General features: G+C 56.0%; 1 protein-coding gene, 4 non-coding genes and 13 pseudogenes across 5 annotated transcripts; all 18 read left to right on the top strand.

The window, feature by feature from the left end:
• Positions 1-1899: 1899 nt before the first annotated feature.
• On the top strand, positions 1900-2074 carry LOC142766400 (U2 spliceosomal RNA; annotated as a pseudogene).
• A 3068-nt stretch (positions 2075-5142) lies between these two features.
• LOC142766395 (U2 spliceosomal RNA) lies at positions 5143-5321 on the top strand (annotated as a pseudogene).
• An 8199-nt stretch (positions 5322-13520) lies between these two features.
• LOC142766162 (U2 spliceosomal RNA) lies at positions 13521-13693 on the top strand (annotated as a pseudogene).
• A 2611-nt stretch (positions 13694-16304) lies between these two features.
• LOC142766445 (U2 spliceosomal RNA) lies at positions 16305-16486 on the top strand (annotated as a pseudogene).
• Positions 16487-24681: 8195 nt separating this feature from the next.
• LOC142766163 (U2 spliceosomal RNA) lies at positions 24682-24854 on the top strand (annotated as a pseudogene).
• Positions 24855-27467: 2613 nt separating this feature from the next.
• LOC142766446 (U2 spliceosomal RNA) lies at positions 27468-27649 on the top strand (annotated as a pseudogene).
• Positions 27650-36279: 8630 nt separating this feature from the next.
• On the top strand, positions 36280-36469 carry LOC142766554 (U2 spliceosomal RNA). The gene has a single exon (XR_012884584.1). It is a non-coding gene; the product is annotated as a U2 spliceosomal RNA (small nuclear RNA).
• Positions 36470-46978: 10509 nt separating this feature from the next.
• Positions 46979-52019, top strand: LOC142765128 (uncharacterized). Its single transcript, XM_075865699.1, has 2 exons — positions 46979-48939; positions 51728-52019. The coding sequence occupies exons 1-2, from the start codon at positions 47726-47728 to the stop codon at positions 52017-52019; spliced, it is 1506 nt and encodes a 501-aa protein (XP_075721814.1). The 5' UTR covers positions 46979-47725.
• On the top strand, positions 49182-49365 carry LOC142766327 (U2 spliceosomal RNA). The gene has a single exon (XR_012884498.1). It is a non-coding gene; the product is annotated as a U2 spliceosomal RNA (small nuclear RNA).
• A 5539-nt stretch (positions 52020-57558) lies between the features above and the next one.
• On the top strand, positions 57559-57731 carry LOC142766164 (U2 spliceosomal RNA; annotated as a pseudogene).
• Positions 57732-65607: 7876 nt separating this feature from the next.
• Positions 65608-65786, top strand: LOC142766356 (U2 spliceosomal RNA; annotated as a pseudogene).
• An 8453-nt stretch (positions 65787-74239) lies between these two features.
• On the top strand, positions 74240-74428 carry LOC142766544 (U2 spliceosomal RNA). The gene has a single exon (XR_012884580.1). It is a non-coding gene; the product is annotated as a U2 spliceosomal RNA (small nuclear RNA).
• Positions 74429-76835: 2407 nt separating this feature from the next.
• Positions 76836-77026, top strand: LOC142766438 (U2 spliceosomal RNA). Its single transcript, XR_012884526.1, has one exon. It is a non-coding gene; the product is annotated as a U2 spliceosomal RNA (small nuclear RNA).
• Positions 77027-84902: 7876 nt separating this feature from the next.
• Positions 84903-85081, top strand: LOC142766357 (U2 spliceosomal RNA; annotated as a pseudogene).
• Positions 85082-93450: 8369 nt separating this feature from the next.
• Positions 93451-93628, top strand: LOC142766140 (U2 spliceosomal RNA; annotated as a pseudogene).
• Positions 93629-101519: 7891 nt separating this feature from the next.
• LOC142766358 (U2 spliceosomal RNA) lies at positions 101520-101698 on the top strand (annotated as a pseudogene).
• Positions 101699-107613: 5915 nt separating this feature from the next.
• Positions 107614-107795, top strand: LOC142766447 (U2 spliceosomal RNA; annotated as a pseudogene).
• Positions 107796-116121: 8326 nt separating this feature from the next.
• LOC142766197 (U2 spliceosomal RNA) lies at positions 116122-116295 on the top strand (annotated as a pseudogene).
• The last annotated feature ends 6932 nt before the right edge of the window (positions 116296-123227 follow it).

The following is a 123227-nucleotide window of genomic DNA, read 5'->3' on the forward strand; positions in this document are numbered from 1 at the left end:
GCATTTCTACAGGACAGCATCAGCGACGATGCGCATGCTTACCAAAGAGACGCCGGACTGCGACGTTGACGCCGACCCGCCCACCCGAATCGCGGAAGCCCTCAACCGCGCCCAACTATCCGACGAGGAGAAAACGGTGGCCAGAAACGCTCTTCGAGCCCTGCCAACAACCTTCCACGGCCAGCCAAAGGCGACCCATGACTTTGCGTGGCAGAAGGCGTATAACGTGCTGCCAACGCGGCAGCGCCTGCACAAACTCGGCATCGTCCCGAACGCGCGTTGCCCGAATTGCCGCGAAACGGAAACGCAGAAACACGCCCTAGTTGATTGCACGGCCGCCAAGCCTGTGTGGCGCATCATCGCACGATGTTTCCGCATCCGCCCTCCCCCCTGTCTCAGGCGAAACAAAGGCGCCTTCGCTAAACTGGTCGTGGCATGCACGCTCTTCGCGATTTGGAAGCGTCGCTCCCTCGCGGAAGCGCGCCGCTCGCCAGTGAGGGCGGCATTTCCGGTAGTAGCGAACATTCGCTTGATGGTGTGGGCATTCCTGTCCGAAGCGCTAGAAGCTGGCGGGGAGGAAAAGTTTTTGCGCCGCTGGCACACCAAGTTTTTCTTTTTGAGAAACGGAAAGCTCGTTTCCCCGATCATCCCCTACTGACACCCCCCCCCCCCCTCCCACCTTTTTTTAGTTCCGGACCGCCGTCCGAGGCCCCCCTCCCCACCACCTCCCACCCTTTTCTTCAAATGAGCGATACATAGGGTATCACGCAGGAGCCTAACTGCTCCCTCGATAAACGAACAAGCTTTATCCTGTTTTGAGCAGATGCGCACACGACCGCGCTGCAATGTGCTTGCCCTGCGCAGCGCCGCCGCGCTGCGCAGAGCGCTCACTGCGTAGCATTGTATAAATTTAATAAATGTTGCATGTATTTATTTTATGTAGGCCGGGTGCATAGTGTACACACTTGCATGTTAATTTGCGAGTCGGGCGTGGGAGAGCCTGTTAAAATGACTGCATATGTATTGTTTTCCCGTTCAGGCGCGCCTATTCACATGCGTGTTGTTCCTGTAACGCGGCGCTCCAATGATCGCGCCAAACTATTGTGACCAGCCGAAGTGCCGGCTGAGTATTATGTATAAGTCAGTGACCTGAGTATACATGTTTGGAGTTAAATAAACTTCTCCTTGTTGTAGTCCTACCTCTCGGGACTACATTTTTGGCCTTTGGGCCGGGGTTGGATGCCCCCCCTTGAGGGGGGACAACCCTTTTCACTCTTTTTTTTCTTTCTCCTCTCGCTTCTCTTTTCCCGCTTCCTTCTTACGCTTGCGGTGCATCCAAACCGGGTTCCTTCGGGAGCTGACTGGGCAGTTGCACCGCAACTTATACGTTCTTCCCCTGTCCTGAGGTCAGGGCGTGGGTCCAAACCCACCCCTGACCGCCTGGCCTCTCCAGCAGGACTGTCTGGGGTCTTTGGACCCGCGAAGGTGTTATGCCTGCGGGATCCACTTGCGGCCTCTCTTCGGGGTGCGGCAGCAGGGGAGTGACGCTCCGCGGTGGGCAAAAGGCTCACCCCGCTATCACCGCTGTATTGAGCTATAAGCTCTGGGGTCGCTTGCTTAGCTGGCGGGTGGTCGCCCAAGGCGGCCTTCCCGACTAAGCCCAGGGTTCCCCGGCCCTGGGTGGACGTGCGGCTCAGCCCCTGCTCTGCCGGCCTGCTCCAATGCAGCTCCACCATGGCTCTAAGCCATGGCGACTGGCCAAGCCCTTTGGTGAGAAAGGGTGGACGCTGGGGCAGCCGGTAGGGCGCCGCACCCTAGGTCAGGCCCGGTGGTCCCGGAGGTCCGGGCGGCCTTTGATCGGGCCAGCAAGGCCGAGACTTCTACTTCCTCTCTTGTGTGCTGCCTCTTTTGACAACCTCACTCTGTTCTTATCAGCTTAATATCTGATACGGATCCTATTTGGATCCAAGATATTAAACTTATTTTTGTGATGCGGCGGAGTGCTTGAAGCTTGCTTCACCTCCGCCACGGGTTGGCCCGGTATTGCACTACCTCCGGGATCGGCCCACTCACCCCCTGCGGGGTGAGTTCGACAATAAATTCAATGATAGAAGGAGTGTTCGGATTTACCCATGATACCGGGGTAAACGGCTTGGGTGCGTCGAGTGTCCGAGACGGTGGCGGCACGCCGCCCCGGCTGACGCGGTATTCGCGTGCAGGGAGTGCGCTAGCTGTGTTTACACTTACGATTGCTCTGGGAAAATAAATGTTTCCGTGTGTATTTCATATATGGAGGGTCTCTTTTATTTTGTTATGTTCACACGTACATACTCAAGTTTCTTATTTTTTTTAACGTTCCTACTCATATTAATAAAACTATTGAGGAAATTATCATTACTGTTTCGGAGGAAAGCTAGAAGTGTGTATACGATGTGTATGCATGTGCGATGTGTATGTATGTATGTGTGTAGAAGTGTGTATGTATGTGCCAAGCTATTTCCGCTTTTCGAATTCACCCGTTTCGCAACGAAAAATAAAAAAAGCCTCTAGAAAATGGGGTTTGGTTGGTGTTTCTGTTTACAGTTGCAGTGGCAAGCGAAGGCATTTTTATTTCACATCTTCACGCGGCGTCTGAACCTGAAGACGCGTGCTCTCGCCACGTCTACGCATCTACACTATTCCCCATCACAAATTAAAATCGCAAAGAACGCCACAGGACCCACTCCGCACACACCTGCTGTACGGTGGAGCGGCAAAGCCCCGATGTGCTTTTCCGATGTCCACTGACCTTTGGGGTTTGACGTCCCAAAACCACCATATGATTATGGGAAAATTTCGACCACCTGGGGTTCTTTCACGTGCACCCTAATCTGAGCACAGGGAAATGCAGCCGCCGCGGCCGGGATTCGATCCCACCACCTGCGGGTCAGCAGCCGAGTACCTTACGGCCATCAGACCACCACGGCGGGCATCGCCTTGTTGATCAAACACTTCATTTCTGAACACCATCTCATACCAGCTCATCCACCGTTGGCTCTCGTTAATTACAACGAACATCCTCGCACGCTCACCTCAATGGAATTGCCAGTTGCTGGAAGTTCCAAGAAAATTGCGCACTAGACGTTCGGACGCACCACGCACGTACCTGAAGCGACGTGGACCCCAGGACGCGTGAGATCACGCCCCGGGCGCGCTTTGCCTCCGTACCCACTCGTCACTCCTCACAGCTTCACTAAGCCGAGTATGTAGAAGTCGAAGAAGCAGAACAACAAACCAGCCAATCCCCCACAGTGGGTGTGAGCCACAAGTGAAGGTCAACAAAAACAAGCAACACCAGCGAGCGCAGTGACGAAGCTATCGTAATGGGGCGAAATAATCCACGAATATGGCTGCACGTTGACGCACGGTCGCATTTGTGCAACCACCCGTGTCTCCCGAAGACCGTCTGTCGCGCGTCTTCGACGAAAAGCGCAGGCGAGTACTTCTCCACTGATTTCCGCGACCACTTCACGACCGCCTTCGGCCGCCTCATGTCCGTCCGGCACGATCGACGGAGCGCCGCACCAGCGCCTCGTACACGCCACCATAGCACTCCTACCCCTCGGAATCAGCAAAACTCGGACGTTTTCGACCACGACAGACAGAACCTGCCGGCCCGTTGAACGCTTGAACGACATCGCAGCGTCAAGTCGCACACTCACGTTCCGTCACCCTCTGCCACATGATCCTTCATTCACCGGCTTCACAACCCACGCGGTAGACGTTTCGCACGCATTCCCGGGTCTGCCTTTCACGGCAGGACCTTCGTCGACCTCGGTGCGGTGTTCCGCCACGTCGGAACTTGCAAGGCATATGTTGAGCGTGCTGAAGCAGCCAAAGGCACCACCTTTTTGCCGATGATTGTGGGCGTCGTTGCAGAGGCGTTGCTTGGGCAGCCGGCGTAGAAGCCATGTTGGATGGGTGACGTATTCACATTTTGCACAGTCATTTTTTTTTTTCCTTCCTTCCAGACTTTGGTGCTCGAGTTGGACATGTACACTATGCATCAGTTTTTAAAACAAATGCTGTAGCATCCCTCGCGACATGCCTGATAATGTTCGCCAGCAAGCATTTGGTGTGACGTCATGGTCGCATAGAGAGTACGCATGCAAGCAAGCACGCGTGGCTTCGACCTCTGGGAAAAAGAAGGTTTCAGTTTTAACATGTTTGTAAGCGAAACTAGAAACTTCAAGCGGACTGGGGATAAAAGCAATGCCGTGAAGCCAGCGCTGCCGCTGTCGGTGCACAATGCTGGTTGTGCATGGGTGGACGTCGGAATTGCTTTGCTACTGTTTGCCCGGCTTTTGGCCAGAACTAAGTACGAGGTGTGAAAGAATGGATGTTAATTACGTGCTAATGAATTGCATCGCTTCTCGGCCTTTTGGCTAAGATCAAAGTGTAGTCCTACCTCTCGGGACTACATTTTTGGCCTTTGGGCCGGGGTTGGATGCCCCCCCTTGAGGGGGGACAACCCTTTTCACTCTTTTTTTTCTTTCTCCTCTCGCTTCTCTTTTCCCGCTTCCTTCTTACGCTTGCGGTGCATCCAAACCGGGCTCCCTCGGGAGCTGACTGGGCAGTTGCACCGCAACTTATACGTTCTTCCCCTGTCCTGAGGTTAGGGCGTGGGTCTGAACCCACCCCTGACCGCCTGGCCTCTCCAGCAGGACTGTCTGGGGTCTTTGGACCCGCGAAGGTGTTATGCCTGCGGGATCCACTTGCGGCCTCTCTTCGGGGTGCGGCAGCAGGGGAGTGACGCTCCGCGGTGGGCAAAAGGCTCACCCCGCTATCACCGCTGTATTGAGCTATAAGCTCTGGGGTCGCTTGCTTAGCTGGCGGGTGGTCGCCCAAGGCGGCCTTCCCGACTAAGCCCAGGGTACCCCGGCCCTGGGTGGACGTGCAGCCCAGCCCCTGCTCTGCCGGCCTGCTCCAATGCAGCTCCACCATGGCTCTAAGCCATGGCGACTGGCCAAGCCCTTTGGTGAGAAAGGGTGGACGCTGGGGCAGCCGGTAGGGCGCCGCACCCTTGGTCAGGCCCGGTGGTCCCGGAGGTCCGGGCGGCCTTTGATCGGGCCAGCAAGGCCGAGACTTCTACTTCCTCTCTTGTGTGCTGCCTCTTTTGACAGCCTCACTCTGTTCTTATCAGCTTAATATCTGATACGGATCCTATTTGGATCCAAGATATTAAACTTATTTTTGTGATGCGGCGGAGTGCTTGAAGCTTGCTTCACCTCCGCCACGGGTTGGCCCGGTATTGCACTACCTCCGGGATCGGCCCACTCACCCCCTGCGGGGTGAGTTCGACAATAAATTCAATGATAGAAGGAGTGTTCGGATTTACCCATGATACCGGGGTAAACGGCTTGGGTGCGTCGAGTGTCCGAGACGGTGGCGGCACGCCGCCCCGGCTGACGCGGTATTCGCGTGCAGGGAGTGCGCTAGCTGTGTTTACACTTACGATTGCTCTGGGAAAATAAATGTTTCCGTGTGTATTTCATATATGGAGGGTCTCTTTTATTTTGTTATGTTCACACGTACATACTCAAGTTTCTTATTTTTTTTAACGTTCCTACTCATATTAATAAAACTATTGAGGAAATTATCATTACTGTTTCGGAGGAAAGCTAGAAGTGTGTATACGATGTGTATGCATGTGCGATGTGTATGTATGTATGTGTGTAGAAGTGTGTATGTATGTGCCAAGCTATTTCCGCTTTTCGAATTCACCCGTTTCGCAACGAAAAATAAAAAAAGCCTCTAGAAAATGGGGTTTGGTTGGTGTTTCTGTTTACAGTTGCAGTGGCAAGCGAAGGCATTTTTATTTCACATCTTCACGCGGCGTCTGAACCTGAAGACGCGTGCTCTCGCCACGTCTACGCATCTACACTATTCCCCATCACAAATTAAAATCGCAAAGAACGCCACAGGACCCACTCCGCACACACCTGCTGTACGGTGGAGCGGCAAAGCCCCGATGTGCTTTTCCTATGTCCACTGACCTTTGGGGTTTGACGTCCCAAAACCACCATATGATTATGGGAAAATTTCGACCACCTGGGGTTCTTTCACGTGCACCCTAATCTGAGCACAGGGAAATGCAGCCGCCGCGGCCGGGATTCGATCCCACCACCTGCGGGTCAGCAGCCGAGTACCTTACGGCCATCAGACCACCACGGCGGGCATCGCCTTGTTGATCAAACACTTCATTTCTGAACACCATCTCATACCAGCTCATCCACCGTTGGCTCTCGTTAATTACAACGAACATCCTCGCACGCTCACCTCAATGGAATTGCCAGTTGCTGGAAGTTCCAAGAAAATTGCGCACTAGACGTTCGGACGCACCACGCACGTACCTGAAGCGACGTGGACCCCAGGACGCGTGAGATCACGCCCCGGGCGCGCTTTGCCTCCGTACCCACTCGTCACTCCTCACAGCTTCACTAAGCCGAGTATGTAGAAGTCGAAGAAGCAGAACAACAAACCAGCCAATCCCCCACAGTGGGTGTGAGCCACAAGTGAAGGTCAACAAAAACAAGCAACACCAGCGAGCGCAGTGACGAAGCTATCGTAATGGGGCGAAATAATCCACGAATATGGCTGCACGTTGACGCACGGTCGCATTTGTGCAACCACCCGTGTCTCCCGAAGACCGTCTGTCGCGCGTCTTCGACGAAAAGCGCAGGCGAGTACTTCTCCACTGATTTCCGCGACCACTTCACGACCGCCTTCGGCCGCCTCATGTCCGTCCGGCACGATCGACGGAGCGCCGCACCAGCGCCTCGTACACGCCACCATAGCACTCCTACCCCTCGGAATCAGCAAAACTCGGACGTTTTCGACCACGACAGACAGAACCTGCCGGCCCGTTGAACGCTTGAACGACATCGCAGCGTCAAGTCGCACACTCACGTTCCGTCACCCTCTGCCACATGATCCTTCATTCACCGGCTTCACAACCCACGCGGTAGACGTTTCGCACGCATTCCCGGGTCTGCCTTTCACGGCAGGACCTTCGTCGACCTCGGTGCGGTGTTCCGCCACGTCGGAACTTGCAAGGCATATGTTGAGCGTGCTGAAGCAGCCAAAGGCACCACCTTTTTGCCGATGATTGTGGGCGTCGTTGCAGAGGCGTTGCTTGGGCAGCCGGCGTAGAAGCCATGTTGGATGGGTGACGTATTCACATTTTGCACAGTCATTTTTTTTTTTTTTCCTTCCTTCCAGACTTTGGTGCTCGAGTTGGACATGTACACTATGCATCAGTTTTTAAAACAAATGCTGTAGCATCCCTCGCGACATGCCTGATAATGTTCGCCAGCAAGCATTTGGTGTGACGTCATGGGCGCATAGAGAGTACGCATGCAAGCAAGCACGCGTGGCTTCGACCTCTGGGAAAAAGAAGGTTTCAGTTTTAACATGTTTGTAAGCGAAACTAGAAACTTCAAGCGGACTGGGGATAAAAGCAATGCCGTGAAGCCAGCGCTGCCGCTGTCGGTGCACAATGCTGGTTGTGCATGGGTGGACGTCGGAATTGCTTTGCTACTGTTTGCCCGGCTTTTGGCCAGAACTAAGTACGAGGTGTGAAAGAATGGATTTTAATTACGTGCTAATGAATTGCATCGCTTCTCGGCCTTTTGGCTAAGATCAAAGTGTCGAGTTAGCTGTTTTTTTACGAGCCCTCGCGCGAGTCCCGGGGTCACGTCACGTCGGCGTCGGCCCCCGGGCCCTCTCGGAGTTCGAGCCCCAGAACCAGTGCAAGCCCTTCGCCGCCGCAGCCTCGTGCACGCGGCTGCCACCCTTGGGTTTCGGGCCTTCCCGCCCGGAGACCCTCTACATGCCAGGTCGAGCCAGGCCCCCGGTCCGCCCCTGCTGCCCCGGAGCTCCTAGCGGCGACCCCTGCCATCACCAGACCCCAAGCGGCCCCCGCCTCAGCTGAGCCGCTGCCTACCAGTGTGCAGCTTGACTGCACGTCACGAGTCGTCCCAGAGCCTCGCCCCCCCCGGCGGCTTGCGGGATCCGCCCACCAGTATGGCCATGCCAGTTGAGCTCCCGGTGAGGGAGAATTGTTTCATGTTTTCCGCGCCCGAGGGCGATGTCTCTGTTGACGATCTGATTGATGCAGTAGAATTAACCGCTGGTGATGATAGTGTATTCGTGCTTCAGCACATGGGGGGCGCAAAGTTCCTTGTGTGTACTCGCAATGCTAGTCAGGCGACGAGCCTAATGGTGGCGGAGGGTTTCACGGTGAATGGGGTGAAGGTGCCGGTAGAGGCAGTCGGGCCGCCGGTAACGTACGTGAACGTCTACCGCTACCCGGCTTTCTTGTCTGATGAGGCCCTTAGTAATGCTCTTGCCCCTTTCGGCAAAATTAAGAGCATTTCCTTCGCCACCTTGGCGACTCGCCAGACTAAGCTAAATGGTGTGAGGCTAGTCAAAATAGAAATGTCCCGGCCTGTTCCTAATTTCATGACAATAGCGGGGCACAAAGTCATGTGTGAATACCGTGGGATGCGTCGCGTGTGCGCCCGCTGCGGCGAGGTCGGACACATGGCGACCGCATGTTCTGCCGCGTACTGCAGACGGTGTGGCATTTTTGGCCACGATACGGAGGGCTGCGAGGCCGAATGTAAACGCTGTGGCGGCCACCACGGGACGCGCGAGTGTTTTCGGAGGCGCTCTTACGCGTCTGCCGCCCGCGGTTTCCCCACACTGACTGATACCACCCCCTCACTTGTACATGTAAGCGGCCCTGCCGTATCGAAGGCCGCCAGTGCCCCACGCCTACAGGTGCTATCGCCAAGGACTGCACCTCGCACCATTGGGAAGGGGCTCCCACCCGAGGACCGCAACTGCAATACTGGCCCGCCCACAGGCAGCAGTGCGGACACTTCGTCTGCCAACGAAGGGGAGAAGCCGGGAAGCGTTGACGACGTCGCCACCACGTCGTCTGAAACAGACACCAGTGACCTCGAGACGGTCTCTGCACAATCGTCACCCACCACGCAGCCCGCACGCCCGCTAGGCGGGCCCGGCCGCCAGGGTTCCTCTGTCGCGCCTAAAGCCCTTACTGGTGCCTCTGAGCAAGAAGCAGCGAGCCTCCTTGTCGCAAACCCACCCACTAACGTGCTGGCTCCAGTCACTCCCCTGGACTTGGAAGAAAGGAGCCAAGACCCCGCCCGAGAGGACTTGCCCATCGTGAGTCGCGGGTACTACGTGCTCCCTGAAGTTCGCGCTCAACCAAGCCTGATACCCCTCCCTGCGCCCTCCTCTGACCATGCGTTGCCCAGTCTCTGCCGAAACCGGGACCCGATTACAGCTCAGACCGCGACTGGCCGCGATCAGAGGACACGCTCGCGCTCGCGCTCGCGCCGACGCACAGGAGAGGGTGTTAAGAGCGATCCGAGAGAACGAGCGACGAGCGGAGAGACGAAGCAGCGACGGGCCGGGCTCGGCGCGAGGAGCAGCGACAGCGACGCCCCTCCGAAAGCGAAATCACAGAAGTTGGGCGAGCGCGCGGAAAGCGAAGGGGACCCGCCCCCTCAAGCCGGCGATTCCAGCGCCTAGTACGCCGACCCCACCCCAGATGGCAGCGCCCTTCCCCCACTGCGCTCCCTTCCTTCTCCCTCTGTGTCCCTTTCCCCTGGCGCGCCATGCACTCACCCTTTCGTAAACTCGCCCCCTCTCCCCTCCTAGCTCCGCTTTATGGCTGACCGGCTGCGTTTCGCCACCTGGAACGTACGCGGGTTCCGCGATAAGACGAAGCAAACCGCCGTCATCTCTTTGGCCAAGCTCCATGACATTGACCTGCTGTTCGTCCAAGAGGCGAATTTCCGTTCCCTCCTCGATGTCACCCTTTTTCGGAACCTTTGCCAGGTCGATGCCTTCTTTTCCTTGACGCGGGCCAAGTCATGCGGGGTCGGAGTCGTCTTCGTCTCTGGAAGGTTCAGGCAAAAGGCTCATTGCGTGTTTGGCGCCGACGGCCGTACGCTAATCCTGGACATCTTCATCGACGGTCGCAAAGTACGGCTCGTTAATGTGTACGCGCCAACAACGAGAACGGAAACGAACACCTTTTTTAGAGAGCTCGGCGAGTCCTTGCAAGCGCCCCTCCCGCATGTAGTCCTCGGCGACTTCAACTGTGTCGTCGACACTACAAGGGACATCAGGGGCCCAGGTCGCGGAGGCTCAGCCTACCACGCGAAAGACCTTGTCAGACTCCTTCGCCGACTGCGACTCTCGGATGCATGGGTTCTCCAGCATGATAACGCATTCGGTCCCACTCGCATGTCGAGGACCACCGCCAGTAGGCTCGACCGCGCCTACTTACCTGACCTTTTGTTACCTTCCCTTGAGGCGTGTGAGGTGCTCCCGTTGCCTCCTGCCTTGGCGGGCATTTCGGATCACGTCCCGTTGGTGACAACCGTGCGCGGGAAGCCCGGCCCCAGTCCAGCAAACGCGTCGTGGCGCCTAGACCCGGCTTTATTAAATGACCCGGTTTCCACCCCCCTGATGCAGCAACGCATTGAAGCCACAATCAGAGCGACCCCCCGAGTGACCCCGGCCGTCTGGGACGACCTCAAGGCGACCTGGAAGGCGCATTTACAACAAGAGGGCAGAGCGAGAAAAAAACGCATTACGGCTCAGATGAACGAGCTGCTGCGCAGGATGCGCATCGTCCAGAACGCCGAGTGTCTCACTTCCTGCACTCGCGACTATCTTGCCGCGCTTAAGGTACAGCATGCACGACTGCAACGAGCCATCACCGGCGAGAAGTGCGCGTTCCGAACCACCTCAGAGGGGCACCGGGAAGAGGACCTGCGCGAAGTAAGCGGCAACGGCTCAGTACGGATCCTACAAGTAAGGCGCCCAGACGGCACACTCACGGAAGACCCAGCAGAGATCGAGGCGACCTTTCGACGCCACTTCGAGACCGCTTTCCGCGAACCGGAGCCCATAACGACCTCATCGGAGCTACCGCACCGGTCAGAACTGTACCAATTCTTGAAACACCTCGATGAAGGTGAATGCCCGACCTTATGCGGCGCAGCGACGATGCAGGAATTGTGGGCCGCCATCCAGTCTATGCCACCGAACTCAGCTCCCGGCGCGGATGGCCTCACTGCAGGGTTTTATGCGACCTTTTTTAGTATCCTGAGCGAGCCGCTACTTGGCGTAATCAACAGCATTCTCGAAGGCCACGCGAAACCCGCCTCGTTTGCCATGGGGCGCGTGGTCCTGATACTTAAGGAAGGCTCACCACCGAACGACCCCACGTCATGGCGCCCTATCACGCTACTGAATGCGGATTACAAGATTGTCGCCTCTATTCTAAACAGCCGTTTAAAGACCTTTCTGCCGGACATCATCGCGCCGCACCAAACCTGCGCAGTTCCGGGCAGATCACTGTTTGCCAACCTGAACATGACTAGAGACGCCTTTCAGTACGCCACCGAGAAAAGAGTATCAGGAGCTTTTCTTTCCCTCGACCAGGCCAAGGCCTTCGACCGGGTCAGGCACGCCTACCTGTTCGAAACGCTCCGAGAGTTTGGCCTCCCGGCAGGGTTTGTTAACATCATCAAGCTCCTGTACTCGGACCTCAGGTGCCATGTGGTTGTGAACGGCTCCACTACGGACACCTTCCAGTACACGCGTGGGATCAGACAGGGATGCCCACTTGGCCCGACCCTGTTTGTGCTTTCCATAGAGCCCCTGCTCACGTCCGTAGCCGGTGACACGCGTATTCGGGGCCTCCCGCTCACAGGAACTGCGGAACTAAAGATCCTTGGTTATGCCGATGACATCTCCCTTTTCGTGAGGGACGCCAGTAGCCTCGACCGTTTTCGTCAGCTCTTCGCATTCTACGCGGCAGCGTCCGGAGCGCAGCTGAACGAGGAAAAGTGCAGGGCCCTTCGCTTCGGCAATTTCCCTGCGCATGCCATCGGCACCTTTCAAGCGGTCAACACAGTAAAGGTACTCGGGATATATTTTTCGAGCGAGGGAGTCGCACCGTCAACGTGGTCCCGCGTCCTTGAAAGGGCCGCTCAAATGGCAGAGCGTGCAGGCCTGCGAGACCTCTCGTTGCGCGAGAAAGCGCTGGCGGTTAAAACGAGTATTTGCGCACTTGCTTTGTACGCAAGTCGAGTAGCAGTGATGCCCGCAAGGACGATAAACCAGCTGTCCAAGCTCATCACGGCGTACTTGTGGGAAGGGAAACCGCCACCTTTAAAAAGACACCTCTTACACCTGGCAGTATCCGAAGGGGGTCTCGGCCTTCCACATGTACAGAGCGCAGGCAGAATTCTAGCCCTTAAAACCGCCCGAGCGCTCGCGCGCGCGAGCGATTACGTTGGCCACAACCTCCTCCTCTACTGGAGCGGTGCCAGGCACGACTGGCTGGACGCTGGCCGACACTCCGGTCCTTTTGCTGAAGCACCCGCGCCCTACTATAAAACGGCAGCGGCAACAATGCGCATGTTGGGGAATGAACTACCCGGCTGTGACGTAGACGAAGACCCGCCAGCACGCATCGTCGAGGCCATCACGATGAACCAGCTAAGCGATGCCGACCGAAAACGGGCCAAGCGCGCGCAGAGTGAACTTGGCTCCCTCCGTTGCGGCATCCCCCGCGAGGCGCACGATTTGCTCCTTAAAAAGGCCTGGCACGTCCTACCTACAAGACAGCGCCTTAACAAATTAGGCATAGTCCCGAATGCTAGCTGCCCCAACTGTCGCGTCGTGGAAACGCAGGAGCACGCGTTGTTTGAATGCGTCGCGGTGAAACCCGTGTGGCGCATGGTGGCCCACTCCTTCGGCATCCGCACCCCTCCCAACCACAAACGTAACAAAGGCGCCTTCGCCCAACTCGTGGTGATTTTCACAGTGTTGGTTTTATGGCAGAGGCGATCGCTTGCGGAAGCGCGCAGGAAACCAGTACGAGCCGCGTTTCCGGCAGTCTCGAGGATCCGAAGGCTGCTGTGGGCCTATTTATCGGCCGAACTCGAAGCCAGCGGCGAGGAAAAGTTCCTCCGTCGCTGGCATACGAAATTTTTCTTCCTCAGGGACGGCAAGCTAGCCGCCCCAATCACTCCCTTCTAACCCCCCCCCCCCCTCCGGCTCCAACACCTTATGTTTAAGTTGTGCGTTCTACATGCATCCCATGTGTCAATCTTTTGAGGTGTAACTCAGACCTTGCTGTGTACCCCCCCCCCCCCCCCAGCGTCTATATTCATTCGTGGGGAAACTGATATCCATTGCTCATCTTGTTTTCCGGCATTGTATATATGTATATAGCCCGCGTGTTTTTTTCGTTTCTCTGTACGCCTTGTTTACTCACCTTTGTATATACACACATCCGTTGTTCAATGTTACTCTGTTTTTTTTTTCTCTGTGCTATAAGTAACTCATGTATTTGATGTAGTTATCAGCCGATTACCCGGCGGTGCATACTGTACTGTTTTTTTTGTTTCATGCGTTGAGAGTTGAATAAACTTCTCCTTGTGTAGTATCTGTTCTTATCAGCTTAATATCTGATACGGATCCTATTTGGATCCAAGATATTAAACTTATTTTTGTGATGCGGCGGAGTGCTTGAAGCTTGCTTCACCTCCGCCACGGGTTGGCCCGGTATTGCACTACCTCCGGGATCGGCCCACTCACCCCCTGCGGGGTGAGTTCGACAATAAATTCAATGATAGAAGGAGTGTTCGGATTTACCCATGATACCGGGGTAAACGGCTTGGGTGCGTCGAGTGTCCGAGACGGTGGCGGCACGCCGCCCCGGCTGACGCGGTATTCGCGTGCAGGGAGTGCGCTAGCTGTGTTTACACTTACGATTGCTCTGGGAAAATAAATGTTTCCGTGTGTATTTCATATATGGAGGGTCTCTTTTATTTTGTTATGTTCACACGTACATACTCAAGTTTCTTATTTTTTTTAACGTTCCTACTCATATTAATAAAACTATTGAGGAAATTATCATTACTGTTTCGGAGGAAAGCTAGAAGTGTGTATACGATGTGTATGCATGTGCGATGTGTATGTATGTATGTGTGTAGAAGTGTGTATGTATGTGCCAAGCTATTTCCGCTTTTCGAATTCACCCGTTTCGCAACGAAAAATAAAAAAAGCCTCTAGAAAATGGGGTTTGGTTGGTGTTTCTGTTTACAGTTGCAGTGGCAAGCGAAGGCATTTTTATTTCACATCTTCACGCGGCGTCTGAACCTGAAGACGCGTGCTCTCGCCACGTCTACGCATCTACACTATTCCCCATCACAAATTAAAATCGCAAAGAACGCCACAGGACCCACTCCGCACACACCTGCTGTACGGTGGAGCGGCAAAGCCCCGATGTGCTTTTCCTATGTCCACTGACCTTTGGGGTTTGACGTCCCAAAACCACCATATGATTATGGGAAAATTTCGACCACCTGGGGTTCTTTCACGTGCACCCTAATCTGAGCACAGGGAAATGCAGCCGCCGCGGCCGGGATTCGATCCCACCACCTGCGGGTCAGCAGCCGAGTACCTTACGGCCATCAGACCACCACGGCGGGCATCGCCTTGTTGATCAAACACTTCATTTCTGAACACCATCTCATACCAGCTCATCCACCGTTGGCTCTCGTTAATTACAACGAACATCCTCGCACGCTCACCTCAATGGAATTGCCAGTTGCTGGAAGTTCCAAGAAAATTGCGCACTAGACGTTCGGACGCACCACGCACGTACCTGAAGCGACGTGGACCCCAGGACGCGTGAGATCACGCCCCGGGCGCGCTTTGCCTCCGTACCCACTCGTCACTCCTCACAGCTTCACTAAGCCGAGTATGTAGAAGTCGAAGAAGCAGAACAACAAACCAGCCAATCCCCCACAGTGGGTGTGAGCCACAAGTGAAGGTCAACAAAAACAAGCAACACCAGCGAGCGCAGTGACGAAGCTATCGTAATGGGGCGAAATAATCCACGAATATGGCTGCACGTTGACGCACGGTCGCATTTGTGCAACCACCCGTGTCTCCCGAAGACCGTCTGTCGCGCGTCTTCGACGAAAAGCGCAGGCGAGTACTTCTCCACTGATTTCCGCGACCACTTCACGACCGCCTTCGGCCGCCTCATGTCCGTCCGGCACGATCGACGGAGCGCCGCACCAGCGCCTCGTACACGCCACCATAGCACTCCTACCCCTCGGAATCAGCAAAACTCGGACGTTTTCGACCACGACAGACAGAACCTGCCGGCCCGTTGAACGCTTGAACGACATCGCAGCGTCAAGTCGCACACTCACGTTCCGTCACCCTCTGCCACATGATCCTTCATTCACCGGCTTCACAACCCACGCGGTAGACGTTTCGCACGCATTCCCGGGTCTGCCTTTCACGGCAGGACCTTCGTCGACCTCGGTGCGGTGTTCCGCCACGTCGGAACTTGCAAGGCATATGTTGAGCGTGCTGAAGCAGCCAAAGGCACCACCTTTTTGCCGATGATTGTGGGCGTCGTTGCAGAGGCGTTGCTTGGGCAGCCGGCGTAGAAGCCATGTTGGATGGGTGACGTATTCACATTTTGCACAGTCATTTTTTTTTCCTTCCTTCCAGACTTTGGTGCTCGAGTTGGACATGTACACTATGCATCAGTTTTTAAAACAAATGCTGTAGCATCCCTCGCGACATGCCTGATAATGTTCGCCAGCAAGCATTTGGTGTGACGTCATGGGCGCATAGAGAGTACGCATGCAAGCAAGCACGCGTGGCTTCGACCTCTGGGAAAAAGAAGGTTTCAGTTTTAACATGTTTGTAAGCGAAACTAGAAACTTCAAGCGGACTGGGGATAAAAGCAATGCCGTGAAGCCAGCGCTGCCGCTGTCGGTGCACAATGCTGGTTGTGCATGGGTGGACGTCGGAATTGCTTTGCTACTGTTTGCCCGGCTTTTGGCCAGAACTAAGTACGAGGTGTGAAAGAATGGATTTTAATTACGTGCTAATGAATTGCATCGCTTCTCGGCCTTTTGGCTAAGATCAAAGTGTAGGAGCTACCTGCGGACCATGAAAAGACTTTGCGTTTCAGACACGATCGCCGCCTCTACGGACATTTATCGTGGCCATATAGGCGTTTTGTAAATAGTTTTTTATTCGAGAAGCGATACCGCGTTTTTTATTGTTATACGCTTTTATTCATACTAACACCACTAACTCTTTTTTAGCCTTTTTGTTACCTGATTTTATTATATACACCTTTTATTACCGTTTCTTGTTCTGTTATATAACCATGTATGATGTTTGTGTACTAAGCATAATAAAAAATTCTGTTCTTATCAGCTTAATATCTGATACGGATCCTATTTGGATCCAAGATATTAAACTTATTTTTGTGATGCGGCGGAGTGCTTGAAGCTTGCTTCACCTCCGCCACGGGTTGGCCCGGTATTGCACTACCTCCGGGATCGGCCCACTCACCCCCTGCGGGGTGAGTTCGACAATAAATTCAATGATAGAAGGAGTGTTCGGATTTACCCATGATACCGGGGTAAACGGCTTGGGTGCGTCGAGTGTCCGAGACGGTGGCGGCACGCCGCCCCGGCTGACGCGGTATTCGCGTGCAGGGAGTGCGCTAGCTGTGTTTACACTTACGATTGCTCTGGGAAAATAAATGTTTCCGTGTGTATTTCATATATGGAGGGTCTCTTTTATTTTGTTATGTTCACACGTACATACTCAAGTTTCTTATTTTTTTTAACGTTCCTACTCATATTAATAAAACTATTGAGGAAATTATCATTACTGTTTCGGAGGAAAGCTAGAAGTGTGTATACGATGTGTATGCATGTGCGATGTGTATGTATGTATGTGTGTAGAAGTGTGTATGTATGTGCCAAGCTATTTCCGCTTTTCGAATTCACCCGTTTCGCAACGAAAAATAAAAAAAGCCTCTAGAAAATGGGGTTTGGTTGGTGTTTCTGTTTACAGTTGCAGTGGCAAGCGAAGGCATTTTTATTTCACATCTTCACGCGGCGTCTGAACCTGAAGACGCGTGCTCTCGCCACGTCTACGCATCTACACTATTCCCCATCACAAATTAAAATCGCAAAGAACGCCACAGGACCCACTCCGCACACACCTGCTGTACGGTGGAGCGGCAAAGCCCCGATGTGCTTTTCCTATGTCCACTGACCTTTGGGGTTTGACGTCCCAAAACCACCATATGATTATGGGAAAATTTCGACCACCTGGGGTTCTTTCACGTGCACCCTAATCTGAGCACAGGGAAATGCAGCCGCCGCGGCCGGGATTCGATCCCACCACCTGCGGGTCAGCAGCCGAGTACCTTACGGCCATCAGACCACCACGGCGGGCATCGCCTTGTTGATCAAACACTTCATTTCTGAACACCATCTCATACCAGCTCATCCACCGTTGGCTCTCGTTAATTACAACGAACATCCTCGCACGCTCACCTCAATGGAATTGCCAGTTGCTGGAAGTTCCAAGAAAATTGCGCACTAGACGTTCGGACGCACCACGCACGTACCTGAAGCGACGTGGACCCCAGGACGCGTGAGATCACGCCCCGGGCGCGCTTTGCCTCCGTACCCACTCGTCACTCCTCACAGCTTCACTAAGCCGAGTATGTAGAAGTCGAAGAAGCAGAACAACAAACCAGCCAATCCCCCACAGTGGGTGTGAGCCACAAGTGAAGGTCAACAAAAACAAGCAACACCAGCGAGCGCAGTGACGAAGCTATCGTAATGGGGCGAAATAATCCACGAATATGGCTGCACGTTGACGCACGGTCGCATTTGTGCAACCACCCGTGTCTCCCGAAGACCGTCTGTCGCGCGTCTTCGACGAAAAGCGCAGGCGAGTACTTCTCCACTGATTTCCGCGACCACTTCACGACCGCCTTCGGCCGCCTCATGTCCGTCCGGCACGATCGACGGAGCGCCGCACCAGCGCCTCGTACACGCCACCATAGCACTCCTACCCCTCGGAATCAGCAAAACTCGGACGTTTTCGACCACGACAGACAGAACCTGCCGGCCCGTTGAACGCTTGAACGACATCGCAGCGTCAAGTCGCACACTCACGTTCCGTCACCCTCTGCCACATGATCCTTCATTCACCGGCTTCACAACCCACGCGGTAGACGTTTCGCACGCATTCCCGGGTCTGCCTTTCACGGCAGGACCTTCGTCGACCTCGGTGCGGTGTTCCGCCACGTCGGAACTTGCAAGGCATATGTTGAGCGTGCTGAAGCAGCCAAAGGCACCACCTTTTTGCCGATGATTGTGGGCGTCGTTGCAGAGGCGTTGCTTGGGCAGCCGGCGTAGAAGCCATGTTGGATGGGTGACGTATTCACATTTTGCACAGTCATTTTTTTTTTTTTTCCTTCCTTCCAGACTTTGGTGCTCGAGTTGGACATGTACACTATGCATCAGTTTTTAAAACAAATGCTGTAGCATCCCTCGCGACATGCCTGATAATGTTCGCCAGCAAGCATTTGGTGTGACGTCATGGGCGCATAGAGAGTACGCATGCAAGCAAGCACGCGTGGCTTCGACCTCTGGGAAAAAGAAGGTTTCAGTTTTAACATGTTTGTAAGCGAAACTAGAAACTTCAAGCGGACTGGGGATAAAAGCAATGCCGTGAAGCCAGCGCTGCCGCTGTCGGTGCACAATGCTGGTTGTGCATGGGTGGACGTCGGAATTGCTTTGCTACTGTTTGCCCGGCTTTTGGCCAGAACTAAGTACGAGGTGTGAAAGAATGGATTTTAATTACGTGCTAATGAATTGCATCGCTTCTCGGCCTTTTGGCTAAGATCAAAGTGTCGAGTTAGCTGTTTTTTTACGAGCCCTCGCGCGAGTCCCGGGGTCACGTCACGTCGGCGTCGGCCCCCGGGCCCTCTCGGAGTTCGAGCCCCAGAACCAGTGCAAGCCCTTCGCCGCCGCAGCCTCGTGCACGCGGCTGCCACCCTTGGGTTTCGGGCCTTCCCGCCCGGAGACCCTCTACATGCCAGGTCGAGCCAGGCCCCCGGTCCGCCCCTGCTGCCCCGGAGCTCCTAGCGGCGACCCCTGCCATCACCAGACCCCAAGCGGCCCCCGCCTCAGCTGAGCCGCTGCCTACCAGTGTGCAGCTTGACTGCACGTCACGAGTCGTCCCAGAGCCTCGCCCCCCCCGGCGGCTTGCGGGATCCGCCCACCAGTATGGCCATGCCAGTTGAGCTCCCGGTGAGGGAGAATTGTTTCATGTTTTCCGCGCCCGAGGGCGATGTCTCTGTTGACGATCTGATTGATGCAGTAGAATTAACCGCTGGTGATGATAGTGTATTCGTGCTTCAGCACATGGGGGGCGCAAAGTTCCTTGTGTGTACTCGCAATGCTAGTCAGGCGACGAGCCTAATGGTGGCGGAGGGTTTCACGGTGAATGGGGTGAAGGTGCCGGTAGAGGCAGTCGGGCCGCCGGTAACGTACGTGAACGTCTACCGCTACCCGGCTTTCTTGTCTGATGAGGCCCTTAGTAATGCTCTTGCCCCTTTCGGCAAAATTAAGAGCATTTCCTTCGCCACCTTGGCGACTCGCCAGACTAAGCTAAATGGTGTGAGGCTAGTCAAAATAGAAATGTCCCGGCCTGTTCCTAATTTCATGACAATAGCGGGGCACAAAGTCATGTGTGAATACCGTGGGATGCGTCGCGTGTGCGCCCGCTGCGGCGAGGTCGGACACATGGCGACCGCATGTTCTGCCGCGTACTGCAGACGGTGTGGCATTTTTGGCCACGATACGGAGGGCTGCGAGGCCGAATGTAAACGCTGTGGCGGCCACCACGGGACGCGCGAGTGTTTTCGGAGGCGCTCTTACGCGTCTGCCGCCCGCGGTTTCCCCACACTGACTGATACCACCCCCTCACTTGTACATGTAAGCGGCCCTGCCGTATCGAAGGCCGCCAGTGCCCCACGCCTACAGGTGCTATCGCCAAGGACTGCACCTCGCACCATTGGGAAGGGGCTCCCACCCGAGGACCGCAACTGCAATACTGGCCCGCCCACAGGCAGCAGTGCGGACACTTCGTCTGCCAACGAAGGGGAGAAGCCGGGAAGCGTTGACGACGTCGCCACCACGTCGTCTGAAACAGACACCAGTGACCTCGAGACGGTCTCTGCACAATCGTCACCCACCACGCAGCCCGCACGCCCGCTAGGCGGGCCCGGCCGCCAGGGTTCCTCTGTCGCGCCTAAAGCCCTTACTGGTGCCTCTGAGCAAGAAGCAGCGAGCCTCCTTGTCGCAAACCCACCCACTAACGTGCTGGCTCCAGTCACTCCCCTGGACTTGGAAGAAAGGAGCCAAGACCCCGCCCGAGAGGACTTGCCCATCGTGAGTCGCGGGTACTACGTGCTCCCTGAAGTTCGCGCTCAACCAAGCCTGATACCCCTCCCTGCGCCCTCCTCTGACCATGCGTTGCCCAGTCTCTGCCGAAACCGGGACCCGATTACAGCTCAGACCGCGACTGGCCGCGATCAGAGGACACGCTCGCGCTCGCGCTCGCGCCGACGCACAGGAGAGGGTGTTAAGAGCGATCCGAGAGAACGAGCGACGAGCGGAGAGACGAAGCAGCGACGGGCCGGGCTCGGCGCGAGGAGCAGCGACAGCGACGCCCCTCCGAAAGCGAAATCACAGAAGTTGGGCGAGCGCGCGGAAAGCGAAGGGGACCCGCCCCCTCAAGCCGGCGATTCCAGCGCCTAGTACGCCGACCCCACCCCAGATGGCAGCGCCCTTCCCCCACTGCGCTCCCTTCCTTCTCCCTCTGTGTCCCTTTCCCCTGGCGCGCCATGCACTCACCCTTTCGTAAACTCGCCCCCTCTCCCCTCCTAGCTCCGCTTTATGGCTGACCGGCTGCGTTTCGCCACCTGGAACGTACGCGGGTTCCGCGATAAGACGAAGCAAACCGCCGTCATCTCTTTGGCCAAGCTCCATGACATTGACCTGCTGTTCGTCCAAGAGGCGAATTTCCGTTCCCTCCTCGATGTCACCCTTTTTCGGAACCTTTGCCAGGTCGATGCCTTCTTTTCCTTGACGCGGGCCAAGTCATGCGGGGTCGGAGTCGTCTTCGTCTCTGGAAGGTTCAGGCAAAAGGCTCATTGCGTGTTTGGCGCCGACGGCCGTACGCTAATCCTGGACATCTTCATCGACGGTCGCAAAGTACGGCTCGTTAATGTGTACGCGCCAACAACGAGAACGGAAACGAACACCTTTTTTAGAGAGCTCGGCGAGTCCTTGCAAGCGCCCCTCCCGCATGTAGTCCTCGGCGACTTCAACTGTGTCGTCGACACTACAAGGGACATCAGGGGCCCAGGTCGCGGAGGCTCAGCCTACCACGCGAAAGACCTTGTCAGACTCCTTCGCCGACTGCGACTCTCGGATGCATGGGTTCTCCAGCATGATAACGCATTCGGTCCCACTCGCATGTCGAGGACCACCGCCAGTAGGCTCGACCGCGCCTACTTACCTGACCTTTTGTTACCTTCCCTTGAGGCGTGTGAGGTGCTCCCGTTGCCTCCTGCCTTGGCGGGCATTTCGGATCACGTCCCGTTGGTGACAACCGTGCGCGGGAAGCCCGGCCCCAGTCCAGCAAACGCGTCGTGGCGCCTAGACCCGGCTTTATTAAATGACCCGGTTTCCACCCCCCTGATGCAGCAACGCATTGAAGCCACAATCAGAGCGACCCCCCGAGTGACCCCGGCCGTCTGGGACGACCTCAAGGCGACCTGGAAGGCGCATTTACAACAAGAGGGCAGAGCGAGAAAAAAACGCATTACGGCTCAGATGAACGAGCTGCTGCGCAGGATGCGCATCGTCCAGAACGCCGAGTGTCTCACTTCCTGCACTCGCGACTATCTTGCCGCGCTTAAGGTACAGCATGCACGACTGCAACGAGCCATCACCGGCGAGAAGTGCGCGTTCCGAACCACCTCAGAGGGGCACCGGGAAGAGGACCTGCGCGAAGTAAGCGGCAACGGCTCAGTACGGATCCTACAAGTAAGGCGCCCAGACGGCACACTCACGGAAGACCCAGCAGAGATCGAGGCGACCTTTCGACGCCACTTCGAGACCGCTTTCCGCGAACCGGAGCCCATAACGACCTCATCGGAGCTACCGCACCGGTCAGAACTGTACCAATTCTTGAAACACCTCGATGAAGGTGAATGCCCGACCTTATGCGGCGCAGCGACGATGCAGGAATTGTGGGCCGCCATCCAGTCTATGCCACCGAACTCAGCTCCCGGCGCGGATGGCCTCACTGCAGGGTTTTATGCGACCTTTTTTAGTATCCTGAGCGAGCCGCTACTTGGCGTAATCAACAGCATTCTCGAAGGCCACGCGAAACCCGCCTCGTTTGCCATGGGGCGCGTGGTCCTGATACTTAAGGAAGGCTCACCACCGAACGACCCCACGTCATGGCGCCCTATCACGCTACTGAATGCGGATTACAAGATTGTCGCCTCTATTCTAAACAGCCGTTTAAAGACCTTTCTGCCGGACATCATCGCGCCGCACCAAACCTGCGCAGTTCCGGGCAGATCACTGTTTGCCAACCTGAACATGACTAGAGACGCCTTTCAGTACGCCACCGAGAAAAGAGTATCAGGAGCTTTTCTTTCCCTCGACCGGGCCAAGGCCTTCGACCGGGTCAGGCACGCCTACCTGTTCGAAACGCTCCGAGAGTTTGGCCTCCCGGCAGGGTTTGTTAACATCATCAAGCTCCTGTACTCGGACCTCAGGTGCCATGTGGTTGTGAACGGCTCCACTACGGACACCTTCCAGTACACGCGTGGGATCAGACAGGGATGCCCACTTGGCCCGACCCTGTTTGTGCTTTCCATAGAGCCCCTGCTCACGTCCGTAGCCGGTGACACGCGTATTCGGGGCCTCCCGCTCACAGGAACTGCGGAACTAAAGATCCTTGGTTATGCCGATGACATCTCCCTTTTCGTGAGGGACGCCAGTAGCCTCGACCGTTTTCGTCAGCTCTTCGCATTCTACGCGGCAGCGTCCGGAGCGCAGCTGAACGAGGAAAAGTGCAGGGCCCTTCGCTTCGGCAATTTCCCTGCGCATGCCATCGGCACCTTTCAAGCGGTCAACACAGTAAAGGTACTCGGGATATATTTTTCGAGCGAGGGAGTCGCACCGTCAACGTGGTCCCGCGTCCTTGAAAGGGCCGCTCAAATGGCAGAGCGTGCAGGCCTGCGAGACCTCTCGTTGCGCGAGAAAGCGCTGGCGGTTAAAACGAGTATTTGCGCACTTGCTTTGTACGCAAGTCGAGTAGCAGTGATGCCCGCAAGGACGATAAACCAGCTGTCCAAGCTCATCACGGCGTACTTGTGGGAAGGGAAACCGCCACCTTTAAAAAGACACCTCTTACACCTGGCAGTATCCGAAGGGGGTCTCGGCCTTCCACATGTACAGAGCGCAGGCAGAATTCTAGCCCTTAAAACCGCCCGAGCGCTCGCGCGCGCGAGCGATTACGTTGGCCACAACCTCCTCCTCTACTGGAGCGGTGCCAGGCACGACTGGCTGGACGCTGGCCGACACTCCGGTCCTTTTGCTGAAGCACCCGCGCCCTACTATAAAACGGCAGCGGCAACAATGCGCATGTTGGGGAATGAACTACCCGGCTGTGACGTAGACGAAGACCCGCCAGCACGCATCGTCGAGGCCATCACGATGAACCAGCTAAGCGATGCCGACCGAAAACGGGCCAAGCGCGCGCAGAGTGAACTTGGCTCCCTCCGTTGCGGCATCCCCCGCGAGGCGCACGATTTGCTCCTTAAAAAGGCCTGGCACGTCCTACCTACAAGACAGCGCCTTAACAAATTAGGCATAGTCCCGAATGCTAGCTGCCCCAACTGTCGCGTCGTGGAAACGCAGGAGCACGCGTTGTTTGAATGCGTCGCGGTGAAACCCGTGTGGCGCATGGTGGCCCACTCCTTCGGCATCCGCACCCCTCCCAACCACAAACGTAACAAAGGCGCCTTCGCCCAACTCGTGGTGATTTTCACAGTGTTGGTTTTATGGCAGAGGCGATCGCTTGCGGAAGCGCGCAGGAAACCAGTACGAGCCGCGTTTCCGGCAGTCTCGAGGATCCGAAGGCTGCTGTGGGCCTATTTATCGGCCGAACTCGAAGCCAGCGGCGAGGAAAAGTTCCTCCGTCGCTGGCATACGAAATTTTTCTTCCTCAGGGACGGCAAGCTAGCCGCCCCAATCACTCCCTTCTAACCCCCCCCCCCCTCCGGCTCCAACACCTTATGTTTAAGTTGTGCGTTCTACATGCATCCCATGTGTCAATCTTTTGAGGTGTAACTCAGACCTTGCTGTGTACCCCCCCCCCCCCAGCGTCTATATTCATTCGTGGGGAAACTGATATCCATTGCTCATCTTGTTTTCCGGCATTGTATATATGTATATAGCCCGCGTGTTTTTTTCGTTTCTCTGTACGCCTTGTTTACTCACCTTTGTATATACACACATCCGTTGTTCAATGTTACTCTGTTTTTTTTTTCTCTGTGCTATAAGTAACTCATGTATTTGATGTAGTTATCAGCCGATTACCCGGCGGTGCATACTGTACTGTTTTTTTTGTTTCATGCGTTGAGAGTTGAATAAACTTCTCCTTGTGTAGTATCTGTTCTTATCAGCTTAATATCTGATACGGATCCTATTTGGATCCAAGATATTAAACTTATTTTTGTGATGCGGCGGAGTGCTTGAAGCTTGCTTCACCTCCGCCACGGGTTGGCCCGGTATTGCACTACCTCCGGGATCGGCCCACTCACCCCCTGCGGGGTGAGTTCGACAATAAATTCAATGATAGAAGGAGTGTTCGGATTTACCCATGATACCGGGGTAAACGGCTTGGGTGCGTCGAGTGTCCGAGACGGTGGCGGCACGCCGCCCCGGCTGACGCGGTATTCGCGTGCAGGGAGTGCGCTAGCTGTGTTTACACTTACGATTGCTCTGGGAAAATAAATGTTTCCGTGTGTATTTCATATATGGAGGGTCTCTTTTATTTTGTTATGTTCACACGTACATACTCAAGTTTCTTATTTTTTTTAACGTTCCTACTCATATTAATAAAACTATTGAGGAAATTATCATTACTGTTTCGGAGGAAAGCTAGAAGTGTGTATACGATGTGTATGCATGTGCGATGTGTATGTATGTATGTGTGTAGAAGTGTGTATGTATGTGCCAAGCTATTTCCGCTTTTCGAATTCACCCGTTTCGCAACGAAAAATAAAAAAAGCCTCTAGAAAATGGGGTTTGGTTGGTGTTTCTGTTTACAGTTGCAGTGGCAAGCGAAGGCATTTTTATTTCACATCTTCACGCGGCGTCTGAACCTGAAGACGCGTGCTCTCGCCACGTCTACGCATCTACACTATTCCCCATCACAAATTAAAATCGCAAAGAACGCCACAGGACCCACTCCGCACACACCTGCTGTACGGTGGAGCGGCAAAGCCCCGATGTGCTTTTCCTATGTCCACTGACCTTTGGGGTTTGACGTCCCAAAACCACCATATGATTATGGGAAAATTTCGACCACCTGGGGTTCTTTCACGTGCACCCTAATCTGAGCACAGGGAAATGCAGCCGCCGCGGCCGGGATTCGATCCCACCACCTGCGGGTCAGCAGCCGAGTACCTTACGGCCATCAGACCACCACGGCGGGCATCGCCTTGTTGATCAAACACTTCATTTCTGAACACCATCTCATACCAGCTCATCCACCGTTGGCTCTCGTTAATTACAACGAACATCCTCGCACGCTCACCTCAATGGAATTGCCAGTTGCTGGAAGTTCCAAGAAAATTGCGCACTAGACGTTCGGACGCACCACGCACGTACCTGAAGCGACGTGGACCCCAGGACGCGTGAGATCACGCCCCGGGCGCGCTTTGCCTCCGTACCCACTCGTCACTCCTCACAGCTTCACTAAGCCGAGTATGTAGAAGTCGAAGAAGCAGAACAACAAACCAGCCAATCCCCCACAGTGGGTGTGAGCCACAAGTGAAGGTCAACAAAAACAAGCAACACCAGCGAGCGCAGTGACGAAGCTATCGTAATGGGGCGAAATAATCCACGAATATGGCTGCACGTTGACGCACGGTCGCATTTGTGCAACCACCCGTGTCTCCCGAAGACCGTCTGTCGCGCGTCTTCGACGAAAAGCGCAGGCGAGTACTTCTCCACTGATTTCCGCGACCACTTCACGACCGCCTTCGGCCGCCTCATGTCCGTCCGGCACGATCGACGGAGCGCCGCACCAGCGCCTCGTACACGCCACCATAGCACTCCTACCCCTCGGAATCAGCAAAACTCGGACGTTTTCCACCACGACAGACAGAACCTGCCGGCCCGTTGAACGCTTGAACGACATCGCAGCGTCAAGTCGCACACTCACGTTCCGTCACCCTCTGCCACATGATCCTTCATTCACCGGCTTCACAACCCACGCGGTAGACGTTTCGCACGCATTCCCGGGTCTGCCTTTCACGGCAGGACCTTCGTCGACCTCGGTGCGGTGTTCCGCCACGTCGGAACTTGCAAGGCATATGTTGAGCGTGCTGAAGCAGCCAAAGGCACCACCTTTTTGCCGATGATTGTGGGCGTCGTTGCAGAGGCGTTGCTTGGGCAGCCGGCGTAGAAGCCATGTTGGATGGGTGACGTATTCACATTTTGCACAGTCATTTTTTTTTTTCCTTCCTTCCAGACTTTGGTGCTCGAGTTGGACATGTACACTATGCATCAGTTTTTAAAACAAATGCTGTAGCATCCCTCGCGACATGCCTGATAATGTTCGCCAGCAAGCATTTGGTGTGACGTCATGGGCGCATAGAGAGTACGCATGCAAGCAAGCACGCGTGGCTTCGACCTCTGGGAAAAAGAAGGTTTCAGTTTTAACATGTTTGTAAGCGAAACTAGAAACTTCAAGCGGACTGGGGATAAAAGCAATGCCGTGAAGCCAGCGCTGCCGCTGTCGGTGCACAATGCTGGTTGTGCATGGGTGGACGTCGGAATTGCTTTGCTACTGTTTGCCCGGCTTTTGGCCAGAACTAAGTACGAGGTGTGAAAGAATGGATTTTAATTACGTGCTAATGAATTGCATCGCTTCTCGGCCTTTTGGCTAAGATCAAAGTGTAGGAGCTACCTGCGGACCATGAAAAGACTTTGCGTTTCAGACACGATCGCCGCCTCTACGGACATTTATCGTGGCCATATAGGCGTTTTGTAAATAGTTTTTTATTTGAGAAGCGATACCGCGTTTTTTATTGTTATACGCTTTTATTCATACTAACACCACTAACTCTTTTTTAGCCTTTTTGTTACCTGATTTTATTATATACACCTTTTATTACCGTTTCTTGTTCTGTTATATAACCATGTATGATGTTTGTGTACTAAGCATAATAAAAAATTCTGTTCTTATCAGCTTAATATCTGATACGGATCCTATTTGGATCCAAGATATTAAACTTATTTTTGTGATGCGGCGGAGTGCTTGAAGCTTGCTTCACCTCCGCCACGGGTTGGCCCGGTATTGCACTACCTCCGGGATCGGCCCACTCACCCCCTGCGGGGTGAGTTCGACAATAAATTCAATGATAGAAGGAGTGTTCGGATTTACCCATGATACCGGGGTAAACGGCTTGGGTGCGTCGAGTGTCCGAGACGGTGGCGGCACGCCGCCCCGGCTGACGCGGTATTCGCGTGCAGGGAGTGCGCTAGCTGTGTTTACACTTACGATTGCTCTGGGAAAATAAATGTTTCCGTGTGTATTTCATATATGGAGGGTCTCTTTTATTTTGTTATGTTCACACGTACATACTCAAGTTTCTTATTTTTTTTAACGTTCCTACTCATATTAATAAAACTATTGAGGAAATTATCATTACTGTTTCGGAGGAAAGCTAGAAGTGTGTATACGATGTGTATGCATGTGCGATGTGTATGTATGTATGTGTGTAGAAGTGTGTATGTATGTGCCAAGCTATTTCCGCTTTTCGAATTCACCCGTTTCGCAACGAAAAATAAAAAAAGCCTCTAGAAAATGGGGTTTGGTTGGTGTTTCTGTTTACAGTTGCAGTGGCAAGCGAAGGCATTTTTATTTCACATCTTCACGCGGCGTCTGAACCTGAAGACGCGTGCTCTCGCCACGTCTACGCATCTACACTATTCCCCATCACAAATTAAAATCGCAAAGAACGCCACAGGACCCACTCCGCACACACCTGCTGTACGGTGGAGCGGCAAAGCCCCGATGTGCTTTTCCTATGTCCACTGACCTTTGGGGTTTGACGTCCCAAAACCACCATATGATTATGGGAAAATTTCGACCACCTGGGGTTCTTTCACGTGCACCCTAATCTGAGCACAGGGAAATGCAGCCGCCGCGGCCGGGATTCGATCCCACCACCTGCGGGTCAGCAGCCGAGTACCTTACGGCCATCAGACCACCACGGCGGGCATCGCCTTGTTGATCAAACACTTCATTTCTGAACACCATCTCATACCAGCTCATCCACCGTTGGCTCTCGTTAATTACAACGAACATCCTCGCACGCTCACCTCAATGGAATTGCCAGTTGCTGGAAGTTCCAAGAAAATTGCGCACTAGACGTTCGGACGCACCACGCACGTACCTGAAGCGACGTGGACCCCAGGACGCGTGAGATCACGCCCCGGGCGCGCTTTGCCTCCGTACCCACTCGTCACTCCTCACAGCTTCACTAAGCCGAGTATGTAGAAGTCGAAGAAGCAGAACAACAAACCAGCCAATCCCCCACAGTGGGTGTGAGCCACAAGTGAAGGTCAACAAAAACAAGCAACACCAGCGAGCGCAGTGACGAAGCTATCGTAATGGGGCGAAATAATCCACGAATATGGCTGCACGTTGACGCACGGTCGCATTTGTGCAACCACCCGTGTCTCCCGAAGACCGTCTGTCGCGCGTCTTCGACGAAAAGCGCAGGCGAGTACTTCTCCACTGATTTCCGCGACCACTTCACGACCGCCTTCGGCCGCCTCATGTCCGTCCGGCACGATCGACGGAGCGCCGCACCAGCGCCTCGTACACGCCACCATAGCACTCCTACCCCTCGGAATCAGCAAAACTCGGACGTTTTCGACCACGACAGACAGAACCTGCCGGCCCGTTGAACGCTTGAACGACATCGCAGCGTCAAGTCGCACACTCACGTTCCGTCACCCTCTGCCACATGATCCTTCATTCACCGGCTTCACAACCCACGCGGTAGACGTTTCGCACGCATTCCCGGGTCTGCCTTTCACGGCAGGACCTTCGTCGACCTCGGTGCGGTGTTCCGCCACGTCGGAACTTGCAAGGCATATGTTGAGCGTGCTGAAGCAGCCAAAGGCACCACCTTTTTGCCGATGATTGTGGGCGTCGTTGCAGAGGCGTTGCTTGGGCAGCCGGCGTAGAAGCCATGTTGGATGGGTGACGTATTCACATTTTGCACAGTCATTTTTTTTTTTCCTTCCTTCCAGACTTTGGTGCTCGAGTTGGACATGTACACTATGCATCAGTTTTTAAAACAAATGCTGTAGCATCCCTCGCGACATGCCTGATAATGTTCGCCAGCAAGCATTTGGTGTGACGTCATGGGCGCATAGAGAGTACGCATGCAAGCAAGCACGCGTGGCTTCGACCTCTGGGAAAAAGAAGGTTTCAGTTTTAACATGTTTGTAAGCGAAACTAGAAACTTCAAGCGGACTGGGGATAAAAGCAATGCCGTGAAGCCAGCGCTGCCGCTGTCGGTGCACAATGCTGGTTGTGCATGGGTGGACGTCGGAATTGCTTTGCTACTGTTTGCCCGGCTTTTGGCCAGAACTAAGTACGAGGTGTGAAAGAGTGGATTTTAATTACGTGCTAATGAATTGCATCGCTTCTCGGCCTTTTGGCTAAGATCGCTTCTCGGCCTTTTGGCTAAGATCAAAGTGTAGTATCTGCGAGACCTGGGGTCACGTCACGCTGACGCAGGCCCCCGGCCCCCCCCCCCCTCCAAGACCGAAGAAAGAAGGCGCCCCGTTGCAGCGCCGCTCCACTCTGCGCGCGCCTGCCGCTCCTGGGTTCCCGGCTCCCGCCTGGCGCCCCCTGATGCCTGCAGCCGCTTGGACCCGGACAGCGCCCCCCGTCCCGGCCCCCCCCCCCCCCTGCGGCCCACCTGGTACACCCAAGTCCTGAGCGGCGCCCGCCTCGGCTGAGCCGCGTCCTACCAGAGTGCAGCTAGACTGCACGATACCAGTCTTGTAACCAGTCACGCTCTCCTGGCGGCCAGCGGCAACCAGCATGGCGTCAACACCAGACCTCCCGGTGAGGGAGAATTGCTTTATGTTTAACGCACCAGAGGGAGATGTTTCGATCGATGACCTGATTGACGCGGTTGAATTAACGGCGGGAGAGGACAGTGTTTTTGTGCTCCAACATATGGGGGGCGCCAAATTCTTAGTGTGCACCCGGAATTCCAGCCAAGCAACAAAATTAATGGTATCTGAGGGCTTCCAAGTTAACGGGGTTAAAGTACCTGTTGAAGCAGTAGGGGCGCCTGTTACATTTGTAAATGCTTACCGGTACCCGGCCTACTCGTCAGACGAGACACTCTGTAACGCCCTCAGCCAGTTCGGTAAAGTGAAGGGCATCACATTCACCACGGTAGCCACGCGCCAAACCAAACTTAACGGGGTTCGTGTCATTAAAATTGAAATGCGTCGCCCAGTGCCGAATTTCATGACTATCGCGGGCCACCGCGTAATGTTTGAATATCGCGGGATGCGCCGAGTGTGCGCACGGTGCAGCGAAGTCGGGCACATGGCCTCCGCGTGCTCGGCATCATATTGCAAGCGTTGCGGAACCTTCGGACACGAGACAGAAGGATGCGCCGAGGAGTGCAAACGATGCGGCGGCCACCATGGGACAAAAGAGTGCTTCCGCCAGCGCTCATACGCGTCAATCGCGCGTGGCTTCCCCCCACTGTCAGGTCCTGCCCCGTCTGCCAGCCACCTAAGCGGCCCCCCCTCATCCGGGGCCTTAGGTTCCCCCCGCCTACAGGTTCTAACACCAAGAACCGCGGGCCGTATGTCAGAGAAGGGGCTCCACTCCGGTGGCTCCGCGACCAGCGCAGGCCAGCCAACAGGTAGCAGCACGGAGGCCTCGCGTGTGACTGAGGAGGAGGGGCTCGGGAGAGCTGACGACGCCAGCACCCAGTCGGCGGAAACTGAGCAGAGTGACTCTGAGTCGCTCTCGGTGCAATCGTCACCCACATCACCCCCCACCTCCCTACCAGACCAAGAGGACAGCCAAAGTTCGCCTACTGCCTTTAAAGGAGCCGCCAAGATAAACAAGCCGGGTGAAGCGCCCCCCTCAGTCTCAAAGGCACCAGCCAACCTGTTAGCACCAGTGACCACCCGCGATCTGGAACACGGCTCGCAAGACGCCGCCCCGGATGACGCGCCGATAATGAGCCGCGGCTCTTACTTCCTGCCCAGTGAGCATGGCGACGACGCGACTGCTCCGGCCTCCACTGCTGCCCCCCCGGCACTTCGCCCGGGCCGCAAACCCGACACCACAGCAAGCCAACCGGCACCTGGCCGCGAGCAGCGAACTCGCGCGCGCTCGCGAAGGCGGCAAGACGCTCACGATATGCAAGTTGAGCGCGAGAGGGCTGCTAGCAGGGAGAGAGGGCGGCGACGGCCCGGGCCCGAGGAGCAGAGCAGCGATAGTGACACTCTGCTGCACGCAATGCCAAGAAGCTCGAGTCAGCCGGCGCGGGCAGAGGGGACCCCCCTCGTGCCCAAACGCGCCGCATTCCAACATTAAGCTCACCCTAACCGTACCCTCGCCGGCCGCGTTGCGCCTCCTCCTCTCTCCCTGCTCCATTACTTCCCCCTTCCTCCTCCCTCCCTGCTCAGGAACCCTCCTCGCCAGCGCGCCGGCCGGCGCCCGCTCTCTTTCCCGCTCCTTCCTCCTTTGACGCCCGTTTTATCGCATTAGGCGATGACTTCGCTTCGATTTGCAACTTGGAACATCCGCGGGTTCCGCGATGGGACGAAGCAAAGACAGGTGGTGGCCTTCGCTCGAGATGAGGACATAGACCTTCTCTTTCTGCAGGAAACCAACTTCCGGTCCCCACTTGACGTAGCCCAATTCCAGCGCAACTGCCGAGTCGAAGGCTTCTTCTCATTGACGGCCGCCCGCTCCTGCGGAGTTGGTGTTGTTTTTGTCACGGGTAGATACCGCCATAGGTCTCACTGCGTTTTCGGGGCTGACGGGCGCACATTGCTCTTGGATGTTTACATAGATGGCCGAAGGTTCCGGTTCGTGAATGTGTACGCCCCCGTAACGAGGTCCGACACCAACACGTACTTCCGGGAACTTCACGACATTTTGACGGATCCTGTCCCATATGTTATATTGGGCGACTTCAACTGTGTAGTCGACTCGATGCGTGACGTTCGGGGCCCGGGGCGCGGACGCTCTACATACCATGCCAAAGAGCTGGTAAGGACCCTCCGCCACTTACGCCTCACGGACGCCTGGGTGCACCTGCACGACACCGACTTCGGCCCGACCCGATATTCACGAACCACCGCCAGCCGCCTAGACCGAGCTTACATACCTGACTTCCTCCTCCCGGCGGTCACATCGTGTGTCGTACTCGTATTACCAACCCCTTTAAAAAACGCGTCCGACCACGCCCCACTTGTCACTACCGTCAGAGGGACACCCGGCCGCAGACCAAGTGACGCGTCCTGGCGCCTCGACCCTGCATTACTAAACGACCCAGATTGCACCCCGAACATTCAGCTCTTGATTGAGCAATCAATCAAAGCCACACCTCGCATCACTCCGGAAGCCTGGGATGACCTGAAGGAGTCCTGGAAAACGCTCCTCCAAGAGGAGGGAAGGCAGAGGAAAAGGCGCAACACGGCCAGAATCAGCGAAATTCTGCGCAGAATGCGCATTGTCCAAAGCGCCGACACCCTCACCTGCTGCACCCGGGACTACCTTGACGCTTTAAAAAAGCAACACAACCGGCTGCTCAGAGTCTCCCTTGGGGACCGCAGAAACATCCAGGCTGCCTCAGAAGACCCGAGGGACCCCTACTTAAAAGACGTCTGTGGCAACGGCTCCACCAAGATCGCGCAGGTGAAATGTCTAGATGGCTCCCTCACTGAGGACCCGGCCGAGATCGTGGCTACGTTCCATGACTACTTCAGCTCGGCTTTCCGTGAGCCGAACCCTGACACGACCCATCCAACACCGCTTCTCATGAGGGAGTTATGCAAGAGCTTACAACGTCTCGAAGAAGACGAATGCCTGACGTTGTGCGGCCCCGCGACAAAGTCCGAACTGAAGGCCGCCGTTGCGTCCATGTCGCCGCAGTCGGCCCCAGGGACGGACGGCCTCACCGCCGGTTTTTATGTCACCTTCTTTGAGACTTTGGCTGCACCACTCCTAGCCATCGTGAACTCTGTCCTAGAGGGACATGCGAAACCCGCTTCATTTGGCATGGGCCGAATAGCCCTCATCCTAAAGGACGGCGCCCCACCAAACGAACCTTCATCATGGCGCCCAATTACGTTGCTTAACGTTGACTACAAAATTGTGGCTGCCATCCTCAACAACCGACTGAAGGTCTTCCTCCCCGACATCATCGCCTCCCACCAGGCTTGCGCCGTCCCGGGTCGATCGATGTTTGGTAACCTCAACCTGACCAGAGACGTCTTCATGTACGCCACCGAGAAGAGAGTGTCAGGAGTCTTCCTTTCACTTGACCAAGCGAAGGCCTTCGACCGGGTGCGCCATGCCTACCTCTTTCAAACCCTTCGGGAATTCGGCCTCCCGGAGACCTTCGTGCGGACCATCAGGCTATTATACTCGGACTTACGGTGCAGAGTGGTCGTCAACGGCTCGATGACAGACACCTTCGACTACACAAGGGGCATTAGACAGGGGTGCCCTCTCGGCCCGACCCTGTTCGTGCTGTCTATTGAGCCACTCCTTACGTCCCTAGCCTGCGACGTGAACATCCGAGGCCTGCCGCTGACTGGTACGGATGAACTGAAGGTCTTGGCGTACGCGGATGACATATCCCTCTTCCTTCGAGATTCCCGAGGCCTTCGACTCTTTCGACGAACCTTCGCCACCTATGCTGAGGCGTCGGGGGCCATGTTGAATGAAGAGAAAAGTAAAGCCCTCCTCTTCGGTCCTTTCCCAGCAAGTGAAGTAGGAGGTTTCGAGGTAGTCTCCACAGTGAAGGTCCTTGGCATATACTTCTCATCTGAAGGGGTGGCGCCGACCACGTGGTCACGAGTTCTAGACCGAGCCCGCTTACTTGCTGAGCGTGCAAGGCTCCTGGAACTCACGTTGCGAGAGAAGGCTGTCGCCGTTAAGACCAGCGTCCTCGCCCTGGCCGCTCACGCCAGCCGAGTCGCGACGATGCCCACGAGGACTGCAAACGAACTCGACACACTTGCCAATGCCCTCATGTGGGACGACAAACCACCTCTCGTAAAACGAAGCCTCCTGCACATGGCAGTGTCCGAGGGGGGCCTGGGACTCCCACACGCCCTGACCCTCAGCAGGGTGCTAGCTCTGAAGACCGCCCGCACACTCGCGCACACCACCAGCTACTTTGGCCGCAAGCTGCTCCTTTACTGGTGCAGCACAAGGCTCGATTGGCTGGAAGTTGACCGGACCACAGGACCTTTCGCCGAGTCACCGGCGCCCTACTACAAGGCAGCGGCGGCAACGGCGCGAATGCTCCGCAAAGAACTCCCCACCGGCGACGTTGACGCGGACCACCCTGCGCGAATAATTGAAGACCTCTCCCGTCGTCAGCTGAGCGAAGAGGACGCGAGAAGAGCGAAGCATGCTAGGAACGAATTATCCACCCCACGTAGCGGTGCTCCCCGCGAGGCGCAGGACTTTTTGTTTAAAAAAGCCTGGAAGGTCCTACCCACGAAGCAATACTTGCACAAGTTGGGCATCGTCCCGAACCCCCGCTGCCCCAATTGCCAAAGTACCGAAACCCAAAACCATGCGCTATTCGAGTGCGTGGCGGCAAAACCAGTGTGGCGCATGGTTGCCCACTGCTTTCGAATCCGCCCTCCCCCAGGCCACAATCGAAACAAGGGCGCCTTCGCACGGCTAGTAGTGACCTTCACAATGCTTGTCATTTGGCAGAGACGCTCGCTGGCTGAGGCGCGTCGGAAACCCGTACGGGCCGCGTATCCCGCGCTTTCGCGCATCAGACGGCTCCTATGGGCCTACTTGTCACAAGAGCTCGATGACAGCGGAGAGGACTCGTTCCTCAGACGCTGGCACACTAGATTCTTTTTTATAAGGGACGGTAAACTCCACGCCCCCTTTATTCACTACTGACCCCCCCCCCGCTTTCTTTCCTCCCCGCCACCCCTTGTCAAGCAACCAATCGCAAATCCAAAACATGTACATTCATTATTGTATTCCTTTGTATACATGGTAAATGTAGCGTAGAATATCTCTAGAAATTGGTTTCGCATATGTATACTAGTACATAACTACGTTGTACATGCATAACTGTCCTATATATATTTTTAAAAAATATTTTATAAATAAATATAATTTTATAATTTTTAAAAAAAAAAAAAAAGTACGCATTGTATAACGCCAACAACCGCGCCCATTTCCTTTTCATCAGCCAAGAGTGCCTTCTATTCTTCCTTTCCGATTTGTGTCTGGCCAAATTATGTCCACGCATTGTGAACACTTCGTCATGTGATCACTTCATGTTAGAACTGAAACAAACTCCTCCTTCTACTATTGTGTCCGACCAAATTATGGCCGAGTATTGTGTATCACTCTTACCTGAACGCGCCCTGATTAGAATTCAATAAACCTCCTTTTGTGTAGTAGTACTAGCACATAACTGTGTTGTACACACATATTCGGAAAAAAAAAAAAAATTACATCCTGTATAATATTAACAAGCGCGCCCTTTTCCCTTTATTATCCAAGTGTTCCTTCTTTTCCATTCTTCTTTTCCGATTCGTGTCTGGCCAAATTATGTCTATGCATTATGTACACGACGTCGTCGTCATGTGAGCGCTTCTTCTTAGAACTGAAATAAACTCCTCCTGGTACTATTGTGTCCGGCCAAATTAAGGCCGTGTATTCTGTATCACTCTTACCTGAACATGTCCTGTTTTGAAGTCAATAAACTTCTCTTTGTGTAGTATCTGTTCTTATCAGCTTAATATCTGATACGGATCCTATTTGGATCCAAGATATTAAACTTATTTTTGTGATGCGGCGGAGTGCTTGAAGCTTGCTTCACCTCCGCCACGGGTTGGCCCGGTATTGCACTACCTCCGGGATCGGCCCACTCACCCCCTGCGGGGTGAGTTCGACAATAAATTCAATGATAGAAGGAGTGTTCGGATTTACCCATGATACCGGGGTAAACGGCTTGGGTGCGTCGAGTGTCCGAGACGGTGGCGGCACGCCGCCCCGGCTGACGCGGTATTCGCGTGCAGGGAGTGCGCTAGCTGTGTTTACACTTACGATTGCTCTGGGAAAATAAATGTTTCCGTGTGTATTTCATATATGGAGGGTCTCTTTTATTTTGTTATGTTCACACGTACATACTCAAGTTTCTTATTTTTTTTAACGTTCCTACTCATATTAATAAAACTATTGAGGAAATTATCATTACTGTTTCGGAGGAAAGCTAGAAGTGTGTATACGATGTGTATGCATGTGCGATGTGTATGTATGTATGTGTGTAGAAGTGTGTATGTATGTGCCAAGCTATTTCCGCTTTTCGAATTCACCCGTTTCGCAACGAAAAATAAAAAAAGCCTCTAGAAAATGGGGTTTGGTTGGTGTTTCTGTTTACAGTTGCAGTGGCAAGCGAAGGCATTTTTATTTCACATCTTCACGCGGCGTCTGAACCTGAAGACGCGTGCTCTCGCCACGTCTACGCATCTACACTATTCCCCATCACAAATTAAAATCGCAAAGAACGCCACAGGACCCACTCCGCACACACCTGCTGTACGGTGGAGCGGCAAAGCCCCGATGTGCTTTTCCTATGTCCACTGACCTTTGGGGTTTGACGTCCCAAAACCACCATATGATTATGGGAAAATTTCGACCACCTGGGGTTCTTTCACGTGCACCCTAATCTGAGCACAGGGAAATGCAGCCGCCGCGGCCGGGATTCGATCCCACCACCTGCGGGTCAGCAGCCGAGTACCTTACGGCCATCAGACCACCACGGCGGGCATCGCCTTGTTGATCAAACACTTCATTTCTGAACACCATCTCATACCAGCTCATCCACCGTTGGCTCTCGTTAATTACAACGAACATCCTCGCACGCTCACCTCAATGGAATTGCCAGTTGCTGGAAGTTCCAAGAAAATTGCGCACTAGACGTTCGGACGCACCACGCACGTACCTGAAGCGACGTGGACCCCAGGACGCGTGAGATCACGCCCCGGGCGCGCTTTGCCTCCGTACCCACTCGTCACTCCTCACAGCTTCACTAAGCCGAGTATGTAGAAGTCGAAGAAGCAGAACAACAAACCAGCCAATCCCCCACAGTGGGTGTGAGCCACAAGTGAAGGTCAACAAAAACAAGCAACACCAGCGAGCGCAGTGACGAAGCTATCGTAATGGGGCGAAATAATCCACGAATATGGCTGCACGTTGACGCACGGTCGCATTTGTGCAACCACCCGTGTCTCCCGAAGACCGTCTGTCGCGCGTCTTCGACGAAAAGCGCAGGCGAGTACTTCTCCACTGATTTCCGCGACCACTTCACGACCGCCTTCGGCCGCCTCATGTCCGTCCGGCACGATCGACGGAGCGCCGCACCAGCGCCTCGTACACGCCACCATAGCACTCCTACCCCTCGGAATCAGCAAAACTCGGACGTTTTCGACCACGACAGACAGAACCTGCCGGCCCGTTGAACGCTTGAACGACATCGCAGCGTCAAGTCGCACACTCACGTTCCGTCACCCTCTGCCACATGATCCTTCATTCACCGGCTTCACAACCCACGCGGTAGACGTTTCGCACGCATTCCCGGGTCTGCCTTTCACGGCAGGACCTTCGTCGACCTCGGTGCGGTGTTCCGCCACGTCGGAACTTGCAAGGCATATGTTGAGCGTGCTGAAGCAGCCAAAGGCACCACCTTTTTGCCGATGATTGTGGGCGTCGTTGCAGAGGCGTTGCTTGGGCAGCCGGCGTAGAAGCCATGTTGGATGGGTGACGTATTCACATTTTGCACAGTCATTTTTTTTTTTCCTTCCTTCCAGACTTTGGTGCTCGAGTTGGACATGTACACTATGCATCAGTTTTTAAAACAAATGCTGTAGCATCCCTCGCGACATGCCTGATAATGTTCGCCAGCAAGCATTTGGTGTGACGTCATGGGCGCATAGAGAGTACGCATGCAAGCAAGCACGCGTGGCTTCGACCTCTGGGAAAAAGAAGGTTTCAGTTTTAACATGTTTGTAAGCGAAACTAGAAACTTCAAGCGGACTGGGGATAAAAGCAATGCCGTGAAGCCAGCGCTGCCGCTGTCGGTGCACAATGCTGGTTGTGCATGGGTGGACGTCGGAATTGCTTTGCTACTGTTTGCCCGGCTTTTGGCCAGAACTAAGTACGAGGTGTGAAAGAATGGATTTTAATTACGTGCTAATGAATTGCATCGCTTCTCGGCCTTTTGGCTAAGATCAAAGTGTCGAGTTAGCTGTTTTTTACGAGCCCTCGCGCGAGTCCCGGGGTCACGTCACGTCGGCGTCGGCCCCCGGGCCCTCTCGGAGTTCGAGCCCCAGAACCAGTGCAAGCCCTTCGCCGCCGCAGCCTCGTGCACGCGGCTGCCACCCTTGGGTTTCGGGCCTTCCCGCCCAGAGACCCTCTACATGCCAGGTCGAGCCAGGCCCCCGGTCCGCCCCTGCTGCCCCGGAGCTCCTAGCGGCGACCCCTGCCATCACCAGACCCCAAGCGGCCCCCGCCTCAGCTGAGCCGCTGCCTACCAGTGTGCAGCTTGACTGCACGTCACGAGTCGTCCCAGAGCCTCGCCCCCCCCGGCGGCTTGCGGGATCCGCCCACCAGTATGGCCATGCCAGTTGAGCTCCCGGTGAGGGAGAATTGTTTCATGTTTTCCGCGCCCGAGGGCGATGTCTCTGTTGACGATCTGATTGATGCAGTAGAATTAACCGCTGGTGATGATAGTGTATTCGTGCTTCAGCACATGGGGGGCGCAAAGTTCCTTGTGTGTACTCGCAATGCTAGTCAGGCGACGAGCCTAATGGTGGCGGAGGGTTTCACGGTGAATGGGGTGAAGGTGCCGGTCGAGGCAGTCGGGCCGCCGGTGACGTACGTGAACGTCTACCGCTACCCGGCTTTCTTGTCTGATGAGGCCCTTAGTAATGCTCTTGCCCCTTTCGGCAAAATTAAGAGTATTTCCTTCGCCACCTTGGCGACTCGCCAGACTAAGCTAAATGGTGTGAGGCTAGTCAAAATAGAAATGTCCCGGCCTGTTCCTAATTTCATGACAATAGCGGGGCACAAAGTCATGTGTGAATACCGTGGGATGCGTCGCGTGTGCGCCCGCTGCGGCGAGGTCGGACATATGGCGACCGCATGTTCTGCCGCGTACTGCAGACGGTGTGGCATTTTTGGCCACGATACGGAGGGCTGCGAGGCCGAATGTAAACGCTGTGGCGGCCACCACGGGACGCGCGAGTGTTTTCGGAGGCGCTCTTACGCGTCTGCCGCCCGCGGTTTCCCCACACTGACTGATACCACCCCCTCACTTGTACATGTAAGCGGCCCTGCCGTATCGAAGGCCGCCAGTGCCCCACGCCTACAGGTGCTTTCGCCAAGGACTGCACCTCGCACCATTGGGAAGGGGCTCCCACCCGAGGACCGCAACTGCAATACTGGCCCGCCCACAGGCAGCAGTGCGGACACTTCGTCTGCCAACGAAGGGGAGAAGCCGGGAAGCGTTGACGACGTCGCCACCACGTCGTCTGAAACAGACACCAGTGACCTCGAGACGGTCTCTGCACAATCGTCACCCACCACGCAGCCCGCACGCCCGCTAGGCGGGCCCGGCCGCCAGGGTTCCTCTGTCGCGCCTAAAGCCCTTACTGGTGCCTCTGAGCAAGAAGCAGCGAGCCTCCTTGTCGCAAACCCACCCACTAACGTGCTGGCTCCAGTCACTCCCCTGGACTTGGAAGAAAGGAGCCAAGACCCCGCCCGAGAGGACTTGCCCATCGTGAGTCGCGGGTACTACGTGCTCCCTGAAGTCCGCGCTCAACCAAGCCTGATACCCCTCCCTGCGCCCTCCCCTGACCATGCGTTGCCCAGTCTCTGCCGAAACCGGGACCCGATTACAGCTCAGACCGCGACTGGCCGCGAACAGAGGACACGCTCGCGCTCGCGCTCGCGCCGACGCACAGGAGAGGGTGTTAAGAGCGACCCGAGAGAACGAGCGACGAGCGGAGAGACGAAGCAGCGACGGGCCGGGCTCGGCGCGAGGAGCAGCGACAGCGACGCCCCTCCGAAAGCGAAATCACAGAAGTTGGGCGAGCGCGCGGAAAGCGAAGGGGACCCGCCCCCTCAAGCCGGCGATTCCAGCGCCTAGTACGCCGACCCCACCCCAGATGGCAGCGCCCTTCCCCCACTGCGCTCCCTTCCTTCTCCCTCTGTGTCCCTTTCCCCTGGCGCGCCATGCACTCACCCTTTCGTAAACTCGCCCCCTCTCCCCTCCTAGCTCCGCTTTATGGCTGACCGGCTGCGTTTCGCCACCTGGAACGTACGCGGGTTCCGCGATAAGACGAAGCAAACCGCCGTCATCTCTTTGGCCAAGCTCCATGACATTGACCTGCTGTTCGTCCAAGAGGCGAATTTCCGTTCCCTCCTCGATGTCACCCTTTTTCGGAACCTTTGCCAGGTCGATGCCTTCTTTTCCTTGACGCGGGCCAAGTCATGCGGGGTCGGAGTCGTCTTCGTCTCTGGAAGGTTCAGGCAAAAGGCTCATTGCGTGTTTGGCGCCGACGGCCGTACGCTAATCCTGGACATCTTCATCGACGGTCGCAAAGTACGGCTCGTTAATGTGTACGCGCCAACAACGAGAACGGAAACGAACACCTTTTTTAGAGAGCTCGGCGAGTCCTTGCAAGCGCCCCTCCCGCATGTAGTCCTCGGCGACTTCAACTGCGTCGTCGACACTACAAGGGACATCAGGGGCCCAGGTCGCGGAGGCTCAGCCTACCACGCGAAAGACCTTGTCAGACTCCTTCGCCGACTGCGACTCTCGGATGCATGGGTTCTCCAGCATGATAACGCATTCGGTCCCACTCGCATGTCGAGGACCACCGCCAGTAGGCTCGACCGCGCCTACTTACCTGACCTTTTGTTACCTTCCCTTGAGGCGTGTGAGGTGCTCCCGTTGCCTCCTGCCTTGGCGGGCATTTCGGATCACGTCCCGTTGGTGACAACCGTGCGCGGGAAGCCCGGCCCCAGTCCAGCAAACGCGTCGTGGCGCCTAGATCCGGCTTTATTAAATGACCCGGTTTCCACCCCCCTGATGCAGCAACGCATTGAAGCCACAATCAGAGCGACCCCCCGAGTGACCCCGGCCGTCTGGGACGACCTCAAGGCGACCTGGAAGGCGCATTTACAACAAGAGGGCAGAGCGAGAAAAAAACGCATTACGGCTCAGATGAACGAGCTGCTGCGCAGGATGCGCATCGTCCAGAACGCCGAGTGTCTCACTTCCTGCACTCGCGACTATCTTGCCGCGCTTAAGGTACAGCATGCACGACTGCAACGAGCCATCACCGGCGAGAAGCGCGCGTTCCGAACCACCTCAGAGGGGCACCGGGAAGAGGACCTGCGCGAAGTAAGCGGCAACGGCTCAGTACGGATCCTACAAGTAAGGCGCCCAGACGGCACACTCACGGAAGACCCAGCAGAGATCGAGGCGACCTTTCGACGCCACTTCGAGACCGCTTTCCGCGAACCGGAGCCCATAACGACCTCATCGGAGCTACCGCACCGGTCAGAACTGTACCAATTCTTGAAACACCTCGATGAAGGTGAATGCCCGACCTTATGCGGCGCAGCGACGATGCAGGAATTGTGGGCCGCCATCCAGTCTATGCCACCGAACTCAGCTCCCGGCGCGGATGGCCTCACTGCAGGGTTTTATGCGACCTTTTTTAGTATCCTGAGCGAGCCGCTACTTGGCGTAATCAACAGCATTCTCGAAGGCCACGCGAAACCCGCCTCGTTTGCCATGGGGCGCGTGGTCCTGATACTTAAGGAAGGCTCACCACCGAACGACCCCACGTCATGGCGCCCTATCACGCTACTGAATGCGGATTACAAGATTGTCGCCTCTATTCTAAACAGCCGTTTAAAGACCTTTCTGCCGGACATCATCGCGCCGCACCAAACCTGCGCAGTTCCGGGCAGATCACTGTTTGCCAACCTGAACATGACTAGAGACGCCTTTCAGTACGCCACCGAGAAAAGAGTATCAGGAGCTTTTCTTTCCCTCGACCAGGCCAAGGCCTTCGACCGGGTCAGGCACGCCTACCTGTTCGAAACGCTCCGAGAGTTTGGCCTCCCGGCAGGGTTTGTTAACATCATCAAGCTCCTGTACTCGGACCTCAGGTGCCATGTGGTTGTGAACGGCTCCACTACGGACACCTTCCAGTACACGCGTGGGATCAGACAGGGATGCCCACTTGGCCCGACCCTGTTTGTGCTTTCCATAGAGCCCCTGCTCACGTCCGTAGCCGGTGACACGCGTATTCGGGGCCTCCCGCTCACAGGAACTGCGGAACTAAAGATCCTTGGTTATGCCGATGACATCTCCCTTTTCGTGAGGGACGCCAGTAGCCTCGACCGTTTTCGTCAGCTCTTCGCATTCTACGCGGCAGCGTCCGGAGCGCAGCTGAACGAGGAAAAGTGCAGGGCCCTTCGCTTCGGCAATTTCCCTGCGCATGCCATCGGCACCTTTCAAGCGGTCAACACAGTAAAGGTACTCGGGATATATTTTTCGAGCGAGGGAGTCGCACCGTCAACGTGGTCCCGCGTCCTTGAAAGGGCCGCTCAAATGGCAGAGCGTGCAGGCCTGCGAGACCTCTCGTTGCGCGAGAAAGCGCTGGCGGTTAAAACGAGTATTTGCGCACTTGCTTTGTACGCAAGTCGAGTAGCAGTGATGCCCGCAAGGACGATAAACCAGCTGTCCAAGCTCATCACGGCGTACTTGTGGGAAGGGAAACCGCCACCTTTAAAAAGACACCTCTTACACCTGGCAGTATCCGAAGGGGGTCTCGGCCTTCCACATGTACAGAGCGCAGGCAGAATTCTAGCCCTTAAAACCGCCCGAGCGCTCGCGCGCGCGAGCGATTACGTTGGCCACAACCTCCTCCTCTACTGGAGCGGTGCCAGGCACGACTGGCTGGACGCTGGCCGACACACCGGTCCATTTGCTGAAGCACCCGCGCCCTACTATAAAACGGCAGCGGCAACAATGCGCATGTTGGGGAATGAACTACCCGGCTGTGACGTAGACGAAGACCCGCCAGCACGCATCGTCGAGGCCATCACGATGAACCAGCTAAGCGATGTCGACCGAAAACGGGCCAAGCGCGCGCAGAGCGAACTTGGCTCCCTCCGTTGCGGCATCCCCCGCGAGGCGCACGATTTGCTCCTTAAAAAGGCCTGGCACGTCCTACCTACAAGACAGCGCCTTAACAAATTAGGCATAGTCCCGAATGCTAGCTGCCCCAACTGTCGCGTCGTGGAAACGCAGGAGCACGCGTTGTTTGAATGCGTCGCGGTGAAACCCGTGTGGCGCATGGTGGCCCACTCCTTCGGCATCCGCACCCCTCCCAACCACAAACGTAACAAAGGCGCCTTCGCCCAACTCGTGGTGATTTTCACAGTGTTGGTTTTATGGCAGAGGCGATCGCTTGCGGAAGCGCGCAGGAAACCAGTACGAGCCGCGTTTCCGGCAGTCTCGAGGATCCGAAGGCTGCTGTGGGCCTATCTATCGGCCGAACTCGAAGCCAGCAGCGAGGAAAAGTTCCTCCGCCGCTGGCATACGAAATTTTTCTTCCTCAGGGACGGCAAGCTAGCCGCCCCAATCACTCCCTTCTAACCCCCCCCCCCCCTCCGGCTCCAACACCTTATGTTTAAGTTGTGCGTTCTACATGCATCCCATGTGTCAATCTTTTGAGGTGTAACTCAGACCTTGTTGTGTACCCCCCCCCTCCCCCCCAGCGTCTATATTCATTCGTGGGGAAACTGATATCCATTGCTCATCTTGTTTTCCGGCATTGTATATATGTATATAGCCCGCGTGTTTTTTTCGTTTCTCTGTACGCCTTGTTTACTCACCTTTGTATATACACACATCCGTTGTTCAATGTTACTCTGTTTTTTTTCTGTGCTATAAGTAACTCATGTTTTTGATGTAGTTATCAGCCGATTACCCGGCGGTGCATACTGTACTGTTTTTTTTGTTTCATGCGTTGAGAGTTGAATAAACTTCTCCTTGTGTAGTCGTGTGGCTTGACCGCCCTGCACTTTCGATCTTCGTGGAAGCAACCGGAACCCGCCCGGTTACAGCGGCGTCTTTATCCCTTCCCTCACCCAGCCCTATCCACGGCTACCACTGCTCTTGGGTGCCTGCTGCCTGCTGTTGCTGCCCGGATTGCTGCCTGCCTGCCTGGTGTTTCGCTGCCATCACCGCCTGGTCCTGCTCGCCTGGTTTCGGCGCTCGCTTCGCCGCCTGCTGCCTGGGTCCGCTCTCCTCCTCGCCGCCTGCCCAGCGGCGCTTGCTCGTCGCTGGCCTCGCCGCCCGCTCCGCTGCTTGCTCCCGCCTGCTGCCTGCTCGCCGCCTGCCCGCTCGCCGCCTGCCTAGCGGCGCTTGCTCGCCGCTACCGCCCGGGGCCGCCTGCTTGCCCCCTGCTCCCGCCTGCTGCTCCGGCGCCTCGCCAGCTATGTGGTCGCCCTGCTGGCCTCCCTGCCGCTGCTCCCGGAGACTCTCCCTGACCAGCGGTGGTCGCCGCGTCCCATGAGGCCGTCCTGATCTTCTGGCCACCCCGCTTAGCGGGGCCGCTGGAACATGGCCTCCGGGGGCAACCCTGCTCCCGACGACAGCGAGGACGATGGCGACCCTCCCGTCCAGGAGCGCCAGCCTGAGCGTGAGGGTACCACCCTCACGCTCTTCTTTCCACTCCCGGCGACGTTCCTATGCTGCGAGGAGGGCTGCGCGACCGCCTACAACCCAGAGGTGTGGACGTCGCGCCGCCAGTCGCTGCAGCGGCACCTCGAAGGGGAGCATGGCGTGCGCATAACCCGGACGGTATACAACTGCACCATTTGCGGCGCTACGCTGGGGAAACGGCCGACAACGCATGGCTGCCTGGTGAACCTTCCAGCTGCTGCCCCTCCCCCCCCTCACCGGCACCACTGCCCGACCTGCTCGAGCTCCTTCACGTCAAGGAAGGGGCTCTACAATCATGAGCAACGGCACCGTAGGGAGGAGGCACTTTTGGCCCGGCAGAACGCTACTGCCGGTCCACCACCAGCAGCCGCTGTGGCCGGTCCTTCAGGAGAGTCCTGCCGTGCAGGGGACACCAGGACGCCACCTCATCAGCCTCCACCTGGACCGGCTACACCCCCACATCCCCCCCTTTTGTCGGCGGTTTCCCCCACGCAGGCTGAAGGCGAGCTGACGGCGGACCAATGCCCCCCTGCCCCAAGCACCGTGACCGGGCCTCCCTCACAGGAGGTCACATCTGCTCCTATGGATGGAGATGGGGCCCTGGGGGAGCTTCCACTCGGAGCGACGCCCGACTCTGCGGACGACGACGGCACGAAGAGCGCGCCTGTACACCAGGCGGACAATACGGGTGACGACCAGCCGGGTGATGACTCCAACCAGGCAGTACCGGCAGGCGATGACGTCAGCTCCTCGGAGGAGTACGCCAGCCCAGCTGTGGACGACACCGAGGAGCCAGCTAACCAGCAGATGGGGCGCGTCGTCGAGTTGTCGGCGCCTACCGAGCAGGCGACGACACTCGCAAACAACTTTGGCGAAGCGGGGCGAGAACCCGCCGAACCGACAGCGCCCCATGGTGACGTCACCGGCAGCAACTACGGTACACAGGACGAGGCAGCTGACACCCTGGGGCCCGAGAGTGCCTGGTTCCTGGCGGAGGTGACGGCAGAGCTACGAGACCTTGGCCGGAGCCCTGTGTCGGAGGAGCAATGGGCGCGGTTCGAGCCCATCTTGGACCGCGCTGAGGCAGCCATCGTTGACCATCTTCGGCTGCCCTGTCGGGGCTCACGCCAAACACCACCTCGGCGTGAGATAAACCCCGACAATGCTTCTCTCATACAGGGACTTTACAGGAGAAACCGGCGACGGGCTGTCCGCCTCATCGCGGAGGGCCCGTCCGAGCTCTGCCCCATCAACCCAGGCACCCTTCAAGGCCACTTCACTGAACTCTGGGCCCCGGTAGCCGTGGATACAACGCTCCTCAGGTCACGAGCCCCCACAACAGAGGAGATGGACACGTGCCCCTTCCTGCCAGACGAAGTCGCAGCCAAGCTCCGAAGGTGCGAAAGCACAGCTCCTGGGGAGGACCGTCTGACCTACCACCACTGGAGGCAGGTGGATCCTGACGGGCGGTTCCTGGCGGCGGTGTTCAACATCTGTCTCTTACACCGCCGCACACCCCAGAGCTGGAAATCATCGAGGACGATCCTGATTTACAAGAAAGGCGACCGCGAGGATCCTACAAACTGGCGACCCATTGCCCTTGGTCGAACGATCGCCAAACTGTACGCCGGGTGTCTCACGACCCGGCTGCAGCGGTGGTTGGGCGACCATGCGGTCTTGTCCAGGTGTCAGAAGGGCTTCCTGCCGTACGATGGGGTGTTTGAACACAACTTCGTGCTGCAGGGACGCCTGGATGACGCCAGGACAAAAGGTGGGGAGCTGTGCGTAGGTTTCCTCGACTACGCCAATGCCTTTGGCTCGGTCGCCCATCAGGCCCTCGTTGAGGCTGTCCGCGGCGCCGGCGCAGGGGAGACCTTCGCGGAGATCGTGGAGGAGCTCTACCGCGCCAACACCACCTGCGTCGTGGCAGCAGCTGGCACCACGGAGCCTATCCCCATCAGAGCTGGCCTGAGGCAGGGATGTCCACTGAGCGGCCTGCTATTCAACTTGGTGGTGGATCCAGTCATCAGGGCAGTGCAGGGAGGCGATAAGCAGCACAACATCCTTGCTTACGCCGATGATCTGACTCTGCTCGCTGCGGACCCCACCACCTTGCAGCGCCGTCTCAACGTCGTGACAGCCCTCTCGGACCGGCTGGGACTGCGACTCAAGCCCGCCAAGTGCCGCACCCTCCACCTATCCGGGCGCTATCCGGTGGGCACACGGCCCACCACTTTCACCGTTGGAGGCGTCCCGGTTCCGGCACTGGCGGACTACGAGGGGCATCGTTTCCTGGGGCGACCTGTGGGCTTTCGGGTCCTCCCGGACCAAACGACCGTCGACGAGGCCATCCACCTGGGCAGGAAGCTACTCTCCTCAATGCTCACCCCGTGGCAGAGGCTGGATGCAATTAAAACTTTTTTATATCCAGCTCTCAACTTCGCCATGCGGGTGGGCCTCGCCAGCAAGGGAGAGTGGCAGCGTCTGGATGACGAGCTCCGCCCCCTCATCAAGAAGACCCTGTACGTTCCGGCCAGAGCATCTAACGACTACGTGTACGGGAGCGCACGGGCCGGCACTGCAGGGATCCCTTTGGCGGCGGAGCTGAGTGACATCTGCCGGGTGGACGGGGCCTTCAAGCTCCTGACGTCGACGGACTCGGAGGTTCGGGAGCGGGCAAGGGAGGCGCTGCACCAGGTGGTCTCCAGGCGGCTCCGACGCGAGGCTGACGACGAGGACATCGAGGCCTACCTCTCGGGCGACACGGAGGGCGACTTCAGACAGACCCCATCTCAACTTCAGTCTGTCTGGACGGAGGCCCGCAAAGCCTCCCGTCGCCTAACTGTCGCCTGGGAGCTACAAGACCAGGGCGCCCGCATCACCTGCGGGGAGGCCACGGTGTCCGCGCGGAACCGGAACAAGCTGGTGAAAACTCTCCGGGCCATCCTCAGCCAGAACCGGGACCGTTCCCTCGAGGCGAAGCCAAACCAGGGCAAGGCGATGGCGTGTGTAGCGGCGGACCCCGCTAACTCCCACTTCATGCGGACCGGTCGCTACACCAGGTTCAAGGAGTGGCGCTTCATTCATCGAGCCCGGCTTAATCTCCTCCCCCTCAATGGCACACGTACCTGGGTACCTGCAGCAGATAAACGGTGCCGACGCTGCGGGTACAGGGAGGAGACGCTACCACACGTACTCTGCCATTGTATGCGGCAGAGCCGGGCAATGACGGAGCGCCACAACGCCATCGTCGCACGTATCAAGAAGGCTGCCCTGGGAAGGTTCACCGTCATCGGGGAGAACCAACAGGTCGGACTTCCCGGCCTGCGCCCTGACCTGGTCCTGGCACGAGGCGAGGAAGCCTTGATCCTGGACGTCTGCTGCCCTTTCGACAACAGACTGCAGGCGTTCCAGGAAGCCCGGAGGCTTAAGGAGGACAAGTACGCCCCCTTACAGCGACATCTCCTCCGACGGTTCCAGCACGTCTCCGTCGAAGCCATCGTCGTCGGCTGCCTGGGGTCGTGGGATCCGGCTAACGATCGTGTCACGCGCAGACTGTGTTCCAAGAACTATCTGCGAACAATGAAACGCTTGTGCGTCAGTGACACGATCGCGGCTTCCACGGACATTTATCGCCACTATATCGGTTTACAGTGACATTGTATAGCCAAAGTTTTTAGAGTTGCGATTTTTTCATGTTTTTAGACTTATACACCTCTACAGTTTTACCGTTTTTAACGTATTTGTTCTAACCGTTTTTAACCCTTTCGTTACCGGATTTTAACTTTTACACTTATACTAAGTTTTCTCTTTGAGTTTTTTCCTAACCATTATGATGTTTTTGTACGTGAAAATTGAATAAAAAGTCTGTTCTTATCAGCTTAATATCTGATACGGATCCTATTTGGATCCAAGATATTAAACTTATTTTTGTGATGCGGCGGAGTGCTTGAAGCTTGCTTCACCTCCGCCACGGGTTGGCCCGGTATTGCACTACCTCCGGGATCGGCCCACTCACCCCCTGCGGGGTGAGTTCGACAATAAATTCAATGATAGAAGGAGTGTTCGGATTTACCCATGATACCGGGGTAAACGGCTTGGGTGCGTCGAGTGTCCGAGACGGTGGCGGCACGCCGCCCCGGCTGACGCGGTATTCGCGTGCAGGGAGTGCGCTAGCTGTGTTTACACTTACGATTGCTCTGGGAAAATAAATGTTTCCGTGTGTATTTCATATATGGAGGGTCTCTTTTATTTTGTTATGTTCACACGTACATACTCAAGTTTCTTATTTTTTTTAACGTTCCTACTCATATTAATAAAACTATTGAGGAAATTATCATTACTGTTTCGGAGGAAAGCTAGAAGTGTGTATACGATGTGTATGCATGTGCGATGTGTATGTATGTATGTGTGTAGAAGTGTGTATGTATGTGCCAAGCTATTTCCGCTTTTCGAATTCACCCGTTTCGCAACGAAAAATAAAAAAAGCCTCTAGAAAATGGGGTTTGGTTGGTGTTTCTGTTTACAGTTGCAGTGGCAAGCGAAGGCATTTTTATTTCACATCTTCACGCGGCGTCTGAACCTGAAGACGCGTGCTCTCGCCACGTCTACGCATCTACACTATTCCCCATCACAAATTAAAATCGCAAAGAACGCCACAGGACCCACTCCGCACACACCTGCTGTACGGTGGAGCGGCAAAGCCCCGATGTGCTTTTCCTATGTCCACTGACCTTTGGGGTTTGACGTCCCAAAACCACCATATGATTATGGGAAAATTTCGACCACCTGGGGTTCTTTCACGTGCACCCTAATCTGAGCACAGGGAAATGCAGCCGCCGCGGCCGGGATTCGATCCCACCACCTGCGGGTCAGCAGCCGAGTACCTTACGGCCATCAGACCACCACGGCGGGCATCGCCTTGTTGATCAAACACTTCATTTCTGAACACCATCTCATACCAGCTCATCCACCGTTGGCTCTCGTTAATTACAACGAACATCCTCGCACGCTCACCTCAATGGAATTGCCAGTTGCTGGAAGTTCCAAGAAAATTGCGCACTAGACGTTCGGACGCACCACGCACGTACCTGAAGCGACGTGGACCCCAGGACGCGTGAGATCACGCCCCGGGCGCGCTTTGCCTCCGTACCCACTCGTCACTCCTCACAGCTTCACTAAGCCGAGTATGTAGAAGTCGAAGAAGCAGAACAACAAACCAGCCAATCCCCCACAGTGGGTGTGAGCCACAAGTGAAGGTCAACAAAAACAAGCAACACCAGCGAGCGCAGTGACGAAGCTATCGTAATGGGGCGAAATAATCCACGAATATGGCTGCACGTTGACGCACGGTCGCATTTGTGCAACCACCCGTGTCTCCCGAAGACCGTCTGTCGCGCGTCTTCGACGAAAAGCGCAGGCGAGTACTTCTCCACTGATTTCCGCGACCACTTCACGACCGCCTTCGGCCGCCTCATGTCCGTCCGGCACGATCGACGGAGCGCCGCACCAGCGCCTCGTACACGCCACCATAGCACTCCTACCCCTCGGAATCAGCAAAACTCGGACGTTTTCGACCACGACAGACAGAACCTGCCGGCCCGTTGAACGCTTGAACGACATCGCAGCGTCAAGTCGCACACTCACGTTCCGTCACCCTCTGCCACATGATCCTTCATTCACCGGCTTCACAACCCACGCGGTAGACGTTTCGCACGCATTCCCGGGTCTGCCTTTCACGGCAGGACCTTCGTCGACCTCGGTGCGGTGTTCCGCCACGTCGGAACTTGCAAGGCATATGTTGAGCGTGCTGAAGCAGCCAAAGGCACCACCTTTTTGCCGATGATTGTGGGCGTCGTTGCAGAGGCGTTGCTTGGGCAGCCGGCGTAGAAGCCATGTTGGATGGGTGACGTATTCACATTTTGCACAGTCATTTTTTGTTTTTTTTTTTCCTTCCTTCCAGACTTTGGTGCTCGAGTTGGACATGTACACTATGCATCAGTTTTTAAAACAAATGCTGTAGCATCCCTCGCGACATGCCTGATAATGTTCGCCAGCAAGCATTTGGTGTGACGTCATGGGCGCATAGAGAGTACGCATGCAAGCAAGCACGCGTGGCTTCGACCTCTGGGAAAAAGAAGGTTTCAGTTTTAACATGTTTGTAAGCGAAACTAGAAACTTCAAGCGGACTGGGGATAAAAGCAATGCCGTGAAGCCAGCGCTGCCGCTGTCGGTGCACAATGCTGGTTGTGCATGGGTGGACGTCGGAATTGCTTTGCTACTGTTTGCCCGGCTTTTGGCCAGAACTAAGTACGAGGTGTGAAAGAATGGATTTTAATTACGTGCTAATGAATTGCATCGCTTCTCGGCCTTTTGGCTAAGATCAAAGTGTCGAGTTAGCTGTTTTTTACGAGCCCTCGCGCGAGTCCCGGGGTCACGTCACGTCGGCGTCGGCCCCCGGGCCCTCTCGGAGTTCGAGCCCCAGAACCAGTGCAAGCCCTTCGCCGCCGCAGCCTCGTGCACGCGGCTGCCACCCTTGGGTTTCGGGCCTTCCCGCCCAGAGACCCTCTACATGCCAGGTCGAGCCAGGCCCCCGGTCCGCCCCTGCTGCCCCGGAGCTCCTAGCGGCGACCCCTGCCATCACCAGACCCCAAGCGGCCCCCGCCTCAGCTGAGCCGCTGCCTACCAGTGTGCAGCTTGACTGCACGTCACGAGTCGTCCCAGAGCCTCGCCCCCCCCGGCGGCTTGCGGGATCCGCCCACCAGTATGGCCATGCCAGTTGAGCTCCCGGTGAGGGAGAATTGTTTCATGTTTTCCGCGCCCGAGGGCGATGTCTCTGTTGACGATCTGATTGATGCAGTAGAATTAACCGCTGGTGATGATAGTGTATTCGTGCTTCAGCACATGGGGGGCGCAAAGTTCCTTGTGTGTACTCGCAATGCTAGTCAGGCGACGAGCCTAATGGTGGCGGAGGGTTTCACGGTGAATGGGGTGAAGGTGCCGGTCGAGGCAGTCGGGCCGCCGGTGACGTACGTGAACGTCTACCGCTACCCGGCTTTCTTGTCTGATGAGGCCCTTAGTAATGCTCTTGCCCCTTTCGGCAAAATTAAGAGCATTTCCTTCGCCACCTTGGCGACTCGCCAGACTAAGCTAAATGGTGTGAGGCTAGTCAAAATAGAAATGTCCCGGCCTGTTCCTAATTTCATGACAATAGCGGGGCACAAAGTCATGTGTGAATACCGTGGGATGCGTCGCGTGTGCGCCCGCTGCGGCGAGGTCGGACATATGGCGACCGCATGTTCTGCCGCGTACTGCAGACGGTGTGGCATTTTTGGCCACGATACGGAGGGCTGCGAGGCCGAATGTAAACGCTGTGGCGGCCACCACGGGACGCGCGAGTGTTTTCGGAGGCGCTCTTACGCGTCTGCCGCCCGCGGTTTCCCCACACTGACTGATACCACCCCCTCACTTGTACATGTAAGCGGCCCTGCCGTATCGAAGGCCGCCAGTGCCCCACGCCTACAGGTGCTTTCGCCAAGGACTGCACCTCGCACCATTGGGAAGGGGCTCCCACCCGAGGACCGCAACTGCAATACTGGCCCGCCCACAGGCAGCAGTGCGGACACTTCGTCTGCCAACGAAGGGGAGAAGCCGGGAAGCGTTGACGACGTCGCCACCACGTCGTCTGAAACAGACACCAGTGACCTCGAGACGGTCTCTGCACAATCGTCACCCACCACGCAGCCCGCACGCCCGCTAGGCGGGCCCGGCCGCCAGGGTTCCTCTGTCGCGCCTAAAGCCCTTACTGGTGCCTCTGAGCAAGAAGCAGCGAGCCTCCTTGTCGCAAACCCACCCACTAACGTGCTGGCTCCAGTCACTCCCCTGGACTTGGAAGAAAGGAGCCAAGACCCCGCCCGAGAGGACTTGCCCATCGTGAGTCGCGGGTACTACGTGCTCCCTGAAGTCCGCGCTCAACCAAGCCTGATACCCCTCCCTGCGCCCTCCTCTGACCATGCGTTGCCCAGTCTCTGCCGAAACCGGGACCCGATTACAGCTCAGACCGCGACTGGCCGCGAACAGAGGACACGCTCGCGCTCGCGCTCGCGCCGACGCACAGGAGAGGGTGTTAAGAGCGACCCGAGAGAACGAGCGACGAGCGGAGAGACGAAGCAGCGACGGGCCGGGCTCGGCGCGAGGAGCAGCGACAGCGACGCCCCTCCGAAAGCGAAATCACAGAAGTTGGGCGAGCGCGCGGAAAGCGAAGGGGACCCGCCCCCTCAAGCCGGCGATTCCAGCGCCTAGTACGCCGACCCCACCCCAGATGGCAGCGCCCTTCCCCCACTGCGCTCCCTTCCTTCTCCCTCTGTGTCCCTTTCCCCTGGCGCGCCATGCACTCACCCTTTCGTAAACTCGCCCCCTCTCCCCTCCTAGCTCCGCTTTATGGCTGACCGGCTGCGTTTCGCCACCTGGAACGTACGCGGGTTCCGCGATAAGACGAAGCAAACCGCCGTCATCTCTTTGGCCAAGCTCCATGACATTGACCTGCTGTTCGTCCAAGAGGCGAATTTCCGTTCCCTCCTCGATGTCACCCTTTTTCGGAACCTTTGCCAGGTCGATGCCTTCTTTTCCTTGACGCGGGCCAAGTCATGCGGGGTCGGAGTCGTCTTCGTCTCTGGAAGGTTCAGGCAAAAGGCTCATTGCGTGTTTGGCGCCGACGGCCGTACGCTAATCCTGGACATCTTCATCGACGGTCGCAAAGTACGGCTCGTTAATGTGTACGCGCCAACAACGAGAACGGAAACGAACACCTTTTTTAGAGAGCTCGGCGAGTCCTTGCAAGCGCCCCTCCCGCATGTAGTCCTCGGCGACTTCAACTGCGTCGTCGACACTACAAGGGACATCAGGGGCCCAGGTCGCGGAGGCTCAGCCTACCACGCGAAAGACCTTGTCAGACTCCTTCGCCGACTGCGACTCTCGGATGCATGGGTTCTCCAGCATGATAACGCATTCGGTCCCACTCGCATGTCGAGGACCACCGCCAGTAGGCTCGACCGCGCCTACTTACCTGACCTTTTGTTACCTTCCCTTGAGGCGTGTGAGGTGCTCCCGTTGCCTCCTGCCTTGGCGGGCATTTCGGATCACGTCCCGTTGGTGACAACCGTGCGCGGGAAGCCCGGCCCCAGTCCAGCAAACGCGTCGTGGCGCCTAGATCCGGCTTTATTAAATGACCCGGTTTCCACCCCCCTGATGCAGCAACGCATTGAAGCCACAATCAGAGCGACCCCCCGAGTGACCCCGGCCGTCTGGGACGACCTCAAGGCGACCTGGAAGGCGCATTTACAACAAGAGGGCAGAGCGAGAAAAAAACGCATTACGGCTCAGATGAACGAGCTGCTGCGCAGGATGCGCATCGTCCAGAACGCCGAGTGTCTCACTTCCTGCACTCGCGACTATCTTGCCGCGCTTAAGGTACAGCATGCACGACTGCAACGAGCCATCACCGGCGAGAAGTGCGCGTTCCGAACCACCTCAGAGGGGCACCGGGAAGAGGACCTGCGCGAAGTAAGCGGCAACGGCTCAGTACGGATCCTACAAGTAAGGCGCCCAGACGGCACACTCACGGAAGACCCAGCAGAGATCGAGGCGACCTTTCGACGCCACTTCGAGACCGCTTTCCGCGAACCGGAGCCCATAACGACCTCATCGGAGCTACCGCACCGGTCAGAACTGTACCAATTCTTGAAACACCTCGATGAAGGTGAATGCCCGACCTTATGCGGCGCAGCGACGATGCAGGAATTGTGGGCCGCCATCCAGTCTATGCCACCGAACTCAGCTCCCGGCGCGGATGGCCTCACTGCAGGGTTTTATGCGACCTTTTTTAGTATCCTGAGCGAGCCGCTACTTGGCGTAATCAACAGCATTCTCGAAGGCCACGCGAAACCCGCCTCGTTTGCCATGGGGCGCGTGGTCCTGATACTTAAGGAAGGCTCACCACCGAACGACCCCACGTCATGGCGCCCTATCACGCTACTGAATGCGGATTACAAGATTGTCGCCTCTATTCTAAACAGCCGTTTAAAGACCTTTCTGCCGGACATCATCGCGCCGCACCAAACCTGCGCAGTTCCGGGCAGATCACTGTTTGCCAACCTGAACATGACTAGAGACGCCTTTCAGTACGCCACCGAGAAAAGAGTATCGGGAGCTTTTCTTTCCCTCGACCAGGCCAAGGCCTTCGACCGGGTCAGGCACGCCTACCTGTTCGAAACGCTCCGAGAGTTTGGCCTCCCGGCAGGGTTTGTTAACATCATCAAGCTCCTCTACTCGGACCTCAGGTGCCATGTGGTTGTGAACGGCTCCACTACGGACACCTTCCAGTACACGCGTGGGATCAGACAGGGATGCCCACTTGGCCCGACCCTGTTTGTGCTTTCCATAGAGCCCCTGCTCACGTCCGTAGCCGGTGACACGCGTATTCGGGGCCTCCCGCTCACAGGAACTGCGGAACTAAAGATCCTTGGTTATGCCGATGACATCTCCCTTTTCGTGAGGGACGCCAGTAGCCTCGACCGTTTTCGTCAGCTCTTCGCATTCTACGCGGCAGCGTCCGGAGCGCAGCTGAACGAGGAAAAGTGCAGGGCCCTTCGCTTCGGCAATTTCCCTGCGCATGCCATCGGCACCTTTCAAGCGGTCAACACAGTAAAGGTACTCGGGATATATTTTTCGAGCGAGGGAGTCGCACCGTCAACGTGGTCCCGCGTCCTTGAAAGGGCCGCTCAAATGGCAGAGCGTGCAGGCCTGCGAGACCTCTCGTTGCGCGAGAAAGCGCTGGCGGTTAAAACGAGTATTTGCGCACTTGCTTTGTACGCAAGTCGAGTAGCAGTGATGCCCGCAAGGACGATAAACCAGCTGTCCAAGCTCATCACGGCGTACTTGTGGGAAGGGAAGCCGCCACCTTTAAAAAGACACCTCTTACACCTGGCAGTATCCGAAGGGGGTCTCGGCCTTCCACATGTACAGAGCGCAGGCAGAATTCTAGCCCTTAAAACCGCCCGAGCGCTCGCGCGCGCGAGCGATTACGTTGGCCACAACCTCCTCCTCTACTGGAGCGGTGCCAGGCACGACTGGCTGGACGCTGGCCGACACACCGGTCCTTTTGCTGAAGCACCCGCGCCCTACTATAAAACGGCAGCGGCAACAATGCGCATGTTGGGGAATGAACTACCCGGCTGTGACGTAGACGAAGACCCGCCAGCACGCATCGTCGAGGCCATCACGATGAACCAGCTAAGCGATGCCGACCGAAAACGGGCCAAGCGCGCGCAGAGCGAACTTGGCTCCCTCCGTTGCGGCATCCCCCGCGAGGCGCACGATTTGCTCCTTAAAAAGGCCTGGCACGTCCTACCTACAAGACAGCGCCTTAACAAATTAGGCATAGTCCCGAATGCTAGCTGCCCCAACTGTCGCGTCGTGGAAACGCAGGAGCACGCGTTGTTTGAATGCGTCGCGGTGAAACCCGTGTGGCGCATGGTGGCCCACTCCTTCGGCATCCGCACCCCTCCCAACCACAAACGTAACAAAGGCGCCTTCGCCCAACTCGTGGTGATTTTCACAGTGTTGGTTTTATGGCAGAGGCGGTCGCTTGCGGAAGCGCGCAGGAAACCAGTACGAGCCGCGTTTCCGGCAGTCTCGAGGATCCGAAGGCTGCTGTGGGCCTATTTATCGGCCGAACTCGAAGCCAGCGGCGAGGAAAAGTTCCTCCGCCGCTGGCATACGAAATTTTTCTTCCTCAGGGACGGCAAGCTAGCCGCCCCAATCACTCCCTTCTAACCCCCCCCCCCCTCCGGCTCCAACACCTTATGTTTAAGTTGTGCGTTCTACATGCATCCCATGTGTCAATCTTTTGAGGTGTAACTCAGACCTTGTTGTGTACCCCCCCCCCCCAGCGTCTATATTCATTCGTGGGGAAACTGATATCCATTGCTCATCTTGTTTTCCGGCATTGTATATATGTATATAGCCCGCGTGTTTTTTTCGTTTCCCTGTACGCCTTGTTTACTCACCTTTGTATATACACACATCCGTTGTTCAATGTTACTCTGTTTTTTTTCTGTGCTATAAGTAACTCATGTTTTTGATGTAGTTATCAGCCGATTACCCGGCGGTGCATACTGTACTGTTTTTTTTGTTTCATGCGTTGAGAGTTGAATAAACTTCTCCTTGTGTAGTATCTGTTCTTATCAGCTTAATATCTGATACGGATCCTATTTGGATCCAAGATATTAAACTTATTTTTGTGATGCGGCGGAGTGCTTGAAGCTTGCTTCACCTCCGCCACGGGTTGGCCCGGTATTGCACTACCTCCGGGATCGGCCCACTCACCCCCTGCGGGGTGAGTTCGACAATAAATTCAATGATAGAAGGAGTGTTCGGATTTACCCATGATACCGGGGTAAACGGCTTGGGTGCGTCGAGTGTCCGAGACGGTGGCGGCACGCCGCCCCGGCTGACGCGGTATTCGCGTGCAGGAAGTGCGCTAGCTGTGTTTACACTTACGATTGCTCTGGGAAAATAAATGTTTCCGTGTGTATTTCATATATGGAGGGTCTCTTTTATTTTGTTATGTTCACACGTACATACTCAAGTTTCTTATTTTTTTTAACGTTCCTACTCATATTAATAAAACTATTGAGGAAATTATCATTACTGTTTCGGAGGAAAGCTAGAAGTGTGTATACGATGTGTATGCATGTGCGATGTGTATGTATGTATGTGTGTAGAAGTGTGTATGTATGTGCCAAGCTATTTCCGCTTTTCGAATTCACCCGTTTCGCAACGAAAAATAAAAAAAGCCTCTAGAAAATGGGGTTTGGTTGGTGTTTCTGTTTACAGTTGCAGTGGCAAGCGAAGGCATTTTTATTTCACATCTTCACGCGGCGTCTGAACCTGAAGACGCGTGCTCTCGCCACGTCTACGCATCTACACTATTCCCCATCACAAATTAAAATCGCAAAGAACGCCACAGGACCCACTCCGCACACACCTGCTGTACGGTGGAGCGGCAAAGCCCCGATGTGCTTTTCCTATGTCCACTGACCTTTGGGGTTTGACGTCCCAAAACCACCATATGATTATGGGAAAATTTCGACCACCTGGGGTTCTTTCACGTGCACCCTAATCTGAGCACAGGGAAATGCAGCCGCCGCGGCCGGGATTCGATCCCACCACCTGCGGGTCAGCAGCCGAGTACCTTACGGCCATCAGACCACCACGGCGGGCATCGCCTTGTTGATCAAACACTTCATTTCTGAACACCATCTCATACCAGCTCATCCACCGTTGGCTCTCGTTAATTACAACGAACATCCTCGCACGCTCACCTCAATGGAATTGCCAGTTGCTGGAAGTTCCAAGAAAATTGCGCACTAGACGTTCGGACGCACCACGCACGTACCTGAAGCGACGTGGACCCCAGGACGCGTGAGATCACGCCCCGGGCGCGCTTTGCCTCCGTACCCACTCGTCACTCCTCACAGCTTCACTAAGCCGAGTATGTAGAAGTCGAAGAAGCAGAACAACAAACCAGCCAATCCCCCACAGTGGGTGTGAGCCACAAGTGAAGGTCAACAAAAACAAGCAACACCAGCGAGCGCAGTGACGAAGCTATCGTAATGGGGCGAAATAATCCACGAATATGGCTGCACGTTGACGCACGGTCGCATTTGTGCAACCACCCGTGTCTCCCGAAGACCGTCTGTCGCGCGTCTTCGACGAAAAGCGCAGGCGAGTACTTCTCCACTGATTTCCGCGACCACTTCACGACCGCCTTCGGCCGCCTCATGTCCGTCCGGCACGATCGACGGAGCGCCGCACCAGCGCCTCGTACACGCCACCATAGCACTCCTACCCCTCGGAATCAGCAAAACTCGGACGTTTTCGACCACGACAGACAGAACCTGCCGGCCCGTTGAACGCTTGAACGACATCGCAGCGTCAAGTCGCACACTCACGTTCCGTCACCCTCTGCCACATGATCCTTCATTTACCGGCTTCACAACCCACGCGGTAGACGTTTCGCACGCATTCCCGGGTCTGCCTTTCACGGCAGGACCTTCGTCGACCTCGGTGCGGTGTTCCGCCACGTCGGAACTTGCAAGGCATATGTTGAGCGTGCTGAAGCAGCCAAAGGCACCACCTTTTTGCCGATGATTGTGGGCGTCGTTGCAGAGGCGTTGCTTGGGCAGCCGGCGTAGAAGCCATGTTGGATGGGTGACGTATTCACATTTTGCACAGTCATTTTTTTTTTTTTTCCTTCCTTCCAGACTTTGGTGCTCGAGTTGGACATGTACACTATGCATCAGTTTTTAAAACAAATGCTGTAGCATCCCTCGCGACATGCCTGATAATGTTCGCCAGCAAGCATTTGGTGTGACGTCATGGGCGCATAGAGAGTACGCATGCAAGCAAGCACGCGTGGCTTCGACCTCTGGGAAAAAGAAGGTTTCAGTTTTAACATGTTTGTAAGCGAAACTAGAAACTTCAAGCGGACTGGGGATAAAAGCAATGCCGTGAAGCCAGCGCTGCCGCTGTCGGTGCACAATGCTGGTTGTGCATGGGTGGACGTCGGAATTGCTTTGCTACTGTTTGCCCGGCTTTTGGCCAGAACTAAGTACGAGGTGTGAAAGAATGGATTTTAATTACGTGCTAATGAATTGCATCGCTTCTCGGCCTTTTGGCTAAGATCAAAGTGTAGTGTTGGCTTGTCCATCCTACTCCTGCTCTTTGTAGAAGCAATCGACCACCCGCCCGGTTAGTGCGGTGTCTTTCTCTGTCTCTTCTTGTGTTGTTGTTGTGTGCATGCCTTCTTAGCTTGTTCGAGCGACCAGCAACGACTGCCTGCGGATTCTTGGACCCCCCTGCTGACACTTGGTTCCTGCTGCCCTGGATTTCTGGCTCTGGTCATTGGTGAGATGCTAGTTCTTTAAAACACTTCTTTTTTGCCTGTCTTTTCCGCCCCCCTTTGGGGGGGTGGGTTCTCGTGCTCGGCGAGACGGGCTGCTCCAACCGGCCTTGCCGGCAGCTTCCCGTCTGAAAAGCACCCTTTTTCTTGTGTATTAGTTGGCTCAGCGGCCCTTGCATCATCTGCCCAAGTGATGTAAGATAGCGCAAGCCTTCCTTGCACGCCTTTTTTTTTTTTTTCTTTCGGAGCGCGCCTCTACTCTGGACACCAGCGAGCGCCGCTGGTGACCACGTGGAAGCAGCGTCTCCGCTCTCTCCTCTTTCTTCACTTTTCTCTCCCTCTTTTTTTTTTCCTCTCTTCTACTTTCCGTCCACGTGGCCCGCGCTAAGGCTCCCCTCCCGCTCCCACTGTTGCCAGCTACACTAACAATGTAGCCAGGCGACTTTCTCTCTACTCTTGCACGCTCCTTTTTTTTTTTTTTTTCCGGAAGCGCCTCTGGTGACACGTGTCAGTAGAGGGCACGCTCAAGCGGGTTCGCCTGCCTTCCCTTTTTTTTTTCTTTTCTCTTCTCTCACTCGCTCTCTTTCCTCTGTCTTCTTTACTAATTCCTTCTGGTACCCTCCTCTCTGCTGAGGCGGTCAGTACTCTCTCTGCCTTCTTGGGGCTGCCAGCTGCACTCACCATGTAGCGGGTAGCCCGCGACTCTCACTGGTGCGCACGCCGTGGTTTTTTTTTCTCTCTTCATTTTCTTTTTCTTCCTCTTCCTCTCTCGGCGAGCGCACCCCTCTTCTCTCTTCTCCCCCGACAAGGGGGAGGAGGTCACACACTCCCTCCTTTTCTTCCCCTTCGTCTTAGGTCGTCAGCTACACTTAAACATGGGTTGACGATCACCCCCCACCCCCACCCTTTTTTTTTTTTCCTTCTCTTCTTTCTCTATCTCCTCTCCATCTTTCTACTTCTCATTCAAGTGTACAGTGCCGTCTTTTATTGAAGTGTTTTTTCTCAAGATGCCTAAGTGTTCTCACAATGATGTACATCCGGCCGTGATAATCCTGTTTTCTTTACAAGTGTTCGCCCACCAGTAGGTGATGTCCGAGGAGGTAGGTCCCCCGAATACAGGGGAGACCGGGACGCCCACTGCACCGAGGCCGCGAGATGCCCAAAACCAACCCCAGCTAGGCAAGGAGGGACAGACCCTTGATGTCTTTTTCCCAATCCCACACAGCTTCACCTGCCCCATAGACAAATGTGGGGTACGGTACTCCGGGATCAGCTGGACAAGCAGGCGACAAAGCTTGGTACGGCATCTACTAGATGAGCATGAGCTCAAAGTAAAGGTGGCATACACCTGTACCCTATGCTCCACGACCGGCCTTGGGCTGCATCCCACACTCCACTCCTGCATCGCAAGAGGCAGACACGAGCTGTCGCCCCTCGACCTCAACAGGCACAAGTGTCCACAATGCCCTGCCACCATGACAACAAGGAAGGGACTGGACAACCACATGCGCAAACACAAAAGACAGGAAGCACAGCACATGAACGAGGGACCAACGACTTCAAGGACTTCGAGGGCGGCACCTACTGCAACTCCGACTGGCCGACCCCCCCGCGCTGCTGCCGGCAACCAAGCCACACGGACAATGACCCTTCGATCGTCACAGAGCTCCAACTCAACGACGTCAACGGGATCATCACCAAGCGAGGACAGCACGACACTGAGCGCAACGACGGACTCTCCAGCACCAACAGAGCTGGCACTCACACCTTCCTCCCCCCTTCTAGGTGACTTGCAGGAAATCCCTGACCGGGTTTCGGCAACTACGGGCACCCCATCGCCCACGCCTAGCGAGGCCGCCACAGCGAGGAGCAGGTCTTCATGTGCCTCTCTGTTCTCACAGGTTGGAAATGCATCCTCCATCACGCCGAGTCCCAGGCAACATGAGTCACCGCACGGCGACACGGACCACGACAACCCACGGCGTTCCCGGCCACCATCACCGGACCGGGCCCTTACCCCTCTCCCTCCTCTCTTAGGCAGCACAGCTTGCTCTCCAAGCCAGAGCTCCAGGGATGCGACAATTCCATCAGCAACCAGCGAGGAGGAGTCACCACCAGAAGGGTCATGGTTTTCGTCCCGTCTCCAGCAGGATCCAGACACAGCCCGCGCTACTCAGAGGACCAGTCAACAAGGAGCACCGCAGCACAGCTTGGACACGGCACAAGGGAACCCTCAACCAAGTCCATCAGCCAGGAGTGTCAGCCACAGCGTCGACTCCCCCACACCCCCAACATCACCCGAGGGACTTTCGATAGACGACGCAGGCGGCGAGTCACAGGACCCCGCCCCACAGACAGTGAACCCCGGCGAGATCACCCTCTCCGGGCCAATCGACGACACAAGCGTACTCGCAGAGCAGACCCAGCGAATCCGGCAACTGCTTCGGGAGCCCGCCACTGCTGAGCGCTGGGACGACTTCCTCTCCATCCTGGAGGAAGCCGTATCGGCGGTGAGGAGGGAGGCGAAAATTCCAGACAACCCTGCCGGTGGAAAACCCCGCGTCCCGACCAACCCGAACAACGCCCAGCAGATACAGAGCCTGTATCGTCGCAACCGCCGTCGGGCTGTTCGTGTCATCGTACAGGGCGAAACAAAACTCTGCGAGATTCCGCTCGACAAACTGGAGCAACACTTTGCTGAAACATGGGCGCCGAAGGAAGGGAACACCCACCTGCTCCTTAACAAGGCTCGCCCGGACGACATGACAGAGATCTGCCTCGCCCGATTCACCAGCGACGAGGTGGCGGCCCGTCTTCGCAGAAGCGAAAACACGGCCCCCGGCAGTGACAGGATCACCTACCGTCATTGGAAAGAACATGATCCTGATGGTCTCTTTCTATCCGCAGCATTCAACGTGTGCCTCCATTTCAAGCAAGTGCCCGACGCCTGGAAGGAAACGAGGACCATCCTAATCCACAAGAAGGGTGATCCGAGTGAGGTCACGAATTGGAGACCCATTGCCCTTGGGAACACCATCTCCAAGCTGTATGCGGGTTGCCTAGCTTCCCGCATGCAGCAGTGGGTGTGTGACCATGACGTGCTCTCGAGGTGTCAAAAGGGGTTCCTGCCGCACGACGGCGTGTTTGAACACAACTTCGTGCTGCAGGAGCGCCTGGACGCCGCGCGGGCCGGCGGTGGTGACCTTTGCGTGGCCTTTCTCGACTTCGCCAACGCATTTGGCTCAGTTCCGCACAACGCACTAATCGATTCTCTTCGTGGTGCAGGTGCAGGAGAGGACTTCTGCGCAATCATCGCAGACCTCTACCGAGACAACGCCACCCGGATTGTCGCCGAAGCTGGGACAACGGCCCCAGTCACAATCTCCGCCGGAATTAGACAGGGCTGCCCACTGAGCGGCCTGCTCTTCAACTTGGTGCTCGATCCAGTCATTCGGGCGGTCCAAGGAGGTGAGAGGCAGCACAATGTGCTGGCTTACGCCGATGATTTGACCCCCTTGGCGGACAGCCCCAAGAAACTGCAGGACCGCATCAACGTCGTGGCGGCTCTCGCGGGCCAGCTGGGACTTCGGCTGAACCCCAAGAAGTGCAGAAGCCTGCACCTCTCTGGTAGGACTCCCGTAGGCACTAGGGACACGAAATTCTTCGTCGACGGAGAAGAGATCCCTCGCATCAGTGACTACGAGAGTCAATCTTTTCTAGGACGCCCCGTCGGGTTCAGCCTTCTCCAAGACCGCTCTAAGGTCGATGAGGCAATCTCCGTCGGCCGCACCCTGCTCGAGTCCATGCTTGCCCCATGGCAGCGAATTGATGCACTGAAAACTTTTGTCTTTCCAGCACTCAACTTCGCCATGCGGTGCGGACAAGTGGGCAAGGCGGAATGGGCCCGCCTAGACGACGCACTCCGGCCCCTGATAAAGAAAACTCTTTATCTTCCAGGTAACGCTGCAAACAACTACCTCTACGGCAGCGCAGCGGCCGGAGCAGCTGGAATCCCCCTCGCCGCAGACACAAGTGACGCCTGCCGCGTGGACAACGCCTTCAAGCTTCTGACCTCGGCCGATCTCGAGGTCCGGGAACTTGCCTTCGAAGCGCTAACCAAAATTGTCTCCAAGCGCATTCGCAGGCAGGCCACCAACGAGGAGCTCGCCTGCTACCTCAGCGGCGAAACGGAGGGCATTTTCCAGGCACGGCCGACACAACTGCAGTCCGTCTGGACCGAGGCTCGGAAGGCTTCCCGCAGGCTACACGTCACCTGGGAAATTTTCGAGGACGGGGGGACCAGCATCACGTGTGACGGAGAGGAAACTCTCACGTCAAAGAAACGACGAAAAGTGGTGAAAACGCTGCGCTTCCGAATGATGCGGGCACGCGATCGCTTCCTTCAAGAAATGCCCAATCAAGGGAAGGCAATGGAATGCGTCGCCGCAGACCCGAGCAGCTCCCACTTCATGCGCTCCGGCAAATTCACCCGCTTTTGCGACTGGCGCTTCATTCACAGGGCACGCCTGAACCTCCTACCTGTGAATGGAGCCAACCCATGGACCACCTCCGCCGACAAACGGTGCCGTGTGTGCGGTTACGCAGTGGAAACGCTGCCACACGTCCTGGGTCACTGCATGCGCCACAGCATGGCCTACACCAGTCGTCACAACAAGATTGTGGCGAGGGTGAAACAAGCCGCCAGCAAGAAGTTCACGGTCACGCATGAGAACAGAGCGGTTGGTACCACCAACCTTCGCCCCGACCTCGTTCTCGCCAGGGGGGAAGAGGCGATCATCGTGGACGTGACCTGCCCCTTTGACAACCGGCTCAAAGCACTCGAGGCAGCCCGACTGGAAAAGGAACGAAAATACGAACCAGTTCGGGACTTCTTGCTCCGCCGCTACCAGAGAGTCACGATCGAAGCAGTCGTCGTCGGCATGCTTGGCTCCTGGGACCCGGCAAATGACAGAGTTTTCAAAAAACTCTGCAGCCGGAGATATCTCCGGTTACTTAAGAAGCTTGCAGTGAGCGAGACCATTGCAGCTTCTCGGGAAGTGTACTGCGCACACGTGGCCATAAAGTGACTGTCACTCGCTGGGCCACGTGCTGACAAAGTCACCCTCCCAAAGACATCGCAAAAATAAGAGGTGATACTACACGACACACGCCCCTTTCACTTTTTCTCCCCTGCTATTTCCTATTTTCACCTTCTCTATACACAGTTCACGATACACCACCTTCTTCCTTTCTGGTTGAAGGAACAAAAAATGAGAACAAGTTTTTCCTTTTCGGTCAGAAATGTTCCTAACATTTTTGAAAACCTCTGTTCTTATCAGCTTAATATCTGATACGGATCCTATTTGGATCCAAGATATTAAACTTATTTTTGTGATGCGGCGGAGTGCTTGAAGCTTGCTTCACCTCCGCCACGGGTTGGCCCGGTATTGCACTACCTCCGGGATCGGCCCACTCACCCCCTGCGGGGTGAGTTCGACAATAAATTCAATGATAGAAGGAGTGTTCGGATTTACCCATGATACCGGGGTAAACGGCTTGGGTGCGTCGAGTGTCCGAGACGGTGGCGGCACGCCGCCCCGGCTGACGCGGTATTCGCGTGCAGGGAGTGCGCTAGCTGTGTTTACACTTACGATTGCTCTGGGAAAATAAATGTTTCCGTGTGTATTTCATATATGGAGGGTCTCTTTTATTTTGTTATGTTCACACGTACATACTCAAGTTTCTTATTTTTTTTTAACGTTCCTACTCATATTAATAAAACTATTGAGGAAATTATCATTACTGTTTCGGAGGAAAGCTAGAAGTGTGTATACGATGTGTATGCATGTGCGATGTGTATGTATGTATGTGTGTAGAAGTGTGTATGTATGTGCCAAGCTATTTCCGCTTTTCGAATTCACCCGTTTCGCAATGAAAAATAAAAAAAGCCTCTAGAAAATGGGGTTTGGTTGGTGTTTCTGTTTACAGTTGCAGTGGCAAGCGAAGGCATTTTTATTTCACATCTTCACGCGGCGTCTGAACCTGAAGACGCGTGCTCTCGCCACGTCTACGCATCTACACTATTCCCCATCACAAATTAAAATCGCAAAGAACGCCACAGGACCCACTCCGCACACACCTGCTGTACGGTGGAGCGGCAAAGCCCCGATGTGCTTTTCCTATGTCCACTGACCTTTGGGGTTTGACGTCCCAAAACCACCATATGATTATGGGAAAATTTCGACCACCTGGGGTTCTTTCACGTGCACCCTAATCTGAGCACAGGGAAATGCAGCCGCCGCGGCCGGGATTCGATCCCACCACCTGCGGGTCAGCAGCCGAGTACCTTACGGCCATCAGACCACCACGGCGGGCATCGCCTTGTTGATCAAACACTTCATTTCTGAACACCATCTCATACCAGCTCATCCACCGTTGGCTCTCGTTAATTACAACGAACATCCTCGCACGCTCACCTCAATGGAATTGCCAGTTGCTGGAAGTTCCAAGAAAATTGCGCACTAGACGTTCGGACGCACCACGCACGTACCTGAAGCGACGTGGACCCCAGGACGCGTGAGATCACGCCCCGGGCGCGCTTTGCCTCCGTACCCACTCGTCACTCCTCACAGCTTCACTAAGCCGAGTATGTAGAAGTCGAAGAAGCAGAACAACAAACCAGCCAATCCCCCACAGTGGGTGTGAGCCACAAGTGAAGGTCAACAAAAACAAGCAACACCAGCGAGCGCAGTGACGAAGCTATCGTAATGGGGCGAAATAATCCACGAATATGGCTGCACGTTGACGCACGGTCGCATTTGTGCAACCACCCGTGTCTCCCGAAGACCGTCTGTCGCGCGTCTTCGACGAAAAGCGCAGGCGAGTACTTCTCCACTGATTTCCGCGACCACTTCACGACCGCCTTCGGCCGCCTCATGTCCGTCCGGCACGATCGACGGAGCGCCGCACCAGCGCCTCGTACACGCCACCATAGCACTCCTACCCCTCGGAATCAGCAAAACTCGGACGTTTTCGACCACGACAGACAGAACCTGCCGGCCCGTTGAACGCTTGAACGACATCGCAGCGTCAAGTCGCACACTCACGTTCCGTCACCCTCTGCCACATGATCCTTCATTCACCGGCTTCACAACCCACGCGGTAGACGTTTCGCACGCATTCCCGGGTCTGCCTTTCACGGCAGGACCTTCGTCGACCTCGGTGCGGTGTTCCGCCACGTCGGAACTTGCAAGGCATATGTTGAGCGTGCTGAAGCAGCCAAAGGCACCACCTTTTTGCCGATGATTGTGGGCGTCGTTGCAGAGGCGTTGCTTGGGCAGCCGGCGTAGAAGCCATGTTGGATGGGTGACGTATTCACATTTTGCACAGTCATTTTTTTTTTTTTTTCCTTCCTTCCAGACTTTGGTGCTCGAGTTGGACATGTACACTATGCATCAGTTTTTAAAACAAATGCTGTAGCATCCCTCGCGACATGCCTGATAATGTTCGCCAGCAAGCATTTGGTGTGACGTCATGGGCGCATAGAGAGTACGCATGCAAGCAAGCACGCGTGGCTTCGACCTCTGGGAAAAAGAAGGTTTCAGTTTTAACATGTTTGTAAGCGAAACTAGAAACTTCAAGCGGACTGGGGATAAAAGCAATGCCGTGAAGCCAGCGCTGCCGCTGTCGGTGCACAATGCTGGTTGTGCATGGGTGGACGTCGGAATTGCTTTGCTACTGTTTGCCCGGCTTTTGGCCAGAACTAAGTACGAGGTGTGAAAGAATGGATTTTAATTACGTGCTAATGAATTGCATCGCTTCTCGGCCTTTTGGCTAGACCAATTGTCGAGCTAGCCGTTTCTTTGCGCCTCGCGCGAGACCCAGGGTCACGTCCCGCCGACGTCGACCCCGGGGTTCAAGTCGCCAAAGTTAGTTTACGCGGCATCGCCGTCCTGCACGTGCGACCGCCGCCCCGAGCCTCGGACCTCCCTGTCCGGCGCCCACCCATCCCATGCCTGGTGAAGCAAGGCCCCCGGTCTACGCCTGCCGTCCCGGAGTCCTCCTGCTACCCACCCGGCGCCTCCTGTATCCGTGCGGCACCCGCCTCGGCTGAGCCGCAGTTCTACCAGTGTGCAGCTAGCCTGCACGATACCAGTTTCAACTAGCCACGCCTTCCTGGCAGCCAGCGGCAACGCTCACCAGAATGGCGTCAACGTCTGACCTCCCGGTGAGGGAGAATTGCTTCATGTTCACGGCGCCCGAAGGCGACGTATCGATAGATGACCTAATCGACGCGATAGAACTAGTGTCTGGGGATGACAGTGTATTTGTTCTGCAGCACATGGGCGGGGCTAGGTTCCTCGTCTGTACGCGCAACGCCAGTCAGGCGACAAGGTTAATGGTGGCGGAAGGCTTCCGTGTTAATGGCGAAAACGTACCGGTTGAGGCCGTAGGGCCGCCGGTCACGTACGTAAATGCCTACCGGTACCCCGCCTACTTGTCTGACGAGGTACTTAGCAACGCCCTAGCTCAGTATGGCAAAGTGAGGGGCATATCGTTTGCCGCTGTGGCCACTCGCCAAAACAAGCTCAACGGTGTAAGGGTAATTAAGATCGAAATGAGCAAACCGGTGCCAAACTTTGCGACCATCGCTGGGCACCGCGTAATGTTCGAGTATCGCGGCATGAGGCGAGTTTGCGCACGATGCGGCGAAGTGGGCCACATGGCGACGGCATGCTCCGCTCCTTTTTGTAAACGGTGCGGAACTTTTGGCCATGACACCGAGGGCTGTACTAGTGAATGTAAGCGTTGTGGGGGTCACCACGGGACGAGGGAGTGTTTTAGAAGGCGATCTTACGCGTCGGCCGCCCGCGGTTTCCCCTCGACTTCCGACCACGCCTCTGACCTAGCCCCACCTAGCGGCTCTTTATCGCCCCGGTCAGAAAAGCCACAATCGCGACTTCAGGTGCTTGCGCCTAAGTCCAAGCCCAGCATGGCAGTAAGGGAGCGAAGCGACGACACCACAAACACAGACTCGCCTACTACCAGCAGCGAGGCGGATTCACCTGCCAGCGAGAGAGAGAAGAGCGAGACGAGCGAGGAGGTTACCACCGCCCCTTCCGAAACAGAGGCCAGCTTCTCGGATACTGCTTCCGCGCAGTCCGCCCCCCCTTCACCGCTGGCACCCCTGTCGGACCAAGTGAGCCACGCAATTTCGTCACCGGTAAAAAAGGCGCCTGCCGATGACGTCATTGAACAGGGAAGGGCCCTCTCCTCCATCCCGCCAACGCCGGCCAACGTGCTAGCACTAGTTACCTCCGAAGACCTGGAGGCCCATCCCCGAGACCCCGCACAGGACGAACTCCCCATCAAGAGCAAAGGGTACTACGTGCTACCTGAGGATGGCGAGCGCAAGAACCCCACCCCGACTTGTTCCTCCCCCGCCCCAACGGCACGGTTAAGCCGGAAGTCTGAAGTGAGGACGGGCCAGTCGCCCCACGGCCTCGAGCAGCGGTCACGCTCACGCTCGCGAAGACGCCCTGGCGACGACAAGCGCGACGTAGACGAGAGGACCGCTAGCAAGGACGCCCGGCAGCGCAGATCAAAACTGGTAGGGCAAAGCAGTGACAGTGACGCCCCGCCCCACGCGAAGTCCCAGAAGCTTGAGCAAGCGGGTGGGGGCAAACGGGATCCCCCGCCCAAGTCCTGAGAAGGCTACGCGCAGAACGAAGCGGCGCGCCTGTCCCGAGGGCTTCGCCACCTTCCTCCTCTCCCGCCTCGCCTCGCACTCCGCTCGCCCACTCCCCCACCCTCCGTTGTCCCACTCTCACCTGGCTGGGCCCTCTCCCCCATGGCGCAGCATCCTCCTCGCTCCTCCTCACCCGCGCTCCGCTGATGCACAGCCCGCCGTGTTATCTCGCCCTTCAGCATTCCTTCTCGCCCCAAGCGAGACACCGCGCTCCAACTGACGGATCATGGCCACGCTGCGGTTCGCCACATTAAACATTCGCGGCTTTCGCGACAGGAACAAACAGACCGCTGTAGTGACGTTCGCCCGAAGTAAGGGCATCGACCTCCTCTTTCTGCAGGAGACCAACTTCCGCTCCCCGCTTGATGTTACCTTATTCAGGCGCAACTGCCAAGTTGACGGCTTTTTTTCTTTAACATTCGCGAGGGCTTGCGGCGTTGGTGTCGTGTTCGTCACGGACAGGTTCCGGCGAAAGTCGCATTGTGTTTTTGGAGCGAATGGGCGCACGCTTGTGCTCGACGTTTTCGTCGACGGGTCCAAGGTGCGCTTCGTGAACGTTTATGCGCCGGTGACCAGATCGGACACAAATACCTATTTCAAGGAGCTGCACGGCCACCTGCTGGAGCCCGTCCCTTATGTCGTTCTCGGAGACTTTAACTGTGTCGTGGACTCCACAAGAGACATCCGGGGCCCAGGCCAAGGGGGCTCGACCTACCATGCCAAAGAGCTGGTGAAGATCCTCCGGCACCTGCGGCTCACGGACGCATGGGTACACGCACACGGCAACGAGTTCGTCCCCACTCGGACCTCGCGGACCACGGCCAGCAGACTCGACCGAGCCTACGTCCCCGAACGCCTTGTCCAATCCATCATGGCGTGCGAAGTCCTCGCCCTCCCCGAAGGGCTCTCGGACAGAACGGATCATCTCCCGTTGGTAACAACGGTGAGGGGGACACCTGGCCATCACCAGAGAAATGAAGCCTGGCGCCTCGATCCGGCACTCATCCAAGACCGCACGAGTGCTCCGAGAATATCCGCGTATTTGGAGGAGACGATTGAGGCTACCCCCTGCACTAGCCCGGCTGTATGGGACGACTTGAAAGCGAGATGGAGAGCATTCCTGCAAGAAGAAGGCAGCCTGAGGAAGAAGCGCATCACAAGACAAATGAACGAGATACTCCGCCGCATGCGGATAGTACAGAGCGCGGACAACCTCACGGCATGCACGCGCGACTACCTCCACTCGCTTCAAGTTCAGCACGATCGCCTCTTCCGGGAATACGCGCGCAACCCACGCGAACAAAGGACCCCTGTGGGGGAACCAGCGGGACCAGCTTTAACTGAAGCACGTGGAAACGGCTCCCTGCGAATAGTAGAGGTGCAACGTCCTGATGGCAGCCTCACTTCAGACCCCGCCGAGATCGAAACGGTGTTTCGAAACTACTTTGAGACCGTCTTCCACGAGCCGGAATCATGCGGCCCTTTTCCAGAGGCAACTCTCATGGACAGTCTGTGTGCGCACCTGCCCCGACTCGCCGAAGACGAGTGCACAGTCTTGTGTGGCGCAGCAACGGAGGAGGAACTCCGCACAGCCATCCGAGCCATGCCGCCGAACTCGGCTCCTGGTACTGACGGCCTCACGGCCAGTTTCTACATGACCTTTTTCGATGTTCTGTGTGCCCCGCTCCTGGCCATGGTTAACTTCGTCTTTCAGCAGCACATAAAACCCGACTCTTTCAGCGCGGGGCGCATCGCCCTTATCCTCAAGGACGGTGCACCTCCATGTGAACTGTCATCATGGCGCCCGATCTCCCTACTTAATGTAGACTACAAGATCGTGGCGTCCATACTTAACACCAGACTGAGGACCTTCCTGCCAGATCTGATAGGCCCCCACCAGGCCTGTGCCGTGCCTGGCCGATCTATGTTCGCCAATCTTACGGCCACTAGAGACGTTTTCGAATACGCGGCCCTAAAGAGAGTCACGGGTGCCTTCCTGTCCCTCGACCAAGCCAAGGCCTTTGACAGGGTTAGGCACACGTACCTCTTTGAAGTGCTTCGCCGGTTCGGGCTCCCGCAGGAGTTGGTGACTGTCATCAAGCTCCTGTACTCTGACCTGCGCAGCTGCGTCGCGGTGAACGGCAGGACGACGGCCTTTTTTCGGTACACGAGAGGCATTAGGCAAGGGTGCCCCTTGGGCCCAACGCTGTTCGCACTCTCGATCGAGCCCCTGCTGACAACCTTGGCCAGCGACGAGTGCATCCGAGGCCTGCCAATGACCGGTACCGAAGAGTTAAGAGTCCTGGCGTTTGCCGACGACATATCTCTCTTCATCAAGGACGCGCGAAGCCTCGACCGCTTCCGCTGTGTATTCAAGCTGTACGGTGAGGCGTCAGGAGCCGAGCTAAATGAGAGGAAGAGCCGAGCACTGCTCTTCGGCCCGTTTCCTCCTGAAGCGCTGGGCGACATAGAACCGGTCAGCACGGTCAAGGTCCTCGGCGTCTATTTTACCCGGGAAGGCGTCGACACTTCAACATGGGCGCGCGTCATAGACAGGGCTGCGCAGCTCACAGAGCGTGCAAAACCGCTCAACTTGAGCCTGCGTGAGAAGGCTGTTGCAATGAAGACAAGCGTCCTGGCCTTGGCCTCCTACGTGAGCAGGGTGACGGTCATGCCGGCGCGGGTTGCCACTCGACTCGCCATGTTAGCCAATGAACTGCTGTGGGGCAGGACACCACCCCCTGTCAAACGAGCCCTCCTCCAGCTGGAGGTTAAGCAGGGAGGACTAGGCCTTCCGCACGCGCTCACCTCGAGCAAAGTGCTCGCCTTGAAGACGCTTCGCAAGGTGGCGCAAGCAGGCGACTACGTCGGGAGAGGCCTGCTGCTATATTGGAGCGGCCCGTCAAACAGTTGGCTGGATGCCGGTCAACACTCCGGCCCGCACGCCGAATCGCCCTCGCCCTTTTACAAGGTAGCAGCAGCGACGGCACGCATGCTGCGCAAGGAAGTGCCGAATTGTGACCCCGACGCGGAGCACCCGGCCCGCATAGTGGAGGCACTTACGGCAGCCCAGCTGAGCGACGAGGACCGGCGACGAGCGGAGCAAGCTAGGCGCGACCTTTCCCTGTTGCATTCCCTGCTACCCTGCGAAATTCAGGATTTTCTTTGGAAGAAGGCGTGGGAGGTCCTCCCCACTAGACACCGCTTAAAGAGGCTAGGCATTGTGCCCGACGACCGCTGCCCAAACTGCCGGGAGTCGGAAACACAAAAGCACGCCTTGCTTGAATGTTTGTCCGCGCGGCCTGTCTGGCGTATGGTGGCGCATTGCTTTGGGATCCGCCCCCCACCAGGACATAAACGCAACAAAGGGGCGTTTGCACGGCTTGTGACCGCCTGCACTCTTTTTGTAGTGTGGCAACGTCGCTCGCTCGCGGAAGCGCGGCGACAGCCAGTTCGGGCGGCGCCACCTGCCGTCGCACGTATAAGAAGGCTGGTGTGGGAGCTCCTCTCCCAGGAACTCGAGGCCAGCGGAGAGGAGATGTTTCTCCGCCGCTGGCACACGAAATTCTACTTTTTGAGAGAAGGCAAACTGGTCGCTCCGATTGTGAACCACTAACCCCACACGGTTTTGGGCGTCGCTCAACTCAAGAGCGACACATATGTGGCTACCGACCATGGTGACCCCCCCTCGCCCCTCTCCCCAGACACACCCGTGATCATGAAGTTTTTTACCCTGGTGACGAACCTGTCTTGATATTGTGTAGTGCCGCTGGCGCCCCTCGTAGGCATCAAGGCGTCGCTGTTCATTGTATATATGTAAATAACCCCCCCACCTGTTTCTGTCACAAATATTCGTTAAGTGTATGAGTATATACGCTGAGAATTCTATTTTTGTACTTTCATATATTTTGATGCTTGTTAATGTCATCACGCATGTACATATGTATATAGATATCGCGCCTTCCCCTACCCCCCCCCCCCACCACTCTGTATATCACTCTGTATATCACTTATGTTAAACACACCGGTTCAAAGGTGTTTTTTTTCCCCAAATAACTGACATTCATGAGTGTAACGATGTACATAGGCTACGCATCACATTTGTAATCTCTTCATGTAAATGTGCACCTGTGTACATATAACGTGTTTTCGAAACTGTATATGCATATCAATGTACCTGTTTTTGTCTGAAGTTCAATAAACTTCTCTTTGTGTAGTATCTGTTCTTATCAGCTTAATATCTGATACGGATCCTATTTGGATCCAAGATATTAAACTTATTTTTGTGATGCGGCGGAGTGCTTGAAGCTTGCTTCACCTCCGCCACGGGTTGGCCCGGTATTGCACTACCTCCGGGATCGGCCCACTCACCCCCTGCGGGGTGAGTTCGACAATAAATTCAATGATAGAAGGAGTGTTCGGATTTACCCATGATACCGGGGTAAACGGCTTGGGTGCGTCGAGTGTCCGAGACGGTGGCGGCACGCCGCCCCGGCTGACGCGGTATTCGCGTGCAGGGAGTGCGCTAGCTGTGTTTACACTTACGATTGCTCTGGGAAAATAAATGTTTCCGTGTGTATTTCATATATGGAGGGTCTCTTTTATTTTGTTATGTTCACACGTACATACTCAAGTTTCTTATTTTTTTTAACGTTCCTACTCATATTAATAAAACTATTGAGGAAATTATCATTACTGTTTCGGAGGAAAGCTAGAAGTGTGTATACGATGTGTATGCATGTGCGATGTGTATGTATGTATGTGTGTAGAAGTGTGTATGTATGTGCCAAGCTATTTCCGCTTTTCGAATTCACCCGTTTCGCAACGAAAAATAAAAAAAGCCTCTAGAAAATGGGGTTTGGTTGGTGTTTCTGTTTACAGTTGCAGTGGCAAGCGAAGGCATTTTTATTTCACATCTTCACGCGGCGTCTGAACCTGAAGACGCGTGCTCTCGCCACGTCTACGCATCTACACTATTCCCCATCACAAATTAAAATCGCAAAGAACGCCACAGGACCCACTCCGCACACACCTGCTGTACGGTGGAGCGGCAAAGCCCCGATGTGCTTTTCCTATGTCCACTGACCTTTGGGGTTTGACGTCCCAAAACCACCATATGATTATGGGAAAATTTCGACCACCTGGGGTTCTTTCACGTGCACCCTAATCTGAGCACAGGGAAATGCAGCCGCCGCGGCCGGGATTCGATCCCACCACCTGCGGGTCAGCAGCCGAGTACCTTACGGCCATCAGACCACCACGGCGGGCATCGCCTTGTTGATCAAACACTTCATTTCTGAACACCATCTCATACCAGCTCATCCACCGTTGGCTCTCGTTAATTACAACGAACATCCTCGCACGCTCACCTCAATGGAATTGCCAGTTGCTGGAAGTTCCAAGAAAATTGCGCACTAGACGTTCGGACGCACCACGCACGTACCTGAAGCGACGTGGACCCCAGGACGCGTGAGATCACGCCCCGGGCGCGCTTTGCCTCCGTACCCACTCGTCACTCCTCACAGCTTCACTAAGCCGAGTATGTAGAAGTCGAAGAAGCAGAACAACAAACCAGCCAATCCCCCACAGTGGGTGTGAGCCACAAGTGAAGGTCAACAAAAACAAGCAACACCAGCGAGCGCAGTGACGAAGCTATCGTAATGGGGCGAAATAATCCACGAATATGGCTGCACGTTGACGCACGGTCGCATTTGTGCAACCACCCGTGTCTCCCGAAGACCGTCTGTCGCGCGTCTTCGACGAAAAGCGCAGGCGAGTACTTCTCCACTGATTTCCGCGACCACTTCACGACCGCCTTCGGCCGCCTCATGTCCGTCCGGCACGATCGACGGAGCGCCGCACCAGCGCCTCGTACACGCCACCATAGCACTCCTACCCCTCGGAATCAGCAAAACTCGGACGTTTTCGACCACGACAGACAGAACCTGCCGGCCCGTTGAACGCTTGAACGACATCGCAGCGTCAAGTCGCACACTCACGTTCCGTCACCCTCTGCCACATGATCCTTCATTCACCGGCTTCACAACCCACGCGGTAGACGTTTCGCACGCATTCCCGGGTCTGCCTTTCACGGCAGGACCTTCGTCGACCTCGGTGCGGTGGTCCGCCACGTCGGAACTTGCAAGGCATATGTTGAGCGTGCTGAAGCAGCCAAAGGCACCACCTTTTTGCCGATGATTGTGGGCGTCGTTGCAGAGGCGTTGCTTGGGCAGCCGGCGTAGAAGCCATGTTGGATGGGTGACGTATTCACATTTTGCACAGTCATTTTTTTTTTTTTTCCTTCCTTCCAGACTTTGGTGCTCGAGTTGGACATGTACACTATGCATCAGTTTTTAAAACAAATGCTGTAGCATCCCTCGCGACATGCCTGATAATGTTCGCCAGCAAGCATTTGGTGTGACGTCATGGGCGCATAGAGAGTACGCATGCAAGCAAGCACGCGTGGCTTCGACCTCTGGGAAAAAGAAGGTTTCAGTTTTAACATGTTTGTAAGCGAAACTAGAAACTTCAAGCGGACTGGGGATAAAAGCAATGCCGTGAAGCCAGCGCTGCCGCTGTCGGTGCACAATGCTGGTTGTGCATGGGTGGACGTCGGAATTGCTTTGCTACTGTTTGCCCGGCTTTTGGCCAGAACTAAGTACGAGGTGTGAAAGAATGGATTTTAATTACGTGCTAATGAATTGCATCGCTTCTCGGCCTTTTGGCTAAGATCAAAGTGTAGGTCTGTTCTTATCAGCTTAATATCAGGTCTGTTCTTATCAGCTTCTCGGCCTTTTGGCTAAGATCAAAGCTAAGATCTGTTCTTATCAGCTTAATATCTGATACGGATCCTATTTGGATCCAAGATATTAAACTTATTTTTGTGATGCGGCGGAGTGCTTGAAGCTTGCTTCACCTCCGCCACGGGTTGGCCCGGTATTGCACTACCTCCGGGATCGGCCCACTCACCCCCTGCGGGGTGAGTTCGACAATAAATTCAATGATAGAAGGAGTGTTCGGATTTACCCATGATACCGGGGTAAACGGCTTGGGTGCGTCGAGTGTCCGAGACGGTGGCGGCACGCCGCCCCGGCTGACGCGGTATTCGCGTGCAGGGAGTGCGCTAGCTGTGTTTACACTTACGATTGCTCTGGGAAAATAAATGTTTCCGTGTGTATTTCATATATGGAGGGTCTCTTTTATTTTGTTATGTTCACACGTACATACTCAAGTTTCTTATTTTTTTTAACGTTCCTACTCATATTAATAAAACTATTGAGGAAATTATCATTACTGTTTCGGAGGAAAGCTAGAAGTGTGTATACGATGTGTATGCATGTGCGATGTGTATGTATGTATGTGTGTAGAAGTGTGTATGTATGTGCCAAGCTATTTCCGCTTTTCGAATTCACCCGTTTCGCAACGAAAAATAAAAAAAGCCTCTAGAAAATGGGGTTTGGTTGGTGTTTCTGTTTACAGTTGCAGTGGCAAGCGAAGGCATTTTTATTTCACATCTTCACGCGGCGTCTGAACCTGAAGACGCGTGCTCTCACCACGTCTACGCATCTACACTATTCCCCATCACAAATTAAAATCGCAAAGAACGCCACAGGACCCACTCCGCACACACCTGCTGTACGGTGGAGCGGCAAAGCCCCGATGTGCTTTTCCTATGTCCACTGACCTTTGGGGTTTGACGTCCCAAAACCACCATATGATTATGGGAAAATTTCGACCACCTGGGGTTCTTTCACGTGCACCCTAATCTGAGCACAGGGAAATGCAGCCGCCGCGGCCGGGATTCGATCCCACCACCTGCGGGTCAGCAGCCGAGTACCTTACGGCCATCAGACCACCACGGCGGGCATCGCCTTGTTGATCAAACACTTCATTTCTGAACACCATCTCATACCAGCTCATCCACCGTTGGCTCTCGTTAATTACAACGAACATCCTCGCACGCTCACCTCAATGGAATTGCCAGTTGCTGGAAGTTCCAAGAAAATTGCGCACTAGACGTTCGGACGCACCACGCACGTACCTGAAGCGACGTGGACCCCAGGACGCGTGAGATCACGCCCCGGGCGCGCTTTGCCTCCGTACCCACTCGTCACTCCTCACAGCTTCACTAAGCCGAGTATGTAGAAGTCGAAGAAGCAGAACAACAAACCAGCCAATCCCCCACAGTGGGTGTGAGCCACAAGTGAAGGTCAACAAAAACAAGCAACACCAGCAAGCGCAGTGACGAAGCTATCGTAATGGGGCGAAATAATCCACGAATATGGCTGCACGTTGACGCACGGTCGCATTTGTGCAACCACCCGTGTCTCCCGAAGACCGTCTGTCGCGCGTCTTCGACGAAAAGCGCAGGCGAGTACTTCTCCACTGATTTCCGCGACCACTTCACGACCGCCTTCGGCCGCCTCATGTCCGTCCGGCACGATCGACGGAGCGCCGCACCAGCGCCTCGTACACGCCACCATAGCACTCCTACCCCTCGGAATCAGCAAAACTCGGACGTTTTCGACCACGACAGACAGAACCTGCCGGCCCGTTGAACGCTTGAACGACATCGCAGCGTCAAGTCGCACACTCACGTTCCGTCACCCTCTGCCACATGATCCTTCATTCACCGGCTTCACAACCCACGCGGTAGACGTTTCGCACGCATTCCCGGGTCTGCCTTTCACGGCAGGACCTTCGTCGACCTCGGTGCGGTGTTCCGCCACGTCGGAACTTGCAAGGCATATGTTGAGCGTGCTGAAGCAGCCAAAGGCACCACCTTTTTGCCGATGATTGTGGGCGTCGTTGCAGAGGCGTTGCTTGGGCAGCCGGCGTAGAAGCCATGTTGGATGGGTGACGTATTCACATTTTGCACAGTCATTTTTTTTTTTTTTCCTTCCTTCCAGACTTTGGTGCTCGAGTTGGACATGTACACTATGCATCAGTTTTTAAAACAAATGCTGTAGCATCCCTCGCGACATGCCTGATAATGTTCGCCAGCAAGCATTTGGTGTGACGTCATGGGCGCATAGAGAGTACGCATGCAAGCAAGCACGCGTGGCTTCGACCTCTGGGAAAAAGAAGGTTTCAGTTTTAACATGTTTGTAAGCGAAACTAGAAACTTCAAGCGGACTGGGGATAAAAGCAATGCCGTGAAGCCAGCGCTGCCGCTGTCGGTGCACAATGCTGGTTGTGCATGGGTGGACGTCGGAATTGCTTTGCTACTGTTTGCCCGGCTTTTGGCCAGAACTAAGTACGAGGTGTGAAAGAATGGATTTTAATTACGTGCTAATGAATTGCATCGCTTCTCGGCCTTTTGGCTAAGATCAAAGTGTAGTGTTGGCTTGTCCATCCTACTCCTGCTCTTTGTAGAAGCAATCGACCACCCGCCCGGTTAGTGCGGTGTCTTTCTCTGTCTCTTCTTGTGTTGTTGTTGTGTGCATGCCTTCTTAGCTTGTTCGAGCGACCAGCAACGACTGCCTGCGGATTCTTGGACCCCCCTGCTGACACTTGGTTCCTGCTGCCCTGGATTTCTGGCTCTGGTCATTGGTGAGATGCTAGTTCTTTAAAACACTTCTTTTTTGCCTGTCTTTTCCGCCCCCCTTTGGGGGGGTGGGTTCTCGTGCTCGGCGAGACGGGCTGCTCCAACCGGCCTTGCCGGCAGCTTCCCGTCTGAAAAGCACCCTTTTTCTTGTGTATTAGTTGGCTCAGCGGCCCTTGCATCATCTGCCCAAGTGATGTAAGATAGCGCAAGCCTTCCTTGCACGCCTTTTTTTTTTTTTTTCTTTCGGAGCGCGCCTCTACTCTGGACACCAGCGAGCGCCGCTGGTGACCACGTGGAAGCAGCGTCTCCGCTCTCTCCTCTTTCTTCACTTTTCTCTCCCTCTTTTTTTTTTTCCTCTCTTCTACTTTCCGTCCACGTGGCCCGCGCTAAGGCTCCCCTCCCGCTCCCACTGTTGCCAGCTACACTAACAATGTAGCCAGGCGACTTTCTCTCTACTCTTGCACGCTCCTTTTTTTTTTTTTTTCCGGAAGCGCCTCTGGTGACACGTGTCAGTAGAGGGCACGCTCAACCGGGTTCGCCTGCCTTCCCTTTTTTTTTTCTTTTCTCTTCTCTCACTCGCTCTCTTTCCTCTGTCTTCTTTACTAATTCCTTCTGGTACCCTCCTCTCTGCTGAGGCGGTCAGTACTCTCTCTGCCTTCTTGGGGCTGCCAGCTGCACTCACCATGTAGCGGGTAGCCCGCGACTCTCACTGGTGCGCACGCCGTGGTTTTTTTTTCTCTCTTCATTTTCTTTTTCTTCCTCTTCCTCTCTCGGCGAGCGCACCCCTCTTCTCTCTTCTCCCCCGACTAGGGGGAGGAGGTCACACACTCCCTCCTTTTCTTCCCCTTCGTCTTAGGTCGTCAGCTACACTTAAACATGGGTTGACGATCACCCCCCACCCCCACCCTTTTTTTTTTTTCCTTCTCTTCTTTCTCTATCTCCTCTCCATCTTTCTACTTCTCATTCAAGTGTACAGTGCCGTCTTTTATTGAAGTGTTTTTTCTCAAGATGCCTAAGTGTTCTCACAATGATGTACATCCGGCCGTGATAATCCTGTTTTCTTTACAAGTGTTCGCCCACCAGTAGGTGATGTCCGAGGAGGTAGGTCCCCCGAATACAGGGGAGACCGGGACGCCCACTGCACCGAGGCCGCGAGATGCCCAAAACCAACCCCAGCTAGGCAAGGAGGGACAGACCCTTGATGTCTTTTTCCCAATCCCACACAGCTTCACCTGCCCCATAGACAAATGTGGGGTACGGTACTCCGGGATCAGCTGGACAAGCAGGCGACAAAGCTTGGTACGGCATCTACTAGATGAGCATGAGCTCAAAGTAAAGGTGGCATACACCTGTACCCTATGCTCCACGACCGGCCTTGGGCTGCATCCCACACTCCACTCCTGCATCGCAAGAGGCAGACACGAGCTGTCGCCCCTCGACCTCAACAGGCACAAGTGTCCACAATGCCCTGCCACCATGACAACAAGGAAGGGACTGGACAACCACATGCGCAAACACAAAAGACAGGAAGCACAGCACATGAACGAGGGACCAACGACTTCAAGGACTTCGAGGGCGGCACCTACTGCAACTCCGACTGGCCGACCCCCCCGCGCTGCTGCCGGCAACCAAGCCACACGGACAATGACCCTTCGATCGTCACAGAGCTCCAACTCAACGACGTCAACGGGATCATCACCAAGCGAGGACAGCACGACACTGAGCGCAACGACGGACTCTCCAGCACCAACAGAGCTGGCACTCACACCTTCCTCCCCCCTTCTAGGTGACTTGCAGGAAATCCCTGACCGGGTTTCGGCAACTACGGGCACCCCATCGCCCACGCCTAGCGAGGCCGCCACAGCGAGGAGCAGGTCTTCATGTGCCTCTCTGTTCTCACAGGTTGGAAATGCATCCTCCATCACGCCGAGTCCCAGGCAACATGAGTCACCGCACCGCGACACGGACCACGACAACCCACGGCGTTCCCGGCCACCATCACCGGACCGGGCCCTTACCCCTCTCCCTCCTCTCTTAGGCAGCACAGCTTGCTCTCCAAGCCAGAGCTCCAGGGATGCGACAATTCCATCAGCAACCAGTGAGGAGGAGTCACCACCAGAAGGGTCATGGTTTTCGTCCCGTCTCCAGCAGGATCCAGACACAGCCCGCGCTACTCAGAGGACCAGTCAACAAGGAGCACCGCAGCACAGCTTGGACACGGCACAAGGGAACCCTCAACCAAGTCCATCAGCCAGGAGTGTCAGCCACAGCGTCGACTCCCCCACACCCCCAACATCACCCGAGGGACTTTCGATAGACGACGCAGGCGGCGAGTCACAGGACCCCGCCCCACAGACAGTGAACCCCGGCGAGATCACCCTCTCCGGGCCAATCGACGACACAAGCGTACTCGCAGAGCAGACCCAGCGAATCCGGCAACTGCTTCGGGAGCCCGCCACTGCTGAGCGCTGGGACGACTTCCTCTCCATCCTGAAGGAAGCCGTATCGGCGGTGAGGAGGGAGGCGAAAATTCCAGACAACCCTGCCGGTGGAAAACCCCGCGTCCCGACCAACCCGAACAACGCCCAGCAGATACAGAGCCTGTATCGTCGCAACCGCCGTCGGGCTGTTCGTGTCATCGTACAGGGCGAAACAAAACTCTGCGAGATTCCGCTCGACAAACTGGAGCAACACTTTGCTGAAACATGGGCGCCGAAGGAAGGGAACACCCACCTGCTCCTTAACAAGGCTCGCCCGGACGACATGACAGAGATCTGCCTCGCCCGATTCACCAGCGACGAGGTGGCGGCCCGTCTTCGCAGAAGCGAAAACACGGCCCCCGGCAGTGACAGGATCACCTACCGTCATTGGAAAGAACATGATCCTGATGGTCTCTTTCTATCCGCAGCATTCAACGTGTGCCTCCATTTCAAGCAAGTGCCCGACGCCTGGAAGGAAACGAGGACCATCCTAATCCACAAGAAGGGTGATCCGAGTGAGGTCACGAATTGGAGACCCATTGCCCTTGGGAACACCATCTCCAAGCTGTATGCGGGTTGCCTAGCTTCCCGCATGCAGCAGTGGGTGTGTGACCATGACGTGCTCTCGAGGTGTCAAAAGGGGTTCCTGCCGCACGACGGCGTGTTTGAACACAACTTCGTGCTGCAGGAGCGCCTGGACGCCGCGCGGGCCGGCGGTGGTAACCTTTGCGTGGCCTTTCTCGACTTCGCCAACGCATTTGGCTCAGTTCCGCACAACGCACTAATCGATTCTCTTCGTGGTGCAGGTGCAGGAGAGGACTTCTGCGCAATCATCGCAGACCTCTACCGAGACAACGCCACCCGGATTGTCGCCGAAGCTGGGACAACGGCCCCAGTCACAATCTCCGCCGGAATTAGACAGGGCTGCCCACTGAGCGGCCTGCTCTTCAACTTGGTGCTCGATCCAGTCATTCGGGCGGTCCAAGGAGGTGAGAGGCAGCACAATGTGCTGGCTTACGCCGATGATTTGACCCCCTTGGCGGACAGCCCCAAGAAACTGCAGGACCGCATCAACGTCGTGGCGGCTCTCGCGGGCCAGCTGGGACTTCGGCTGAACCCCAAGAAGTGCAGAAGCCTGCACCTCTCTGGTAGGACTCCCGTAGGCACTAGGGACACGAAATTCTTCGTCGACGGAGAAGAGATCCCTCGCATCAGTGACTACGAGAGTCAATCTTTTCTAGGACGCCCCGTCGGGTTCAGCCTTCTCCAAGACCGCTCTAAGGTCGATGAGGCAATCTCCGTCGGCCGCACCCTGCTCGAGTCCATGCTTGCCCCATGGCAGCGAATTGATGCACTGAAAACTTTTGTCTTTCCAGCACTCAACTTCGCCATGCGGTGCGGACAAGTGGGCAAGGCGGAATGGGCCCGCCTAGACGACGCACTCCGGCCCCTGATAAAGAAAACTCTTTATCTTCCAGGTAACGCTGCAAACAACTACCTCTACGGCAGCGCAGCGGCCGGAGCAGCTGGAATCCCCCTCGCCGCAGACACAAGTGACGCCTGCCGCGTGGACAACGCCTTCAAGCTTCTGACCTCGGCCGATCTCGAGGTCCGGGAACTTGCCTTCGAAGCGCTAACCAAAATTGTCTCCAAGCGCATTCGCAGGCAGGCCACCAACGAGGAGCTCGCCTGCTACCTCAGCGGCGAAACGGAGGGCATTTTCCAGGCACGGCCGACACAACTGCAGTCCGTCTGGACCGAGGCTCGGAAGGCTTCCCGCAGGCTACACGTCACCTGGGAAATTTTCGAGGACGGGGGGACCAGCATCACGTGTGACGGAGAGGAAACTCTCACGTCAAAGAAACGACGAAAAGTGGTGAAAACGCTGCGCTTCCGAATGATGCGGGCACGCGATCGCTTCCTTCAAGAAATGCCCAATCAAGGGAAGGCAATGGAATGCGTCGCCGCAGACCCGAGCAGCTCCCACTTCATGCGCTCCGGCAAATTCACCCGCTTTTGCGACTGGCGCTTCATTCACAGGGCACGCCTGAACCTCCTACCTGTGAATGGAGCCAACCCATGGACCACCTCCGCCGACAAACGGTGCCGTGTGTGCGGTTACGCAGTGGAAACGCTGCCACACGTCCTGGGTCACTGCATGCGCCACAGCATGGCCTACACCAGTCGTCACAACAAGATTGTGGCGAGGGTGAAACAAGCCGCCAGCAAGAAGTTCACGGTCACGCATGAGAACAGAGCGGTTGGTACCACCAACCTTCGCCCCGACCTCGCTCTCGCCAGGGGGGAAGAGGCGATCATCGTGGACGTGACCTGCCCCTTTGACAACCGGCTCAAAGCACTCGAGGCAGCCCGACTGGAAAAGGAACGAAAATACGAACCAGTTCGGGACTTCTTGCTCCGCCGCTACCAGAGAGTCACGATCGAAGCAGTCGTCGTCGGCATGCTTGGCTCCTGGGACCCGGCAAATGACAGAGTTTTCAAAAAACTCTGCAGCCGGAGATATCTCCGGTTACTTAAGAAGCTTGCAGTGAGCGAGACCATTGCAGCTTCTCGGGAAGTGTACTGCGCACACGTGGCCATAAAGTGACTGTCACTCGCTGGGCCACGTGCTGACAAAGTCACCCTCCCAAAGACATCGCAAAAATAAGAGGTGATACTACACGACACACGCCCCTTTCACTTTTTCTCCCCTGCTATTTCCTATTTTCACCTTCTCTATACACAGTTCACGATACACCACCTTCTTCCTTTCTGGTTGAAGGAACAAAAATGAGAACAAGTTTTTCCTTTTCGGTCAGAAATGTTCCTAACATTTTTGAAAACCTCTGTTCTTATCAGCTTAATATCTGATACGGATCCTATTTGGATCCAAGATATTAAACTTATTTTTGTGATGCGGCGGAGTGCTTGAAGCTTGCTTCACCTCCGCCACGGGTTGGCCCGGTATTGCACTACCTCCGGGATCGGCCCACTCACCCCCTGCGGGGTGAGTTCGACAATAAATTCAATGATAGAAGGAGTGTTCGGATTTACCCATGATACCGGGGTAAACGGCTTGGGTGCGTCGAGTGTCCGAGACGGTGGCGGCACGCCGCCCCGGCTGACGCGGTATTCGCGTGCAGGGAGTGCGCTAGCTGTGTTTACACTTACGATTGCTCTGGGAAAATAAATGTTTCCGTGTGTATTTCATATATGGAGGGTCTCTTTTATTTTGTTATGTTCACACGTACATACTCAAGTTTCTTATTTTTTTTAACGTTCCTACTCATATTAATAAAACTATTGAGGAAATTATCATTACTGTTTCGGAGGAAAGCTAGAAGTGTGTATACGATGTGTATGCATGTGCGATGTGTATGTATGTATGTGTGTAGAAGTGTGTATGTATGTGCCAAGCTATTTCCGCTTTTCGAATTCACCCGTTTCGCAACGAAAAATAAAAAAAGCCTCTAGAAAATGGGGTTTGGTTGGTGTTTCTGTTTACAGTTGCAGTGGCAAGCGAAGGCATTTTTATTTCACATCTTCACGCGGCGTCTGAACCTGAAGACGCGTGCTCTCGCCACGTCTACGCATCTACACTATTCCCCATCACAAATTAAAATCGCAAAGAACGCCACAGGACCCACTCCGCACACACCTGCTGTACGGTGGAGCGGCAAAGCCCCGATGTGCTTTTCCTATGTCCACTGACCTTTGGGGTTTGACGTCCCAAAACCACCATATGATTATGGGAAAATTTCGACCACCTGGGGTTCTTTCACGTGCACCCTAATCTGAGCACAGGGAAATGCAGCCGCCGCGGCCGGGATTCGATCCCACCACCTGCGGGTCAGCAGCCGAGTACCTTACGGCCATCAGACCACCACGGCGGGCATCGCCTTGTTGATCAAACACTTCATTTCTGAACACCATCTCATACCAGCTCATCCACCGTTGGCTCTCGTTAATTACAACGAACATCCTCGCACGCTCACCTCAATGGAATTGCCAGTTGCTGGAAGTTCCAAGAAAATTGCGCACTAGACGTTCGGACGCACCACGCACGTACCTGAAGCGACGTGGACCCCAGGACGCGTGAGATCACGCCCCGGGCGCGCTTTGCCTCCGTACCCACTCGTCACTCCTCACAGCTTCACTAAGCCGAGTATGTAGAAGTCGAAGAAGCAGAACAACAAACCAGCCAATCCCCCACAGTGGGTGTGAGCCACAAGTGAAGGTCAACAAAAACAAGCAACACCAGCGAGCGCAGTGACGAAGCTATCGTAATGGGGCGAAATAATCCACGAATATGGCTGCACGTTGACGCACGGTCGCATTTGTGCAACCACCCGTGTCTCCCGAAGACCGTCTGTCGCGCGTCTTCGACGAAAAGCGCAGGCGAGTACTTCTCCACTGATTTCCGCGACCACTTCACGACCGCCTTCGGCCGCCTCATGTCCGTCCGGCACGATCGACGGAGCGCCGCACCAGCGCCTCGTACACGCCACCATAGCACTCCTACCCCTCGGAATCAGCAAAACTCGGACGTTTTCGACCACGACAGACAGAACCTGCCGGCCCGTTGAACGCTTGAACGACATCGCAGCGTCAAGTCGCACACTCACGTTCCGTCACCCTCTGCCACATGATCCTTCATTCACCGGCTTCACAACCCACGCGGTAGACGTTTCGCACGCATTCCCGGGTCTGCCTTTCACGGCAGGACCTTCGTCGACCTCGGTGCGGTGTTCCGCCACGTCGGAACTTGCAAGGCATATGTTGAGCGTGCTGAAGCAGCCAAAGGCACCACCTTTTTGCCGATGATTGTGGGCGTCGTTGCAGAGGCGTTGCTTGGGCAGCCGGCGTAGAAGCCATGTTGGATGGGTGACGTATTCACATTTTGCACAGTCATTTTTTTTTTTTTTCCTTCCTTCCAGACTTTGGTGCTCGAGTTGGACATGTACACTATGCATCAGTTTTTAAAACAAATGCTGTAGCATCCCTCGCGACATGCCTGATAATGTTCGCCAGCAAGCATTTGGTGTGACGTCATGGGCGCATAGAGAGTACGCATGCAAGCAAGCACGCGTGGCTTCGACCTCTGGGAAAAAGAAGGTTTCAGTTTTAACATGTTTGTAAGCGAAACTAGAAACTTCAAGCGGACTGGGGATAAAAGCAATGCCGTGAAGCCAGCGCTGCCGCTGTCGGTGCACAATGCTGGTTGTGCATGGGTGGACGTCGGAATTGCTTTGCTACTGTTTGCCCGGCTTTTGGCCAGAACTAAGTACGAGGTGTGAAAGAATGGATTTTAATTACGTGCTAATGAATTGCATCGCTTCTCGGCCTTTTGGCTAAGATCAAAGGTCGAGGTAGCTGTTTCTTCACACGAGTCGCAAGTCGGACCCGGGGTCACGTCAAGCCGACGTCGACCCCCGGACCCCCCCTGCAAAGGAGTCATCCAGCCGCCCGGAGCGCTGCCGTTCCAGCCTGCAGCCCCCGGCTTCCGGTCCCGGGCCTTCCTGCTCGGCGACCCCCGCCCCATGCCTGGTGACGCACGGACCCGGATCCTGCCTGCTGCCCCGGTCCTCTCCGTTCCGTTGCCTACCACCTCGCTACCCGATATCGGACCCAGCGCCTGCTGAGCCCGTCTACTAGTACGCAGCACTCCTGCGTTCCCACCAGTCACGCGCCCTTGCGTGTCCACCAGTGCCCAATATGGCTGCTCAAACAAACCTCCCGGTGAGGGAGAACTGTTTTTTCTTCAATGTGCCTGACGGTGATTTTTGTTTTGATGACCTAATTGATGCTGTTGAGCATACTGCGGGGGAAGATAGTGTGCATGTCCTCCAGCATATGGGAGGGGCGAGATTTCTTGTGTGCACGCGCACTGCTGCTCAAGCCACCAAATTAATGGTAGAGGAAGGTTTCATGGTTCGTGATGAAAAAGTAGCAGTGGAGGCAGTGGGGCCCCCGATTACGTTTGTCAATGTGTTCCGCTACCCTGCCTATCTACCCGAAGACCCCCTGGTTAATACGCTAGCCCAGTACGGGAAGGTGAAGAGCGTGGCGTTCGCGACGGTCGCAAATCGCCAAAACAAACTGAATGGCGTGCGTGTTGTGCGCATAGAAATGGTAAAACCAGTCCCCAACTTTGCGACCGTCGCCGGACACCGCGTAATGTTTGAGTACAGGGGCATGCGGCGGGTTTGCGCGAGATGTAGCGAGACGGGACACATGGCCTCTGCGTGCCAAACCCCGTTTTGTAAACGCTGTGGCACTTTTGGCCACGAGACAGAGGGGTGCGAAGCCGAATGCTTGAGATGCGGCGGCCACCACGGGACCAAGGAGTGTTTTAGGAGGCGCTCATACGCGTCAGCCGCCCGAGGGCTTTCCGCGGTCTCGAACCTCGCGTCACACCCGACTCGGGGCAGTGGCCCGTCATCCCCCAGGCCCGGAGAACAGAAGTCGCGGTTACAAGTGTTGTCACCGAAGCCTAAGCCCAGCACGGCGGCAAGGGAGTCCCTCCCCAGCGACCATGACACTGAGACCGACCTGCCCACTGGGAGTAGCAGTACGGCGACCTCATCCACCAACGAGGGAGAGCAAACTGGGAGGACAGAAGACGTCTCCACCACGTCTTCGGGAACAGAGTCGAGTGGCTCCGCCACAGATCCGGTGCTTTCGCCCCCCCCTCCTCGCCTGCCCCCCCGACGGCGCGGGACCAGAGCCAACCTGCGACGCCCGAGCAGACAGAGGCGGAGCTTTCTACCGAGACAGGAGAGGACTCCTCCTCCTCTCACTCAACTCCCGCCAACGTGCTCGCCCCCGTAACCACCCAAGACTTGGAGGACGGAACCCAAGTCCCGGCCCGGGGAGAAGCGCCCATCGTGAGCCGAGGCTTCTACCTCCTTCCCGACGAGCGTGACGCCAGCTACTCCAACGCACTTTCCTCAGCGCTGACAGCGCCACGCCGGGAGAGAGATGCGACAGCAGGCCAGCCCGCGGGCCACGAGCAACGCGCGCGCTCACGTTCACGCCGACGGCACGGCGAAGATAAGAAGGAGGGTATGCGAGAGAGAACGGCCAGCAAGGAGCTAAAGCAGCGCCGACCGGGGGTTGAAGGACGGAGCAGCGACAGCGACGCCCCGCCCCATGCAAAAACAAAGAAATTCGACTCGAGCAGCGGGGGCAAAGGGGCATCGGCCCCCTAAGCCATCGCCTTCAAGTTCCGAGCACGCGCTGCACCGCGCCGCACCCTCACCAGCCGTCTGGCCCCCCCACACCTCCCCTCTCGGCGCGCCTCTCCTCCTCCTCTCGGCTCTCGTCGATAATGCCCCCCCTCTCCAGAGCAGCTGCTGGCGCTCGCTCCCTCACCCGCTCCGTTGTTGTTGGATTCGTGCCCTGCCGCGATAACCGATGCCCCCCCTCCGCATAGCCACGTGGAATGTGCGCGGCTTTCGGGACCGCGTCAAGCAGAGCACGGTGATTACGTACGCGAAATCCCAGGGCATCGACCTGCTGTTTATTCAAGAAGCGAATTTTCGGACCCCGCTTGACGTCACCCGATTCCGCCGCACTTGCCAGGTGGAGGGGTTATTTTCTTTAACGAATGCAAAGGCGTGTGGCGTCGGCGTCGTTTTCGTTTCGGGCCGTTGCCGGGAAAAGGCGCATTGTACCTTTGGAGCTGACGGACGCATCCTCCTCCTTGACATTTTCATCGATGGACGGAAGCTCCGCGTTGTCAACCTCTACGCTCCCGTGACGCGCAATGATACGAACCGCTTCTTCCGGGAATTGCACGATTACCTGCTCGAACCCCTTCCCCACGTAGTCCTCGGTGACTTCAACTGCGTCATCGACACTACGAGGGACATCAGGGGCCCAGGGCGAGGCGGCTCAGCATACCACGCTAGGGAGCTAACAAAGATCCTACGCCACCTCAAGCTGTCGGACGCCTGGGTTCACCTTCACGGGTACGTCTTCGTGCCGACGAGGACCTCGAGAGTCACGGGTAGCCGGCTGGACCGTATATACCTTCCCGACGCATTGCTCCCTTCGCTTGCCTCGTGCGAGGTAATTGCGTTACCGGCCAGCCTGGAGAAATTGTCGGACCACGCCCCGGTGGTTATAACTGTGAGGGTGCAGCCGGGACCTCGACGGCGGGACACCGCTTGGCGCCTCGACCCGGCGATCCTTGTAGATAACGAAAGCGTCAGCAGCTTGAAGGCCCGTCTGGAGGCATCAATCATAGCTTCCCCCTGCGAGTCCCCAGAGGCATGGGACGACCTGAAGTCGACGTGGAGGGACCTCCTGCAGCAGGAAGGTAGCGCAAGGAAAAAACGCAACACAGCCCGCTTGAACGAAATTCTACGAAGAATGCGCATCGTTCAAAGCGCCGACGCCCTTACTGCGTGCACCCGTGACTACCTTCACTCGCTTCAGGTCCAGCACGACCGAATTCTCAGAACGTCCGCCCGGGAAGCCCGTAGAGCACGCGCCGTCTCGGGAGACCTGCCGGAGGTTGACCTACGCGAGATCAACGGGAATGGGTCCGTGCGCATCACGGAAGCTCTCCGCCCTGATGGCACAACTACGTCAGACCCAGCTGAAATAGAGGCCGCGTTTTTCGACCACTTCAGGCTAGCTTTCAGCGAACCTGACCCGGCGGAATCGCACCCAGACCCGGCCCTTATTAGAGACCTATGCCGGAAGCTGCAACGTTTGGAAGCTGACGAGTGTGTGACCCTGTGCGCCCCGGCCTCGCTTGACGAAGTCCGCCGGGCAGTCGCGTCGATGCCTCCCAACGCGGCACCGGGCACTGACGGCCTGACGGCGGGGTTCTATATGACTTTTTTTGATGTCCTGGGCTACCCTCTTCTCAAGGTCGTCAACATGGTAATTGGGAAGCGTGCCAAGCCAGCCTCCTTCGGTGCGGGGCGCATCGTCCTGATCCTGAAAGACGGCGCGCCCTCAAACGACCCGTCATCATGGCGCCCGATCACTCTGCTAAATGTGGACTACAAGATCGTGGCGTCCATCTTGAACTCAAGGCTGAAGATCTTCCTGCCTGACATGATCGCCCCGCACCAGTCCTGCGCCGTCCCAGGGCGCTCAATGTACGCCAATCTCACCCTGACAAGAGATGTATTCGAGTTCGCCTCCTGCAAACGCATCGCGGGGGCCTTCCTGTCCCTCGATCAGGCGAAGGCTTTTGACAGGGTGAGACACTCGTACCTGCTGGACGTGCTACGCGAGTTTGGCCTCCCGCCAGACTTTGTCGAAGTCATAGCGTTGATATACACGGATCTGCAGTGCTGCGTAGTGGTTAACGGCACCACGACGACCCCCTTTGCTTACACTAGAGGGATCAGGCAAGGGTGCCCCCTAGGCCCAACCCTATTCGTCTGCTCGATCGAGCCACTGATCACCTCGGTCGCCTGTGACGGCCTCATTAAGGGCCTGCCTCTAACACGCCAGGAGGAGCTTAAAGTCCTTGCCTTCGCAGACGATATCTCTCTCTTCCTGAGAGACGCACGCAGCCTCGCCCGATTCCGCCAGGTATTTAGCGCCTACGCAGCGGTATCTGGAGCAGCACTAAACGAAGCGAAGAGCAAGGCTTTACTCTTCGGCCCTTTTCCTGCCGAGGTCGTCGAGCCGATTGTGGCAGTATCGACGGTGAAGGTGCTGGGGGTCCTGTTCACCTGCGAGGGCGTGGCGGCATCCACGTGGTCGAGAGTACTGAGCAGGGCACAGCTCTTCATAGAGCGAGCCAAACTCCACGAGCTCACGTTGCGAGATAAGGCCATTGCGGTTAAGACGAGCGTGTGCGCCCTCGCCTCCCACGTTTCCCGCATCGCCGTCATGCCCTCAAGAATCGCCAGCGCCCTTAACAAGGGCATCACCGCGTTCATGTGGGAAGGCAAGCCCCCACCCGTCAGGCGTCACCTTTTGCAGCTCTCTCCATGCGATGGTGGTCTCGGGCTTCCCCACGCACAGACCACGGGCAAAATCCTGGCTCTTAAGACTGCCCGAACCCTGGCGAAGGCAAGCGCGTATGCCGGCAGGAACCTGCTTCTTTATTGGGCAAGCGTGCGTAACAGCTGGCTGGACGCAGGCAGTTACCGCGGTCCGTTCGCTGAGTCTCCCTCCCCCTTCTACAGGGCGGCAGAGGCGACAATGCGTATGCTCACCCGCGAAGCCCCTGGCTGCGAGATAGACTCAGACCCGCCAGCCAGACTGATCGAGACCCTCACAGCCAACCAGCTCCACGATGAAGACAGGCGCCGGGCGAAGCGAGCGACACGGGAAATTGCCGCACTCGGCCACGACGCCCCCCGTGAGGTGCAAGACTTCATATGGAAACGTGCATGGGAAGTCCTCCCCACGCGGCAGAGACTGCACCGCCTCGGCATCGTCCCCGACGCCCGTTGCCCGAACTGCCAGCACCAAGAGACCCTCAAACACGCTCTGTTCGACTGCGTGGCCGCGCGACCCGTGTGGCGCTTGACCGCGCGCTCCTTCGGCATTCGCCCCCCTCCTTATCACAGGCGCAATAAAGGCCGCTTCGCGAAACTCGTCGTCGCCATCACCCTTTTCGTGATCTGGCAACGGCGATCACTGGCCGAAGCGAAGAAGAGGCCTGTGAGGGCGGCGTATCCCGCCATGAGTAAAATCAGGAGGCTGCTGTGGGCGCACCTCTCCGAGCAACTTGAAGCCAGCGGCGAAGAAACGTTTCTCCGCCGTTGGCACACCAGGTTTTTTTTCTTGAGGGACGGCAAACTGGTCGCCCCAATAATTGTTTACTAATGGGCCCCTCCCTGCCTCTTTAGTGTTTTTTGCGCCGCAACTCGCCCCTCCCCCCCCCCCCTTTTTTTTCTGCGTCCCGGCACTATGAAGCCGCTTCTCGCACCCGCTGTTTAGCGCCGTCAGGCACAACTTTCGCGGCGCGTAGGGACGCCGCAGAGGCACATCACACGTAACTCCGGGCGCGTCACAATGTCACGCGATACGCAGCGCCTGACGGCGTGTTATTAACCGCGGTCTTACCCGATGCGACCGCGCGGTCAAATGAGTCTTGTACATATTTGTATATAACTGTTTGTATATATAGCAATGTATATTCTAAGTTCCTATGTATTGTATATATGTATATAGCTGCTCATATCCGTCTTTGTTTCTTTAATTTCAAATTGTTCACATAAGCAACTGAGCACTCCCTTGTTTTTGATGACGTCCTTTAGTGTTGTTCGTTTCTTTCTTTTGTGATCATAACCCCGTTCATTTATGTTCCCCTTAAGTCACCCCTGTAACCAGCCCAATTGTCGGCTGAGTATTGTGTTGATCAGTGTTTTCTTGATTTGTCAAGAGATCAATAAATTCTCTTTGTGTAGTATCTGTTCTTATCAGCTTAATATCTGATACGGATCCTATTTGGATCCAAGATATTAAACTTATTTTTGTGATGCGGCGGAGTGCTTGAAGCTTGCTTCACCTCCGCCACGGGTTGGCCCGGTATTGCACTACCTCCGGGATCGGCCCACTCACCCCCTGCGGGGTGAGTTCGACAATAAATTCAATGATAGAAGGAGTGTTCGGATTTACCCATGATACCGGGGTAAACGGCTTGGGTGCGTCGAGTGTCCGAGACGGTGGCGGCACGCCGCCCCGGCTGACGCGGTATTCGCGTGCAGGGAGTGCGCTAGCTGTGTTTACACTTACGATTGCTCTGGGAAAATAAATGTTTCCGTGTGTATTTCATATATGGAGGGTCTCTTTTATTTTGTTATGTTCACACGTACATACTCAAGTTTCTTATTTTTTTTAACGTTCCTACTCATATTAATAAAACTATTGAGGAAATTATCATTACTCTTTCGGAGGAAAGCTAGAAGTGTGTATACGATGTGTATGCATGTGCGATGTGTATGTATGTATGTGTGTAGAAGTGTGTATGTATGTGCCAAGCTATTTCCGCTTTTCGAATTCACCCGTTTCGCAACGAAAAATAAAAAAAGCCTCTAGAAAATGGGGTTTGGTTGGTGTTTCTGTTTACAGTTGCAGTGGCAAGCGAAGGCATTTTTATTTCACATCTTCACGCGGCGTCTGAACCTGAAGACGCGTGCTCTCGCCACGTCTACGCATCTACACTATTCCCCATCACAAATTAAAATCGCAAAGAACGCCACAGGACCCACTCCGCACACACCTGCTGTACGGTGGAGCGGCAAAGCCCCGATGTGCTTTTCCTATGTCCACTGACCTTTGGGGTTTGACGTCCCAAAACCACCATATGATTATGGGAAAATTTCGACCACCTGGGGTTCTTTCACGTGCACCCTAATCTGAGCACAGGGAAATGCAGCCGCCGCGGCCGGGATTCGATCCCACCACCTGCGGGTCAGCAGCCGAGTACCTTACGGCCATCAGACCACCACGGCGGGCATCGCCTTGTTGATCAAACACTTCATTTCTGAACACCATCTCATACCAGCTCATCCACCGTTGGCTCTCGTTAATTACAACGAACATCCTCGCACGCTCACCTCAATGGAATTGCCAGTTGCTGGAAGTTCCAAGAAAATTGCGCACTAGACGTTCGGACGCACCACGCACGTACCTGAAGCGACGTGGACCCCAGGACGCGTGAGATCACGCCCCGGGCGCGCTTTGCCTCCGTACCCACTCGTCACTCCTCACAGCTTCACTAAGCCGAGTATGTAGAAGTCGAAGAAGCAGAACAACAAACCAGCCAATCCCCCACAGTGGGTGTGAGCCACAAGTGAAGGTCAACAAAAACAAGCAACACCAGCGAGCGCAGTGACGAAGCTATCGTAATGGGGCGAAATAATCCACGAATATGGCTGCACGTTGACGCACGGTCGCATTTGTGCAACCACCCGTGTCTCCCGAAGACCGTCTGTCGCGCGTCTTCGACGAAAAGCGCAGGCGAGTACTTCTCCACTGATTTCCGCGACCACTTCACGACCGCCTTCGGCCGCCTCATGTCCGTCCGGCACGATCGACGGAGCGCCGCACCAGCGCCTCGTACACGCCACCATAGCACTCCTACCCCTCGGAATCAGCAAAACTCGGACGTTTTCGACCACGACAGACAGAACCTGCCGGCCCGTTGAACGCTTGAACGACATCGCAGCGTCAAGTCGCACACTCACGTTCCGTCACCCTCTGCCACATGATCCTTCATTCACCGGCTTCACAACCCACGCGGTAGACGTTTCGCACGCATTCCCGGGTCTGCCTTTCACGGCAGGACCTTCGTCGACCTCGGTGCGGTGTTCCGCCACGTCGGAACTTGCAAGGCATATGTTGAGCGTGCTGAAGCAGCCAAAGGCACCACCTTTTTGCCGATGATTGTGGGCGTCGTTGCAGAGGCGTTGCTTGGGCAGCCGGCGTAGAAGCCATGTTGGATGGGTGACGTATTCACATTTTGCACAGTCATTTTTTTTTTTTTCCTTCCTTCCAGACTTTGGTGCTCGAGTTGGACATGTACACTATGCATCAGTTTTTAAAACAAATGCTGTAGCATCCCTCGCGACATGCCTGATAATGTTCGCCAGCAAGCATTTGGTGTGACGTCATGGGCGCATAGAGAGTACGCATGCAAGCAAGCACGCGTGGCTTCGACCTCTGGGAAAAAGAAGGTTTCAGTTTTAACATGTTTGTAAGCGAAACTAGAAACTTCAAGCGGACTGGGGATAAAAGCAATGCCGTGAAGCCAGCGCTGCCGCTGTCGGTGCACAATGCTGGTTGTGCATGGGTGGACGTCGGAATTGCTTTGCTACTGTTTGCCCGGCTTTTGGCCAGAACTAAGTACGAGGTGTGAAAGAATGGATTTTAATTACGTGCTAATGAATTGCATCGCTTCTCGGCCTTTTGGCTAAGATCAAAGTGTAGTGTTGGCTTGTCCATCCTACTCCTGCTCTATGTAGAAGCAATCGACCACCCACCCGGTTAGTGCGGTGTCTTTCTCTGTCTCTTCTTGTGTTGTTGTTGTGTGCATGCCTTCTTAGCTTGTTCGAGCGACCAGCAACGACTGCCTGCGGATTCTTGGACCCCCCTGCTGACACTTGGTTCCTGCTGCCCTGGATTTCTGGCTCTGGTCATTGGTGAGATGCTAGTTCTTTAAAACACTTCTTTTTTTGCCTTTCTTTTCCGCCCCCCTTTGGGGGGGTGGGTTCTCGTGCTCGGCGAGACGGGCTGCTCCAACCGGCCTTGCCGGCAGCTTCCCGTCTGATAAGCACCCTTTTTCTTGTGTATTAGTTGGCTCAGCGGCCCTTGCATCATCTGCCCAAGTGATGTAAGATAGCGCAAGCCTTCCTTGCACGCTTTTTTTTTTCCTTTCGGAGCGCGCCTCTACTCTGGACACCAGCGAGCGCCGCTGGTGACCACGTGGAAGCAGCGTCTCCGCTCTCTCCTCTTTCTTCACTTTTCTCTCTCTTTTTTTCTTTCTTTTTTTTCTTTTTTTCCTCTCTTCTACTTTCCGTCCACGTGGCCCGCGCTAAGGCTCCCCTCCCGCTCCCACTGTTGCCAGCTACACTAACAATGTAGCCAGGCGACTTTCTCTCCACTCTTGCACGCTCCTTTTTTTTTTTTTTTTTTTTTCCGGAAGCGCCTCTGCTGACACGTGTCAGTAGAGGGCACGCTCAACCGGGTTCTCCTGCCTTCCCTTTTTTTTTTTTTTCTCTTCTCTCACTCGCTCTCTTTCCTCTGTCTTCTTTACTAATTCCTTCTGGTACCCTCCTCTCTGCTGAGGCGGTCAGTACTCTCTCTGCCTTCTTGGGGCTGCCAGCTGCACTCAACATGTAGCGGGTAGCCCGCGACTCTCACTGGTGCGCACGCCGTGGTTTTTTTTTTCTCTCTTCATTTTCCTTTTCTTCCTCTTCCTCTCTCGGCGAGCGCACCCCTCTTCTCTCTTCTCCCCCGACAAGGGGGAGGAGGTCACACACTCCCTCCTTTTCTTCCCCTTTGTCTTAGGTCGTCAGCTACACTTAAACATGGGTTGACGATCACCCCCCACCCCCACCCTTTTTTTTTTCCTTCTCTTCTTTCTCTATCTCCTCTCCATCTTTCTACTTCTCATTCAAGTGTACAGTGCCGTCTTTTATTGAAGTGTTTTTTCTCAAGATGCCTAAGTGTTCTCACAATGATGTACATCCGGCCGTGATAATCCTGTTTTCTTTAGAAGTGTTCGCCCACCAGTAGGTGATGTCCGAGGAGGTAGGTCCCCCGAATACAGGGGAGACCGGGACGCCCACTGCACCGAGGCCGCGAGATGCCCAAAACCAACCCCAGCTAGGCAAGGAGGGACAGACCCTTGATGTCTTTTTCCCAATCCCACACAGCTTCACCTGCCCCATAGACAAATGTGGGGTACGGTACTCCGGGATCAGCTGGACAAGCAGGCGACAAAGCTTGGTGCGGCATCTACTAGATGAGCATGAGCTCAAAGTAAAGGTGGCATACACCTGTACCCTATGCTCCACGACCGGCCTTGGGCTGCATCCCACACTCCACTCCTGCATCGCAAGAGGTAGACACGAGCTGTCGCCCCTCGACCTCAACAGGCACAAGTGTCCACAATGCCCTGCCACCATGACAACAAGGAAGGGACTGGACAACCACATGCGCAAACACAAAAGACAAGAAGCACAGCACATGAACGAGGGACCAACGACTTCAAGGACTTCGAGGGCGGCACCTACTGCAACTCCGACTGGCCGACCCCCCCGCGCTGCTGCCGGCAACCAAGCCACACGGACAATGACCCTTCGATCGTCACAGAGCTCCAACTCAACGACGTCAACGAGATCATCACCAAGCGAGGACAGCACGACACTGAGCGCAACGCCGGACTCTCCAGCACCAACAGAGCTGGCACTCACACCTTCCTCCCCCCTTCTAGGTGACTTGCAGGAAATCCCTGACCGGGTTTCGGCAACTACGGGCACCCCATCGCCCACGCCTAGCGAGGCCGCCACAGCGAGGAGCAGGTCTTCATGTGCCTCTCTGTTCTCACAGGTTGGAAATGCATCCTCCATCACGCCGAGTCCCAGGCAACATGAGTCACCGCACAGCGACACGGACCACGACAACCCACGGCGTTCCCGGCCACCATCACCGGACCGGGCCCTTACCCCTCTCCCTCCTCTCTTAGGCAGCACAGCTTGCTCTCCAAGCCAGAGCTCCAGGGATGCGACAATTCCATCAGCAACCAGCGAGGAGGAGTCACCACCAGAAGGGTCACGGTTTTCGTCCCGTCTCCAGCAGGATCCAGACACAGCCCGCGCTACTCAGAGGACCAGTCAACAAGGAGCACCGCAGCACAGCTTGGACACGGCACAAGGGAACCCTCAACCAAGTCCATCAGCCAGGAGTGTCAGCCACAGCGTCGACTCCCCCACACCCCCAACGTCACCCGAGGGACTTTCGATAGACGACGCAGGCGGCGAATCACAGGACCCCGCCCCACAGACAGTGAACCCCGGCGAGATCACCCTCTCCGGGCCAATCGACGACACAAGCGTACTCGCAGAACACAGCCAGCGAATCCGGCAACTGCTTCGGGAGCCCGCCACTGCTGAGCGCTGGGACGACTTCCTCTCCATCCTGGAGGAGGCCGTATCGGCGGTGAGGAGGGAGGCGAAAATTCCAGACAACCCTGCCGGTGGAAAACCCCGCGTCCCGACCAACCCGAACAACGCCCAGCAGATACAGAGCCTGTATCGTCGCAACCGCCGTCGGGCTGTTCGTGTCATCGTACAGGGCGAAACAAAACTCTGCGAGATTCCGCTCGACAAACTGGAGCAACACTTTGCTGAAACATGGGCGCCGAAGGAAGGGAACACCCACCTGCTCCTTAACAAGGCTCGCCCGGACGACATGACAGAGATCTGCCTCGCCCGATTCACCAGCGACGAGGTGGCGGCCCGTCTTCGCAGATGCGAAAACACGGCCCCCGGCAGTGACAGGATCACCTACCGTCATTGGAAAGAACATGATCCTGATGGTCTCTTTCTATCCGCAGCATTCAACGTGTGCCTCCATTTCAAGCAAGTGCCCGACGCCTGGAAGGAAACGAGGACCATCCTAATCCACAAGAAGGGTGATCCGAGTGAGGTCACGAATTGGAGACCCATTGCCCTTGGGAACACCATCTCCGAGCTGTATGCGGGTTGCCTAGCTTCCCGCATGCAGCAGTGGGTGTGTGACCATGACGTGCTCTCGAGGTGTCAAAAGGGGTTCCTGCCGCACGACGGCGTGTTTGAACACAACTTCGTGCTGCAGGAGCGCCTGGACGCCGCGCGGGCCGGCGGTGGTGACCTTTGCGTGGCCTTTCTCGACTTCGCCAACGCATTTGGCTCAGTTCCGCACAACGCACTAATCGATTCTCTTCGTGGTGCAGGTGCAGGAGAGGACTTCTGCGCAATCATCGCAGACCTCTACCGAGACAACGCCACCCGGATTGTCGCCGAAGCTGGGACAACGGCCCCAGTCACAATCTCCGCCGGAATTAGACAGGGCTGCCCACTGAGCGGCCTGCTCTTCAACTTGGTGCTCGATCCAGTCATTCGGGCGGTCCAAGGAGGTGAGAGGCAGCACAATGTGCTGGCTTACGCCGATGATTTGACCCCCTTGGCGGACAGCCCCAAGAAACTGCAGGACCGCATCAACGTCGTGGCAGCTCTCGCGGGCCAGCTGGGACTTCGGCTGAACCCCAAGAAGTGCAGAAGCCTGCACCTCTCTGGTAGGACTCCCGTAGGCACTAGGGACACGAAATTCTTCGTCGACGGAGAAGAGATCCCTCGCATCAGTGACTACGAGAGTCAATCTTTTCTAGGACGCCCCGTCGGGTTCAGCCTTCTCCAAGACCGCTCTAAGGTCGATGAGGCGATCTCCGTCGGCCGCACCCTGCTCGAGTCCATGCTTGCCCCATGGCAGCGAATTGATGCACTGAAAACTTTTGTCTTTCCAGCACTCAACTTCGCCATGCGGTGCGGACAAGTGGGCAAGGCGGAATGGGCCCGCCTAGACGACGCACTCCGGCCCCTGATAAAGAAAACTCTTTATCTTCCAGGTAACGCTGCAAACAACTACCTCTACGGCAGCGCAGCGGCCGGAGCAGCTGGAATCCCCCTCGCCGCAGACACAAGTGACGCCTGCCGCGTGGACAACGCCTTCAAGCTTCTGACCTCGGCCGATCTCGAGGTCCGGGAACTTGCCTTCGAAGCGCTAACCAAAATTGTCTCCAAGCGCATTCGCAGGCGGGCCACCAACGAGGAGCTCGCCTGCTACCTCAGCGGCGAAACGGAGGGCATTTTCCAGGCACGGCCGACACAACTGCAGTCCGTCTGGACCGAGGCTCGGAAGGCTTCCCGCAGGCTACACGTCACCTGGGAAATTTTCGAGGACGGGGGGACCAGCATCACGTGTGACGGAGAGGAAACTCTCACGTCAAAGAAACGACGAAAAGTGGTGAAAACGCTGCGCTTCCGAATGATGCGGGCACGCGATCGCTTCCTTCAAGAAATGCCCAATCAAGGGAAGGCAATGGAATGCGTCGCCGCAGACCCGAGCAGCTCCCACTTCATGCGCTCCGGCAAATTCACCCGCTTTTGCGACTGGCGCTTCATTCACAGGGCACGCCTGAACCTCCTACCTGCGAATGGAGCCAACCCATGGACCACCTCCACCGACAAACGATGCCGTGTGTGCGGTTACGCAGTGGAAACGCTGCCACACGTCCTGGGTCACTGCATGCGCCACAGCATGGCCTACACCAGTCGTCACAACAAGATTGTGGCGAGGGTGAAACAAGCCGCCAGCAAGAAGTTCACGGTCACGCATGAGAACAGAGCGGTTGGTACCACCAACCTTCGCCCCGACCTCGTTCTCGCCAGGGGGGAAGAGGCGATCATCGTGGACGTGACCTGCCCCTTTGACAACCGGCTCAAAGCACTCGAGGCAGCCCGACTGGAAAAGGAACGAAAATACGAACCAGTTCGGGACTTCTTGCTCCGCCGCTACCAGAGAGTCACGATCGAAGCAGTCGTCGTCGGCATGCTTGGCTCCTGGGACCCGGCAAATGACAGAGTTTTCAAAAAACTCTGCAGCCGGAGATATCTCCGGTTACTTAAGAAGCTTGCAGTGAGCGAGACCATTGCAGCTTCTCGGGAAGTGTACTGCGCACACGTGGCCATAAAGTGACTGTCACTCGCTGGGCCACGTGCTGACAAAGTCACCCTCCCAAAGACATCGCAAAAATAAGAGGTGATACTACACGACACACGCCCCTTTCACTTTTTCTCCCCTGCTATTTCCTATTTTCACCTTCTCTATACACAGTTCACGATACACCACCTTCTTCCTTTCTGGTTGAAGGAACAAAAAATGAGAACAAGTTTTTCCTTTTCGGTCAGAAATGTTCCTAACATTTTTGAAAACCTCTGTTCTTATCAGCTTAATATCTGATACGGATCCTATTTGGATCCAAGATATTAAACTTATTTTTGTGATGCGGCGGAGTGCTTGAAGCTTGCTTCACCTCCGCCACGGGTTGGCCCGGTATTGCACTACCTCCGGGATCGGCCCACTCACCCCCTGCGGGGTGAGTTCGACAATAAATTCAATGATAGAAGGAGTGTTCGGATTTACCCATGATACCGGGGTAAACGGCTTGGGTGCGTCGAGTGTCCGAGACGGTGGCGGCACGCCGCCCCGGCTGACGCGGTATTCGCGTGCAGGGAGTGCGCTAGCTGTGTTTACACTTACGATTGCTCTGGGAAAATAAATGTTTCCGTGTGTATTTCATATATGGAGGGTCTCTTTTATTTTGTTATGTTCACACGTACATACTCAAGTTTCTTATTTTTTTTAACGTTCCTACTCATATTAATAAAACTATTGAGGAAATTATCATTACTGTTTCGGAGGAAAGCTAGAAGTGTGTATACGATGTGTATGCATGTGCGATGTGTATGTATGTATGTGTGTAGAAGTGTGTATGTATGTGCCAAGCTATTTCCGCTTTTCGAATTCACCCGTTTCGCAACGAAAAATAAAAAAAGCCTCTAGAAAATGGGGTTTGGTTGGTGTTTCTGTTTACAGTTGCAGTGGCAAGCGAAGGCATTTTTATTTCACATCTTCACGCGGCGTCTGAACCTGAAGACGCGTGCTCTCGCCACGTCTACGCGTCTACACTATTCCCCATCACAAATTAAAATCGCAAAGAACGCCACAGGACCCACTCCGCACACACCTGCTGTACGGTGGAGCGGCAAAGCCCCGATGTGCTTTTCCTATGTCCACTGACCTTTGGGGTTTGACGTCCCAAAACCACCATATGATTATGGGAAAATTTCGACCACCTGGGGTTCTTTCACGTGCACCCTAATCTGAGCACAGGGAAATGCAGCCGCCGCGGCCGGGATTCGATCCCACCACCTGCGGGTCAGCAGCCGAGTACCTTACGGCCATCAGACCACCACGGCGGGCATCGCCTTGTTGATCAAACACTTCATTTCTGAACACCATCTCATACCAGCTCATCCACCGTTGGCTCTCGTTAATTACAACGAACATCCTCGCACGCTCACCTCAATGGAATTGCCAGTTGCTGGAAGTTCCAAGAAAATTGCGCACTAGACGTTCGGACGCACCACGCACGTACCTGAAGCGACGTGGACCCCAGGACGCGTGAGATCACGCCCCGGGCGCGCTTTGCCTCCGTACCCACTCGTCACTCCTCACAGCTTCACTAAGCCGAGTATGTAGAAGTCGAAGAAGCAGAACAACAAACCAGCCAATCCCCCACAGTGGGTGTGAGCCACAAGTGAAGGTCAACAAAAACAAGCAACACCAGCGAGCGCAGTGTCGAAGCTATCGTAATGGGGCGAAATAATCCACGAATATGGCTGCACGTTGACGCACGGTCGCATTTGTGCAACCACCCGTGTCTCCCGAAGACCGTCTGTCGCGCGTCTTCGACGAAAAGCGCAGGCGAGTACTTCTCCACTGATTTCCGCGACCACTTCACGACCGCCTTCGGCCGCCTCATGTCCGTCCGGCACGATCGACGGAGCGCCGCACCAGCGCCTCGTACACGCCACCATAGCACTCCTACCCCTCGGAATCAGCAAAACTCGGACGTTTTCGACCACGACAGACAGAACCTGCCGGCCCGTTGAACGCTTGAACGACATCGCAGCGTCAAGTCGCACACTCACGTTCCGTCACCCTCTGCCACATGATCCTTCATTCACCGGCTTCACAACCCACGCGGTAGACGTTTCGCACGCATTCCCGGGTCTGCCTTTCACGGCAGGACCTTCGTCGACCTCGGTGCGGTGTTCCGCCACGTCGGAACTTGCAAGGCATATGTTGAGCGTGCTGAAGCAGCCAAAGGCACCACCTTTTTGCCGATGATTGTGGGCGTCGTTGCAGAGGCGTTGCTTGGGCAGCCGGCGTAGAAGCCATGTTGGATGGGTGACGTATTCACATTTTGCACAGTCATTTTTTTTTTTTTCCTTCCTTCCAGACTTTGGTGCTCGAGTTGGACATGTACACTATGCATCAGTTTTTAAAACAAATGCTGTAGCATCCCTCGCGACATGCCTGATAATGTTCGCCAGCAAGCATTTGGTGTGACGTCATGGGCGCATAGAGAGTACGCATGCAAGCAAGCACGCGTGGCTTCGACCTCTGGGAAAAAGAAGGTTTCAGTTTTAACATGTTTGTAAGCGAAACTAGAAACTTCAAGCGGACTGGGGATAAAAGCAATGCCGTGAAGCCAGCGCTGCCGCTGTCGGTGCACAATGCTGGTTGTGCATGGGTGGACGTCGGAATTGCTTTGCTACTGTTTGCCCGGCTTTTGGCCAGAACTAAGTACGAGGTGTGAAAGAATGGATTTTAATTACGTGCTAATGAATTGCATCGCTTCTCGGCCTTTTGGCTAAGATCAAAGTGTAGGATAACGAGCACCTCTTACATCTGCTCGTTATGCGGCGACGTCCTGGGCCAAAGACCAATGGCCCATGTCAACAAATGCCTGGCCAACGTTCCCACCGCCGCCCCTCCCCCGCGTTTCCGGCACCAATGCGATAAGTGCCCAAGGTCCTTCCCCGCAAGGAAGGGCCTTCACAACCATCAACAGTGGCACTTGAGGGAGGAGGCGAAGCAGGCCAGGCAAAACGTCGCCGCAGGTGCTCCGCCCCGACAGCCGCCCACCAGCGCCACCGGTTCCACCAGTCCCCACCAGCAGGCCTCGCCCGGACGTGCCGCCACTCCGGGGACACCCTCAGTGGTGGCCCCCTCTCCCTCGCAGAGTGGCGCCGGCTCTTCACCGGGCGAGACGGACCAGCAGCAGCGGGCCACCGCTTCACCCACCCAAAGCGCCGCCGCAGGACCCTCTCCACAGGAGGTCCTGCCTACCCCCCTGCCAGGCGGCGTCGAGGATGCGGCGGGCAGCCCAGCTGACCACCAGGCAGCACGACCGAGTTCCCCCTCGGACGAGTACTGCAGTCCTGCAGAGGGGGAGCTTCCAGAGCAGACCGCGGGGCAAGCCATCGGGAGTCCACCACCACCTTCTCCCGAGGCGATGACACCCCGCAGAGTCAACCGACACAGCGGCAGCACATACGGCACCCAGGAGGAGATGGCCGACACCGCCGGACCAGAGAGTGCCTGGGTCCTAGCTGAGATGACGGCGGAGCTGCGGGCACTAAGCCGGTTGCCCGTATCTGAGGAGGAGTGGGCGCGGTTCGAAAGCATCCTGGACCGCGCAGAGGCAGCCATTACTGACCACCTGAGGCTGCCCAATCGGGACTCGCGCCAAACACCACCTCGGCGCGAGATTAATCCCGATAACCCCTCCCAGATACAGGCTCTTTACAGGAGGAACCGGCGCCGGGCCGTCCGGCTGATTGCGGAGGGCCCTTCGCAGCTCTGCCCCATTGACCCAGGCACGCTTCAAAGCTACTACACCCGCCTCTGGTCTCCGGCAGCAGTGGACACAACAATTCTCAGGACGCGAGCCCCCACCAACGAGGAACTGGACCTCTGCCCCTTCTTGGACGACGAGGTCGCAGCCAAGCTCCGAAGGTGCGAGAGTACAGCTCCGGGAGAGGACCGCCTCACTTACCACCACTGGAGGCAGGTGGACCCTGAAGGGCGGTACCTTGCGGCGGTATTCAACGTCTGCCTCAAATATCGCCGCACACCCCGGAGCTGGAAGTCGACGAGGACGATCCTCATTCACAAGAAGGGCGACCGCGAGGACCCCACAAACTGGCGACCCATTGCCCTTGGTCGAACGATCGCCAAACTGTATGCCGGGTGTCTCACCACGCGGCTGCAGCGGTGGTTGGGCGACCATGCGGTACTGTCCAGTTGTCAGAAGGGCTTCCTGCCGCACGATGGGGTGTTCGAACACAACTTCGTGCTGCAGGGACGCCTGGACGACGCCAGGACGGGAGGTGGGGAGCTGTGCGTGGGGTTCCTCGACTACGCCAACGCCTTCGGCTCGGTCGCCCATGAGGCCCTCGTCGACGCTGTCCGCGGCGCCGGCGCGGGGGAGCCCTTCGCGGAGATCGTGGAGGAACTCTACCGCGCCAACACCACCTGCGTCGTGGCAGCTGACGGCACCACGGAGCCAATCGCCATCGGAGCGGGCCTACGCCAAGGCTGTCCCCTGAGCGGCCTGCTGTTCAACCTGGTGGTGGACCCCATCATTAGAGCGGTGCAGGGAGGCGATAGGCAACACAACATCCTTGCCTACGCCGATGATCTGACGCTGCTCGCCGGGGATCCCGCCACCTTGCAGCGCCGCCTCAACGTGGTGACGGCCCTTTCGGACCCGCTCGGGCTGCGACTGAAGCCTGCCAAGTGCCGCACCCTCCACCTGTCCGGGCGCTACCCGGTGGGCACACGGCCCACCACTTTCACCGTGGGGAGCGTCCCGGTCCCGGCACTGGCGGACTTCGAGGGGCACCGGTTCCTGGGGCGTCCTGTGGGGTTTCGGGTGCTACCGGACCAGACAACGGTCGACGAGGCCATCCATCTCGGCAGACGGCTGCTCTCCTCCATGCTCACCCCATGGCAGAGGCTGGATTCTATTAAAACATTTCTATATCCAGCCCTCAACTTCGCCATGCGGGTGGGCCTTGCCAGCAAAGGAGAGTGGCATCGCTTGGACGAGGAGCTTCGCCCGCTGATCAAGAAGACCCTGTACGTGCCGGCCAGAGCGTCAAACGAGTATGTGTACGGGAGCGCACATGCCGGCACTGCAGGGATCCCTCTTGCGGCGGAGCTCAGCGACATCTGCCGAGTGGACGGGGCCTTCAAGCTCCTGTCGTCGACCGATCTGGAGGTCCGGGAGCGAGCGAGGGAGGAGCTCAACCGGGTGGTGTCGAGGCGGCTGAGGCGACCGGCGGACACGGACGACACCGAGGCCTACCTCTCAGGCGAAACGGAGGGCGACTTCCGGCAGACTGCGACCCAGCTGCAGTCTGTCTGGACGGAGGCACGCAAAGCCTCCCGTCGCCTGTCCGTCGCCTGGGAGCTACTGGACCAGGGCGCCCGCATCACCTGCGGAGAGGCCACGGTGTCAGCGCGGAACCGGAACAAGCTGATCAAGATCCTTCGGGCCATCCTCAACCAGGACCGGGACCGTTCTCTCCAGGAGAAGCCGTCCCAGGGCAAGGCGATGGCGTGTGTAGCGGCGGACCCCGCCAGTTTCCACTTCATGAGGTCCGGCCGCTACACTCGCTTCAAGGAGTGGCGCTTCATTCATCGAGCCCGGCTGAATCTCCTCCCCCTGAACGGCACAAGAACGTGGGTGCCCGCAGCTGACAAGAGGTGCCGACGCTGCGGGTACGGGGAGGAGACCCTGCCGCACGTCCTCTGCCACTGCATGCGGCAGAGCCGGGCCATGACAGAGCGCCACAACGCCATCGTTGCGCGCCTCAAGAAGGCGGCCCTGGAGCGGTTCACCGTCATCGGGGAGAACCAGCAGGTCGGCGTCCCCGGCTTGCGACCCGACCTTGTCCTGGCCCGTGGTGAGGAAGCCCTGATCCTGGACGTCTGCTGTCCCTTCGACAACCGCATGCAGGCGTTCCAGGAGGCTCGGAGGGTCAAGGAGGAGAAGTACGCCCCTCTACAGCGTCATCTCCTCCAGCGGTTCCAGCGCGTCTCCGTCGACGCCATCGTAGTAGGCTGCCTCGGCTCGTGGGATCCGGCCAACGATCGTGTCTGCCGCAGGTTCTGCTCCAGGAGCTACCTGCGCACCATGAAAAGACTTTGCGTTTCAGACACGATCGCTGCCTCTACGGACATTTATCGTGGCCATATAGGCGTTTTGTAAATAGTTTTTTATTCGAGAAGCGATACCGCGTTTTTTATTGTTATACGCTTTTATTCATACTAACACCACTAACTCTTTTTTAGCCTTTTTGTTACCTGATTTTATTATATACACCTTTTATTACCGTTTCTTGTTCTGTTATATAACCATGTATGATGTTTGTGTACTAAGCATAATAAAAAATTCTGTTCTTATCAGCTTAATATCTGATACGGATCCTATTTGGATCCAAGATATTAAACTTATTTTTGTGATGCGGCGGAGTGCTTGAAGCTTGCTTCACCTCCGCCACGGGTTGGCCCGGTATTGCACTACCTCCGGGATCGGCCCACTCACCCCCTGCGGGGTGAGTTCGACAATAAATTCAATGATAGAAGGAGTGTTCGGATTTACCCATGATACCGGGGTAAACGGCTTGGGTGCGTCGAGTGTCCGAGACGGTGGCGGCACGCCGCCCCGGCTGACGCGGTATTCGCGTGCAGGGAGTGCGCTAGCTGTGTTTACACTTACGATTGCTCTGGGAAAATAAATGTTTCCGTGTGTATTTCATATATGGAGGGTCTCTTTTATTTTGTTATGTTCACACGTACATACTCAAGTTTCTTATTTTTTTTAACGTTCCTACTCATATTAATAAAACTATTGAGGAAATTATCATTACTGTTTCGGAGGAAAGCTAGAAGTGTGTATACGATGTGTATGCATGTGCGATGTGTATGTATGTATGTGTGTAGAAGTGTGTATGTATGTGCCAAGCTATTTCCGCTTTTCGAATTCACCCGTTTCGCAACGAAAAATAAAAAAAGCCTCTAGAAAATGGGGTTTGGTTGGTGTTTCTGTTTACAGTTGCAGTGGCAAGCGAAGGCATTTTTATTTCACATCTTCACGCGGCGTCTGAACCTGAAGACGCGTGCTCTCGCCACGTCTACGCATCTACACTATTCCCCATCACAAATTAAAATCGCAAAGAACGCCACAGGACCCACTCCGCACACACCTGCTGTACGGTGGAGCGGCAAAGCCCCGATGTGCTTTTCCTATGTCCACTGACCTTTGGGGTTTGACGTCCCAAAACCACCATATGATTATGGGAAAATTTCGACCACCTGGGGTTCTTTCACGTGCACCCTAATCTGAGCACAGGGAAATGCAGCCGCCGCGGCCGGGATTCGATCCCACCACCTGCGGGTCAGCAGCCGAGTACCTTACGGCCATCAGACCACCACGGCGGGCATCGCCTTGTTGATCAAACACTTCATTTCTGAACACCATCTCATACCAGCTCATCCACCGTTGGCTCTCGTTAATTACAACGAACATCCTCGCACGCTCACCTCAATGGAATTGCCAGTTGCTGGAAGTTCCAAGAAAATTGCGCACTAGACGTTCGGACGCACCACGCACGTACCTGAAGCGACGTGGACCCCAGGACGCGTGAGATCACGCCCCGGGCGCGCTTTGCCTCCGTACCCACTCGTCACTCCTCACAGCTTCACTAAGCCGAGTATGTAGAAGTCGAAGAAGCAGAACAACAAACCAGCCAATCCCCCACAGTGGGTGTGAGCCACAAGTGAAGGTCAACAAAAACAAGCAACACCAGCGAGCGCAGTGACGAAGCTATCGTAATGGGGCGAAATAATCCACGAATATGGCTGCACGTTGACGCACGGTCGCATTTGTGCAACCACCCGTGTCTCCCGAAGACCGTCTGTCGCGCGTCTTCGACGAAAAGCGCAGGCGAGTACTTCTCCACTGATTTCCGCGACCACTTCACGACCGCCTTCGGCCGCCTCATGTCCGTCCGGCACGATCGACGGAGCGCCGCACCAGCGCCTCGTACACGCCACCATAGCACTCCTACCCCTCGGAATCAGCAAAACTCGGACGTTTTCGACCACGACAGACAGAACCTGCCGGCCCGTTGAACGCTTGAACGACATCGCAGCGTCAAGTCGCACACTCACGTTCCGTCACCCTCTGCCACATGATCCTTCATTCACCGGCTTCACAACCCACGCGGTAGACGTTTCGCACGCATTCCCGGGTCTGCCTTTCACGGCAGGACCTTCGTCGACCTCGGTGCGGTGTTCCGCCACGTCGGAACTTGCAAGGCATATGTTGAGCGTGCTGAAGCAGCCAAAGGCACCACCTTTTTGCCGATGATTGTGGGCGTCGTTGCAGAGGCGTTGCTTGGGCAGCCGGCGTAGAAGCCATGTTGGATGGGTGACGTATTCACATTTTGCACAGTCATTTTTTTTTTTTTTTCCTTCCTTCCAGACTTTGGTGCTCGAGTTGGACATGTACACTATGCATCAGTTTTTAAAACAAATGCTGTAGCATCCCTCGCGACATGCCTGATAATGTTCGCCAGCAAGCATTTGGTGTGACGTCATGGGCGCATAGAGAGTACGCATGCAAGCAAGCACGCGTGGCTTCGACCTCTGGGAAAAAGAAGGTTTCAGTTTTAACATGTTTGTAAGCGAAACTAGAAACTTCAAGCGGACTGGGGATAAAAGCAATGCCGTGAAGCCAGCGCTGCCGCTGTCGGTGCACAATGCTGGTTGTGCATGGGTGGACGTCGGAATTGCTTTGCTACTGTTTGCCCGGCTTTTGGCCAGAACTAAGTACGAGGTGTGAAAGAATGGATTTTAATTACGTGCTAATGAATTGCATCGCTTCTCGGCCTTTTGGCTAGTCCAATTGTCGAGTTAGCTGCTTTTTTTCGCGCGAGTCGCAGGTCGGACCTGGGGTCACGTCAAGCCGACGTCGACCCCCGGGTCGTGCTGCAAGGAAGTCTTCCAGCCTCCCGGGAGCTGCCGTTCCAGCCTGCAGTCCTTGGCCCCCGGTCCCGGGCCCTCCTGCTCGGTGACCCCCGCCCCATGCCTGGCGACGCACGGACCCGGAACCCGCCTGCTGCCCCGGCTCCTCCCGTCCCGTCGCCTACCTCTTGGCCACCAGACCTCGGACCCAGCACCTGCTGAGCCCGCATACTAGCACGCAGCACGCCTGCGTACCCACCAGTCACGCCCCCCCTCGTCTTTCGTGGAGGAGCGCCCCACCAGTGCCCATCATGGCAACTCAATCGAACCTCCCGGTGAGGGAGAATTGTTTTTTCTTTAATGTGCCTGACGGCGATTTTTGTATAGACGATTTAATTGACGCTGTAGAGCGTACCGCTGGGGAGGATAGCGTGCATGTCCTCCAGCATATGGGAGGCGCGAGATTTCTAGTGGGCACGCGCACTGCGGCTCAAGCCACCAAATTAATGGTGGAAGAAGGTTTTCTTGTGCGTAACGAGAAAGTAGCAGTGGAGGCAGTAGGGCCTCCGATTACGTTTGTGAATGTGTTTCGCTACCCCGCCTACCTCCCCGAGGACCCCTTGGTTAACGCACTGGCCCAGTACGGGAAAGTGAAGAGCGTGGCTTTCGCGACGGTCGCAAACCGGCAAAACAAACTCAATGGCGTGCGTGTTGTACGCATCGAAATGGTAAAGCCAGTGCCAAACTTTGCGATTGTCGCGGGGCACCGCGTAATGTTTGAGTACAGGGGCATGCGGCGTGTTTGCGCGAGGTGTAGCGAGACGGGACACATGGCCTCTGCGTGCCAGAACCCATACTGCAAGCGCTGTGGCACCTTTGGCCACGAGACGGAGGGCTGCGAAGCCGAATGCCAGAGATGCGGCGGCCACCACGGGACCAGGGAGTGCTTCAGGAGGCGCTCATACGCGTCAGCCGCTCGGGGGCTCTCCTCGGTCTCGGACCTCGCGTCAAACACGACTCGGCCCAGTGGCCCGTCTTCCCCGCGGCTCGGAGAACTGAAGTCGCGCCTCCAAGTATTGGCACCTAAGCCTGCACTCCGTACAACCGCAAGGGAGACCCTCCCCAGCGACCAAGACACAGACACTGACCCGCCCACTGGTGATAGCAGCACGGCGACTTCATCTGCCAATGAGGGAGAGCGAACAGAAAGAACAGAAGATGTCTCCACCGCACCTTCGGGAGCAGAGCTGAGTGACTCCGCCACAGATTCGGAGGTTTCGCCCCCCTCTTCCTCGCCTGCCCCCCCGACGGCGCGGGACCAGAGCCAACCTGCGACGCCCGAGCAGACAGAGGCGGAGCTTTCCACTGAGACAGGAGAGGTCTCCTCCTCTTCCCGTTCAACTCCCGCCAACGTGCTCGCCCCGGTAACCACCCAAGACTTGGCGGACGGAACCCAAGACCCCGCCCGCGGTGAAGCGCCCATTGTGAGCCGGGGCTACTATTTCCTTCCTGACGAACGTGACAAGAGCTACACCAACGCACCCTCCTCCGTCCCGACAGTGCCACGCCCTGCCCGGGAGAGAGATGGGATGGCAAGCCAGCCCGTAGGCCGCGAGCAACGCGCTCGCTCACGTTCACGCAGACGGCATGGCGATGATGATAAGAAGGCCGGGCGAGAGCGAACTGCCAGCAAGGAGCAAAGGCAGCGCCGACCGGGGGCTGAGGGACGGAGCAGCGACAGTGACGCCCCGCCCCAAGCTAAAGCGAAGAAACTCGACGCAAGCAGCGGGGGTAAAGGGGCACTGCCCCCCTAAGCCGCTGCCTTCAAGTTCTGAGAACGCGCCGCGCCGCTCCACACCCTCGCCAGCCACCGCCCGCCCTCCTCGCTTTCCCTTTGCGGCGCGCTCCCTTCCTCTCTTTGCTCTCGTGGCTAATGTTCCCCCTCTCCAGAGCAGCTGCTGGCGCTCGCCCCCTCGCCTGCTCCTTTACTGTCGAATTCGTGCCCAGCTGCGATAACCGATGCCCCCCCTCCGCATAGCCACGTGGAACGTGCGCGGCTTTCGCGATCGCGTCAAGCAGAGCATGGTGGTTTCGCAAGCAAAATCCCAGGGCATCGACCTGCTGTTCCTCCAAGAAGCGAACTTTCGGACCCCGCTTGACGTCACCCGATTCCGCCGCACCTGCCAGATCGAGGGGTTGTTTTCCCTAACGAACGCAAAGGCGTGTGGCGTAGGCGTCGTTTTCGTTTCGGGCCGTTGCCGGGAAAAGGCGCATTGCACCTTTGGAGCTGACGGACGCATCCTCCTTCTCGACATCTTCATCGATGGACGGAAGTTCCGCGTCGTCAATCTCTATGCACCCGTGACGCGCAACGATACAAACCGCTTCTATCGGGAACTGCATGGATACCTGCTTGAACCCCTTCCCCACGTAGTCCTCGGTGATTTCAACTGCGTCATCGACACTACGAGGGACATCAGGGGCCCGGGGCGCGGCGGTTCAGCATACCACGCTAGGGAGCTAATAAAGATCCTACGCCACCTCAAGCTGTCGGACGCCTGGGTTCACCTTCACGGGGACGCCTTCGTGCCGACGAGGACCTCAAGAGTCACGGGTAGCCGGCTGGACCGCATTTACCTTCCCGACGCATTGCTCCCTTTGCTTGCCTCGTGCGAGGTAATTGCTTTACCAGCCAGCCTGGAGAAATTGTCGGACCACGCCCCGGTGGTTATAACAGTGAGGGCGCAGCCGGGACCTCGACGGCGGGACACCGCTTGGCGCCTCGACCCGGCGATCTTAGAAGATAACGAAAGCGTAACCAGCTTGAAGGCCCGTCTGGAGGCGTCAATCCTAGCGTCCCCCTGCGAGTCCCCGGAGGCATGGGACGACCTGAAGTCGACGTGGAGGGACCTCCTGCAGCAGGAAGGTAGCGTAAGAAAAAAACGTAACACAGCCCGCTTGAACGAAATTCTACGAAGAATGCGCATCGTTCAAAGCGCCGACGCCCTTACTGCTTGCACCCGAGACTACCTTCACTCGCTTCGGGTCCAGCACGACCGAATTCTCCGAACGACCGCCCGGGAGGCCCGTACAGCACGCGCCGCCTCGGGAGACCAACCGGAGGTTGACCTGCGCGAGATTAACGGGAACGGGTCCTTGCGCATCACGGAAGCGCTCCGGCCCAACGGTACAACCACGTCAGACCCAGCTGAAGTAGAGGCCGCGTTTCTCGACCACTTCAGGCGTGCGTTCACCGAACCTGACCTGGCGGAATCGCATCGAGACCCGACTCTTGTTAGAAACCTATGCCAGAACCTGCACCGTTTGGAGGCTGACGAGTGTGTGACCCTGTGCGCCCCGGCCTCGCTCGAGGAAGTCCGCCGGGCAATCGCATCGATGCCCCCAAACGCAGCGCCGGGCGCAGACGGTCTGACAGCGGGATTCTATATGACGTTTTTTGAGGTCCTGGGCGAACCTCTTCTCAACATCGTCAACGCGGTAATTGGGAAGCGAGCGAAGCCAGCCTCCTTTGGTGTGGGGCGTATCGTCCTGATCTTGAAAGACGGCGCGCCCTCAAACGACCCGTCATCATGGCGCCCGATCACTCTACTAAACGTAGATTACAAGATCGTGGCGTCCATCTTGAACACCAGACTTAAGACCTTTCTGCCGGACATGATCGCCCCGCACCAGTCCTGCGCCGTCCCAGGGCGCTCAATGTACGCCAACCTCACCCTGACGAGAGATGTATTCGAGTTCGCCTCCAACAAATGCATCGCGGGGGCCTTCCTGTCCCTCGATCAGGCGAAGGCGTTTGACAGGGTGAGACACTCGTACATGCTGGAAGTACTACGCGAGTTTGGTCTCCCGCCGGACTTCGTCACGGTCATAGCGCAACTGTACACGGACCTGCAGTGCTGCGTAGTCGTCAACGGCACCACAACGACCCCCTTCGCATACACCAGAGGAATTAGGCAAGGGTGCCCCCTAGGCCCAACCTTATTCGTTTGCTCTATCGAGCCACTAATCACATCAGTCGCCTGTGACGGCCTCATCAAGGGCCTGCCTCTAACAGGCCAGGAAGAGCTGAAGATCCTTGCCTTCGCAGACGACATCTCCCTGTTCCTGAGAGATACGCGCAGCCTCGCACAATTCCGCAAGGTATTTAGCGCTTACGCCGCTGCATCTGGTGCGGCGCTAAACGAAGCGAAGAGCAAGGCCTTACTCTTCGGCCCCTTTCCTCCCGAGGTCATCGCACCGATTGAGTTAGTAACGACAGTGAAGGTGCTGGGGGTCTTTTTCACCTGTGAGGGCGTGGCGGCATCCACGTGGTCGAGAGTGTTGAGCAGGGCACAGATCCTCATAGAGCGAGCCAAACTCACCGAGCTCACCTTGCGAGACAAAGCTATTGTGGCCAAGACGAGCGTTTGTGCCCTCGCCTCCCACGTTTGCCGAGTCGCCATCATGCCTTCCAGAACCGCCAGCCAGCTAAACAAGCTCATTTCGGCATTCTTGTGGGATGGCAAGCCCCCACCCGTCAGGCGTAACCTCCTGCAACTTCCAGCAAGCGATGGCGGACTCGGCCTTCCCCACGTTCAGACGACCGGCAAAATCCTCGCTCTAAAGACCGCCCGAACACTGGCGAAGGCGAGCGCTTACGCCGGCAGGAACCTGCTCCTCTACTGGGCAAGTGTGCGTAATAGCTGGCTCGATGCAGGCAGTCACCGCGGTCCGTTCGCCGAGTCGCCCTCCCCCTTTTACAGGGCGGCAGCGGTGACTATGCGCATGCTCACCCGAGAAGCCCCTGGCTGCGAGATAGAGTCAGACCCGCCAGCAAGACTGGTCGAGACACTCACAGCCAACCAGCTCAACGATGACGACAGGTGCCGCGCGAACCGAGCGAAGAGGGAAATTGCCGTGCTTGGCCGCTATGCCCCCCGTGGAGTGCAAGACTTCATTTGGAAACGGGCATGGGAAGTCCTCCCCACACGGCAGAGGCTACACCGCCTCGGCATCGTCCCCGACGCCCGTTGCCCAAACTGCCAGCATCAAGAGACCCTCAAACACGCTCTGTTCGACTGCGTGGCCGCGCGACCCGTGTGGCGCATAACCGCGCGCTGCTTCGGCATTCGCTCCCCTCCTTATCACAGGCGCAATAAAGGCCCCTTCGCGAGACTCGTCGTTGCCATCACCCTCTTCGTGATTTGGCAACGGCGATCTCTAGCAGAAGCGAAGAAAAAACCTGTGAGGGCGGCGTACCCCGCTATGAGCAAAATTAGAAGGTTGCTGTGGGCGCACCTATCCGAGGAACTTGAAGCCAGCGGCGAGGAAACGTTCCTTCGCCGCTGGCACACCAGATTCCTTTTCCTGAGAGATGGCAAGCTGGTCGCCCCTATAATCCCCTATTAACTGCCCCCCCCTCCCCGCCTTTCTCTATCCTTTGTGCCGCATCTTGCGCCCCCCCCCCCCCACTTCCCGCTCTATTCCGGCCCTTTCCTTATACTTCATGAGGCCTCGTCTCCCTTTCCTGCTCCAGTGCTAACGGGGCCCAACTTACGTGGCGCGGACACGCGTCTGAGCGGTGCGTAGCATTTAGCGCAGGCTGCGCCCTTTGTTTCGCCTGTATATAGTTATGCACACTCCATGTGTATCTGTACATATGTAAATAGATGCTTTATATATATGTGTGTGTTTTGTTTAATAAAAAAAAAAAAAAAACTTTGTTAAATGGGAAAAGAGTGTATTTTTGTGTATTTTGGCGCCCTTGCAAGCTGCAAGTTTCTGTAATCCGTTTATTAAACCAAGTCCTAATTTGTTTTCCTGTACCAGCCATGTAACCGGCCGAACTGTCGGCTGTGTATTGTGTTCACACTGCAGCAATATGTTCTATGAGTGGAGAGACAAATAAATTCTCTTTGTGTAGTATCTGTTCTTATCAGCTTAATATCTGATACGGATCCTATTTGGATCCAAGATATTAAACTTAATTTTGTGATGCGGCGGAGTGCTTGAAGCTTGCTTCACCTCCGCCACGGGTTGGCCCGGTATTGCACTACCTCCGGGATCGGCCCACTCACCCCCTGCGGGGTGAGTTCGACAATAAATTCAATGATAGAAGGAGTGTTCGGATTTACCCATGATACCGGGGTAAACGGCTTGGGTGCGTCGAGTGTCCGAGACGGTGGCGGCACGCCGCCCCGGCTGACGCGGTATTCGCGTGCAGGGAGTGCGCTAGCTGTGTTTACACTTACGATTGCTCTGGGAAAATAAATGTTTCCGTGTGTATTTCATATATGGAGGGTCTCTTTTATTTTGTTATGTTCACACGTACATACTCAAGTTTCTTATTTTTTTTAACGTTCCTACTCATATTAATAAAACTATTGAGGAAATTATCATTACTGTTTCGGAGGAAAGCTAGAAGTGTGTATACGATGTGTATGCATGTGCGATGTGTATGTATGTATGTGTGTAGAAGTGTGTATGTATGTGCCAAGCTATTTCCGCTTTTCGAATTCACCCGTTTCGCAACGAAAAATAAAAAAAGCCTCTAGAAAATGGGGTTTGGTTGGTGTTTCTGTTTACAGTTGCAGTGGCAAGCGAAGGCATTTTTATTTCACATCTTCACGCGGCGTCTGAACCTGAAGACGCGTGCTCTCGCCACGTCTACGCATCTACACTATTCCCCATCACAAATTAAAATCGCAAAGAACGCCACAGGACCCACTCCGCACACACCTGCTGTACGGTGGAGCGGCAAAGCCCCGATGTGCTTTTCCTATGTCCACTGACCTTTGGGGTTTGACGTCCCAAAACCACCATATGATTATGGGAAAATTTCGACCACCTGGGGTTCTTTCACGTGCACCCTAATCTGAGCACAGGGAAATGCAGCCGCCGCGGCCGGGATTCGATCCCACCACCTGCGGGTCAGCAGCCGAGTACCTTACGGCCATCAGACCACCACGGCGGGCATCGCCTTGTTGATCAAACACTTCATTTCTGAACACCATCTCATACCAGCTCATCCACCGTTGGCTCTCGTTAATTACAACGAACATCCTCGCACGCTCACCTCAATGGAATTGCCAGTTGCTGGAAGTTCCAAGAAAATTGCGCACTAGACGTTCGGACGCACCACGCACGTACCTGAAGCGACGTGGACCCCAGGACGCGTGAGATCACGCCCCGGGCGCGCTTTGCCTCCGTACCCACTCGTCACTCCTCACAGCTTCACTAAGCCGAGTATGTAGAAGTCGAAGAAGCAGAACAACAAACCAGCCAATCCCCCACAGTGGGTGTGAGCCACAAGTGAAGGTCAACAAAAACAAGCAACACCAGCGAGCGCAGTGACGAAGCTATCGTAATGGGGCGAAATAATCCACGAATATGGCTGCACGTTGACGCACGGTCGCATTTGTGCAACCACCCGTGTCTCCCGAAGACCGTCTGTCGCGCGTCTTCGACGAAAAGCGCAGGCGAGTACTTCTCCACTGATTTCCGCGACCACTTCACGACCGCCTTCGGCCGCCTCATGTCCGTCCGGCACGATCGACGGAGCGCCGCACCAGCGCCTCGTACACGCCACCATAGCACTCCTACCCCTCGGAATCAGCAAAACTCGGACGTTTTCGACCACGACAGACAGAACCTGCCGGCCCGTTGAACGCTTGAACGACATCGCAGCGTCAAGTCGCACACTCACGTTCCGTCACCCTCTTCCACATGATCCTTCATTCACCGGCTTCACAACCCACGCGGTAGACGTTTCGCACGCATTCCCGGGTCTGCCTTTCACGGCAGGACCTTCGTCGACCTCGGTGCGGTGTTCCGCCACGTCGGAACTTGCAAGGCATATGTTGAGCGTGCTGAAGCAGCCAAAGGCACCACCTTTTTGCCGATGATTGTGGGCGTCGTTGCAGAGGCGTTGCTTGGGCAGCCGGCGTAGAAGCCATGTTGGATGGGTGACGTATTCACATTTTGCACAGTCATTTTTTTTTTTTTTCCTTCCTTCCAGACTTTGGTGCTCGAGTTGGACATGTACACTATGCATCAGTTTTTAAAACAAATGCTGTAGCATCCCTCGCGACATGCCTGATAATGTTCGCCAGCAAGCATTTGGTGTGACGTCATGGGCGCATAGAGAGTACGCATGCAAGCAAGCACGCGTGGCTTCGACCTCTGGGAAAAAGAAGGTTTCAGTTTTAACATGTTTGTAAGCGAAACTAGAAACTTCAAGCGGACTGGGGATAAAAGCAATGCCGTGAAGCCAGCGCTGCCGCTGTCGGTGCACAATGCTGGTTGTGCATGGGTGGACGTCGGAATTGCTTTGCTACTGTTTGCCCGGCTTTTGGCCAGAACTAAGTACGAGGTGTGAAAGAATGGATTTTAATTACGTGCTAATGAATTGCATCGCTTCTCGGCCTTTTGGCTAAGATCAAAGTGTCCGAGCAAGCCGTTTTTTCTCGCGCGAGTCACTCAGCCGGACCTGGGGTCACGTCGCGCCGACGTCGACCCCCGGGCCTTCCAGTGCGAAAAGAAAGTCCAGCGTCTACCCCGGAGAGCTGTCGGCCCAGCCTGCAGCACCCGGATTCCTGTCCCGGGCTTTCCTGCTCGGTGACCCCCCCATGCCCGATGACGTGCGGACCCCGGACCCCACCTGCTGCCCTGGTGCCTTCCGCCCCGCCGTCTACCATCAACTACCAGACCTCGGACACAGCGCCTGCTGAGCCCGTCTACCAGTACGCAGCATAGCTGCGTTCCTACCAGTCACAGCCACGCCCCCCCTTCTCCTAGCTTGGAGGAGCAACAGGCAACGCTTACCAGCATGACATCCGCGCAAACTAACCTCCCGGTGAGGGAAAATTGTTTTTTCTTTAACGCGCCAGACGGCGATCTTTGTATAGATGATTTAATCGATGCAGTAGAGCGCACTGCCGGAGATGATAGCGTGCACGTACTCCAGCATATGGGTGGATCGCGCTTCCTGGTGTGTACTCGCACCGCGGCTCAAGCAACCAAATTGACGGTAGCCGAGGGTTTTGTCGTTAGCAATGTGAAAGTGGCAGTGGAGGCTGTGGGGCCACCGATAACTTTCGTTAACGTGTTTCGCTACCCCGCATTTCTCCCCGATGAACCCCTGATAAACGCACTTGCGCAGTTTGGGAAGGTGAAGAGCGTGGCCTTTGCGACAGCCACAAACCGCCCAAACAAGCTGAATGGCATACGAGTTGTGCGCATGGAAATGAACAAACCGGTGCCCAACTTCACAACCGTCGCGGGGCACCGCGTAATGTTCGAGTACCGGGGAATGCGGCGCGTTTGCGCGCGGTGTAGCGAGGTGGGCCACATGGCCTCCGCTTGCTCGACGCCTTATTGCAAACGGTGTGGCACCTTTGGCCATGATACGGAGGGATGCGAAGCCGAGTGCCAGCGATGTGGGGGCCAACACGGCACACGCGAATGTTTTCGCAAACGGTCTTATGTCGCAGCCGCCCGTGGCCTCCCGACTGCTCTTACAACCGCCGCCAACAAACAAGACCGCGCGAGCGTCCTCACCCCCCTGGTCAGCCGTACCGACAAGCCGAACTTGCAAGTCTTGCGTTCGGGCCCCCCCACTCGTACCCCCCCTAGCGTTCCACCAGTTAGGGAGACGGATACCACGAACACGAGTGACAGTACGCACGCCGAGTCCACGTCCACGTCGCTTCCCGCGGGTCAGCCAGCGAAAGCGGGAGGAGCAGACAGCCCTCACACACACCGCGTCTCCGACGGCGGAAGCGGCACCGAGTCCAGTTCCCCGGACTCGTCACGTGATTCATGGGTGGTGGTCTTATCGGAGCCTGATGACCAAGAAACCGCAAAGGCCAAGGCGACTAATAATAGAGAGGAGCAAGCGCCGCGCAGACTGGACGACGAATCTTTCCCGCCGCTGCCCAGCAGGCACACACGCCCAAACTGCTCAGAAGACATCCCGATCACGAGTTGCGGCCGCTACATACTCCCGGGCGACGCTGCACACGACGATTCGACAACCCTCACCGGCCTCTTCCACCAGTTACCAATAGCGAGCAGCTCAGGAGACGCCCCCCCTTCCTCTCCCGCAAACACGCTCCCGCCTGAACTCGAACAGCGGCGGCACCGTTCACGCTCGCGCCGAAGGTCGGCGACCGGTACAGAAGACAGGAGGAAGGAGAAAGGGGGGAGAGCCGAGAGCGCCGAGCACGCCCTACGCCGCTCAAAGCCCCCTGAAACAAGCAGCGACAGTGATGCAACATTAGCCCGCAACCAGCCAAAGAAGTCGCGAAAGGGCTCTATAGGCGACGGCCCCCCCTCCGCCCCCGCGGATGACACCGGGGAGCGAAGGAAATAAGTGGCCATCCATCTGCCTAGGCGACGCGCCGCTCTCCCCCCCCCCCCCCCTCCCCTCTTACTAAGATTAGCCACGCCGAGACACCCTCGCCACCGACACCGGAATCAAGCCATGCTGCAATGCTCCTCTTATCGCAGGCACACACGCGCTTTCACACTCTTTCGCTATCGCGGCAGCGCGTGACGTCACGCTTGTTTACATTTGACGCTTGCGTGCTGTTAAACAGGCGATCACCGCACCGACGAAAAACACGCGAGCCCGTTCTGCTCAACAGCCTAGGCGTTTGTCCCCCTAACAATGCCTCCCTAGTTTTTTTTGCCTGCTCTCAGCTGGCTCTTTACCTTCACTCAGCTGTGCGCGCAGCCATCGGAGATGCCGTCGCTTAAGTTTGCCACCTGGAACGTCCGTGGGTTCCGAGACAGGGACAAACAACGTCAGGTCTTATCCTTTGCCCAAGGTCAGGACATAGACATACTTTTCGTCCAAGAGACCAACTTCAGGTCTCCCTTAGACGTGGTTAATTTCCGGCGTTCGTGCCACACTGATGCCTTTTTCTCCTTGACGACTGCCAGGTCCTGTGGTGTCGGGGTCATTTTCGTTTCGGGTCGCTACCGGCAGGGCTCCCACTGTATTTTTTCAGCAAATGGCCGCTCGATCATGCTAGACATATACGTGGACGGAAGGAGAGTCCGTTTTACGAACGTATACGCCCCAGTGACGCGCGCGGATACAAATTCCTTTTTTAAGGAACTCCATGAATGCCTAACCGATCCTCTGCCACACGTGATTCTTGGTGACTTCAACTGCGTGGTTGACTCGACGAGAGACATCCGGGGTCCAGGCCGAGGGGGATCAACCTACCACGCCAAAGAACTGGTGAAGATCCTTCGGCACCTGCGGCTCACGGATGTATGGGTCCATCTCCACGATGACACCTTCGTTCCCACCCGGTCATCAGGAACCACGGCAAGCAGGATCGACCGGGCTTACGTCCCGGACTTCCTCCTCCCCTCCATTATGTCGTGCGAAGTCCTAGCCCTGCCGGACTTCCTGCAAGGGCAAACTGACCATGCCCCAGTCCTCACAACGGTCAAGGGAACGCCCGGTCTTCCTACCGGCAGCACGCGCTGGCGACTCGACTCGGCGCTGTTGGCTGACAAAACTTGCGCCCCGATTCTTCAGGACCTCATCGCAAACTCGCTGAAAGAAGCCCCCCAGGTCACCCCTGAAGTCTGGGACCACCTGAAGAATGTGTGGAAAGGGCTCCTGCAAAGAGAGGGCAGGAAACGAAAAAAAAGAATAACCAGAGAAATGAATGAGCTTCTGCGGAGGAAGAGAATAATCGAAGGTGCCGACACCCTAACTGCCTGCACAAAAGACTACCTTGGGGCCTTGGAGGTCCAGTACGGCAGACTCCTACAAGAGTTGACGCGGAGGCCAAAGGCGACGCAGAGTACCGCGGCAGACACAACGGAAGTCGATCTGTGGGAGGTGAACGGGAATGGCTGCTCAAAGATCACTGAGGCCAGGCGTCCTGACGGGACGATCACAGAAGACCAGGCCGAGATTGCAGCCATCTTCCGGGACCACCTCAGGTCGGCCTTCCAGCAGACTGAGCCCTGTGAACCTGGGCTACCAAGAGCAACAAGCGATCTCTGCAGGAATCTCCGGCGCTTGGACGAGGCTGACTACACGACTTTGTGTGGCGAAGCAACGATTGAGGAGCTTCGTTGCGCCTTAGGCACCATGCCCCCAACTTCTGCCCCAGGAACAGACGGCCTCACGGCTGCTTTCTATGTTGCTTTTCTTGAGACTCTTGGTAATCACCTCCTTGAGGTTGTAAACCTGGTTCTCAAGCAACGGGTGAAGCCGGACTCTTTCCGCCACGGACGGATCGTCCTGATCTTGAAAGACGGAGCCCCCCCATGTGACCCGGCGTCTTGGCGTCCGATTACCCTTCTTAATGTTGACTATAAAATCGTGGCAACCATAGTCAACAATCGGCTCAAACTCTTCCTCCCAGACATGGTAGCCCCGCACCAGACCTGCGCCGTGCCAGGCAGATCTATGTTTGCGAATCTTTCGCTCACAAGAGACGCATTCGAGTTCGCCGCAGCAAAGAAAATTAAGGGAGCCTTCTTGTCGCTGGACCAGGCGAAGGCCTTCGACAGGGTGCGGCATGCATACCTGTTCGAAATGCTCCGTCATTTCGGCCTCCCAGCGGACTTCGTCTCTATACTAGAACTCCTGTATAAAGATCTGAGAGGCAGCGTCGTAGTCAACGGGTCCGAGTCGGCTGGATTCCAATACACGCGCGGAATAAGACAGGGGTGCCCGTTGGGCCCGACGCTCTTCATCCTGTCACTGGAACCCCTACTTACAAACCTCGCATGTGACCCGCAGTTTAGAGGCCTACCCCTGACGGGCTCTGACGAACTAAAGGTGTTAGCATACGCTGACGACGTCTCCCTGTTCGTCCGGAACCCAAGCAGTATGGAGCACTTCCGTCGGATCTTCAGCACCTACGCAGGAATATCGGGCGCCTTGCTGAACGAAGCCAAGAGTAAGGCCCTCCTGTTCGGTGGCTTCCCCGCCGAGGCAATCGGAGAAATCAGCATCGTATCTACGGTGAAAGTGC

Source organism: Rhipicephalus microplus, chromosome 6 (genome assembly GCF_043290135.1).
Source record: "Rhipicephalus microplus isolate Deutch F79 chromosome 6, USDA_Rmic, whole genome shotgun sequence".
NCBI classification, from domain to species: domain Eukaryota; kingdom Metazoa; phylum Arthropoda; class Arachnida; order Ixodida; family Ixodidae; genus Rhipicephalus; species Rhipicephalus microplus.

Coding starts and splice junctions, on each gene's coding strand:
- LOC142765128 (XM_075865699.1), top strand. CDS start 47,726: ATGCTCACCCCGTGGCAGAGGCTGGATGCAATTAAAACTTTTTTATAT. Junction 48,940..51,727: donor CTGCGAACAATGAAACGCTT/GTGCGTCAGTGA, acceptor CTTTTGGCTAAG/ATCAAAGTGTCGAGTTAGCT.